This window comes from Siniperca chuatsi, linkage group LG2 (genome assembly GCF_020085105.1).
Source record: "Siniperca chuatsi isolate FFG_IHB_CAS linkage group LG2, ASM2008510v1, whole genome shotgun sequence".
Taxonomy (NCBI): Eukaryota; Metazoa; Chordata; class Actinopteri; order Centrarchiformes; family Sinipercidae; genus Siniperca; species Siniperca chuatsi.
In genome coordinates, this window is record NC_058043.1 from 26,391,201 (window position 1) to 26,494,519 (window position 103,319).

A 103,319-nucleotide genomic window follows, 5' to 3' on the forward strand; every position below is an offset into this window, starting at 1 on the left:
TTATTCTGTAATACTTCTTCACACTATCCTTTTTTACAACACAATATGTATCCATTTCTTTATATAAAAGGTCACAAAGAAGATCATAACTATAATCCACATTATCCTGCGTTTTCTGGCCATTTTCCAGTAGATCTATGGACGTCAACAAACTGTAAACTCACAACAGTACTGCTTCATTCTCTTGAACTAGATTTCATTTCCCTGAATGAGACTCATTCATCCAGCAATTCACTTGAACTTGATGGATTTACTTGGTTTGGACATAACCGCATTGCTCATAGGAGAGCTGTTAAAGCCTCCGGTGGGGTTGGTATTTTTGTTACACTGTTTTTGACTATTTTTCTGTAAATGTTGTGGAAGAAGTACATTAACTTTCTAATTAAGTGTTCACCCCAAATATTGATAAATAATGGATAGAGTAGTGGACTTGAACATGTTCATATATTTTAAATGGATTATATGCAGGGTTTGAAGGATTTTTGAGGGGTTAAAATCCATGAAAACCATCCCTGAATTTTCATCTTCATTTAAAAATGAAGGTCGTTTTAAGGGATAAATTAAGGGGTGGGTTTCAAGGTTTTTAATCAGTTTTAAGGTTTTTTACTCCCTTAATGGATTATAATGTATTATAATCCATTAATGTATCTATTAAATATCACCTTAATATCCCAGTAATACATGATTGTGAATGGGAAATTAATGGAATTTTACTTTGGAAAATTAAGGGATGTGTTTTAAGGAGGTTCTGCCCGGTCTGTATTTTACATAATATAATTTTATTGTTTTGATTCAATAATGCAAACTGTATGCATTTCTCATTCCACCAGTATTTCTCAGAAAGGCATTTTAAAAGAGGACCTCTGGCCTCAGCCTGTGGGACTGGAACAAGTTAAAGAAAACAGACACAGGAGGATAAAACAAACATATGACAGCCTCTTTCAAAAAGCACATTCGGTGACAGAAGTTTTTATTTTCAAATCATCCTAACTGCAAAAACATCAGCCATTCAGAGAGCAGCTATGATTTCAAACCTCAAAGGTTTTCCAAAGGACAACCACTGTAATTTTATAGAGACTAACAGTGTGTCCGCATGGTAAGTTTGTTAGAGTCTTGTTGTACTTTATTGTGTTTATATGCTACTATGATTCCACTACAGTATTTCAGTTACATTTATTATGGGTTTGTCATAGAGTTTATAGTTTCACTGTGATAGCTGCATCATATTCATCAATAATTTGTTAAATCAGAGGTGAAGTATATAATAAGTATTTTACTTTAGTATACTTTTTAATGTGCTGTTAGTTTACTCGTGTATTCTCATTTTGCACCACTTCTTAATTTCAGAGTTCAATGTGCTTTCTACTCCACAACCTGCTTACAGTTTAACATGTCAGCATTAAGATGTGCTGAAATGAGGACTTTTTCCATTGGTACTTTGATTCAACGAAAGTGTGAATCTTCCACCCCTGATGACAAGATTGCAAAAAAAAGTGGAATCAAGCAATTTGTTGAAATAGTGATAGACAGATAGAGAATGGAGGGGCAATAAGGCAACACGGGTATGGGATATGATATAAATGTAGGCTATCACATTAAGACATTAATGCTAGCCTAAAATGGTGGACAAACTGAAACCCACAGCTTTGAGTTTAGGTTAGCCTCCACTCCTGTAAACAAGCGACAGTTGTTTTGGATGAACGGTGGGTGGAGCTATGCTCCCAGTGATCTGTAGATAGGTGTGAACAATGGCTCACTGGATCCAAATGTATTCATATATAAGAGTAGCAAGTTGTAATGTTGGCCTCCATTTGATTAATATAACTGGTGAGCATATAAATTGGCGTTATGCCATGTGTTAAAAGCTTGACTTGTTCATTCAGGGCCATTTAAAATATAACGTGCTTCGGCTTACAAACGTTGACATGTTTATAAAAATATATTTTAAAAGCAACACAATTTAGTGTTTTTTTAGGTGACGAATTATGTTATCGGAATACTTGATGGCTCGGGGCCGTTGTAAGCGCATGCGTAATGTAGCGCCACACTGCCCGCGCCGGTGGTGAGTGCAACGGGGAGAAATTCAACTGCGTGATCTGGAACGGACAGGCGGAGGCGGCGGTACCTGCACTTTAAGGGGATTACACTGCACATTTGACACCCAACCGGACAAAGAGTGACTGGAGAACAGGTAGGAAACCCAAATTGTATCTCCCCTTCGCTCCAGAGTTTATAATCCCTAATAACATCGTGAACGAGGCCCGTTTGGTGGATGCATCAGCAGCTTAGATGGTGTGGTGCCGCATGTCGGCTTTTTGAGTTCAAAACAAACGTGACGAAGTAGATAATAAAATATAATGTTTGGACATTTGGTTGTTCAGTTTGAGTAATTACCGGTGTGTTTCTTGTTCGTCTTATGCGTTTTCACTGGGTGCTTTTAAATGGCTCCGTGGTTTGTCAGTTGGGGAAGTTTAATGCTTTGCATTATCACGCCGCTCGTTCACAGCAGGAAAAGTATAAGAAGTAGGCCTAGCGCGAGGCCCCGAAGAGCTTTGTGAGTGACAGCTGCACGGCCAATCAGATGCGAGCATCCCGCCCACACCAGACTCTTTCGGCCAGTCATATTTGCCTAAAGCGCTTATGTAGATGATGGTTTCTCTCGCGCTACGCCCACTGGTTATAAATCAGCCGACAATAAAGTACGAACAGTAGTAGAAGTGGTCAACAATAGGATACCTCGAAAAACATGAGGCATCTTTGTCGCGTTGGTTTTTCTGTACTGAATGTGTGCTTGAATTTTTTTAACGGGCGTGGGGTGCTTTTTTCTCTACTTACTACAGTCAAATATCAACCTACGATTAAAATTAATTATTGCAATGTGTAGCTTTCTTGTAACACCACCTTTTTAACTGATAATCATAATCCGTTTCCTGACTCACGATTGTGGCATCACCAACTCTAGGTTTGCGCCCTGTCTGTGTCGTCGGTCTGGCTCCCTGTGCAGGCCATAAAAATACCCAATTTCATTTAAAATCTTGCATTTTACTGAATATGATATTTTTCGCTGTTGAATATCGTGCTAGGTATCTGCCTGCAACAGACGGATAATCCGAAGGGTCTTTGCCATTGTCTCCTATTGTGTCTATACGTGAGATCGGCTGACCAGAAAACACGTGGGCAGAGTAGTGTGAAGATATCCGGTTTGTAGGTTGCACTGAAAGCCAATAACTACAGACTGTCTCCGCTATGGTGAACCGACTCAGCTATAATCTGGACAAAAGTAAGACGATTTGATATATAATGTAAACCGTTAAGCTTTTAATAAAGGGCGGCATCATCTCAATCGGTCCTTTCTATTCTGTATGCCCGACAAAGGAGGCGCTGTTATCGGGAGAGAACATTTCTATCCAAGACAAAATGATTATCCTCTCTACCAAGCCCTTTTCGTAAAGCTAAGGGCTGAACATCAACAGTCGACTACGAGCATGTATTTGATGAGACTGCATAGGCAAGAACCCAATTTAAGAACAATGTACTGTTTAAATCAGGCGAGTATTAGCTTGGTGCATGATTGCATAAATGCCTGCCCACTGTGCTGGTGGGTGCTTACAGTAGGAAGTGAAAGCTATGAACAAGTCATCTTAGTCATTCTTGTACCTTCTCCCATTGTGCCTTCTTGATAGGGAATAATACTGAAATTAAATATTGCTCATTATGCTAAAGATCCTCATAGGAACCTGTGTGATGTCGTTCTGAGACATCCCTCCTGTCTCAACTATTGATCACTGAACATCTGGTATTAGTTACACATTTCACCACCATTTGAGGGGCATGGCTCACCGTAATATGTCAGTTTTCCCTTGCTTTACCCTGTGTTGCGCTATAATACAACATGTCTAATCTGTAGCTCGTGTATGTTTACACTGGTAATATCTTTTTCCAGTCTGAACTGCATTATTGTTCTGCTGGCATCCAGTGAGAGTGGCGTACTTGCCTTTTAATACCAAAATTGCTACTCAGGTGCAAAGCTGGGATTTTCCACAGTCTTCTGGTAAAAATAATTGTTAATAATGACCTGAGAGAGACAAGCCTGACTGCAAGATTGTCTGTAAAGTCCTTGATAGTCACATGTATTGTGTTCTTGGCTAGACACAATGTGTGTTTCTCAGTAGTGTACCCAAGGCCATATGGGTGTAGTTTTGATTGGTATGTTTGTCGGTTAATGTGTGTGTGTGTGTGTGTGTGTGTGTGTGTGTGTGTGTGTGTACAGGAAGGGAGCCTTGATGTGGGCAGTATGAGTAAGACGCCCCCTACCAGAAGAGGGATAACGTTTGAGGTGGGAGCTCAGCTTGAGGCCAGAGACAGCCTCAAAAACTGGTGAGTCATGGCCTCGCTCATTCCTCTCCATCCCTGTAACTATTCACATCCTTCACTCTCTCTCTCATAGATTCTCATTCTCTCCTTTCTGGGGCCAGGGTTTGCTATTCTGTTTGTCTATCAAACATTAAAAGATTAAGAAACGAGTGAAGAAAGCCACTCAGACCTTTCATTGCATCATTGCTCCTTTGCCTGTAAACAACAGATGGTGATGGGTGTGTGCTCTCAAGCAGCCGTTGATCTGGATTGATTTTGAAGGACAGTACAATTAATCTGTGACTGTTTGATTATATTTAAATCATTTTAATTGTTACTATACTAAAAGATAGAAATCTAAATTGTCATTGTTACACAAGTAAAGATGTTTCATTTTTTTAAAGCAAAACCACATGTGACATTGGCATCACAAGCACAACAGCCTTTTTGAATGGACTAGTAGAACTTTTTACATATTAATTGCTCCCCTCTTATTACTCATTGAAAAAGTAATATCATTCCTGTACTATAGATGGGTGACAAATTAACGGAAAAACCAACATGAAGTGTCTTAGTATGGAGTCAGGCTACCACAAGCCTCCAGAACAGCTTGCCAAGTCTGCGGAACTCTAATGATTTTCCTTCATTTACATACACCACCTTTATTTAATCAGGTAATGTCATTGAGATCAAGATCCCTTTTGCAAGAGAGACCTGAGTACAGCAGATAAGTAGATAGATAGATAGATAGATAGATAGAAAAACAAACATAGCCAGACATAACAAAAGGACATATAGCATCACTGCGTCACAGACATCACTAAATAGATTTGAAGATAAGTTTATATTATATTATTTGGTCTTATAGAGATGGTGGTGGAGAGCATTGTCTTACATGCTGGTCCAAAATCTTCCAAAGGTGTGGAACTGGGTTGAGCTCTGGTGACTGTAAAGGCCGTAGCATTTTATTCACATCATTTTCATCCTCACCAAACCATTCAGTGAGCTCTGGTGCCCGGAAGCTTCTGCATTTGATGTTTCTCCACTCTTTTATTCAGGTTTTTCCTTTTAATATGTCCCCCGTCTGTAGTTACTCTACAGTATCAGTTATTAATTGCATTACTCTTTACGTTACCTCACTCAGCCCAGTCCTTTGACGTACACACATACAAATATAGTGCAATACAAATACAGTTGATATCGGTCCTCCTATTCAACTCCTGGTTAAAGGACAAACAAGCTCACCTCCTAAAATATTGGGAGTAACAGCGAGTTATTGCAGGTTGTAACTTTAATGTAGTACTGAATTTGTAATCGATAATAGTAATCACATTACAGTAGTGTGTTAATGCCCTACACTGCCCCCAGCACACCATCCTCTTAAGCAGCGTCTCATGATTCATTGTGTTTCTTTACGTTTCCACGACATTTCCAGGATTGATTCATTTCTACTGACTTGCCACCCTCATCATATGTTTGAGATAAAGGATAAGGACCTTAAACCGCTCCCTCCCCAATCCCTCTCAATTGAATTTCTTTGTCATTTAGGTATGCTGCCAACATAGAGAAGATTGACTACGAAGGTGAAAAAGTGCTCATCCATTACCGCCAGTGGAGCCACCGTTACGACGAGTGGTTTGACTGGACAAGTCCCTACCTGAGACCCGTGGAGAGGGTTCAGCTGAGGCGGCAGGGCCTGCAGGACGACGGTCCTGTACCTGTAAGCTAACAAAGCTGTTCATGCTTGCTTTGACCTGTGTTGCATAGAATAATTGGAAGTTATGCTCTAGCCTTTGTTCCACAGTGTGTTTTTGCATTTCCTTATGTCTTTCAAAAAAAAAGCTGCAACATGATACTGGGGTTTTAGGTGCATAAACTAAATGGTTATCATAGTAAAGATGTATCAACAATGGTGGTTTTGTTAGCATTTAACAGCTCCACCTCCCATGGGGTTTTGACAAGGTATGTCCTAGATCAAATGTCTCTGTCCTTCCTCCAGGGCTTTCACGTGAATGACAAGGTCCTGGCTAGCTGGTCTGACTGCCGTTTCTACCCCGCTAAGGTCATTTCAGTCAATAAAGATGGTGGGTATCAATGACCTCAGATGTTAAAGATTTTGTTTGTATACGTCTTGAGTGGAACTGTCTTAAAATGTTTAAATGTATGGCTCCGTATTATTTCAAGTTAGTTGATTATAATAAATTTGATTAAGCAACATTTTTCTGGATTAATCAAGTTGTGTGGTTTCAATACAAGTTTGTGCAAGATGGAGCATAGTCTAAAATGTTAGTGTCACTTTTGTTTTCTAAAAGGAAACCGTGGTATACATGGCATTCAATAATATCGAAATGGCTCTCTCTTTTACTGGCACAGCAAAGAGAAACTATGAAGATAGATCTGTCTGTTACAAAACTCTAAATAGGGGAATAACTCACAACAAGAACAAAAAGCACAATTGAAGTGTAGCTACTTCAAAACTAGTTTTTAATGGCTACCTGACTAGCAGCTGGCACTAAAATATGGTTTGCATCACTTCTCCTTTATTCCCCTCAGCATCCTACACTGTGAAGTTCTACGATGGCGTTATCCAGACAGTGAAGGGGATACACGTGAAGCCTTTTATTAAAGAGGTAAATGTAATTAGTGAGCATACATATTCATAGTCAAACTTGTATTCATATATGTGACACTGTCTGTATGTATTCTTTGTCCTCCATCAATCATGTCTTGAGTGCCATTTTCTGCTCTTGTTTCCTGAACTTCCTCTTTGTCCTGCTGACAAATAGAGAGGTGGTGTTGGTGGAGGGAAGTCTCGGTCCACTGAAAGGAACATGGTTAGGAGGGTTCCGACCCGCAGAGACAAGAGGCCCCAGGAGAACGGAGGTCCCAAGAACAAGCGAGCCAGACGCAGCACCTCCGACCAGGAGGAGGACAGCAACAGTGAGGACGAGGAGCGGGAAGAAGGGATGGTAAACGAGAAGAACAAGAAAACAAATGGTGAGGTAGAGGCTGCACCCACTATCAAACAGGAAGAGGAAATATCAGAGCAAGAAGACCAAAACAAGCCCAGGGATGTGGAAAAGGGGACTGGACTCACAAATGGGGTGAAGGTGGAAGAAGACGAGCAAAAGGAGGAACAATGTCACGTAAATGGAGAGGTAAAGAAGGAAGAGGTGGAAACAGAACAGAGTGGAACAAAGCCATATACAGAGTCGCCCAAGCCATACACAGAGTTGCCCACTCAGACATCAGCACAGACGGAGCAGGTGTCTGTCACTATGACAACCACCGAAACCAGTGGGGATGTGGAGCAGAAGCCAAACGTCCAATCAGAAAGCTCTGAGCCTGCAGCGGACGTGCCGCCTCCCCAGCCTGTGAAACGTACGTGTTAATTGAGTAAATTAACAGGCTTCTCATTGGATCTGTAGGATTGTGAAAATTAGTTACTGAGTGCAGGTAATATCATGTAGCATCTGGGCATTTTTTCAAGACTTACGTGAATAAATTAGTGTCTCTTTTATCTTTTGATAGCGGTAAGGAAGCAGGGTTTCCACAACCCCAACAGATTCAGCAGAGAACCATGTGAGTACAACTCCAAACTTATCAAACAAATACAGTCATCACTTGCATTGTTTGATGTACTTCTTTTACATGCGTCACTTATGTATCTTGTTTTAGTGTATCGAGTTATCAAAAACCAACCGCCCCCCGTCTTGTCCATCAACCTCGACCACAACCCGTTTAAGTGCAGTGCTCCCGGCTGCACAAAGTCATTCCGAAAGGCCAAGCTGCTGCACTACCATATGAAATATTATCATGGCGAGGAGCAGCCTCTGGAAGGGGAGCGCAGCCCCACCAGGAGTGTCCAGACCAGGGCCTCTGAGAAGCAGGTTACTGCCACCGGTTTGGACGGCCCAAAGAGAAGGCGCACCATCTCTGCCTCTATGCGTGAGTTCCTCCCTAGTTTCATTTCTGTCCCAGTTGAAGTGTCAGAAAAAGAGTCTTATTAGAAGCTGGATCAGCTACTATTTCTCAAACCAAATGCATGTTATGCAAAAACAAAATCAGAAATGCTGAATCATGCCATGCTTTAATTACTAATCATACTTTTCTAAAACAAGGCTGCATTGTAAACATTGCACTTCCAGCCTTGCTTAAATATTAGGATTTTGGGCTTATATTTGCCCTTTTCCTTGATTTTTTTATAGACTCTGTTGGAGCTACCGCAGCTCCCCGTGGTGAGGTGAAGACTGCAGGCAGACGCACTTCAGCCCCGCCTGTAGTCAACACACAGGGCCATCAGCACAGGGCACTGCTGAGGGAGAAGAGTAAGGAGAACCAGCTGGACAGGAATGGATGCCAACAGCAGGACAAGGACTCAGACAAGAGTGGTTTTGACCTTGGTACGTATCATGCAGTAAGAACGTGTTGTTAAGTGGGAAAATGACTACATTGTGTGTTATATAGAGAGCCTATGCACAGACAAGGCTTAACTCTTGCCACTTAACGGTCCCCAGGGTCAGTAAAAGACAAACTGAAAGAGAAACCGAAACAGAAGGACTTCCTCCGCATTAAACTAAAGAAGAAGAAGAAGAAAAAGAAGGCCAAGTCTGGTAAGAAGGGGTCCCTGGCATCGGGCCTCCTCGCATATCTGCTGCTCTGCATGTGCACTCACTGTAACTTTGTGGAAATGGCTAGCCTGCAAAGCATAAAATACTCCATTCACTCCTCTTGGTGTGGTGGCTGAGCCTTTGTGTGTGGGAGAAGTGTCACATCTGTCGCTGGACTTTCACTCCATTATGCCAGTCAAAGAGCTCCAACTCATTTCTTTTACATCATAGCTTGCATTTGCTCTCGTATATGACATCTCTGACAGTGCTGGTGATGAAAAGACAGATTATATTGTGGCACTGATATTGACTAATCCAGAACACAAATCCAACACTGTTCTCTCTATTCCTAGTTGGCATTCACATGTATGTACAGTATGTTTGGGATGAACACAGATGTATAGGTTACCTTCCACATTGGTTGTTTCATACTATTGAAAGGCCTAAAACACAGGCGTGTATGGATTTTATCAGATTGATTGTCCCTGACTGTTCTTGAGTCTATTATTTGTCCATGTTTGTTGTGCCACAGTTTGTCACCTCCTGATGGGCGTTTGTTTAGCATTTTCAAAATTGACATTTTGTTCTACGTCTGCTTCCCCCTCTTCCCTGTATTAACAGACTACACAGGTAGTGAGGAGAATATTGACATCTCAGTATTGGGTCTTCCGTCCAAATTGAATTTGCCACTCAAATCCCCCCCCTCACACAATCACAAGCCTGAGGCCTACCCCAGCAGGCCCGGATTCAGCTACTCAGAGCAGATATATGTGGATGGTGGGTATCTCTGTGACGGTGTGTGTGTGTGTATTAGTTTGTGTGTGTGACTGTACATTGCTTCCTCTCCCCTCCATTCCTTGATTCCCTCTGGATTCAATCCATCATGCTGATGTTTTAGTTTGAAATGCATCGCACCTGGTATCTGTGTCCAAATGTTGTTGCTCATAACACGTCATGACCTGTAGAATTAAACTGGCTGCTGTCACAGATAAGACCACATTTTTTAACGCTTGGTTGATTGAATCCTGAGCTTTTCTTTGCTGCTACGGCTTGCTTCATCATGTTATCCGCAAATAATCATTAAAACTCACATAGTGCAAAAAAAAACTTTGTAGTTAAAGAATATTAATTGAGCTAAATCTTTTCCAAGGAAAAGTTCAATCCTGATAACTTGTGTTTTTCCCATAAAAAACCAATAGTTCTGTTTGCCCCTGTTACTGTAGATGAGGACAGCATCAGTGACTGGTCCACTGACAGCTGTGGGTGGAGCGACGATGACTTTGGCGTGGATTTGGACGTCACCACGCCTCCCCTGAGTGTGGACTCCGGTGCTGTAGACACAAGTGACCAAGAGATCGTGCGATGTATCTGTGAGGTGGAGGAAGAAAATGACTTCATGATTCAGGTGAGCTGGTTGTTTTTCGTCACCACTTATAGCTAGTCTATTTTTAAGGAATCGCAAGCTTTTCTTTTTTTAATCTTAGGCTTGTATTAATATAAAACATACTTGTCCTTCCCTCAGTGTGAAGATTGTTTGTGCTGGCAACATGGCACCTGCATGGGCCTGCTGGAAGACAATGTTCCAGACAGATACACCTGCTACATCTGCAGAGACCCACCAGGTGAGGGGAAAACACACCACCGTTAGCTCTAAATTACACACTGTCATCATTTTGATTTGTTGACATCAGAGCACTTGTTTGGCTAATCTGGTAGAGAGCACTGCATGCTTCCTCCTTTCATTTGGCAAAGTATTATCTGCCATCTAGTGGACAATAAGAAAAATGACACTAGGTACAATTAACAGTTGATTGTGATGATTTTTATGGAAAACTATATTTTTAAACTATTAACTATTAGACAGTGCATTATATAATTATCATGTTTTATATTGTGATTCTAAAGTTCACTTCCCAAATAAAACATTTTTAAAACAATTTTATTATAAAACACCATTTTTTAAAATAAGAATTGGATGGTTTGCACTGATCTGTATAAACAATGTTTACCACAGGATACAGTCCCAGTGTGGCAAGCACAGCACAGAATATGCTTCTACTTATAGGAAATGATGAGAAAAAATAGAAGGGCCATTGATTATGCTTCAGACAAACCCTGAAGCATATTAATTTGAGTCCCTCAACATGAAAACCGTGAAACAACAAAATGGTTGTGCTGCAGATTTCCTTTTGCCTTATTGATTTAAAAAAAAATAAAAAATAGAAACCAAAAATAATGAGCTATAAGTATTGCCCCCAGGCCTGAGCACTGCTGGCCATTGTTTTTCAGTATTGATTGGTACATAGTCCTAAATGAGACATGCTTTTAGGTGCCTTACAAGTGTGTCCACAGTAAATTTGGAAATGAAGAGCTGCATGATTGTACAGTAGCTGTTTTTTTTTTTGTTTTTTTGTTAAAGAAAACAAATGACTGGTTTAAGAGACAGAGCTAACTCTCCACCACAGAGTGAGCTGGTATTCATGATCAGAGCAAGTGTAACACATTGCCTGTAACACTAAGAATTGTACAACAAAGTATTTTGTGTTGACTTAGCACTGTGAACCAAGCTAAAGCTGCCTCACATTTGTGTCTTCTGCTGCGCAGCCCGGTGTTTGAGGACTGTCCATGTCTTTAGGACTGCAATCTATAATTCCTTTAATCCAAAAAGTGTTACACCCCAACCAACCAACCAGCTACAACAGCAAGCAGACACAGCTTGATCACCTAACCACAGCTTTACTTACAAAACCTTTTTGTAAAGAATTTCAAAAAGTCAAAGTCATTGCAATTTGTTCATTATTCCCAGGTCAGAGGCAGAGTCTGCGCTACTGGTACGATCGTGAGTGGTTGAGCAATGGTCACATGTACGGCCTCTCCTTCCTGGAAGAGAACTACTCTCACCAAAATGCCAAGAAGATCACCACCACCCACCAGCTGCTGGGAGATGTGCACCACGTGGTAGAGGTCCTCAACGGACTGCAGCTCAAGATGAGCGTCCTCCAGTGAGTACAAAGGAATTGCATGCAGAGACTTGAGGTTGTTTTCCTTTTGACTACTACTGAAGTCAAATTAAATGTGGATCATGACATATATTGAATATTGCTGTCCAGGGTGATTTTAATTAAACCAACACAGCTGTGTTTTAATTTTGTTTTCTCTTTCGCTCCTCAGGAGCAATACTCACCCTGACTTGCAGCTGTGGCGGCAGCCCTGGAAGCATTTGGAGAGGTCACGGACCGGCTCTGACTCGTGTCGTGGCAGTTATGCAGCTCCGTCTCCTGTGACTCCCGATGAGGACATGAGCCGGGGTGAGATTTTAATGTCCAATGCTCTGGAGAAGCTGAGCCGGGCTGCTACAGCTGCCACCTCCTCGTCGTCCTGCTCTTCCTCCCCCTTCCCATCCTTCCAGGACTCATATATTACCAGTGAACATTGCTACCAGAAACCGCGGGCATATTACCCGGCGGTGGAGCAGAGGCTGGTCGTGGAGACCCGACAGGGCTCAGAGCTGGAGGATAGCATGAGAAGCACAGAGGAACTGTTGGAGCGGGAGCAGCGCTATGGAAGCCTGCTGGAGACGGAAAAGCCCAAATCAACAGGCACTAGTAACAAGGTTAGGCTTTATTCCATAGCAGACAAGGTACTGCACCAGTTGCAGAATCGATCTTGAATTAATCAAGATTCTGTATGTGAAATGATTAAAGCTGCTGAATGTAGTTTACAAGTATTACAAAGCTCCACTTCTCAACTCCCCCCTGCTGTTAGAGGCACAGGCAACACTGTTTTTGTTTTGTTTTTCTTTTGTTTTTGTTTTTTTGTTGCTGTTTTTTACTGTAATTTTCCTTGGGACTCGTAAGTGACTTCCTCCCAAAGTTTATGTACACAGTCTTGATTATAGAGTGGACAACAGAACGTTTTGAATTAAAAGTAGTAAGTTGTCATGGCGACATTACATCTGAGTTACTCAAGTGATTCAATGATTTGGCTCAGCCTTTGTTTGACCATCAATCATGATGTAGCTTTCCGTTTTGGTTGTTTATCTTATGTGTGCATGAATAATATGCATTGATTTGGCAGAAAGCTTTCGTAGAATGAGGTCTAAACCCGGCTGCAATGAAAATCAGGTCTGATGAATTCACCTGAATGTCTCTAGGCTTCAATGGCTGGCTCTTGGTCCCAGGCTCAGACGAGGGAAGAGGGTGGAAGAGATCCTGGAGAGGCTGCAGATAACAGCAGGCAGCATCAGCAGAGGCAGATCAACCTGCTGGATCACATAGATGCAGTCCAGGACGAGGTCTCACACAGGATGGACTTCATTGAGAGAGAGCTGGACGGTAAGACCTGTGGTGGCCTTGACCTAGTAACTAAACTTTGTCACTTCAGAAACTTTGACGGTTCTTGCCAAAACTTATCTTAAGTTTAGATTTTAAACTGTTTGATGTTAACATTAACAGTAACATTATATTAAGTTTCTATCCAACTAGGTCAGTGCAGAAATGTTTGACCAGGTGAATTCACACAGCATTAGCCAGTAGGAATGGCTAATAATTTGACTGTGAAGATGTGGCACTAACGATATGAAGCATGTTAGCCTATTACCAATAAAGAAAAATGACAGTTATTAAGAATTCCACCTATTTCTTTGCAGAGTCTTACTTTTATGTGTTTCCCACCTTAGCTATGGCATAACGAGGTTTGTCATTCCTGATTAATATACAGGCTGAGAGCTGGGTCAAGCACAGGGCTGCAACAGCCCAGAGATTGTCATGTACAAACAGTTGTGAGGATTGCATCATACCTGGGTTGGCCTGATCCAGCATACCCAAACACTCGCAGGTGGTGTGTGCTTCAGAACAGGATAGAGTCTCTGTGGGATAAAAGAACCCCTTGTGTGTAACCATGTGCTCACCTCTGGTTCTTCTTCTGCTCGTCGTCCTCAGTGCTGGAGAGCTGGCTGGACTACACCGGAGAGCTGGAGCCTCCTGAACCCCTGGCCCGTCTGCCTCAGCTCAAACACCGCATGAAACGGCTGCTGACACAGCTGGGCAAGGTGCAGCAAATCGCCCTGTACAGCTCCGCATGAGGGTGCCAGAGGAGAGCAGCGGCCTCAGTCCCCACACAGCATGCAGAAACAGGGCAGCGGAGGGAGATCGCTGGTCTCTGGCTGCAAATATAACAATATTAATGCAAGTGCAAGACTCAGATTGTTCAGCACATTCTCTCTGACCTGACATCTGCTGCTGTTTCTCCTTTTTTAGAAGGTTGTGTGTGGTGGAATCCGATGCTACAGCCAGCCATTGTCATATATGAATATTTATATGAACATTTATGGAAAGTCAGCATCTTAAATCAGGATTAAACACAAGAAGTAACCTCGTAAATGCAGGAGAAAATCCTTAGGACCAGATTACACTTCTATGGTTCCCATGCAACTCTAAACCTAATGAATGCCTTTCGTCTGAGCTTTTGCTTAAGGTTGCCCTGTCTCTCTCAGTACACAGTGTTTTACATGCAGAAGCTTCATATTCAAAATTACAATTGAGTTCCTGAACCTACACGGCCTCTTTGCCATAGTTGTTTGAACATGTTTTCAAATGGTAACTGTTTTTACCTGTCATGCCATACTGCATTAAAATTCTTGCTTTAAGTGTGGACAGACTTGAAGACATCCAATATGTGACGGCATTGTACAAGCAGTATCTACAAATAATTTGTTCTGTTTTTGACCTTCTCAAGGGTTTGTTTTATACTACACTGTGAAGTTATTTTTGTCTGGAATTAAAGGCGTCTTATTTTCAGTTTTAGAGATGGTAAGAAGTGTGATTTCTGTTTTGTCTTAAACTGTAATGCTTCTTTCCTGACAGTCCTCTCATCAGTGTGCCAGTTTTATCAGTTTAATCTGTCAGTTACCGTATCCCTTACTTCAGTTTGCTCTTTGCATCGTTGTTGCTATAGCACTTGACCTATGATTCACAGAAAACTAATGTGGACTTGTCTTTTCTTAACCTCGCATCTTGTGCTTTTGTCAGTGACAAATACTACTTAGAAGACCTGTACATTTACTTTTTTTCTGTTGTTTCATCTGTTTATTTACAGTATTTTGGTGGTGTGTAAATATGTTATTCAAAAATATGCTCCTCTTTATTGAAAACATTCTCCAAATTCAGATATTGTATGCTACTGTACTGTAAGTGTCTGGCTTAGAAGCAGGGAAATGTCAAAAACAATGCAAACAGATTTGCTGGTACATAAATAAACTCTCATTGTTATTAATCACTATGGACACATTCTTGGCTGTTTTCTCATTGTGCCTCTGACATGCTGGGTGTTTGAAGAAGAGTGGTCCTTCCCATCCTATTTATCCAGCTGGCAATAACACTACCAGTGAAGTCAAAGGTTGCATCGTTCACAGTTCAGAGAGAGTTTAATGTAACATGTTTTCTTCGCAGCTGATTTGTGCTCTTACACAATCAGATTGAAATGAGGGGCAGTAGTATGGAGGTTGAAGGCGTGAGCTTGTGCTTTTTTCAGAGCTAGAGGCAACCTTTCTAAATGCTTTCCTGCTGAGGTGCCTATGAGCAAGGCATTCAGCGTCCAACTCTGCAGTGGGGCTGCTCATGATCCAAGGACAGCACTGGTAGCACTGGGCAGCTGCAGTTTGGAGTACTGTAGGAACGAGAGGGACTTTTCTGGGGGAAAACACGGCAAAAAAAAAGAGATTGCGTGCGTACTTTGATGTAATGTGTTTTTATTGCATAGCCGATTTTTGCGGTTACATAATCAGATTGAAAATAGAAACTTGATGGGAATTCTAATCGGTTAATCTCCAAAATTTGAGCCAGCATCATGTGATGACAGAGCAGGACAAATGATATATTGCCCACGAAGAACTTTTACAGTGTCAAGCCAACATGTTGACCTCTTGATTTTGAGGGCAATGGACTGGACTATTACCAAAGATGGACTATGTTAAAAAGACAGAAATACCCTTGATATAAAAATAAATAAATAAATAAATGCAATTATCCCACCTCCCTCTCATTATAAGTGGGCGTTTACTCTCAGGCATGCGCTGTCCGCCTTTTGTTTTACCCCAAGATTGAAGCGGCTTTGGCTCATAGCTGAAATAAAGTTGGAAACAGTAACCAGCATAAAACGCAATATTTGGTTGTGAGTGCAGTTTAAATACGTTCTACTTGTCAGCAGTATGGTCAGTGTGAACCTCATGCTTTTTGTTTCCCCGTGCCTTGGGAGCAGAGTCTCGTCTTCATTATTTCGGAGCAGAGTGGGACCTCCTGCTCCCTCTTCCTGTCTGTGGTGCGTACCGCCTCCTCCCATTGGCTGCTGCGCGGTGTCTGCGACGCAGCGTGTAGATCCGCCCACAGTCACATCGAAATACGAGTTGAGGCAGAGGAAGCGGCAGACAGGAGCAGTGTGTGCTGTAAACTTAAACATACATATTACCGTTGATATTCATTCAATATACCCGGAGAGGAATTGAGTGGAACCCACCGGACATTTATTTTACCGACGAGGTAAGTCTTACATCCGTGTTTTCGCGGTAACTATTAGCAATTTCCCATTTACAGATGTGCACGATGCCACAGGAGATTATCTCAGATCGCTGGATTTCCCAACCTGTTCACGTTGCTGTCTATATATCGAATCTTTTGTTAGAGGAATGGTGGCAGCCGTTAGAACACCAACGAACCGTTCTTGTACTAATTAAAACACACGTTAAAACACCGGGGGAACCAAAGCGTGTACTTCAGTGAGCGCGAGCGAAGCGGCTCAGTTAGAAAAACTGCAGCTCAATTGAATTGAGTTCATTGCTGCTCCTCTCAATACTGATGCGACATAACGGCAATTTTCACACCGTATCTTCATTTTGCCAGTGCAGTACGTATTGGTAGTAGTTTGTTTTTCTCTTACATTAGGAGCTGCTAAATAATAACTTAGGTTCTAGCTATTTCTAATAGAAATGAGGCCTGTCACGATGCGTTACATTGTGCGTCAATTACCGAGCTAAAACAACTAAAGAGAATGTTAGCCGAATAGCTCAACGTTATAGCTTGATGAATTTAATACAGTGACACAATACAAACTTAACACCTAGAATCCCTGTAGGAATATGTATTATCCTTATACACTAGTGATACCAGTTTTAGGTAATAAACTCATGGTTGAGTATAATATAATACAAGTTGTACATAAAGGTTTATTAGAGGAATATTAATATGATTTCAGGTGGGATTTCATTTTGTCTGGAGTTTGAACAAGAAACCTTTTTAACGTTAGTTAAAAATGGCCCAAAGCAATGTGTGGCTTGCCGTCTCACATGGTGTCACTGTAGATATTCATCTTTATGCTGCACATTTTTTCCAAACACTGTCGAGTCTAGTCTTGGCAGATCCATCATTATCAATCACAATGATGTAGCTGCAGGTGTTACACCATTGGGGCACCACGTGATGGGTGACAATGTCACTGGTGGCCATGCCAAGGTCACACAGGTGTGTAAAGGACTGGACATCAGGTGGTTTCCCCTTTCTAAAAATAACCATTGTCATCTTGGGCTATATTTTAAAAGGACACTGTGTTCTATGGTTACCCAGGACAACTATCAGGAACAATAGGGATATTAATGTAATTGTAGTTATAAGAGATTTCAAAATACCATGAAGTAGAAGGTCATTATAACCTTTGTATTAAGTACCACATATACACTCTCTGTATATTACAGCCTTAATTCTGGTATCTAATAGTTTTAAATTCTAGTATGTTATAGTTTCATGGTGGTGGGGTTAAATTCAGGTGTTCTATCTCCCACAGTGCCCTCAACAGGGTCACATGGTCACTAAGGTTTGAATGGAGCTTACACTACAAACAACAACCAGGCTTTTGTTGTCACTCACAACATTGTCGCTAAAGAAAAGCCAATAGATGAACTATTAACAGAAAGTTTCTTTCTGTAAGCCGATCTGTAAACCAGTCTTTTGTTTTGAAAGCAGGAGTAAGAGCAGATAGCGGGTAGTTTATTGCCATATCGTTGGAAGCAGTCCCCTCCTGGTTGATTATTACAGTGAAAGCCCACTGCCTAACTGAGGGGAGGGTCAAAAGTTGTTTATTAAGCCACATATTGTACTTGATATCTTGAAATCACCAGGAAATGTGTTCATCTGTTCTCTCTAGGCTCTGATTGCTAGCCGCCACTGACGTTTTGAATAATTAAAAACGGGTTTATGTGCTTTATTGCAACACTTTAAACTTTAAAGCTCTCAGATTTAATTGTGGAGGGATTCCACCTTCCACAAATACTCAGAGAAATTAAAACAAACTTAACCTGAGCATTTAGAGTGAAAACAAAGGCAGCATAATGCAACAGTACTGTACTTTATATTATATTAATACTGTAAGTGAATGATCTCAGGTCATTTCCAAGTCAGCTGTGGAACTCCCTGCCTGAGGATCTCAGGAAGGCAAACAGTTTCCTCCTTTAAATCTGTTTTTAAGACTGGCTTTTGGCTTTTTCTTAATCTGATGGTATTTGTTTTAATTATGTTAATTATTTTATAATGTTTGCATCTTAAGCTCTGGATCTTATTTGTTTTTATATGTTTTTACTGTAAAGCACTTTTTAACTTTGTTTTGATAGGTGCTATATAAATAAGATTTATTATTATTATTATTATTTCAATATGTCAGCATCAAGAAATGACACTATTAAGGTGCATTTCAGCATGGATTACAATTTACACATCATTTAGTACAGGGATTACAGAGGACATAAAAAGTGAGAGATGCTCTTGTGTAGAAAAGGATTTCTTGCAGGGATGGCAGGGATGAACGTCAGGGAATAACGCTCACTGGAGACATGGAGACAGTAATTAAGCCACTGTGCTGACAGTCAGTCTGCCTCGTGTTCACTCTCGCCTCAGCATTACTGTGTCTATTGGTTTGCCAGACCTGCAGGGCAAAACATAACCTGTGCCAGACAGTAATTTACTGGGACTTCTTTTCATAATTGTAAATACCTTGGTTATCAACAGCACATCCTTGCCATGCTTTGCTATTGCTTTTCAGTCATCTGGTACCAAGTTTTTGAAAAATTCATAGCCATCAGAATAGTGTTCACACCATATTGTGTGTCTGTTTCTCAGTCTGACCCTTTCTCCTGGAGCTCTGGTGCCGCTGCTGTGTTTTGTAACTGAACTGCATCTGTAATTTAAGATGTACCAGGGCCTAGAGTTACAGCACAAGCTCTGCACAGCGGCTTCAAGCTTTCAGACCAAAAACAGCTGATGCATACACACCTCCATTCCATGTTAACATCTTAAATTTCCCTTGACCCCAGCCGAACAGTCTTTACTGCAGGGACGGAATTGAGGATAAAAATTACTTATAACAAACAAATGAATGACAAAACACCAGAGACAGTCGCTGGCAGGCTTGTGTGAGGCAGTGGCAGTGTCCACACTTTTTTCAGACACTCTTATCTGCTGGATCACACCCCTGCTGGAGGAGGGCTCTGTCTGTCTCCATTTTCTTTATCAGCATCAGCAATAATATCAGCAGGTGGCGATGAGGAGAGGCAGAGCACAGGTGGTAAGCTTGTTGATCCATAGTGTTGGATACAAGCCAAGCTGGACCTCTGGATGCCCTGGACTGTCCTTCAGTGCCACTGTTCATTTAGGATCAAATATTTTAAGAACCTCCCCTCATACACCTCCTGCACATATATTTTCTCTAACTGCACAAATTGCAACGCATCAACCCTCAGTTTCCTCTTTTCTTTTAGTTTCTCTAAGGGTTGTCATTTGATTTCTTCTATCGTTACTCCTTATTCCTTTTAAGTAAGAAACTATCTCCACTCTGAAAAATCTCATTGTGCTCTCATGTTCATGAATATGTGTCTGTGACAAAGATGGGAAGCAAAGAAAGAGGGTGTTCCAGCTCTCCCCTGACACAAATCCCAGTTTGTCATAGATAGATTTGTCACACACACACACCTCACACTTGGCTTTCTTAAACTCTAATGTGTAAGTGTGTAAGTAACATATAGCTTTATTTACAGTGTCTCGCGATAGGCTGAACGCAGCATGAATCATTTCGTACTTGGCTTGCTTTAATGGTCTAGGGAACACCCAGGAAAGTTAAATGCTTTAGTGGTTGTTATTGTGACGGAGCAAATGGCAGAGACAGCGCCCTGGTGGTTTGAAGATCCTCCCCCTCAGGCTGTGTTTCTGCTAGAACCTGATATTGGGTCCTTGGTGAGAGTGTGCGTGTACCTCAGTGTGAGTCATGACTTCTTGGGTACATGTTACACGGGTATATATACTGTTGATACATATGAGGAAGAGGAATAATTGCCTGTGCCTTTTTATGACTCATTTGATGTCTTATTGCTGCATTGAATATTAAGGACAAGTGCTTGAGCATCCTGAGAGCCATGTGGAAGCTACGCTGACTGGTAAAGCATTCCACGGTGCGTCGGTTGTGATGAGAAGAGAATGACTTTATGTAAATGATGGTGAAAAGGGGCCCTGTTTAAACCTGGCCTTAACATGCTTCTTGGGCGATCCGATCACAAGTGGACAGCTCTAAGTACAGGTGTGAATGCACCCAAGACGCATTGAGATCTGATCGCTCAGACCACATTCGGAGGTGGTCTGGGCCACATTGATGGATCGCCTACTCAACTGACGTCCTCTACGTAAGCGGAAGTACATACTCATTCACGCACCAACAGCGTCATATTAATGTGCGAAACAACAAGAAGAAGTCACAACAACAGGCAACGTGGATGGAGTACACACAAAACGCGCTGTCTGATGTCCTCCGTCTGCTCTGCCTCAACTCTCTGTGATTTACGGAGTTTCCTGAGGGACAGATAGCTTTACTTGTTGCTAAAGTAACCGCCATAGACTAGTAACTGCTAACTGTAGCTGCCGTTAGCTAGATAGGACGGAAGGAGGAGGTTCAATAAAGCTAATGAAGCTTCATTTAAGCTTTAAAGCTAATAGGACTGCTGTAGCTGAACAGTTAGCAGCAGTTAGCAATTACTTTAGCAGCAAATAAAGCTATCTGTCCATCAGGAAACTGTAAATCACTGAGAGTTGAGGCAGAGCAGCCGGTGGACATCAGAGGGGAAACCAGAAAATATTCACCAAAAATCAGTGAATAAAGGGGCCCAGCCCCCAGAAACACTCTGCTCCGGTGGCATCTATCGTTTTTTCAACCTAATTCTTGTTTCATTTAGGGTCTGATAAACAGTAAATTAATCAAATTCAAGTTAAAAACAACAAAGCATTTGGTCTTTGCAAACAGAAATGATGTATGTGCAGTGTTAATTTTGGCAGCTAGTCTCAGTCTTCAGACGAAAATGCTTATTAGTTTTAGTCAAATTTTAGTTGTTTTTATCCTTCGTAGTATTAGTCTTAGTTGACGACAATGCAAAACATTTTAGTCGACGAAATGTCATTACATTTTAGTCAAAGTGTTTTCTCTCTTTAAACTAAACTAATTCATTACCATTAAAATCACACTGGTGCTGAAACAGTCGATTAATATGCCTACCTGGCCTTAAAGCTAAGAAATCATACACAAATATCTTCCAGATAAATTGCTGTGTAATCTTAGCCAGTGTGGCCTGCTAGCAAATTTGCCACAAGTTGACATAGACGACTGCCCAGTAACATTGTATTAACGTTAGCAAATGTATATGCTTTGTTAACACTAGGACTTACAGTCCTACAGACAACGACTTCAAGTGTCTCTTCTGGTTGGTTGTATTCTTCCCACCTAATTTGTAGCCACAGGGCTTCTCTCCATCTCCCGTTACTACAGTGCGTTGTCCTTTCTGTCGAATTATAATTAATCCTAATTATTCCGCTGTTTTTGTCATTAACTCGCAGTCGGTTTGGGACAGCATCTACACCACACGTCAATCAATGACAGGATGCATTGTTTATATTTTGAAAGACATACAAGACACACAATTAGGGGAAAATATGCGTTTTGTGACTGTCCGATCGCCTACCGCAACATTCTGTCTCGTCAACGAAAACAAAACATACATTTCGTCATAGTTTTTATCATCAAAGATCTATTTTTAGCTCAACGTCTCGTCTTTGTCATGAAAAAAGGGTCATTGACGAACATTTTTCGTTAACGAAATTAACACTGTGTCCGTGTTTATTTGCATATAGAGCAGTAAGTGAGATCCAATCACAAGTGGTCACTCGAGACCATAGACTATATAAAGATGGACGACATGACAGCTCCCCAAAAGTGAAGCCAAAACATCTCGATCGCCCCCTGGTGGCTGGCATTTGTTAGCGGATGGGACATGGGCCAAACTCAAAGTACACGTCAATTTTTTTTTTCCCCCAAAGATGGTTTCTGTCATTTTAGTTAGTTCTTATCACGCTGATGTGTGTTCAGGTGTTCATTTTTCAGCTCAGGGTTCACATCTTGATTGACAGCTGAGGCCGGCTCGCGATTGAGTCGATTTGTAGCGATTGCCAGGTGTGAACTGACGTACTTGGAGCTGTCCACTTGTGATCGGATAACCAAAGATGCATGTTAATGCCAGGTATAAACAGGGCCAAGGTGTCCCCCCCCCCCCCGGTTGCCAAGGACACCACCAACCTCCACGGCAAGCATTTGTAAGGGAAAGCGGCAGAGGAACCACCTCTGTGTTTTCTGTGGGAGATTGAGTTGTCAGTAATCAGTCATTGTGACAGTCAAGCTGACCACATGGATAACTCTATTAGCAGAGGCTGTGTTCCTGTGAGGCAACAGGCTTCTTAGCACTGATTCATACTGAAATACACAGATACACTGAGACATGTTATGACTCAAAGGCCTCGGTGTATTCACAGGCAGAGGTCTTTGCTATCTCTGGACACAAGGGCTCTCATGTCTCTGTGCTGTGTTAATGTTTTATGGAAGTGGTTTCTAATGTTTCCATCCAGCTTGTTGAACTGATTCTGCGGGTGTGTGTGTGTGTGTGAGCTAGTGGCTGGGCTACACAGATGGTCTCTCTGCTGCCTCCACAGCTGCCCTTCGGCCAGTCTGACTGCGGTCTACAGATCCTGCTGAGTCTCCAGCAGGACTCCACTGTTCTGGAAACTGTGCCTGCTCACATCAGCCAGCTGGGATCTAGGACACACACACACACACATAGCATCCCTCTCGCACTTAGTCTTTCTCTGTGCTGTCTGCTCAAGTGAGCATGGCAGAGGAAATCCCCACAGACGGAGCGGCAGCTAGCCTAGCGTGGCGGAGTAGGGGCAGGTACTCTGTTAGCAGCACTGAGTGCAGGGCCGACAGGCCTGGCCATTCAGTCTTATTTATAGCCAGATACCAGGAGGAGCTTAGCCAGGAGAGACTCATTCAGCTGGGTTCACACCTCTCTCTAACCTATCACAGGAGATTTATCAAGACTCATTTGCCTCTTGGCGCACCCCTTAGTAGTGATGATAAATTTTTCCTTTTACCTCATCCTCCCTTCATGCCTTTGTGTGAGACCTGTCTAGGCTAGTGTGTATTGATTTATTGATAATGTGTGTCATGTAGCTACAGCTATCTAAATTGCTGTCTGTATTGCCATTCTCTTATTAGTCTATTTGTCATCATTTGAAAGGATCAGCTGTGGCAGTGCCTTGCAGGGTATTATGTAGAGTCAAAGGAAAGATGAAAAACATCATTCATGAGTGTGTGGCAAGCACAGAGTGAATATATTGTATATTGCCATTGGCTCATTTCTGATATCTTTGTCCTGATTGCTTACAGATGAACAGTTACGGGTCCGTCACACCTACACAGGCACCTCCACCTCAGTTCAGGTTTAAGTTGGGTGGAGTTATGTGGGGGATTACCTGAGGTCACCATGTACTATAAAAATTGTTAAGGTGTTAGTTATCCCACCCGAACAGGAGAATATTAGCTACATTGGCACTTTTGCCTAAAGCGACTCCCAATAAGTGCAATCAACCTCCATTATTATGCCATTATATGGCATTCAGACAATTTTACAGTTAAAAATTGCAAAATGAGTACCTTTTTAGTGCATTAAGAGATTATGTCATTACTTTGCAGATTTTGGTTCATTGTCTAGTCTTAGTTTATAGTCCTGTACAAGAGAAGGAGGCGTTGGGCGGCAAGAGGACACAAGCACATCTAACGGTCAAAACACATTGACCTATAACAGTGATTCCCAACCAGGGGTACGTGTACCCCAGGGGGTACTTTTACGGTTGCCAGGGGGTACGTGAAAAGATTGCAAAGTAGCTCAACTAATTTGAAAAAATAGATATTCTGACTTGATTGAAAGAATATATCCACATATTAAGGCAGCTGTAACACCTGAACACTACTGTACCTGTTGTAATTATGTAAGTGTGTGTGAAAACTAGTCAGCAAGCGAGCACAGAAGTCCAAACAGGTATCTGAAAGTATTGGGAAACTGCTTGAAATAGTTAGCTAGAAGTATTGAATAAATTGTTTCAATAATTAGCTAAAGGTATTGGATAAATGGTTTCAATAATTAGCTAAAAGTATTGGATAAATGGTTTCAATAATTAGCTAAAAGTATTGGATAAATGGTTTCAATAATTAGCTAAAAGTATTGGATAAATGGTTTCAATAATTAGCTAAAAGTATTGGATAAACAGTTGGAACGTTCAGCTTCACTCCAAGTGGTAGTAGTGTGATTGCTGACCAAACCAACATTGATACTTCAATTGTGTGAAAAAAAATATTGTAATAATATCCACTTTTATATAATCAATAGTGTTATACATTTGGTACATGATAGGTAGGAATCGATGAAGGGTACGTGAGTTCTATTGAGAGGGCTGTGGGCTACCTTAGACCAGAACGGTTGGGAACCACTGACCTATAAGACTCACTCAAAATTGATATGCAGCTTGATGCGGGGACCACTTCTTTACTTATACATGAAGACCAAAATAGATGCTTGGGTGACTCTGTGGGGCTATATAGTACAATGTACTGAGCAGGGAGGAGCATGGGAAGGCTGACTCACATCCCAGCTGCCCTCGCACACACACTCAAGGCCTTACATATCATACACATACAAAATTCATAACTGCTGCGTACACTTCCTTGTCGGAAACAGGCCTAATGGATAAATTGAGTTTCCAGTTTACTGGTCCGAAACATCACTTCACCAGTGGAAAATATTGCTGTTGGTCTCTGGGTGTGTATTAGTGCAGTAAATTTAGCGCGCCACCGGAAGTTATGACAAATAATTTTACGAACCATAGCACTGTATTTGGGAAGCCCGTTAGCTGTCCTCTGAGACTCTCCCTGGCTGTGTGTATTTTCATATGAGAGGTGAAGCATGATACCAATAGATATGTGGTTATAAATCAATACAGCCAGATGTTGTAATAATGTAAGTCTTTAAAAGCCCTCAGAGAATAACAAGAGAGGTATTGCACTCAGTAGCCATGAAGGATTAGAGATGTGTATGAGTGTATACAGTATGTGTTACTGTGGGTGTATGTATACTGGGCTTTTAGTTGTCTGAGACTGTGTGTGTCTGTATATTGGAGGTTATGTGCCTGTTTACATGGATGACTGTGAGTGCAACAGAGGCTGTCCCTAATCCTGTGTGAGTATAGAGGTCAGGGTAGGGCTGCACGATATGGTTGATGAGTGCAATTATTTTGACAGATATTACGATTGCGATATGATTCACGATTAGTGGGAATGATCTTTTTGCGTCACAATTTTCATTTTCACTGAAAAACTATTTAAATTATGATGATTTGACATTTGTTGGGGACTGTACCAAACAAACATGTTTTCTGGAGAAGAAGATTTGAAGGGCATCTCTGCAGCACTTCAGTACTTCATTATAATGCAACATTTTACCTTTATCAAAAAATTGCAGCATCTGTGATTTAGATATTGCACTTGGCACATATTGCAATTTTGATAATATTTCAATTAATTGTGCAGCCCTAGGTCAGAGTTTGAGTGTGTGTAGAGGGGGGCCCCCTTTTTGGCAGGCCGATCAGTGCAGTGGCTGCTACGTGCCAATGAGTATCTTTGCTGATGAACCAGGCTTTTCCTCACAGACACATACACAGAAAAATTCAAGTGACAATCAGTTTAAGATTTCCTCCATAAAAAGATGTAATTGTGCAGTCCATTCGACACATTTTAAAGAGACAAAGACGTGCACACTGTGAATGAATATCATGACCCAGAAGACAAGGTCATGAGGCTCCTCCCACGCACAAATGCTGTTGAGTGTGTGTGTGTCTTATAGCAATCGCAATATTGTCCCTGTGTGTGTAATATCCCATGTCCCATCCAAGTACGACCTCTACAACATTTTTATCACTTGCAATTTGAGTTATGGCTGGCCGTAGGCTCAGGATATTAAACGCGGTAGTGACTGAGTGAGTCTGCCTTCAGATTTGTTTTCCAAAGAAGGTATGAGTCAATTATAGAAATGCAGTATTTGGCATTTATTAGACCTGTTAAATCCTGGAAGGATCAAAGAAGGGGGTCGGTATTTGAGGAGGAACATTTGTTTGCCTTATTAACTTAAAATAGCTTAAAATAACTCCTCTGGCAAAAGGAGTTGCTTATCTTGCATTTCCTTTTGTCTTTGCTACCAATAAGGTATTATTTTTGCTTTGTCTTCTTTTCAGTGGTCATCTTCATGTATCTGTGTGTATACACCCATTATGTGAACTTACATCTGAGCAGGATCATGTGTCAAAGCTACCTAACTCAAGTGTTTTCAGTTTGGTTTCAAAATCAGAGGTGGGTGTTGGATAAGAACAGACCATCTTGATAGAATCATGACAGAAAAAGACGAGAGAGGTGTCTCATCATAGTTTTTGTTATATTGTCAAAAGAAGAAAAGATCTGTCAGCTAGTATCAGGAGAATCATATAAGCTGTAAGGAGGATGATGGAGCCTCAGGAGAGCAAGCTGTCATTTAATTAAGTAGATGTGAAGCATGGGGAGCTGTGTGCGAGTGTGTGTGAATGCTGGTCTCCTGGCTCATTCATCTGTGCATGTCTGCTGACAGTATCAGTAGGGGATGTTCTGAGCTATAGGTCAGCTTTTCCATGATGGAGAACAGAAGAGCAAACTCAAGATCAGAATTCCCTCCCTCGCCTCTAGAATAGAATAGAACAGAAAAAAATTCAACTATTCTTTCTATCACCCAGGTTGTTGTTCACCTGACAAGACGGGGGGTTGGGGCTGAGATGTCAAACAAATGGATTTTCCTCTTCTAATTCTCTTACCAAACGGCCCGGGTTAGAGCAATAATCTGGAACTGAGCCTTGTCACAGTTCATTAGCTTTACTCCGGCAAGGATTGCCGCCTCCGCAGACTGGGAATTGTAAACACAGGCTTGGCCTGGTTACGAAAAGTTGGACGGGAAAGATTTCTAGTGACGTTCCCCTGGATGGAAAAGTAAGAGCAAGGCGTCACCACGGTGGTGACTGTGCAGGGATAAGTTGTTTCCACTTGTTTGTAGCCCTGACAGCAAAACACTCTTGCACATAAAGAAGGGTGGACATAGAAGTTAGGCTCTTGTCATGGCAGGAGGGTAGTATCTCTGGAATTTGTGCTGGCCTATTTTCTGTTGTGATGCAAAGACTGAGGCTCCAGTTGAGGACAGACACGCTTGTTTTCCTCTGGGATCGGAACTGTCATTAGAATAATTTGACTCGAGGAGAAAGCAGACAGGCAGGTGACACTACTTCCTCTCCCTGGAAATGAGTTGTCAATAGCTATGTCCCAAATCAAGTGCTGGATTTTCTGATGGACACAGTACATTAACGCTGCATTCCAATGGGTCCAGGCAGACGACGGCATGGGGAAAAAGATGACTGATTGGCAGGACGGCAAACCATCCGTCCCGAAAAAAAATTTTAACCGTCCCGAAGTTAATGTAAACCGTCCCAAAATCAAAATGTTGTTTCTTTACTTTGTTAGTATCATCAGTTTTTAGTCGTTAGTGGCATAATAAAAACACCATTAAAATGTTGAGGAAATAAATAATTATATTTGTTTTGCTCCATTCAAAGAAATAGGTTTAAAACAAAACAGAATCCAGCCCTGATTTGCATAGCCTGTCCCGAATATATAGCAGACACTAAGCGGTGTTTCCCCTAGATTGACTGCTTTGGGGGGGTTTCAAGGTTTATAGACAAAACAATAGTTTTTTGTTGATCTGCATTATTAGCTTAAGCCTATGGATTTGACACTGTATAAATTATTACTATTAGCCTAGCGACTAGCAGATTTTTCCTCTACTCATAGCTTAACAATATTATTTATACATTTTCTTACTCACCTTTGGTTTAAGTCACTGCATCTCCCGACAGATGAATTTCAGTGCCACGTAACGTAACGAGTTGTCCTCAACTCGAGTAACATTCACTTCACCTGTCTCTCCTCTGCTCCACTCCGTGTGTGCACCCCGCCCTCAGTGCTCAGAGGAGAGAAACCCATCTGCTATCATCCCTGGGACGACGGGACTCAACTTAGTCTCAAGCCCTGGTTTTAAGAGTTTATAGTTCAAAATATTGTGGACAACTGGCAAAAAGTGTACCAGGTTAATAGTGTATATATGTAAAAATCTATATAAATTTTAATGTAATTTATAGGCAACTAACAGGAACAAACAGTGAAGTTTATACCCATGTTCTTCAAATTTGGGCAAAAGAAGGCTGATTTGGGAAAGGCCTTGTTGGCTCGTTATGACGTGTTCAGTCTAGAAATGCAGACTTTGGAGGACCCAGCCCCGGAATTGGGACACACAGCAATGCTCTGTCTGAACCGTCAACAACCCATGCAGAGGCTGGGCAGCTAAAGTCATAATGTGGTGTCATGTGACTGTGACGTGGAGGAGGAATAAGGGATGATCTATGTATGATACTGTAGTCAAGTGATTGTTTTGTCACCTTGGGAAAACTACCACAGCATTTTTCATAATTCATGGTCATATTATATTCCTTTACTGTAAATCAACAGAAATACATGGTTTTGTGTAATTAAAATTTTTTTTTTATTTTTATCAAATTAGCTGCTTTTTCAAAACTGGTGGAAACAGTTTGTACTCATCTAAATAACTGCAATGTTTTGACTGCTTTTAAGCAAGAAACCCTTTTGCATACCACACAAAATATCCATCAAGGGATAGTCTGAGGTTTAAGTAAATATAATAAATAAACCATAATGTTTTTGAATTAATACATTGGTAATCCATGGGTTAAACACAAAGACACATATTTACAGTGATTGTAGACACTCTCCTTACTCTGTAACTGAGAAATTTTGATTGGATTATAATGGGTTATCAGGCTGCATTTGACCTGGTTGACAGTTCCAATAAAGTCTGTTCAAGTTGGAGCCAATGCGCTAGAAGAGTCACGTTTGTATTTTTCTACATAGAAATTAAGCATAAGCCAATTTTTATCACGTTTTTTTTTTCAGATTGAGCTTAACAGCAGGCTGTTACACAACCGTCCACCACAACCCCACCATCTTTGCTGTAAACCTCTCCCCTCTGCAGATGGTGACAGTTCGTGTGGACAGTTAAGGATTTTTGCTTTATCTCACCATAGCAATACACCTGATGGCTGAGTCAGAGTCTCCATAGAGACCCAGAGGTAGGTTAATATTAGGTCACTATGTAGACGTTCACTTTGGTCAACCTGAAGCCAAAGAGGTCAGTCAAAACACGGCCGTGATGTGAATGATGATGACAACGAGTAAATCAGAAGTCATGGTTGCCATGGTGATAAAGAGGAAAGAGGCCTAATTGAAGGGGCTATAGGGAGGGTCAGCATCACAGCTGGGCTCTCAGTCGTCCATCATGCAGCCTGCCTAGACTTCCTGACAGCCCAAGGTGAGATGGAGATGGAAAGATAAAGACAGGGTGAGAGTGCACAGAGTGGAGGATGAGGAAGATGTGTGAGGGAGGGGGGAAAAGTGGGAGGAGGAGCAGGGGATGTGTTCATCGATCACTCAGCGCCGTCTGCTGACATGGCAGCTACAGGACTACTTTTTGTTGGCAGAGACACCGTATATCTACAGTAGGTGTTTTGCCACACGCCTCTGTGTCCACACATGCATGCGTTCTGGCGCCTGCAAGGTAAAGGCATGTCCTCTCTCTTTCAGCCATAGATGATGTGTGTGAGGTAGGCAGCAGTGCTTGCCAACAAGAAAGGAGAGAGAGAGGGATGTTTAAATAAGTTATCCATTTATTAAACTGACAGATTTCAACATGTCTTTGCTATTCTTTTAATAAAGTAATTGTGACAGCATTGAAAACTTCCCGGTCTCCAAGAGGCAGCACTGACACTAGGCTAGAGTGAAGGCTGACCTTTGCTGCGTAGAAAGGGCCTCATGTGGTTTTCCTCTGACACGATTTGTTTCTGCTATCGTTAGTTCACCCAGCACAGCCCCCTTGTCCCTCGCTGCGTGGCATGATATTTAGCGCTGTGATGAGGCCCTGCTGGCAGCTACATGCCATGCAGGGAAATGGACTTGAAGAACAGATGAAGGAAATTGTGTGAGAGCCAGCATGCAATTCGTGTGTTATTCATCTGCAAGCGAAAGAGCTGAGTAAAAAAAAAAAAAAAAAAAAAGATTCTGGTGTCAGGGAGGCCATTTTTGAGAGGGGTACGGCACAACAGACACTCCTGCTGTCAAGGCTAGAGGGACTTGTTCTACATCATCAGCTCTCTCAACCCTTCCCCCATCCTCATCCACATTAATGGTATGGTGTGAATATGGGACAAAGCCTGAAAGCTGCACAGATTGCAAATGGAATTTCCCTCAGTCACCTGGGACTACTACTGATGTCATATCTAGACAGTCTGAATGGCTCATTTGAGGCCCCTGTGATTGTCAGAGGTAAATGCTGCTGAACGCACATGTTTTGAGCTTCACTTGATCAATTCCTTCTACCATTATCTGTTCCCCTTGTCTCCTTGCCTCACATCTGTCCCCCGGGGGCTAGCCCAGCTTAGAATAAACATCAGCAACCAGCTTTGTCTCTATGGCAACAGCTGTGCATGCTGAACAGTAGAGCAGGCATTGGGTAGTAAGGAAAGGGTGGCAGTGGTGGAGGATGTTGCTAAATGGGATCTGGTGTTCTTTCAGGTGAGTTTATGCAAGGTTAAGGAGGTCTGAGATCTGCTAGAGCCCCCAGGGAACATGTCTTTCAGGTGGAAATCGAAGAAAGAAGCACAGGATGATGGTCGGGGAGTAATGGTAGTTAGTTGCCCAAGTAACCCATTAAAAGGGGTCAGTGGGGTGTGGGTTGTCAAAGCCACCCAGTCAGTCTGTCAGTTGGTTTAAGCTCAACCTGACACTGTCTCCCCTAACACCTTGATTACCCAGCTAGCCGGCTACAATTAAAGCGGCTTTTGCCTCCATTCCACTTTTTGTGACAGCCTGAGGAAGTGATGGATTGATCCGGCCAATACGCTCAATCCGCTCAAGCATGCAGAGTATTTGTTTTTCTTTTTTCCTTGTTCACTTGTCTAAATATTATTTAGTCCCACCATTGAGCCGGATTTGTCAGCAGGGATTTTGCCGGGCATGTTTTCACTCCCCATGCTGATGGCAGAGTTCTTCCAACACTTGATGTTTCTACATAATCCCCCGACTGTTTTGTGTAATTTGAGGATTGTGCTCACTTGTACCCATCTGCTTCCCTGGTTGTTTCCAAGCAAGGTGCAATCTGTTGCCAGAGTAGGATGACCTCTGACTTGAGTCATGTGTCAACAGGCCTGTTCAGACTTTGTCAGGGATAAAACTGCTGGTAACACAGGCATGGCGTGTTGTCATCATTGCTGGTACCTCCCACTGTTAGTTCGCTGCTGGAATTGCTAACCAACCCTGAAGGTTATCTGATACCAGCATCTCAAGGTCGTTCCAGGAGGGTTGGCGCTGACTCAGGAAGTAATTGTAGCCGCACCTCCACTTGGCTAGTCCTCTGCCCAATTGCATTTGCCCTTACTTCTTGTTTGTCTGTTAGCATTATGTGCATCTATTCGGACAAATGTTTGTGGTGCGGTGCAGGCGGGTTTAGCTTTGTCTTTCACTTGTAAGCATTGACCTAGAAGAGGCAGAGGCTCCATCTGCTGTTATATGCAACATGAGCCACTCTCCAGGGTGCAGACAGGTAATTCAGTACCACTTCCTGTCCTCACCTTGTGCAAACAGGCACGAGCTAAGAGGTATCATTTCAGGGGAAGTGGGGGAGGGGGACATTTTTGTCTCAGTGTTCTTGTTCAGTAATTATGTGCATGGACAAACGGCTGGCTTCAAGGGGAAAACAAATGAGGTGGGCTTTAGAGTTTCTTGTTAAACCTGGCCCGATCCATCTTTGTGTGTGTGTATGTTTGCACACCATCAGTGTGGAATGGAAGTGTGACCTTTCCCTGACGTCTGATTAGAGAAAATGCCCTTTATCCCCTTCCCAGCCTGCTCTTGCATCATCATATACATGATAGTAGATAGATAGATAATAGATTAATTGGTTAGTCGATCAATCGTTTAAGTCATTTATTAAGCAGAACTGCCAAACATTCCCGGGTTCCTGTTTCTTACATTTGAGAATTTACAGTTTTTTCTCAGTTTTATATCACTGTGAAGTGAATAACTTTAGGTTTTGGTCTGTTGGACAGACAAAACAAGGACTTTTAATGTCACCCTGGACTTTTAGAAATTGTGACGGGCATTTTTCACTATGTTCTGACATGTTCAAGTGGTTCTCAAACTTTTTATGCCCCCCTTTTAGAAGCTGAAAAACATTCATGCCCCCCAGCAAAAAGCAGATTCATTTTTATCAATCATTAACAATACCAGGGAAACTACTAATAAAATGAGCCATGTTGAATTTTACTGAAATAAACACAAAATACAGGTTAGCAAGATAGCCTTGTTAGAATCAGAGCACTTTTGTTTGTTTATGTCACCACATGACTCATATTCATGCAACTTTAGGTCTGCTCAACATTCTTCTCCCTGGTCATCCATGCCTAGTTCTACACCCCCCAGTTTTAGAACCACTGGCCTAAACAATTAATCAAATAATTGAAAAATAATCGACATATTTATTGTTGATTTATAAAAAAAAAAAAAAAAAAAAAAAAGGCTATTAGTTACAGCAACCAAACCACCATCAAGCATGATTCAGATATGAATCCAGACATCCTCCATCAGTTCTGAAGAATTTTATTCATTCATTTTGAAAAGTGCATAGAAAGGTCTTTATTTGTGCCAGCAGTGGTGTTTTATGCAATGTTCTCTTAATGTACAATTTTGCTTTCCTAACTGCTAATGCTTATTATTAGTATAATGTTTTCTCTTTTTCTTCTTGGACAGAGTGGTTTACAGTGACGAGACAGGAAGATGGATGAGCTGCAGGATGTACAGCTGACTGAGATCAAGCCACTGCTGACCAATAAGGTGAGTTGTGGGGAGGACAGGATATCGACAAGCTGCTAAGGCCACAGGCCACACAACTGTGCACCTGAACCAATATGTAGAACCACACATACAAGCTAAACAGACATGTGGTGCACGTTTAAAGTGAATGAGCACCCCTATATGGTCCCCCCCCATGCAAATCCATACGCTAATACACAAGGCATGCGCAGTCTGTGCTGTTCATCAAAGTGAATTATTCATATCTGCTCGACAGTCAAGAGGGAAAAGAAAAGAAGGGCGAGAGTCAAAAGACAAAAAAAAGGCTGTAGACGGAATGAGGCAAGAGAGAAGAGGAGAAGCGGGGCATATAACGTAAGACACCCAGAAAGTCAGAAAAGACAGTCAAGCAAGAACGAAGAGAGATCAAAGGGGAAGCTGGAAGAAACTCATCTTTATTTCTAAGAGCTTGAAAGATTTTAGCAATTGAGCGACGGCAAACAGAAGGAAGTATGGAGGAGAAAAAAACCCAATGGCAGATCAAAGCTCTTCCCATCCTCTTCTGGCCTCCTCCTCCTCTTCCATGCTCCATCTCAGCAGCTGATTAGAAAGAGGGTGTGTCTGTGGATACACAGGAGTGTTTTGTTCTCCCCACAGGCAACTTTCTCAGACAGTCAGGAGGGTATAGTGCCTCCCAGGAGAAGTGAGTAGTGAAGTATCAGGTCTGAGAGGATTGTATGGAGATAGTTGTGTCTCAGTATTATTTGTGTGAACAGATTAACAATCTGTGTGTAAATGTGTAATCTGTAAATATAAAATAGGTGACAGGGTGGGGAATAGACATCATACAAATGATGTGAATGAAGGACTGACCTCTCACTCCACCTAGTGGCCAGCTCATTAAAAAGACAAACCAGGAGTCTTGAAAGCAGATGGAGATAATGACAGTGATGAAAGAGGATTCTCATTTTCTCCCTGATGCTATGTAGAAGTGATGAAAACAGGTTCTGATTTCCATACAGATATTACATTAATGAATGATTACAGTGATGATGCAGCCAGGTACTAGGAAGAACTGAGTACTGTCTGCAGCAGCAAAGTAACCATAACAACAGTAAAGAAACGCATAACAAGTTTAATGGTGTTCAGCAAATTTTACGAATGTATGTGATCATAGTTGGCTTCAAAGTAGAACATACATATGAAAAAAAAAAACAGAAAAAAGGATAAGCAACTCCTTGTCTAGTGCAACAGTTGACATAACAGTAAATAAAAAACATAAGCCCTGCAGTTACATTGCATCTTTGGCCAATCGGATTACTTGGAAGAAGCTAGTAAATTTATCAAAACTGACATCACTCTCTTCAACATGTTGAGGCAGCTCACCTTGATGAAGGTGCTTTGTAAATAGACCCTTAATAATAAACCTGGGGGTATTTTCTTCATGGAAATGTTGCTAACATGTTGCGATTCACTTGAAACCAAAGCAAGCGCTTTTGGTTCCTTCCTGTACTTTCATCGTGTCTCTACAATGCTTCAGCACCTGAGAACTGCATTATAGCAATGGAATAGTGTAGACTTTGGCTTAGAAACATGTTTTTACCAAGATTTATGCTGCAAAGCTATTTCAGTAGAAGAAGAAAGGGAGAGCTTTATAGCCACCATCTGCCTCTACACCCATATGCACCCTACTGGTCTGGCCCAGAACTGAATCCCAGAAGAATCTTCTGTTGTTACTGCCCACTCTCGCTTCACTGCCCATCTATTCTGTAGCTTCCTGCTGTCTGAATAAAGACAAAACACCAACTGAGACAATACTCTCTGTAAAAATGCTGCACCATTACTTCTGTTATATGTGTAAAGAATTTAGTTGTTATGATATTGAAAACTAAACTCATTTGACCTACTATGGTGCCTGTACCTAAGTGTTAATGAGATTGATGATGCATAGAAGAAGACAATTTGTTTCAGAGAATTGCCACAATTATGTATCCCTAATAGCTGCAGATACTAGTGACATTACATCAGGCTCAGTTTAAATCTGTGATGTGCTTAGTTTTCTGCAATCTGGGCACAGTTCTCTTATCTGGATCCCACTGCCAAAATGTGCTGAAATCAAACTGATCAGAAATGATTATTGTTTGTAGCATAATGACCAAATGTTTTGATCTAATTCTGACAAAATATATCACAAACCAAAAATTGCTAAGAGCTTGTAAAAAGTGGGACTCCACCAGCTTTGTTTTATTTGTACACACATGTATACTTGAAGCATCGTTTATGTTGAATAAATCCAACACATCATGCAACACCTGCACTGCAGTGCCATTTATCTACAATGAATGAACTTCCATCAGAGTGTTACACAAGTACAATAGGTATTATTATTGGCTTTATAGAAATATGGCATCTATGAGTAGCCTATGATATATTTTAACTCTCCTCTTTTTACATTTCTTGCAGAATGCACGCAACTTTCAAGATTTTGACTGCCAGGTGAGTGTTGCTCTCTGCTCCTACACAAAGCACTGTTCTGCCATGGTTAGAGGAGATGTAGTTATGTTGGTGGAAGGGGGTTTGGGCATTGGAACATGGCCCCATTCTCACACCCCTACTCCTGAACCCATTTGTTTGCTTGCCCTACATCTGAACGCCGTTCTTCACAGGCAACATCCAATTTTACCGCACACCACATGCTGGGGAAATTGTAGGATTTTTTGTGGATAAATCAATGAGGGTCATCCACCACATTGGCCATTAACTTTTCAAGGTGACAGCGTTTATATACTTTTGTCATACACAGTTGTTGCCCAGCTTGTTTGTCCTTTGCATCTGTGTGTCTGTGGAGGGAAGGGGAAAGGTCGAAACGATGCCGACTTTTGTAATTTGGAATTCTGTTTCAGCTCAAGCCATTGTACTAGTGAGCAAGAAAACACAAGGACACTACCTGAGTCTAAACAGAAAACCATACTGAAGAGGGCTAGCATGTGTAGGGTAGATATTTGTTGGAAAAATGTAAATTCTTGGCTGGTTGTTTTGTTACACACCATTGGAGTGAACCAATAGCTTAATTTGAGACATTGATTTTAGGTTTTCTTTGTTTGTGGACTGTGGATAATTTGTACTGATATGAAAAGCTATCATACAATGACATTGGTGGCCTATTTGTTTACCCTATAAAGAAGATTTAGAGGTTAGCATTGTGTTTACTTAAGACGGTGTAGTCCCTCATTCGTCCAGGAGTGTTCTATCGTAGAGAAGGTTTCAGTCGTAGTCATCTGGACACTGTTTTCAGAATCAAGACGTTTCGGCTCCCATCCGGAAGTCATTCTCAATTGTGAAAAAATTGGACGGGAACTGGAAATTTAAGCTACTGAGTTACATAAGCCCTGCCCTCAGGAAGGAATCTGCCTAGCTAGTTTCACCTGAAGCTGACCTAATAGTTTCAAGATGGCCCAGTAATCAGTAATCAGGCCTATTGTTTTCTGGCTGCATCTACTTCATCACTGTTAAGTACCTGATTAGCATGTGATAGGCGTGACCAAGGTGATAATACACTCTGATAGACTTTGGGCAGATTAAATCTCAGACTACCATTTCTGTTCAAAGAGGGGTTCTCTTTTTTCACAAAATACCATTTAAAAAAAAAAACAACAAGAAAAAATAACTGGAAGCTGACTTTTTGGAATCATACAGTTTTTGTCTTCCAATGCAGGGCTTTAACAACATGCTTGTCTGTTCAGTTCAAAACTGGTAAAGATATAGCACCACCTCTAGAGATTTTTCACAGGACTTTTAGACTATTAGCCTGTGCCTCATGTGGCACCTTGTCGCATGTTTTTTATTAAGGTGTGCATTTCATGCTGCAATATGAGGAAAATACGTATGAGTGATTATGTGTAGGGATGGTTCTTTGTTTGTGTGATGGATGTAGGTGATCTTTACAGAGTGCACTTTCGTAGTAAATGTCAGGAAGAGATACACAAGTGCAGTGATTTCAGATATCTTTTAATAGTTGTCTCAGCTAATGTCTCCCACAGTAAGATTGTGTTTGTGTGATAGTTTCTGTCTTTCAGAAACTTTAACCGTGTGAACTTCATTTCAACCGCAGTCCGGTCTTTTTATGTGATAAATTAAGCATAATTATCATTCAAGAAAAAGGTGTATTGGCCTTGAGCGGGCAGTGTTCCAGATACCTTTCTTTGATTGTTTTCTTTGAAATTAGCTTTTTCTTGCAAGGAGTATCTTGCATGAGGAGTGACTTCTCACAGGCAAGCACTTTGCTGTGTTTTATGAGCATCATGGCTGCGAAGGGTTAAATCTTTTATCCCTCTCTCACTTTCTGCAGTCACAGCTGCTTCCAGCATCCCACCAGAGCTAAATATAGCTGCTGCAGGCAGGGTAGGAGAGTAAAGCATGTTAGCTGTAGCAGACATGCTCCCCAGCATCCATTCCTGTCTGCATTGTCACTAATACATTAACATTCATAAAATGCTGCTCTCACTCAGCTGCTCATATTTTCAATGTGATATTTCTTTCCATTCATCCTCTTGTGATTCAATCCAGGTCCTGCGGTTGTACAGTGTAGAAAGACTTGTACCAGGATTTGTCTCAGTGGTATTGAGACAGACTTAAGTGTATTTGACCTTTTTTCCATGGCAGCCATTCTGACCACACACAGTCACATTCAGGAGTCTCAAGGAATTATTAAGACTAGGGCAGTGCCCGTTCAAAACGTGCCTGTTTGGAACCTTTCTCCTGCAAAGCCGAAGAGCCCATGCAGTTCTAGACGCAGCAGTTCCAGACCCACTGTTTTAGACGTACGCATGCGCCACCAGTTTTTTCCCGCCTTTTTTAAACTTTATCAACAACACAGTAATATTACAATATGTCACCAGTTTATTGAGGTGTTCCCAAAACATGGGCCACACCTAAAAAAATATTAATCATTAGTGTTATTTCTGTTTTGTTGAATGACATTTAATTGACTGAATGTAGGCCAAAGACACACTGCACACATAAAAAAACAAAAATGTACAATCCAGGGGCGGAGCTAGACTCTCAGCATTGACGGGGCCGAGCCTTCTCGAGGGGCCCTTCTGATAAAGTCATTTTAAAATTCACAACTGTAAAATAGCTGCTATATCCTATCCTATGCTTAAACACAAATTGTCACTAAGTGAGCCAAGCAATATGTCTACGAAAACATACAGTAAAGCTACTTTGTTTCAGCACTGAAGACAGCATGCCGCGCTCTACATGCATCGATAGACGAACGGTTCAGCTATACACAGTACACTATACATGGCCTACTTTAAATATAAACAATATAAAACCAGAAAAGAGGACAAAATAATTCAACAAAAATTACCCACAATAAATGAAAAGTCTATGGACACCATGGAGGGTGCAACAAATATTATTAGGCTACAGAAATGAAATAATAATAACCACTAAACAATATAAACTCTACAGCCAGTGCAGCCACAAAAACACATATTTGCACTCTTCCAACTTTGTAATGCAACTGCTGCACAACAATTCCCCTTGGGATAAATGATCTAATCTTAAAGCAAAGGAGAGACTTAAGCGTTTTGACACCACATATAGCGCTCTCATATGGAAAGTGAGTTACAATTCAAGAGTTTGTCATTGTACTCACCTGTCTGAATGGCATTCTGTGAGCTTTATGCACCATGAAGTCCTCTACAATCGGCTCTAGGTTCAACTTTTTTGCTTGTTCATTCTCAAAGCTAAATATAACCAGTCCACTCAGCCTCTCTAATAAGATAAGCTTTTATAGCGGTCTACAGCACTATACAAGGCCTATTCAAACATAAAATAGACACGGCGGTCAGGCATCACTACAAGGCCTCATCAAATATAAAATAGTCTACAACTCCACAGGCAGTGACACAGACAGGTTCAGAGATGCGGTAAACATGGAGTTACACAACAGATTAATCTAACATACTGACTGATTTCTTCATAACCATAATTTAAGTTAGTAAAGACTAATTATGTGTCACTCGCCAACTGTTGCTTTGTTTATACTCGTGCGAGACACCGTGGCACGTGCCTCTGCGAGCATGCTGTCTGTCGCAATATTCTCCAACACGCCAGGTGGCATACAGACAAAATATCATGTGAATAAGCAAGAAGTCAATGAGTGTTACCGGAAGAATGTCATTATCCAACATGGCGACCCCTCATACTTTTCCACTCTCTCCTACAAAATGACTTATCTTTTGCCAGTGTGGTGGCGGCGATCTCTCTCCATGAATTGACTCATTTGGCTGTCCCCAAGTGTGAAGTCGATGAGCGGTTGTCGAGAACATCGAAGGACAGTCAGAGAGAGATTCCTTTCTTTTTATAGTTAGATAAATCCTTAAACTGATGATTCTTTGAATGCTATTTGGTAGTTTTCCACATAAATAATGTCACTTCAACACCAAAGTGAGAACATGATAGATATAATAGTAGGCATTTGTCATGGAAGACATTTTGACATATCACAGCAGGAAAAGCACAGGTGTAAAGAATAAATGAGCGGAATAAATTAATGATGGCTGAATTCCATGGAGCTGCTTCAGTTTCAGGGTCCTGATATTGTGCGTGCTGGCTCGCTGTCATAGCTTACTGGGACACTTGAATAGAACAGAGCCGTTGTTAATGGTATTAGTAACACCTGTACTTTTCCTACTATGACAAGTGAAAATGTTTGCTGTAAAAAGGGCCTGTTGTCACATTAGCTAGCAATCTTGTGAATAACTAGAACATGTACATGAATTTAAAGAACAACTATTAGGGATAATTTTCTTTCTGAATTTATACTTTTGGGTTCATAGAAATGAAAATGTAAGAAAATGTGTGTATTTTTCTGTTTTAACAAGTCATTAGGGCAGAAATTCTGTCAAGAGTTATCTAGCTAACTAGCGATTCAGCAAATAGCACAGTATGTAGGCTAAATTGTGGTTGTGGCTACAAATGTGAATTAGTGTTACTTACAGATTTTTCAACTTTGTTTCCAATTCGTCTCAACGGGAAATGTATGAAATGGTAGATATTTATTATTGTTTTAGTCTTGTGCATTTTTGTGTGCAAGTGTAGGACAAGACTCGGCTTGCTGGTTTGAGATGAAGTGATATAAGCTCAAATGTGATGTAAAAATTCAAATGTTGTTGAAATAAGGTGTGTAATATTATTGCCTGAGTACCACTGCCACAGTTGAGTAATACAAGAACAACCAGAGCCCTCATGCAGTACAAGGCATTAGCAGCACACTTCCCATGATTATAGTCTGTGTGGGGGAAGGGACCTCACCGCTGCACCATCACTCTGAGTAGCCGATGTCATATTTCAGCAGCTGGAGGACAAATCCAGCTCCTTTCCTCTTGACTTTCCTGCTACTAAAGCTCCTACCACAGGCGGCCCACAGGTACTGCAACAGGCATGTGAAACCCCTGCACCTGCATGAGGAGGGCAGTGTTGATGGTGCTGGTGAGGTGGGGTCAGAGAGGAGAAGCAAGAGGGTGTGGTGCTGCAGTCTTTATGTCCCTTAAGATGTCCTGCTTACGCCACTGAGAAGCGAGAAGGGGAGGAAGGCGTGAGTCAGCCTACTCCACCCATGGGAGTTGCTGTGTTTTAAAGTGCATACTTAAGAACACTGAGTTACTTCATGGATATGGAAATGGCTGACTGTACACTTTTAAAAATAGAACATCTTAGGGTTGGTGGTATTTGCTGTGGAGAGCAAATGGTTGAGATGGTATCCATGGGATCTGAATGCATGTGATGTTTTTGTTTGTTTTTTGTCTCAAAATGTTTTGTGAGCTTGTATTATTAGATTATTGTTATTATTTGTGACAGTTATTCCATATAGTCTATTCATCATAAATGATTAGGTTCCGTATTTCATGGTTATGTCCAGTTTTGATACCAGTTCTCTTCTTGACCTTGTACCATTGCAACACAAGGACTAGAAGAACTACTTTGTTTTTCAGACAAATGGCTGCCAAGTCATTTGGCTTTTTAAATCCTCACTGTCTCATTAAGCTCAGCAGAGGGCGCCATATGCCTGCTCATTGTGTGGCTGGAGGGCTATGTTTGGTGTAATGTGTTCTTAGTCCGCTGTGCTTTTCTTGCTGTTGATTGTCTGTTCTGAATGTCCTAAAGATAGGCTTAGGCATCACAGAAACTATATTGCACAGATGTTGTTCAGTCATCTTAGAAGAGGATATAATTAACCATGGCATGTCATGTGGTGGACAGTTTAGTACAAAATGTTTTTCTGAGCTTGTGCATTTTTAATATGCTTGGACATGTGGAAATCAAACCTTAGATTCTGACAAAGCTCTACACTGAACTGAGCTATGCAGACCAGAGCGCCACTGAGTGCCTGTATGACTGCTCAGACTGCAGAGTCCTGCTGAGACACACAATAACTCAGTGTATGACACGAAGAGGCACCTGCTCTGTCGAGGAAAGGGTATACATGTGTTCGGTCACACACGTCATCTCCATGCGTTGATAATCTGGCATAAGTGATTGAACATCACAGTGTACATACAGTTAGTCATGTTCTCACTGCAATCTGGCTTGAATGACTGGAGATGGACCTTAAACTGTGGGGAAAAAATCTCTATGGAAAAAAATGTCAGAGGTGCTACTCTTGTGGCATCATATTGTATGGATCATATACATATTTTTAATATCTGTATTACTTTTATTTGTCTTGTCTGTATATTACATGTTTATTTCTCGAAATGTACATACACTACATGTGTGTCAGTGGCACCCTCTGTGGGTTAGGACAGGAACAATTGAGGGGAGAAACAGCAGTTTACAACCAGACATGCTGCTACACTGACTAACCAATGAAGTGCCCCTTGTCTTTGTAATCCCACCCACACTGTGCTGTTTGCATGTGTGCCATTGGCTGCACAGAGCAGCCTGTCTCAAACAAAGGCATGACACCCTGCACTGCTAGCAATTGTGCAGATGACAGAAGAGAGTAGGAAAGGAGAGATCAATAAACTATGTGGATCAAATGACTCAGATGCAGGTTTGGATAAAATAGATCCTCTCGTGTAGGGTTGTGAATGTTGAATAAAAATAGTAGCTTGTTGTGGTTTAATTTTCTCCTAAGACTGGAACATAATGAGGGTTATCTTTTGAATGTCGATACAAATGAATGAATACTGGAGCTGCGCAAGAAGATTTACATAATAAAGTGGTGTTTCAGTATGAATCAACATTTGCAGCAAAGCTGTTGTTAGTGTATGTCAGACTGCAGCATTTTATGCTAGAACCTGCTGAGGGACTCACTCTTGCAGTTGGAAGTCATTAACAGGGTCTGATGATGGATATTCATGTTGAGATATTTCTTATGCTGAGGTCATTCACATTCTTCTCCCTCAGCAAGGTGAAGCTAGCAAAGTGCAAAGCAAAGTGAATCTGGAAACAATTTTTGGTAAATCTCAGTGATAAGCAGCCATTTTGCTGATGCAGAACACAGTCCAGGGTGAGCTGTCAAAGTCAGCCTCCTCTCCTCTCCTCTCCTCTCTCTTCACTTTATCAGTATCACAGTGTGACGTCAGCAGCCTGCCCATTTTCCAGGACTGCCTCTGCATTCTTTGCACCCCACCACCCCTCTTCCAAGCACCCATCCCTCTCTTCCTCCCACTCTCCCCCTCCTTTTCTCTATTCTCCTCCAAGCCCCACCCTCCCCCTCTACCCACCTGACGCCCGCAGTCCAATTAGACACACCGATGGCTGGATGCATGGACGCGCTGTGACTATCAAGCACAAACTGCAGTCTCACTCTCCTCCCCCTCTGTCTCTTTTCCTGCACTCTTTCCCACCTCTTGTCTCTGTCTCTCTCTTGTTCTCGCATCCTATCCATCCCCCCTCTTCTGCTTTCATTCAGATTATTTACCCATCTCCTCCTCACTCCCTCTGCTGTGTCTCTCTCCTCCCTCTTTTCCTTGTCGCTGCTGCTTTAGCCACCTCACCCTACATCCTCCCTTCCTACCAACGCTCCCTCCCTCTTCCTCCTTTTGGAGATCTTCAAAGCTGACCAGCACACACTCGCACATAGCATAACACACTCCTCTCCTGCGTGGGAAAAACATGTCAGCTATTCTGGACCTGGACCAGATTGCATGCTCTGGGAATGGAGTGGTGAGTGACAAACGCGTCTTGCCTGCCTTGACACACCTGGCTAGGTCCTTGCAGCAGGGGATTCTGGTTCAGATTAGGGGGAGGTTGTTGTGCGGTTTCCCCAAAGACAGGGTGACAGCTGCTGGCTCTAGGAAGGAAAAATCTGGTGGGGGTCTTTCCGGGCTCGCTTGTCACCACCTTCAGCAGACGGCTGAGACTTTGGGCTTTTTCTCTTTGGGCAGCTGCTAGTGTGGGGTGAACATTTGTTCAGTGTGTGTGTGTGTGTGTGTGTGTGCGCGCCTACAGGTCACACTGTACCCATGTGTGCCGTCTGCACAGCGTAAACATGCTCAGGGTGCAGTGGTGCTTTTTAATGTGATGATATGAAAGATGCATGTGTGTGTAGTGCTCAAGTGTCTCTAAATCTGCCAATGCCACAACTGGAGGATGTGTACGTGCCTGTCAGTATGTGGGTGTCCATCAATAGGGTGGTTGGTATTTGTGTGTTTTAGGGTGCATGTTTCTGTATATCTAAAATGCACATTTTTGTCTTTATCCATAACTGCTGGGATGCATGTTTTGCCCAGTGAACGGTGAACGACTGTGGATGGTGCATAGTGCCATCGCTGTGTCACTTATTTAGTTAACGCTGAAAACAGACAGGGAGGTCACTCACCCCCAACACACTTTAGCAACAACACACCAAAACCACTGTAGCAGCTCCTTCCCTCCCCTGCAGAGACCTTGAGTTTATAGTTTCAACCTGCTGCTTCGATGACACACACATACTGTATTAGTGCTGCAGGTGTGGAGCGCTGTGTTTGTGTCAAAAGAGAGCCAGGGTGGCATGTACCTGGGATGAGCACACAGGAGAACATGCATAAGAGACATGGATGTGTGTATATGTCTCTATGCATATGTTCTTGTGTGTACACTAAAGTCATTTGCAGGCTGCTGGTGTTTCTGCCCTGTAACGCTGCTCTCAGAGGTGATTGATGCCATTCCTGGCAGGGCGGGGAAAACAGGGAGGAGGGGGAAGAGGGATTGATAAGAGGGGGATTGCGGGAAGAGGAACAGCATGACATACTGCTCTCCTTTTTTCACCTTACCCCACCTCCCTCACCCTCCTTCGTTCTGGGACCAAAACCCAAGTGCTTACCTCCCCGTTTGCCCCGGGCAACCTCCTGAAGCCCCTCTCCTCAAAGCACAAACCCCTACTCAGTATTCCTGTCTCACCTACAACCCCCCAAACATCGACACACACTCTTTGTTCAACTACTAGCCACCATGAATGTATTAAAGAGGGAAAAGGGTTGCTGCCATTGTGGTGCTCTCCCTCTTTTCCCCCTCTAGCTGTCTAGGCTAGCAGCCCCACCCCATGTCTGTTTTCTTGAGATGCTGCCGTGTGTACATATATACCCGTACGTACGTGTGTGTGTTTGTTTGTATGTGTGTGAAGGAAATGGTGAGAGGCAGAGCTCCCAGATCAATACAGCTTTTAGACCACGCCAAGATCTAAATGGATAGATAAAAGGTTCACTCACTTTCCACAGCCCTTTTTTCCATGATTCTCCACCCTTGTTTGTGCCAAGACATGTTTGGAAAGGCAGCTGCACCCCTTCTGTTTTAAGGCACACCCTTCTGTTAGTCATACAGGACGCCCCCTGTCTCCTCCTCTTTCCTTCTGTCTCTATCACTATGTCCCTGCTTTCTTTCACGCTCTATTTCCTCCCATCCACTTCCAGACTATCTCTTGTTCTATCTATCTGTGCATCTTCATTTTCTATTTCCCCCCCTATTTTCCCATCACCATTATCATTTCCTATCACTGGTGGGGCGTACATGCCCGCTTTTTCTGGCGCATGTACAGTACACACACATGACAGAAGGCAGGCATTTGAACAAGTGTGCCTTGTTTCTTAGAGCAAAGCCTCTCAAGTGTCCTTGACTCTGTCCTTGTCTAAAAACAAAAATTCTGCAGCAGCACGGCCATGGAGAGTGTCCTCTCCGTCTATAACAGGTTGTTCAGCAGCCCACCCCCCACCCCCCCGGCCGAGGTTGCAGAATCATTTCATTATCTGTGAAAAGGCTCCAATGAGTGCAAGGCTTCCTGTCAACTTGAGAGTTTCTTCAGGGTTTATTCCATCTCAGGAAGAGCGGTCGTATTCAGTATCGGTAGATTGTAGCACACAGTCAGTGAGGGTTGCTTTGTGTTTTCGTGTGCATAGTTTTCATGTTTTGTGGGACAGGCTAATCTCTGTGCCAACACCCACACAAATGAAGATATCTTATTCCGTTGCTGACAGGATGAGTAGTTTCCCTCTTGTGTTGCTGTGTCCATTACAGATTGCGGATGAAAATTACTGCAGCCTTGTCCTTGAGAATTAACCTTCATGCCCTCTGAAGAGATTGTGACACATATCCATCAGCCAAATGCCTGCAGTGGGAACCCATGAGGGAAAACAGGAGCGTGCACAGTCAGTCAAGCTCCCTCTGTGTCTGTTAGCCATAACCTGTGTCTCTCGTCCGCCCAGGCTCGCTCTCTTTATTATTGATGGCCAGTGGGCCTTGAGACCAGGCAGCCGCTGGGCCAAGCCCGCCGCTCCTCCTCTGTGCAGTGCACACACACACACACACACACACACACACACACACACCCACACCCTTGTATGCAGCACCAAATCATACTGACCTTGGGAAATGTGTGTGTGACGCAAAATTATGCTGTGATTCTGAGAGAAGTCTGGAAACTGGCTTTGTCACTTATTCTATCACTTCCCGTTATGTCACTTCCTACATTCTTTCTGAATCTCATAAACACTCATGAGAGCCTCTGATAGTTTTTGCTGTGTCATCTTTTAACTAATTCCCCCCATTTATCTTAATCACATTACAGTGTTTTCCAGTCAAATTAAGTGTCAGCTGAAATTACCCTTAAGCCGTTTAATATGTTTTCTATAGAAGCAATGTGAAGTACTAATGTGGGGCTTCCTCATGCTTGATAGAGAAATATATTCAAAAGAAAGCGATGGGGAGAATGAAGCTGGTGTTGAAGCATGAAGCTCTTTGAATTTTAATGGGTCTTTCTGCAAAGACATTCATTTTTGCAGAGTCATACTTGTGAAAGTGCTGTGAGTTTCAGACCCTCGGATAAAAAGACAATTTTCCAAGATGAAAAAAATGTTTCCCAGGCAGCCCATTCAGTGCTTTGTCCAAGGGTACAGGGGGTGTGTGGTGGAGAAGAGATGCATGCTTTGCATCCTCAATCGGAGATGGAAACTCCAAATGCTGTGTTGGTCATTGGGTGTTTACTTTAGTATATGTGTCATTATGTGTGTCCTATATCTGATTTTTGTGAATAAAATGATCACTTCTGTGTTCAAGCCTTGATGTGGGTTGAATTTTATTTTCTTACATTTGTCTACTTCATCAGTCAGTATGGCATAAATTGCTCAATTTAGCTGAAATAGTTAGAAGTTTATGCCTGTTGTGGGAATCACATGGATAACCTTCATCCTTCATGTAAAGAGAACAAGCCCACACAATATCATTAATATTCCACTGCTTGAAGCATAAAGCTGGAGTTTTATTATCAAAAAGTCCTACTAATAAATATTGTCTGTGTAACCACAGTCTGGTGATGAACTGTAGTTTATGCCTCCATGCCAAACTCCATTGATGTCCAAAAATGATTAAAAACACTTGAGCCATATCATTGCATCGAATGACATTCCATTGTTACAATGAACATGGACAGTGTAGTTTATTTTGAAACAACTCGGCGACTGCATTTTCTATCTCTAGTGATAATCTATGTGTTGTGCAGACATTACTGAGCGTGCTCGAGGATGTAGTTTCCTGTTTATGCTTCTTTGCTAATTTGACAAGCCAAAAGAAAAAAACTGTATTGGCCAGGTTTATCGTAATGAAAGAATATTTCACCCAAACATGGCTCCTTTTATTTTTAATTTAGTTTTTGGATGATGCTGGAGTTCTGGGGCAAAAGCTATATCAGGCTTTACCTACCAAGACAGAATAGTTGTTTTTATTAATGTAAACCAGAATTATCCTTTAAATGTGACAACATTGGCCATGCCACAGACAGGCCACACACGTTACACATTAAAGTAGTGGAATATTAGGTCTTGTGTGCAAGCCTTTTCTCTTTACAAACACCATGTACTGTTCCATCAGTCTTGAACTGTACTCTCTTCTCTTCTCTGTGGCTGCAGGAGCATGACATTGAGACTCCCCATGGCGTTCTCCATGTGACAATGAGAGGCGTTCCCAAGGGCAACAGACCCATCATCCTCACCTATCACGACATCGGCCTCAACCGTGAGTCAGCCAAAAATAGACTCATCAATACACAGTGTCCTGGATGTGATGAAACCGTTCTGTTTTAACCTCAGCACCTGACAGTCACACTCAGGTCCTCGACAGAGTTTAAGCCCCTGAACTCTCATATTATTATACACTCTGTTTGCACCTTTCTAGACAAGTCGTGCTTCAACACCCTGTTCAACTATGAGGACATGCAGGAGATTACGCAGCACTTTGCAGTGGTTCATGTGGACGCGCCCGGACAGCAGGAGGGTGCACCTCCCTTCCCCAGCGGGTGGGTGTCTGGTTTTACATTCACACTGATGAATGGGAACACATTTATTTCAGTGCTGATGGAGGAGCCGCAATCAATTCATTTAGTTAGAATGTAAAGTGAGCTGGAAATTCATTTGCTAATGGAAACACATTCAGCATCCAACCTATTAGTCAAAAAGTGTTTGAGTATTTAAATTTATGATAAACTCAGTTTCACTGATTAATTCAAACATAAGGAAATTATCCTTTACTTACTACTCACATGGACTCACATGCGTTTCATCCATGTCCAGTTATCGCTACCCGACCATGGACGAGTTGGCGGAAATGCTGCCTTCTGTGATGACTCAGCTCAAGTGAGTGCCCCCCCCCCCGTTGATTGCTGATCAATGATAATGTGCATAAATTGACTATTCATCTCCAGTCCCACAGTAATCGGTGGTTTCTCTGCAGGGTCAACAGCGTGATTGGCATCGGCGTGGGAGCGGGAGCGTACATCCTCACCCGCTTTGCAGTGAGTCCCCATCAGGACCAGAGCATCTACACTTTAAAGCCATTTATTTATTTACCCTATTTATTACTATGTTATTCCCCCTCACAGTCTCTTATTTGTCCTCCTCTCTGTCTCGCCTGTAATAATTTAAGGTTTTTAGGCCACACAGCTTGTTACACTGAACATTAAAGCCTCCCATCCAGCTCACACAGGGCATCAGGTTTCTCCACAGTTTGCTGCATACGCTGCCTTTCCCCAGATGATGAATCACCTTGGTGATTCTCTCCTTTTCAGTTGCTTTCGTCTAATTTCCACACACAACGCAGTGGAGCTAAAATAAGCATGATCTGTGTTCAATAGAGCAGAAAGACCTAGAAGTGACAGAGGAGCATTGAAAGATGAATAATGAAAAGAGAGGATGGTGGTCAGGAGTAAAAAGGGAAGGTGTTGGGATTAGCCAGTCTCGCTGCGGAGAGTCTGCTCTTGTTTAGAAGAAAATTGATTCTGAAAGCATTTGCTTTAACCGGCTTGGAACAAAATGTGTTTACCCTTGATAGATTTAGAGCAGCTGTTGCTGCATTGCATTTGTATCGTGTTGAAAGCAGCATCCGCAGTGTTCCGTTGACATCGAGCGAGATGGATCTTAGATTTCCCCAGACCTCATCCTTACTGTCTTCAGGCAATTCCAAAACCATACCCCTTAATTTAGAAGCCCAGGATTCAATCCTCATTGTTTAATGTCTTCATTTAAACGAACACACGCTTCACTTTTTATCATGAACACTGCAGTGGCTTTATCCTGCATCTGCACTGTTGAGGGAATACACAAGATCTTGGGCAAGGACTAGAATCACCCTGAAGGGGTTAATTTCGCAATAATGACCGGCTCGCTGTACGTTATCCCGCTTGTTACACGGATGCTTACTAAAGAAATCAATAATTTGACACCAAATATTAATTTTAATTGATTTTAAAAATGATTTTTAAAATGTTTTGTTGCCACAGAACTTCGTTCTGCGGATTGATATGATTGGACTCGAGAGTCTATGATCAGAACTGCATCCATAGCAACGGTCTGTTGATCATAGCAGCAGTCTGCTCTTCAGAAATACCAGACCGTAGAATGCTGTAATTGACCAATCAGAATAGAGTATTCAGCAAAGCTGTGTAATAATGCAAGATAACGCCCATGTGAGACTATCTTACTGGTCAAAAAGTCATACTTTTATGTTGGCACTGACATGCATCCTTCCCTTCCAAGCTGAACAACCCCACCCTGGTGGAGGGACTGGTTCTGATCAATGTCGACCCGTGTGCTGAAGGCTGGATTGACTGGGCAGCTTCCAAGGTCAGTATTACCACTGCATCATAAACCTAGCACGTTCTCAGTACGCTCTGCAACGTAGAGCTATTACTTAAATAATTTACCTACCATTTCAGTTCAGTTTCCAGCATTTTGATAGGTTGTTATTAATTAATGCTTTTTAGCTCACTATTACTCACTATGTTATTTATGCCTAGCATTTTATTATAGTCTTTACTGTATGATGCAAGAAGTAAATAAGATTACTAATTATAGAATCATAATGCTTACACTAAGCAGCCATTTATACCCATCATTTTCTTGATAATATCATATTGTTATGAATAAGCTATTGTTTTAAAGAGACTTAAAAAAAGATAAACATACAATTTATTTTCTGGCTTGAAGTGTTTGACATAATGGCTTTAAAAACACAGGCAGGGACTCTAATCCTGTGTTAATTTGATTGTACCTGCAGTTTTTGGGTTGAGGGCACTCCAAAGTTAATCAACACTAAGCTTCAGATTTTCCTGGACAAACTTGTCAGAACAGCACTTCTGGGGTTCAATCATTTGGATAAGTTTCATTTTGAGTGGAATAATTGGCTTCAGTACAGGACACGATGGGCCACAATACTGTAGTGTACTACTGCACTTGGATACTGTGAACTTGTTGTGTGTGCTGCACAAGATATTTCAGGTAGAACATTCTTTCCCGCGTTAGTGTTACACACAGTCACACAGAACCAGGTGGAGCTTGATGTGACCTTTGGCCCATATAGATTCAAATCTCCGCACGTCATCTGTTCTCTTGTTGTTATTTAGTTCAACCTAGCAAACTGTGTAAAAGAAAATGATAGAGCGGAGACATCCTTCACCCTTTATTTATTTTTTTAGCATGTTGCCTTTATTGGACAGTGCCAGTAGTGATGGAATAAGGCAGGCAGATAGAGGGTTATGACTTGCAACAGAGCTGCTTGGCCTGAATCAAACTGGGAAGGTTGCGTTTGCATCATAACTACTAGGTCACCATGACGCCCCATCCTTTACAGTGTCTTAAATATGGCTTCTCTGTGTATTTTCTTCCTTTTACAAATGTCAAAATCAAACATTAGATCTGTCAATACATACACTACATGTAGACACAGGCATAGCTATATGGCCATAGGCATAAGGTTCCTAAATGAATTATTAAAAAAAAAAGTCAGCTCTTTTCTCTTAACTGGATCTGTCTCTTCCTCTTTTGTGCAGCTGTCTGGATGGACCAGTAATATGGTGGATGTCGTCATGGCTCACCACTTCAGCGCTGTGAGTTTCTCTTGCAGTGCATTGCTACCCCTGTGCTTTTTCTTAGTGTTGTTGACCTTTTTCATTGACAGTGTGAAACAGTAACTCATCCTCAGGAGGCTTTTCTTGATTTCCCTGGATACCTTTACCTCATCTCACTCGTATAACAGACATTTACTAATTATTCTATTTCTGTCCTCCTGGATACATAGACTGGTAGATTACAGACAGTTTAATAACTGAGAGTGCTGAAGCTAAGCATACTGTATATGCAAATCCCACAGCTTGTCTGGATGACTACTGCAAATTCAAACAGCTCCCTGTACATTCACTTTATATGGAGTCTACCTCTTATTTCATTTGAGCTCTTCATGGCTAGCTGCTGCTTTTTTACTCTTCCTCTGTTCACCAGGATGAGCTGACAGAGAACCAGGAGCTGATCCAGACCTACCGTCTCCACATCGCCCAGGACATCAACCAGGACAACTTGGCCCTCTTCTGTGGCTCTTACCAATAGTATGATACAGTACATTAGTATACACTGTACATGTTTGTTTTTTGTAAGCAGTTTCTAGCATTTTTCCTCATTTGTTGTGTTCTTGATCACATTTATGGGTACAGCTGGGGCACGTAAAATCTTCTTCTAGTATCAGAATTTGCAGTAAGCCAGATCTGAATGCATGGAAAGAAGCAATACATCACAAAATACAAACAACACGGGTATAATATTAAATCATGAGGTGCACAGAAAATCATGATTTCTGCCAAGTCACCTTAAATTTTAGCCGGATCACATTGTCCCAGCTCCACTAACTAATCATAATTTGTCTCCCTGCACCAGCCGTCGGGACCTGGAGATCGAGAGGCCAATTGTAGGTCTGAATGAGGACACGGTCAACACACTAACGTAGGTTTTAAGACTAGGAAGACCCAAATAAAGTTGTCTCTGAGTGCACGGTTTTGATAATATTTACAGCTCCTTTTTCCCATCCAGGTGCCCTGCGCTGCTGGTGGTTGGTGACACATCACCTGCTGTGGAGGCTGTGGTGAGTTACACTCCATCATCTCAGTTACCGAAGAAGCTTTGGGAAGCATTTGCAGTTATTTCTCATTTTTTGAGCTCAGTAGTAACCTCTCATTGATATTTCAGGTGGAGTGCAATTCCAGGTTAAATCCAACCAAGACCACGCTGCTAAAGGTGAAGCTTTTTATAATATTAGTAAAAGCTTTTGAATACAATTACATGCTCTTCATTTTTTGACTGCACAAAGAATTTATTGATGAGACTGATCGTTTTCTCTCAGATGGCTGATTGTGGAGGCTTGCCCCAAGTTGTGCAGGTGGGTGTTTGTTTGTTGAGACACACATCCATGTCATCTAGCAAGTTTCTTACATAAATTAACTTCTAACTTTAACCCTTTATCTGTTCACAGCCAGGGAAACTTGCTGAGGCCTTCAAGTACTTTGTTCAGGGAATGGGCTACAGTAAGTAGATGCTCACATGTCTTTTGCTACTTGTGGTTAGTGAGTAAAAACATATAAATATAAAATAATACTGGTTCAGACTAGTCGACTCTACATTGAATGTCCAAGAATTGTTTACAGAGTAACACGTTTTTGGGCTGACGTGTTTGTGGTCAAGGTTTATCTATGTTCTTCACTGAATTTCCTGTTGACGTGAGTGCAATGACAAAAGATACTTAAATAAGGATTGTTTTCACCGCATTCTCCTTTGAGATGTTGCTAAACACCCCTGCTGATGGGGTTTAGATTGTGGCCAGTAGTGCATGAAAAGGCACAGTTTTTTGTTTTGTTTTTTGTCAGCCTGGTCACGGAGAGGCAGCCTGAGCGGCTCAGTGGAGGCTAACGCCATTTCCTCTCTGCTCTTTGCAGTGTGTGGCCCCCACAACCCTCAGTAGGTGAGGTGTTAGTGCTTCTAGCATAACTGAAATGACAATGGCACTCAAGATATGCTGAACAGAAATTCACTTCCTGTTCAGTTTGCAGTGGGCGTCAAAAAATACCCTCTGTTTTTTGGTTTTTTTGGTTTAGTTTTGTTGTTGCCTGGTGTGCTTTTCTTTTCTATCCAGAACTGTTTGATGCGGCCTCTTTCTAGAGAAACTCAAAGTGCATACTTAAACAGGCCTTCGGGTTTTTACAGTCATTCATCTGCAATAAACAACAAATACATTTCTGTCAGAATATACTGACTTGCAGTGTACCAACCAGACTCTGCTCCATGGATGGGTAAAGTCATGAATGTAGGTTTTCTTGCTCTGGCCCTACAGATGATGCCTGTCTGTGTGTGTGTGTGTGTGTGTGTTTATTTATTTCTGTAATGCTAATTCTCTTTTGCTCTCTACCGTTCCCACTGTGGGACGCGCCCTCGGATGTAGCTAGTATGTCAGTTCCTCAGTGTTGTTTTAAAGTCCACCGACTCCCCCTGTTGCGTAAATGCCACTGCAGGATTAGAACAGATTAAAAAGTGTTTTCACGCAGAGAAAGTGTGGAAAATAAATCTTAACATCTCAGCATGTTTCAGAAAGCTGCTTTTCCCTCATTAACACATTACCACAGTGTGAAATGCAAAAGCGAAACAGCCAAACAGTACAGGAAATAAAGATCATAGTTTGCACACGTGCTTTGATTTCTTACATGTTGTTGATAGCAAATAGCTTTTTGTCCTCACCGACCACCAAGCTGGGACAGAGCCTCAGTTGGAATCAGAAATACACTGAGGTGGGATACAGCAACATAAGAGCTACCGTTTCAACATTTCTCTTTCTCCTTCTTTCTTCTTCCTTAAATCTTTGCTTACAGTTCCCTACGTTCTTCTCAGTCACCTGAGCAACGAATCAGGTACCGGGTTCTTGAGCAGCTGCCAGACTAGAAGGCTTTGAACCCAGTGGCCTCTTTAACACTCCATACTGGATAAATGTCAATGTATGCAGAAATTCTCCAGAGAGCGCTGTTTCATATTGGTATTCAACAGCAGCTCAGTGTGGTGGATGCAGTCAGTAATATACACAGCGAGATCATTTTGCATACTTTGACACACATTCATCTCCCTGTAGGAGTTTGTCCTGTTAGCATGGATTCTGTCCTCAGTGTCCTGTTTTGCTGCATGACCTGCTGGTGTTGCTTCCTGTCAGTTCAGTTGGATTGCAAATGCTGTTCTCTGCTGCTTCATGTTTTTGTTTTTGTTTTCAACAGTGGACACACATGCAATAATTTTCTGTTTCACATTTCTTTCATTTGATTAGTCTCCACATTTGAGAATTGTTTGCATGGTAAGCACTTTTGTTGTTTTTTGCTTCTGGGTATCCACGTGTTCCCACACTGCGTCTTCATGCTGTGTGAGTGGAATATTAATGCGCGTCTCTCTCTTTTTTTTTTTTTTTTTTTTTTTTTTTCAGTGCCGTCAGCAGGAATGACTCGTCTGGCTCGCTCACGCACCACCTCCTCTTCCAGCATCACCTCCATGGACAGCAGTCGCAGCCGCAACAACCTCAACAGCCTGCTGGAGGGCAACGCCTCCGGGGCTCTGGACAGCCACGCCGGACCCCAGACCATGGAGGTCTCCTGCTAAACCCCACCCCCTGCACACTCCCATAGTAACTTATGTGCCCTCTCCCCCTCTCTTTCTCTTTGTCCCTCTATCTATCTATCTATCTATCTATCTATCTATCTATCTATCTATCTCTCTCTCTCTCTCTCATCCCACTCCTAAGCAACTCAACGCCAGGAGGATCTGTAATGAACTATGTGATTAGAAAAGAGGATGTAATAAATATATTAACAGATGCATAATATTAAATATTGAATATTGAATACACAGTCAGTCACATTCCTACCAGAAACCATAACTACATTCAGATGTGTTGTATATTCAAATGGTCAAACCATAAGATTGACTCAACTGTCCAACCTCACCCCCTTGTATTTATTTTTTTTTCACATTGTTTGTTTTTAAATGCCTTCACACACACACTGTAGAAATCTTCCATGTGTTCAAAATAACTTGTAGATTTTCATTGCACAGTACAACACTTTTACTATTCCTCTTCTGTTGTGAACTTTAAACTTGTGGGCTGCAATGATTGTGAGTCGCTGTATCTTTGTGTTTTAATCTCAAACTTGCTGCAATGTGATGCCGAATTAGTCACAAAGTATAGAGAGGGATCACTAAGCCTACTGTAGCTGCAGAAATAAAGGTAATGTGATGTGGATGATACATGGAAGAACCATTGCAGACTGTAGCACAAAGTAAAACTACATTAAAGCTGTTGAGAGAGCTGCTTTTGAACATTATGAAAAAACATTCAGTGTTAAGGAAAAGTCATGTACCAGTGTGTCAACTCTGTCACTTAACATACATTAATTTAATTTTTCTTTTTGTAACTGAACTCCTCTCCCTTTCTTTCTGCTTTGTGTTGATGTTTTTGTTCAATTGAATAGATTACTTAATGTTTTAACAACCTTTAACAAGTGGGTTCTGATGTGAAAAGTGTGAGTCCCTTCACTGAGGGGCCCAGTGGTGCTTCTCACTGTCTGCTGATTTAACTCATTTATATTACTACTGAATAAAGCTACAACATGACAACATGTCTGGTGTTTAAATTTATCATTACATTTCCAACAGCTCTGCCTACCGAGTGCACGTAGAACACAAAGTACTGTATCTCTTGTGCTTGTGTTTTTCCTCTTCTGTTAGTGGAAATGTGAGGTAACTGTAGTGAGTTAGTTTCCAACCACATGTACTTATTTCCTCACAGTGACAACTTGCAGATGATGCAGTCTATATTTAGCACACTAAAAAAAAAACCAATGGTCAGCTGCACTGTAAATAAGATTGACTTCAAACAAAAACGATATGCAGAATGTCATGGGAATACAGCTCTAAATGTTAATCTGATGTTTATATCCCCCACTGAGGCTTCTCTTGTAATTCTTGGTTCTCCATTGTGCAACACTACATACCCTCAATAACGGCAAAGAGAAATGAACTTCTCACCAAGTACATACAGGGGTGGACACAATACTGTCTGTATAGTTTAATGCAATGCTATGCAACAATCCAGTAATGAAAACTGTCTGTCCAAGTTTTGTTGAGATCTGTGTTGTTGATTTCTGAGGCAACTGAGTTTGTGGTGCTGGACTGGATTGCACTATACTATAAGGTTTTGTGTCCAACCCCTGTGTGCACTAAAATCTAAACAATTTAAGTCACTACTCCTGTATTTAATTGCAATCTGAGCAAAACATTTTTACCATAAACAATACTTATGTGGAGTTGGATAACACATGTACAAATAGGGAAATTCTCCGTATTTGGTGAACCAATTTAGAAAACCATTTGAGAAAGACATCCCACAATGATATGGAATGATTCAATTTTTGATTAAAAAAAAGGTTCTTTCCATTCGTGCTAACATGCAGTTCTCAGTTATTGCAGCACAGATCTGACCTATTCGGGTTAGGATTACTTTGTTTCCATTCACGTAGAGTTGTTCTTTCATTAGAACATCTGATTAAAGACTGGAACGGGAAGAGATCTAACATTTTTGTGGCCTCATCAAAGTTGTACTAGCATCTGTGAGCATGAACTCGCCCAGCAGCGACTGAAACCAGCAATTCAAATCATTTCTGCCATCTCTGGTGTACATAAATGAATGTGTATGTCTTAGGGCTGCACAGCTGTCACTGAATAAATTATTAATTTTAAAAATCCATTGTTAATTTTCCTTGACCCGACAAGGGCAAACGCAATGCAACTTAAGAAAACACAAGCAAACATCTTCATCAATTTGTCAACACATGCGCAGCATTTAGAAACCAGGCAAATACAGAAACACGCTGCAAATACACAAAACGACAACAGAAGTGTTTCCAGAGGACACTAAAAAGGTGGGAGTGGGAGCGCACAGATTCAAAGAAGTTTGTAAAGCATTTCTGAAATTGAAAATTAAGGTAAATTTGAAGGAATATGAAAACAATGTTGGAAAACTACTGTTAATCAGAGATAATAACCAGGTTCATCTGTGATGACAGACTGGCTGAAGCCTGTTATGAATGTTGGAGTGGCCAAGTGCACACAATAGGTTAATATCTGTCATAAACACTAAATCTTCTCACAAATCATTAAAATTACTGCTAGAATTCCACTTTTTCGCTCTGCAAGGTCTCGCGAGACAGGCCTACATGCAGCGGTCACTTTTCAGCGCATGCGCAGAGTAGAGCAGTAGCAGGAGTCGGAAACCCACAACAAAAACATAAACGGATATACACGGACCAAACTTCAATAACTTCAAGAGTCACAAACCGTGGCAACAAACTTGACGTCAAGTATGTCCAAGTCGTGTTCTGCACTTTTTTGTGTCCCCTGGAAACACTTCCGTTGCAGTTTTGTGAATTTGCAGCGCGTTTCTGTATTTGGTTGCGTTGTGTCTATTTGCATGTTTTTTCTTAAACTGCAGTGCGTTTGCCCTTGTCGGCCACCGTACCCTTTCACATCTTAATTATCTACGTGTACAAAATGCCCTCATTGACAGTCATATTGCTCCACTGCTGCTTTGTTTCATTGCGTCTGCAGTGTCAGCATGATGGATGAACATCTGACTGCTGATAAGGGCAGGAGTAGGCTGGCAGGGGAGTAGGCTGCATCGATTTGACTCATCTGATGTTAGCATCATTTTAACATGACTGACAGTATCAGAATCAGAAATACTTTATTTATCCCCGAGGGGAAACTCTTTCGTTACAGCTGCTCACTATCACGTCAGTGCACACAGGAATAGAAGTAGTAAGCAAGAAATATAATACACTATAATACAGCTAAGATAAAGTACAAAGTGTATATAAGTATAAAAGCTAAAATAAGTGTAAAGTACAAAAGTGGATTTACAGGTTGATAAGTATGCACGGTATAATAATACAATGTAATAATATAAGTAATAAGTAGCGTCCGCTACCCTCAACCTGCTGCAACAGCATACAGGATAGCACTGGCCACCACAGACTCATAAAACATCCTCAGCATCGTCCGGCAGATGTTGAAGGACCTCAGCCTCCTCAGAAAATAGAGGCGGCTCTGGCCCTTCCTGTAAAGAGCTTGAGTGTTCTTAGCCCAGTCCAGTTTATAAAACAAAGGCAACAGGCAGCATGCACATTGGCACATGTACTATGCTATATATATATATATATATATATATATATATATATCTGAATGAAATGAGAGAGCTGGACTGAAAGGGAAAATGTGGCTAACGCTTTCCATTAATCAGACAGCACGGAACAGCTGCAAAATCTAATGGTAGATAAAATGTAGTTTTAACCAGTGTAAATCAAATTTACACTAATTGTGTGAAATGATGTCACTGCTTCAACCCACCACATTGCACCACACAGTTCATCTACATGTAAATGCTGCTTACGTAGACATAGTTCATTCCATAAACAAGTGATGCACTATTAGCCCCACTTGAAAATATTCTGTATCAAGCTGTTCTGAGTCAGGATGTCAAGGTCTTGAGCGTCACAGGAAGCTGCAGCAGGGTGACACACATAAAGGCCATGCAGGAAGCCTGGTCTCTGCAGTCAGCCCCCAATATAAACAGCTGCAAAAATACAGCAGTCTTCATGGGAACAGAGCAGAGGAGGGAACTCTGATCGATTAGCAGGTGTGAGGTGGAATCTGAGCTTAGACATATACAACAGGCATCCATGTGCATGTGTGTGTGTGTGTGGTGAAGGCAGACGAGCATTTTCCATCAAGAAGATTTGGAGTTTACCAGTTGCTCTGAGAAGGAGCTCGATCACTGCTTGAGCAAAACATAATTTCTGGGCAACATTTTTAATACAGAAATTGAAGGAGGTGAGTGTGTTACTTGCTCTGATGATGGTCTTTTGCTTGAAGGAAGCTTTCTTTCTTTTTCCTTTCTTTTTTCTCCAATGACTTGACTTTTACCTCCAGAATATTAGTAAATGTATTGCCTTATTACTTGTATGAAATATAAATTATTTTCACTTAGCAGTCATCATGCACTACAGATGAATGGAGAAATCAGTTACTGGTTAAACTGTTTTTTTATTGTTTTTTATTAATCATTTTTAATTTTTAATAGTGGCCACAGTAATAATAATAAAAAAGACAAAAAGAAAACCAAAGAAGTACAGAATACGGAATCTGTTTAAGCTTTCTCAAGATAATAAACAAATAACATAAATAACAAATAATAAAAACAATAAACAGTTATTTAGATAACTTGCTGCTACTAGTACAAAAAAAGTATTATGCATCATGAGAATAAAATCCCATCTTTTCATTATTTGAATCTATCACTCTCATGGGAAGTAGATCTCACAAACATGTTGCATGGAAATTTTACACAGGATATCAGTGCTTCTTGTTGTGGTTAGGCGCTATCCTGTATCATCTAGATTTTGTTGCCACGTTATTGAATTGTGTGCTTCACCTGTAAGCTGTTTCACTGATGGCAGTCATAATGTGATAACTAGGGGGATAATTAAATCATGAATGTGAAGGTTAATGAAGGCTTTAGAACGCAGACCATTTTCTAATCATGCACCCCATCTCACCGTTTTTTTTTTTTCTGTCTCTCTTTTTCAGCCACAAGAGCCATTTCAAATCAGCAAGAAGCCAAAGAACATGGGGACTTGCCCCATCAGATGTCAATCCAACCTGACAGTCCTAGAAAATCCACGTGAACCAGTATCATCAGGTAGGTTATATCTCCAAGACATCAAAACACAAAATAAAAATAAGACAAATGTAACAAACCAAAATTTTTATGATATTCATCTCCTTCTTTCTCTCTGCAGCCCTCCAGGAGAGCATGACTGTATCCCTCCGTACCTACCCGGCCTTTGGGCGTGCAGAACTGACCATGTGCATTGGGGAACGACTCACCGTCATATCAGAGTATGCTATGTAGCTCCTAATGTTTCACCTTCACCCTTGTTTTCCCCTAGACAGATACAATTAGTCATGACTGCTTATTTGCTCCAACAGTGACGGTGATTTTATGATGGTGAGATCCACAACCACAGGCCGTGAGAGCTACATTCCCACCAACTACACCGCCAAGGTGACACACAGGTAAGTCGCTGTCATAAGAACACACGTTGAGACGTCTGGCTCATTACTGTGTCTGCGCGCGTGTGTGTGTGTGTGTGTGAGAGAGAGAGAGAGAGAGAGAGAGAGAGAGAGAGAGAGAAAGCAGAGGAGTTGTGAAAAGAGGAAATGTGAAAAGAAAGGAGGGGGGTGGGAGGAGTCTCTGTGTAGGTGAACTTTACTTCAGTTCTCTCCAGTGACATGCCATCAGCCTCTGCCTCCTGTAGTTTCAGTCCTCCTCCAGTGGGGAATGTGCTCTGATATTGTTCCAGTGGATTTTCCAAACTTGAAAACAACAACAAAAATGTGTCTTCTTTCTGTTCAGGTGGCTGTTCACAGGCATCAGCAGGTACAAAACAGTGGAGCTGCTCATGCAGCCTAATAACCAGAATGGAGCCTTTCTGATCCGAGAGTCAGAGACAAACAGAGGTTAGAGGGTGGTTTCTTTTTTTTTTTTTTCATTGTGAATTGCATTATGAACATATTCAATCCAAGCCCAACGCTGTAGCATCAGTACGTAAAATGAGCTTTAAAATCGTTTAATTTTTTTTAATTTAATTTTTTGTAAAATTTTATCGTTTTCATTGTTTCTAATGCAGTTTCTACTATTAACAGAATTTTCTTGTAGAACTGACTGAGTATATTCTAATGAGTCAGATCATTAGAATTGCTTAATTTGCCTTAGAAACAACTGGAATTATGGTTTAGGAAGGATAAGAAATATGAATCAGTGCTGCAAAAAATGAAAAAAATTAAGAATCACGAGCCTTGTAGTTTAACTGCTGCCTCTGTGTGTTATTTTGATGTTCAGATTGTTACTCACTGTCTGTCCTGAGGAGGACCCACTCGTCATACCTGGACTGTGTAAAACACTACCGCATCTCTCGCCTCCAAAATGGCTGGGTCTTCATATCTCCAGGACTCACCTTCCCCTCCCTGCATCACCTGGTCGAACACTATTCAGGTTTGTACTGAGGATGTGTTGATGTTTTCTTGCCTCAGCATATCAGAGGCAACTCTAAAAGAGTTGAGATATTAAAATGCTGCCTCCTTTCCCCAGAGGTTGCAGATGGATTGTGCTGTCGGCTGACAGAGCCTTGCTTCATCCAGGGTTTCGACAACGCTAGAGAGGCCAGGCCTATACCCACAACTGTCAGGAGGCCTACTATCAACTGGAAGGACATAAGCAGGTGTGGCAGACTCTCTAGCCTTGCTTCTACTGATGACTGCCACAAGATGTCACTCTATTACTTGTTGTAAAGTAGAGCATGAGCACCTGGTGGCGTCCTGAAGAGAAAACAATTGATAAATCCCATCTTTGTGAAGCTTATTAGTTTTTGTTGACACTGTGTCAGAAAGATGTTGATTAAGCTGAGTAAAGTGAGTGAGAAGAGTGCGCATACAGTACCAACAGATATGTCAACAGATAAGACTGTGTTGTACAATGTTTGGGACATTGTGGCAAAAGTAAAATTGCAGCACTTCTTAATAAACAGTACTGTGATCACTTTACTCATTCAAGTCTTTGAAAATCCTTCTCTGTCTCTTCCAGGTCAGTGATCTTAAAGAGGAAGAGAACAGAGTCAGACAACTCTCTGGTGAGCGAGGGGCTGAGGGAGGCCATCACCTCCTACCTCCAAATGACAGAGGGCAACGATCACAGCTGGGACACTTGAGCAAAGACAGTGGATCAGTCTGAGAGAATGAAATCAGACAGATCGACTGCTGTCAGATACGGTCCTGTCTCATCTGCCGTTTGGACAAGCCATTAGAAGAGGTCGGCTGCACGCCCAAATGTAGTTCATAGACCGCCCTGGAGCAGGAGGGCTGAGACACTACAACGTTTGGAGTTGTGACATACTGTATGTCAGCAAGAAGACTGTTTTTTTGTGTCCAAGTAGGCACACAGTGGAGGTGTGAGCTGAAAATTGAAAGTCAGTGAGACATTTGTTCTCATTTCATTTCAAAAGTTGAATGTGTCTCTTAATTTATAACCTCATATGTACACGCTGTTTTGAATTCAATATGAAATATGTTAATTATATTGTAATATGATTATTGTCATGGTTATGTTATTGGAATCCAATAAAATATGTTAGCTATGTGATAAATGAACAACACTAGGCTACAAATATAACCACCTTAACACAAGAGAGTCTGGTCTGTATTTTCTTGGTATAATAATGTATGTAATCATAATAAACAATATATATCTATATATATATATATATATATATATATATATATATATATATATATATATATATATATATATATATATATATATATATATCTATATATAATGTATATATCGTTGAAACAACTTGATTCTTGCAGAGTGTGCATCTCTGCCAGCAGATGCCGCTTAATTACCTCCAATAATTCATCAAAGCCTTCCACTTCCTGCCCAAACAGCTCAGTTCAGGAAGAAGAAATAATGGCGACGCTTCTGGGGTCCGAGTCCCCTTTTACTGGTGGAAAACGAAGAGTTTGCAATAGCAATATCATCACAAAGTTCACGGCCAGTAAAATTACTGGTCAGGGTTTCAGTCGAGGGACACAGGTAAGATAAACGAATCATGTTTCCACTATAAAGACATCCGAAAGTTGGTCGACTGACACCACGGACTTGCGCTTGAAGTCCAGCCTGAAAATGAAGACGTTGTCCTGGAGACTTGACTGGAGATGTAGTCGCCTCTGTCAGCTTTGGCTTTACAGCTAGCTACAACATTACGGGGTATTTTTAAAACGCAAACTTTAAACTTTGACGCCATCGGGTTCCGGATAATAATATTTGCTAGCTGACAATACAAATAACATTATCTAGCTCTACAAAAGTGTATGATGCAAGCTCCGCTTCAAATGGATCTTTTGTTGTTAGCCCCACGTTAGCTTAGCATTATAGGCCAGGTTACGATATAAAAACGCTTAGAACGAATGTTTGACGGGCTATTGCTGGGTTTTTTGGGGAATTGGTGTGTTAATGTTACTAGAGAGCCTGTAAGTTAGTTAAATTTTGGAAGCGCTTAAATCACGGAATCAACGGCAGTAACATTTGCTAATGTTAGCAAACGGGGTAACGTCAGCTAGCTAGCTAAGCCAGCTGAACAGCTCAGGTGATTACGTAACAACTGCCTAACCACAATAACTCATCTTTTTTCCATAAATGGGTACGCCACAACAACTGTTGGGACACGTTAACGCTAGAAAGTTTATTTTTATTTGCACGCAAGCAAACGTTTACACGATATTTGTAACTTTGGAGCACATATTTTGTTCGGTTAGTTTTGTTATAACGCTAGTTTACGTCAACTGTTTTGATTTTGACGGATATTCATGTATATGAACGTCGCACATGACACATTTAGTCACTGTATTTCACTTTGTTCCTTACACACTCTTTCAAAGCGGATAAACACATTTATTCCTGTGCTGTCGGTGTCGTGCCTTGTACCTTCCTTGCTGACTTGCAGTTTTCAAGGTAGTGTGTAACACTGGTGAAATGTTATCCTTAAGAAGACCTCCTCAAATCTGAAAAATACCCCATATAAGCTTGATTGTGGAATTTGACAAGTTTTCTATGACTGTATTGAGACAGCTGCTGTAATCTGAACACTATGCAAGTAAGCTGTTGTTAAATCAGTGTTTTCCAGGCTGTTAAAAACTCAAAAACATTTCTCAAGAATGCTACTTCCTCTGTGCTCTGTGCAACAGAGTTTGTTACTTGGAGAGGGACCAATTCTTGACAGTATTTCTCTGCATTAGTTCAATATCAAATACAGATGTGCATAATAAACTTGATTAATACTTACAAAAATATGAACAGTTTCTCAGTTGCTCTGTCATCAAGTGAGAGTTTTAACTGACAGGATCAATTTTTAGTGCTCACTGGGCTGCGGTGGTTGTCAGCATTGCATTTTTCAATTTTAAAATGATGGATAGTAGATTGATAGTACTTTTTGGTTTGTTTTGGGGGCAGATTGCCTCTGATTCCTTAGCTATGGGGTATCAGCATATGAGTATACATTATCTCGAATGAGAAGAGCTATAGTGAGACCTGTGTGAGCATCTTGTTTTGATCATACTGATTTCCAGGGCTTTTAAAGGCACTTAAGTGCCAGTTGAGTGGGTGTTGAATGGCAATAGGAGGGTTAGGCTTGTTTGCTGTTATCACACTGATTACCTGTATAGAGGAAATAATCCCCATATTTTACAAAACAGTTTCTTCCTTGCAGAAATATACAATTATTAGTTAATAGTCAAGAGTTCTCAGCTTTTCTATATTCTGTTTCTATTTAGAGCCATGCAAGGTGAGGAATTATCATGTAATTTTCCATTCATATCTCTAAAGTCACGCCATTGTCACAGCCTTTTATTTGTAAAAGGGTTTGAACTTTAACTTCAACTGAGGTTCTGCTGCACCTTTATGGCCTTGCACTACAGTACATTTGCACCAGCTGACTATGAGCCAGGCTAGGGCTCTCTTGTTCTACAGTTTTAGTTATTAAAGGGATTAAATAAAAATCTGCTGAAGTTGCTTTCAGTGTCTGTTCTTTTTGTTGCAGCAGTCTACTATATGACCCGAGGTGTTGCTCAACTCTAGTCTCATTTAAAAGGAGAATCACAACTTTCTGTTTTCTGGGGACTTTTGTTTGTGTTAAAAGTTGTACATGTGTTTTCTGGGAAGGAAGATGATCTGAAACTGGGGTTTTCATATGCAGTATGTGTTAATTGAATTTTTATATTTGATCGACTACATATGCATATCTATTTTTTTTTTTTTTACTCTGAATCACACTGTGCTTTCTACTGTATGAAACATACTATTAAGGCCAAAATAAAGTTTAAATTGTTCTCAAGATTGTTGCTTGACATCCACTAGTACAAGCAAAAATAGACCTTGTAAAACCTCTCTGAAGTGCTGATGCAAATAACCATACATTTTCCCTTGTGTATATTGCATTCTTTAAGGTCGCCTCTGTTTTATGTGTCTTAGCTCCCAGGAGGCCTGCTCCAGGAGAGAGATAAACGGGCCAAGTGGCATGGCATCCCTACTCTGCTGCAGAAGCTCTACGAGAGCAGCCATCCCAACAGTGACCTCTCCCATGCCCACAGCTTTCTTAAGGTAACCACACAGCACTAGTCCATCCAACAGCCAGGTTGTGGAATTACTGGTTTTAGCCCCTTGTTGCTGAATGTTTCACTTTGGAGCCAGGGTGATGTAATTTACATGTGGACAATGGTTTTTGTCAGGTATTATCATCCCAGCTCTCCATGGAGGCCATGTCTTTTGTTACGGAGGACAGGAAGACCGCTCAGGAATCCACCTTCCCCAACACGTACACCTTTGACCTCTTTGGTGGAGTCGATGTAAGTTTGACATTCCTAGTGCTTAATGCTCTGTAATTATTGGACTCGGAGACATTGAAGCTTGTTATTGCTGGAGAATCTGTTGTTATGTGTAGTTCAACTCATGCTGAAACACTGTAGATATATAAAACAGTAGTGACTCACAGCACTGAATACTCATTTTCCTGTTTCCCTGAAGCTGCTTGTGGAGATCTTGATGAGACCCACATTAACTATGCAGAAGAAAAAACCCAAAAGTAAGTACGATTGACATCACATCTGTGAATATGTCTGCTTTTTTTACATGATAATTGATTTCAATTTCATGATACGTTCTGTTAATTAGACTAACATCTGTGTTTCTGTTACAACAGTGAATGATGACTTGGTCAAGGACTGCCTTAGTGTTCTCTACAACTGTTGTATATGTGTAAGTATCCTATTATACTTTGTACGAACCAGAGAAATGTCAAAGGTTTATCATAGCTTGCTTCAATTTACACATGTATATAACTAAGTATTTTCCTTGCAGTTGGTTTGTGCTGTTGTCTTAAAACAGGATGGGCATGATTTAATTAATGTGCAAATTTTCTTCTTTCCAAACATAGACAGAGGGGGTCACAAAGAGCCTGGCAGCGAGGGATGACTTTGTTCTGTTCCTCTTCACTCTGATGACCAACAAGAAGACCTTCCTACAGACTGCAACCCTAATTGAAGATATTCTTGGAGTCAAAAAGGTCAGAGTTGTACTTGTGTTAAATCCTCAGCGTGAGCATGTAAACATGTTTACATGTTTATGGCCCTGTTGACTCCAGAGTTAAAAGGCCTATGAAGTGACTTATGTGATTGATGCGGTGACACGTTCAGTCAAATGAATTATCTGAATTTTTCTGCGAAAACTTTTTGCTTTCTTTCTACATTTTCTTGAACCAAGATGCGTTATTCGTGTGTTACTAAATCTTCTAAATGTTTAAATTATGCTTCTCCATCAAGGTGTTGTGGTGCCTACATGTGGAGGCTTTGTAGACACTCTAATTGTAGCATGTGCATCTCAGAAATTACAATGACTTTATTATCTATACATCAGAGCTTCATGTAGATTGCAAAAATTGGGTTGCTTTGTGTTTTCTCCTCCATATTTCTGCCAGGTTGTGTTAGTTGATGGTGAGGACAACAAGGAGCAGTTTGACGAAAGCTTAACCTCCTCAGACAGATAAATTAATATATTGTGATTTAGCAAAGGTATTTCCAGTGCAAACCACCTCCCCGCTTTATATCACAAAGTCAGAGAATGTCAGTAGGAATGTTTAGGGCACATAATGCACAAAACTGCCTGATTATTGCTATGCACAACATGTCTGTATTATTTGCCATGATTTTACAACACTTGACATTTTAAATTCATTTTCAATAGCTACATATATGATCTAACCTCTGCAACACCATGACAGAATTATAATTCTATATATAATCATGCTTTTTGGGTAGCGTTGGTAAATGAAAAAAAATGATAATAAGCAACTAGCAGAGACATTCCTTGTTTTCAAACATATTTTTTGTAGCAATGGAGAATTTAGTGTATAAAAGCACACATGGCCTCCCCTGTGACCGTTTTTACCCTGTACCCTGTTTCAGCATTACAATGGCTTTGCTTTCCATGTGTGGATTAGTAGTTCCAGAGAAGCTAATGTATGCATAGTCCATACCTTGCATGGACTATGTACCAGGCCGAAGGAAGACATTTTGAGAAAATGCTCTTGCTTCCAGTAATCTGTCCTGAGCATTTGTCGTTATTTCAGATCAAAATAGTTCAAAACATCACAGGGAATTCAGCCTGGCAAAAAAAAGAAGGGGAAAAAAAAGAACCATTGCTATATCGTGGAGTGAGAAAACATACAAGACACAATTAACCCTTCATCTATTATGCTGATTGATTGTTGCTAGTTTTGTAAATGAAAAGTCTAAATTATATTATGTTTGTTTTATATATTTAAAATAATTTTTTGGGCTTCTATCCATAAACTGATCTATTGAAATATGAAAAAACTGCTACAGTTTTAGCAGGTAGCAAATTCAGTCTGGGTCAATCTCATGACTTGTAAGTGTGTCTGCTTTCAGTCTGGTAACAGTTATGTTATGTTATATGTTTGCATTTTTCAGGAGATGATCCAGTTAGAGGGCATCCCCAACCTGTCAGGCCTGGTCCAAAGCTTTGACCAACAACAGCTAGCCAACTTTTGCCGCATCTTATCTGTCACTATATCGGAACCTGATGTAGGAAACGATGACAAGCACACCCTGTTGGCCAAAAATGCCCAGCAGAAACGCAATGCTAGCCCCTCACGGGCAGAGGTCAACCAGGGTAGGGTATCTTCAGAATACAGTTAAAGTTAAACTACATAATGTATTTTGTGCCATTGCAAAAGAATGGATCAGTAAATTGTGAACTGCCAATACTATTACTATTTCTCCAATAGTAACCCTGCTAAACATCCCTGGCTTCATTGAGCGTCTGTGTAAGCTGGCCACTAGAAAGGTGTCTGAGGCCACTGGAGCTAACTTCCTGCAGGAGCTGGAGGACTGGTACACATGGCTGGACAATGCTCTGGTGCTGGACGCCCTCATGCAGATGGCAACTGAGGAGGCTGAACAAAGCAGTACAGGTGAGACAACGATCACTTGTGCTGCCGGTCCCTCACACTGCTTAAATCCTATGAACTTAAAAAATATATATATATTTTTCTATCGCAGAGTCATCAGATGAGAGTTCTCTGGCCACCAGCCCTCTGAGACATCGACTGCCGCAGTCCATGAAGATCGTCCATGAGATAATGTATAAAGTGGAAGTGCTCTATGTACTATGTGTCCTTCTTATGGGCCGACAGAGGAACCAGGTACTTGACAGCACACATCTATTCCCTCCTTGAGATTTAAGCTGGAGTGTTGGTCTAAGAAGAGTTAAACTGTATATTTCTCTGAGCCCTGTATTGTGTCCCTGCACAGGTCCACAGGATGCTGGCTGAGTTCCGTCTCATCCCGGGGCTCAATAACCTGTTTGACAAGCTGATCTGGAGGAAATACACTGCTTCAAATCACGTGGTGCATGGCCAGAATGAGAACTGCGACTGTAGTCCAGTATGAAGTTTTAACCCCAACACTCTCCTTGGAAACTGGTTCTGGCCGATTAAATGAAACTTTTTAAAGTTTAACATAACTATTAACATTCTTTATTCTCATTGTGCAGGAAATATCCTTCAAAATCCAGTTCTTGCGGCTACTTCAGAGTTTCAGTGATCACCATGAGTAAGTGACCCTTAATTCGATTACCTTGGATCTGACTTCTTCTTTTAAGTTGTGTTTGTTGTTAAAAATGTTTTGTCTGCCTTTCAGGAACAAATACCTCCTGCTGAATAGCCAGGAGCTGAATGAACTGAGTGCCATATCTATGAAGGCTAACATCCCTGAGGTGGAAGCTCTGGTCAACACAGACAGAAGCCTAGTGTGTGACGGGAAGAAGGGCCTCCTCACGCGAATCCTCACTGTCATGAAGAGGGAGCCTCCAGACTCGTCATTCAGGTCAGCATCACGTAGGACAAAGATCAAGATGCAGGAGATAAAGATGTTGATATTTTAAGTGTCAGCCTTCTTAGAAGAGTCAAACATCCCCATTTTAGAGCACCAGGCTCTCTGCTGTTTTTAAAAAGATTGATCAAGATTTGTCTCTTGTTCTGCTTTTTATAGCTTTGTTAAAGCTTTCTGTTGTGTATGTAGATTCTGGCAGGCGAGGGCAGTGGAAAGTTTTCTCAGAGGAGCCACCTCCTATGCAGACCAAATGTTCCTCCTGAAGAGGGGACTACTAGAGGTAAAACTGCAACCACAGGTTGTTTTTCTCATCATCCATGAAGATGGTTTACATTACACTGATCTGTCCTTGAGTTTGACTTCTCTTAAATGAATGGATGCTCACTTTCTGCTTCCATCCCTCGACAGCACATCCTGTTCTGCATCATAGACAGTGGCTGTACATCTCGAGATGTCCTACAGAGCTACTTTGATCTGCTTGGAGAGCTCATGAAGTTCAACATTGATGCCTTCAAAAGATTCAACAGTTATGTCAACACTCCAGAGAAGGTATAATTGTACACTTCATATGCTTTATAAAAATGAAATCAATGCTGGCCCAACAAAATAATTGACAACCATTTTTCAACTTGTGTGGTGGAATAACAGGTGTGTCTAATGGTATAGTTTGATTTCTCTTCTGTAGTTTCAGACCTTCCTGACGCAGATCAACAGTTCTCTGGTGGACTCTAACATGCTGGTGCGCTGCATTGTCCTTTCTTTGGACCGCTTTGAGAGCCAGACTGAAGATGTCAAAGGTAAACAGGGATGGAAAGTTTACACCTGTAGACTAGTGCATTAGAGAAGTTACTGAAATAATTTCTTGATTTAGATTGATTGTTGAGTTTTGAATAGTTGGATTTAAGCGTGGTTTCCTGTTTTGTTAAGCCCTTCGGGACTTATATTTGATAAAAGCATACAAAAGCATAGATATATTTTGTCAGAATGCGGTGATTTGTGTAAATTATTTATCCTGGCCATGTCCTGGATAAATCTGAAAGCACAATTTACATGTTAAAAACTGTTTTAAATGTACATGTTAACGTTCTATTTACATAAGTGTTTTCAGATCATTTTCTATTTGATGTCCACACTGAAAACCCCAAACTATAGAAACATACTCTTTCTCCTGTTTCAAGATCCCAAATAGATGGAAGGGCTATTGTGATAAGAGGTCATTAAGCATTGATTTCTGTGTTCTGTATTTTTCCCAGTGGTGGAGGTACTTTCTGAGTGTTGCCTGCTGTCCTACATGGCCAGAGTTGAGAACAGGCTGTCCTTCCTCTTCCGACTGATCAACATCATCAACGTACAGACACTCACACAGGTCTCATTTCATTTTCACTTTGTCACGTGTATTCAGAGGAACTCTCAAAAAAAAGGAATTTCTGGAATTCAGCCAAATAAATTGAAGACTTTTTTATGTAAAATGAAAGTTATGTCAATTACAATTAGTATTTTAATTGTTCTTTTATTTGTTAGGCGTGTTTGTGCATTTTGATGCTAAATAGTTCATCACTTTAATCTTGTTCCTTTTTGCATCCATCCCAACCCTTTTTTCCTGCAGGAGAATGTGAGCTGTTTAAACACCAGTTTGGTGATCTTGATGCTGGCCAGAAGAAAGGCTAAACTGCCCTTCTACCTCAACGCGTTGCGTGAGAAGGAGTATGCTGAGAAGTACCCGGGCTGCCTGCTCAACAATTTCCACAACCTACTGCGCTTCTGGCAGCGCCACTACCTCAACAAGGACAAAGATAGCACCTGTTTGGAGAACGTGAGTAACTCTCACTCTTTCCTGTACACAATTGAAGCATCAGTAAGCATCAGTTCAGTCACTTTTCTGTCACACATTCAAAACATTCTGACAAGGAACATGTATGCATGCTGTGAAAAACAAAAGACTTTAAATGCTGCTTCACAGTGACCCGTGTGTTACAGGGCTGGAAGAAGAGCTTGTACAAGACCTCAGTATTGGTTAAAATGGGGAGGGAATAATTCCAAGAGACAGAAATTCAGCTGAGCTGTGTTCTATATAATTAAGACTTAGTCTTGCATGTTTGGAAAGATGTGGACTGTTATAGGTTAAACACCCTCTTCACTGCAGGGAATATTTCAAGAACCCAGGAAATTCCCTCGTTTTCCACTCAAGGATGTGATTTTGGTTCCTTGGCCATCAGTCTTTTCTCATTTTCAAAAATTCTTTTCTCACTACTAAACATTGCTGACTGGTCAACACAAGCATCATGTGTATGCTCTAAAAACTCAATTCTTAAAGCAGTAGCCAGTGTTTAAAAGACAGTGGAGATACAAAAAAATAATACAAAATCTCAATAACATTTTCCTTATTTCTACCAAATACCCATATCATCTTGCTTCTTGAGGTAAAGAAGACAGGAATACACTGGACGTTTGCAGTTCCCAAACTGTTTTTGGTTATGATTTTTCCAGGATCTTTTGGTGGAAAGGGGCCTTTTACTTTTGGTTTTGTGATGATGGAGAGCATGATGCTGTAGTGATGCATGCATGGATTATTTTCTTGAAAGACAAACGCAGCAAATGTAAATGTAGTTGTGTTCAGTATCACAAGTAGTGACTGGTATTGTGTATGTTCAATTAATGCCCCCTTGGATTGAACATCTACAAATATTATCTTTTAAGAAGAGAAATCTCAGTCACCTTGAACATACATTTTGTTTGGGCTGTTAGTTTTAGAGTTTGCTGTCATGCTTGCGTAAAACTCACAGATGCCTGAAGTGTAGCTTATTCACTGGCTGTGTAGGGGCAGTAGCAGCTTCGCTAAACGTAAGGTAGTCTGCATTCCCCAATGGTGAGGTTTTCATACTTTGTACTCTTTAGCCTTGTATTAAAGCTGCATTAATTCATATTTTTATATTGACAAATGGTCAAATGACTATCTGTAATGTGAAAGGGATTTTTATTGTTCTAAATCCTGTCTGGTTTCCCTCCTCTCAGAGCTCCTGTATTCCCTTCAGCTACTGGAAGGAGACGGTGTCAGTGCTGCTGGGCTCAGACAGGACTTCTCTGTGCGCCATAGCGAGCTACATTGATGAGCCCTTCATGGATCTGGACAGAGACCTGCTGGAAGATTGACCTCCAGTGTGCAGACTGGGGGTGGGACAGGGCAGAAGGTCACAGGGAGCATGGACACCTAAAGCTGGTGATGACTCGACTGAGCTGAGCCATCCAGGTGCTTTGTGACTGCATTCTGGATGTAAAGACTCACCTGTTTGCTGTCTGTACCGTCGCATGGAGGCCGTCATCACAGATGTGAGGGGATGTAATTTGCCTGGCTGTCATCTTCTCACTAAGTTACCGTCGTCTCTTCTTCTGAGGAAGGGAGGAAACCTGTGTGCCCACCCCAGATCGCCCACATTGTTACCAGACAATTAAGGGACTTTGCGAAATGTCACCTGCATTGGTTGTTTGCTTCAGGTGACATTCAAATAGAGCCTTTTATATAGCCTATACAAAATTCTATGAAAAAATATGTATGATTCAACAAATTATATCTAAGAAAAAAGATTTTCACATGAACTTGGTTTGGAAATGACCACAGATTAAACCGTCACCCAGATGTGGAGATCAGTGGTACGTCACAGGGCTGACAGGAGTCACCGGCCCCACTCTCCCACTACCTACACACACTGACTCCATGCCACTCCACTGCCTAACCTGTGGGGGAAACTGGTGATATTGGAGTTTTTGCAGGTGTCCTCTCAATGAACAGCATTTTCGTTTAACCTGTCTGTGAGTCTATTTTATTAGGTGGCTATTGTTGATTGGTGCTTTCTGGCTCTACTCAGCACATTTAGGTAGCTTGTGGGCCAGCTGACATGTTTCACAAATCACACGGGGCTCCTCTCACCTACAACCATCCACTCTTGTGGCTTCAGAAGCTTCACCCAGGGACTCGTTTCTTTACCAGGTTATTTTTGTTGATTTACTTTTGTCTTGTTGAAAACAATGGCTTTTAGCTCTGGATAAACTGTAGAATAAAACATTGCACAGATTAAATTGTTTTTATTGTTTATTATATTTGAACACATTTGTTGATTTAGAGGTGGGGTATGCGATTCTAATCCAATACACGTCTTTTTGTCAAATTCAGCAAATATCTCCTCACGGCCCGCTAGTTGTCTGTTCTGTGTGCGTGCTGAAAAAAAAACTCCGGTGTTTGTACACCGCCCTGGCTCCGAAAATGGGAAATAAACAAAGTAGCTCGGACCGAGCCACACAACAGTATTAAGCCATTCCAGTTTGTCAGGTAATGTTAAATGACTTGCCCACGGACATTCAGCTTACTTTCTAGTTTGCCAAGATATGCTGCTGTTGTGATGTTAGCTATAGCAGCAGGAGAGTTGTGAGTATCGCTGTCTGGAGCTGGTGTGCTGGCTCTGGGAAACGTCTCGTCCTCTCTGCATGTTAGCTTCGCAGCAGCAACTTTAGGGACAGTTTGCTAACGTACAACCTAGCTAAGGTTAGTTACATTACTTGCTGTGTTGTTGTTCGCTCTATATCATGGTATTTGTCATGGTATTGGATTTCTCAAGAATCGCATACACCACCTTTTTTTAAAATAACTTCATTTTGTAACAGAATTTGTATCCATGTTGTGAGAAATGCTTGGGGAAGAGAATAAACTATGCAGGCGCTAGTGTTAAGATACCACTTTATTGTTCCAGTCCATACAAAGTTTATGTGAATTAGCCTTCTGCCCAACATCATCAGCATTGGACTGAAGATTTACCACTTTCTCTGGTTTCCGCTTTTTCTCAAAATCTTTGACTACAAGCTGAGAATGACAATCTTTCTATGTGATGGCTCTTTTTGCATGGCACCACTTGATCTTTACTTTGGATAAAGATGAAGCAGTGGGCACGGCTATGTTCATGATGTGTCCATGGCCTGAATGTGCAGCTGTTTAGTGGAAATGGAAGATGCAGAGCTGAACAGATATTTGGTGTCTGAAATTAAACAGACCCAACCTGAGATAAGTACAAAATGGATGAGCTACCTCATATTTTATCCTGACACCATACAGATCAAACTACTTCTAATGACAAGTGTACAGTTTCACTCCCAGCATGTCATGAGTCATAATACATGTTCATGTGAATGTACAAGGGCATTTCTACAGTTGGCCCCTGATGCCATGAGTTACTAGTGCTATGCCGCCTTGGGATGCAAACACAAATGTCCTTTACACTTTGAAAGCCTTTTATTTGCTTTAAAGCTAATTAACCAGAAATATTTCCTTTTTTTTTTTTCTAGCTCTCATTCAGCATGTCTTAAATCTCTTGATGGGTGTGCACATACTTAGTTACTAATTAGTTCATCTTTTGTGCTTTGCAGTGAAGTTAATGCAACTACACTTTACAAGTGCTTCTCTCTTCTCTCTCTGTTTCTCTGCGGGATTCCCGAGATAATTGCATCGGTTTCTTGATAACATGATGTGATTGGACACATTGTTATGCGTTACATTCTTAGTACTGATCGTGTGTTTATCATTGATCCAAATCCCTCTTATCACTCCAGTCATCCACCATGGAAGTCAATGAGGCTATTGGTATAAAAACGTGAATGTTGTTAGTGCTCTTCTGGAGCAACTATATAAACAATATCTGAACCCTGACTTCTGTAGCTTTGTGATCTGAATTTCAGAGAGTGACCCTTCTGTATGATGAGAATTATTCTCAACAGTTATGCTGTATGTGGCGTGATGCTCCTAGTAGGCCTTAGACTTCATTCATTAGTTTGTATAGAAAATGGTGAAATGTTATCCTCTGGGCCAAGAACATGCTGCGTGGTATAAAATATAACACTATTTGGTTTTTACTTTAGATCCCTGATATTTTTACTTTATTAACTTGAGACTTATGTAATGTTTGGCATGAGGATGATATTATTAGACACATTTTGCAGCCAGTCGTAATCTCACGTTCAAAACTCAAATATGATTCTCACCTCACCAGGATCGACAGCATCTATAACATTTGTTGAAAAGAACAACCTTTTAAGAGATGCTGACAGTGGATAATATTCATGGGGTAAAATCTGAATTATGAATTAATTTTAGACAACAATCCATGTTTTTTTTCATTTGCATTGGCATGAATAATGCATAAAATATCACATGGTTGTTATAAATTCACCTCTGCACACTTACTCACACAGTCTTAATCTCTCACTAACCTTTTTAGACCATCAAACAAACAGAAAAGATTCATGTTTCGGTTTCACATTCTATTATAACTACTTCTGTAACCAACTTTCACTCTCATGTTCCTCTAATGCTGGTATTGAACTTAATTTTCTTTATTTAACAGCTGTTTGTCAAATTAATAATATAATAAATTCTTCTTTAGACCTTCTTTGTGGGATTTCTATCTTTATCATATATTCACACTGAAAAAAAAAACAAAAACCCCAAACAGTCATTTAAAAGGTTTAAAAGTCTTTATTTGGGTGCGTCTTCACAGTTGAGCACAGCTGTTGCAGCTGGTTGGCTGTGATATGTTTGGCCGCAGCGTTCAGCCTCACCACATCACTCAGCAAGCTGCAGTACACAAGACAGGGATGTTTATTAGCAACCACATACACAGTGTCATAGAGTTACTCATGACGGCACTAGAGATCACATGAGACGGCTATGTGAGGTCATCTTTAACCGAGGATTACATCCAGTCCCTTCTAAGATTAGTTCTTGTTATGAAGCCTGCTGGCTAATTTTAATAAATACTTCCAAAGGTCATACAGTTTGGCAGTGTACTGTAATATGAAATGCATTATGTATTAAGTTCACTAACCTTGCTACCCTGATCCCTGGTGCGGGCCCGGAGCTTGTTGGCCTGCGATTCGGCCATGTCAGCCCTCTCCTCTGCATCATCAAGCTCATGCTGGAGCTTCCTGTACTTAGACAGGTTGGTGTTTGCCTGCTCCTCCTGCAGAGAGGAGGAAACCAAGAAAACAACTGAGTGTACAGGGAACTAAAGGGGTGCTCAGGCTCTTCAGTTATTTTTCTACTATATAAACCACTCCAGCTATAGGTAATGATGTGGTCAAGATGATAAGTTACAAGTACAATAATGCTAAACTACTGATAGTGGACTCACCGCTTCTTCAGTCTGTCTCTTGTAACTCTTCACCTTGGCTTGCATCTTGTCGATGAGGTCCTGCAGGCGGACCAGGTTCTTCTTGTCTTCCTCACCCTGCACAAATAGCACAGGGAGTCTTACCCTTTTTTCAATTTGTAAAATCAAAACACATGCATTTATATTTTACACCCCAGAGTGCTGTATGTGCAAACAGGTGGTTTACCTGGTAGGAGAGCTCTTTGATTCTCCTCTCATACTTGCGTACTCCCTTCTGATACTCTTGGCTCTTCTTTTGCTCAGATTCCAGTTCATTCTCCAGTTCTTTGACCTAGCAGCAAGATCAGAAAATGACCAGTCCACTCATTACAAATTACAAACAAAACTCATTACCCATTACAAGGATTATCAGGTGCAAGAGTGACCACATAAGCATTTCATTTGTCTTATCTCTCACCCTGGCCTCCAACTTCAGGACCTGCTTCTTGCCTCCCTTGAGGGCGATCTGCTCAGCCTCGTCCAGACGCATCTGCAGGTCTTTTATGGTCTGCTCCATGTTCTTCTTCATCCTTTCCAGATGGGCGCTGGTGTCCTGCTCCTTCTTCAGCTCCTCTGCCATCATGGCTGCCTGCAAATTAAAAGGATCAGTGTTAAATGGACATTAAGTAATCTCTAACTGTTCTGGAACTAACAGCAGCAACATCAACAGGCCTCTGGCACAGCTTACAGTGGACTGTACGGAAGATGTAGGTAATCTGGTTAATTACAGCAGAGATCAAATTACAGAATATAACAAACAAAGTGAAGGCTGGAAAGTCAACCAGATCACTATCAAACCCCCTGTAGATACATGTTGAGTTATTTTGTAGTGTAAATATGTTATACCATACACTTTATATTTTGTTTATTCAAGATCTTACATCAGTGATGGCCTTTTTGGCCTTCTCCTCTGCATTGCGGCACTCCTGCACAGCATCGTCCACCTCATTTGACAGCATGGACAGATCACTCTCCAGTTTCTTCTTCTGGTTGATCAGTCCAGTGTTCTGGGGCAAAAGAGTCAATTTCAAGAATCATCTCAGGATTAAAATGTCAGTTTATCTTGTTTTCAATATGGTTTCTTTAATTGCTAAAACTGGTAACCACTCGCTGGGATTCAGTGGAACCTAACATACCATCAATAATCAGAGCAGCTGAACCAGAGCAACAAATAGGCTAGAAAAGCAGAATATTTTCAGCTAACAACCACAAAGACTAGCTAGCTTGGAAAACGAAATACCCTCTTCACGCCCATCTACTAAAAGTAAATGGCCATCCTTTGATAAGCTATTTATCAAAGTGATTTATTTATCATAAATGCACCACAGGGTGGTTTTAAATGCATCTTCCTACCTGAGAGTTCAACAAGTTGACTCTCTCAGTGGCCTCGAGCAGCTCATGCTCAGCTAACTTGCGTGCGCGGTCGCTCTGCTCCAGCAGAGCCCTTAGCTCCTCCACCTCAGCAGCCAGCAGGTTGTTGCGGCGCTCTGTCACCGCCACCTGCTCCTTCAGCTCCTCGTTCTGGTGAATAGTCTCATCAAGCTCCAACTGAATGTCCTGGAGTCACAGATTGTGTGCAAGCAAAAGATTTTATTACATTACATATTAACGCTGGAATTTGTTCTATGTACTAATTAATCTGACACATCAGGTAAGTTCATTGATTGGCTGCTAGATGACTCACCTTGATCTGAACCTGCAGGTTTCTCAGGAATTTCTGAGACTCTGAGGCCTGCCTGTTGGCATGGCTCAGCTGCACCTCCATCTCATTCAGGTCGCCCTCCATCTTCTTTCTCAGTCGCACTGCCTCGTTGCGAGACTTGGCCTCTGCATCCAAGGTGGCCTGCATGGACTCCAGTATTCTCTGGTGGTTACGGCTAGAAGGTGAAAGACGTTGTGAAGAGAATAATTAGGAGGAAGCAGTTTGCATTGAGCGGTTGATGGGATAGAATCACAGATCTGCTATAAAGAAGGACGAAAAGAGTAATCAATGAATCTCACCGAAGGCTGTCAATTTCCTCATCCTTCTCTGCCAGCTTCCTGTCAACATCAGCCTTGATCTGGTTAAGCTCCAGCTGGATGCGGAGAGATTTGCTTTCTTCATGCTCCAGAGTGCCCTGTGACAGACAGATGCTTAATGCTTGAAGATATTCTGTAGGTCATGTCAAAAAATATCTCAGACAACAAGAAGGAGGAAGTGAGAGATCTCAGCAAACTGCTTACTTCAGCTTCCTCCAGGGCCGCTTGAATCTCACTTTTCTCCATGTCCAGACCCTTCTTCATTTTCTCCAGCTCATGGATGGTCTTCACTCCCTGACTGATTTGATCTGACAGGTCAGCAATCTCCTCTGGGGGAGCAGAGATAGAAAAATAATTTAGATTTTGCATAAAGGCAAGGTAAAACTAATGCTCTGTTTTAATGCAACCTTCTAACTGGGCGTTCATGATGTGAGCTACAACAACAAGTACCTTGGAGGTTCTTGTTCTCCCTCTTGATAGTCTCCAGATGATCCAGGGTCTCCTCGTAGGAGTTCTTCAGTTTGAAGAGCTCTGTGCTCAGGCCACGAGACTCTTTTTGAGAGGTTTCCAGCTCTGATTGGCACTCTTCGTACTTCTGTCTCCACTCAGCCAGCACCTGGAGGAAACAATAAAGTACAGTGAAGTAAAAGTCATGAGTTGGCCTTGTTGTACCTGGTACCAGAACCCAATCCTACCAAGTCATCAGGTAGTAAGACAGATTTCCCAGCCAAAGCAATGCTCTGTAACAGCAGCCATCTGCTAATACCTTGTCAAAGTTGCGTTGCTTCTTGTCCAAGACAGCAGCTGCAGCATTGGCACGCTCCAGATCTATGACCAGGTCCTCGATCTCTGTCTGGAGCCGATGTTTAGTCTTCTCCAGGGAGGAGCACTTGGCATTGGAAGTCTCCACCGTCTCTTCAGCCTCCTGCAGACGTGTCACTAGCTTCTTCCTAATGAGAGGCAAACACATTTGCTGCTCATGCATTCAAATGATCATTGTGTACCATCATATTCTGTAAGTGAAAAATACATCTCACTCACTTGGCTTCCTCCAGCTCTTCAGTCCTCTGGATGGCGTCAGTTTCATACTTCGTCCTCCACTGAGCCACCTCAGCGTTGGCCTTGGACAGAGCTCTCTGCAGATCAGCCTTGGCCTCCTGCTCCTCGTCGTACTGCTCTCTCAGAAGATCACAGTCGTGTCGAGATGACTGCAGCGCATGGGCCAGGGCGTTCTTAGCCTTAAGAGATCAATCAAGATTGGTGGAGAGCAGTTAGTGAAACTGGAGGAACAGAGGTAGTTAACTATTGTAAATATCAACCACCGACTGATGCAGTGATAAGGAGCTGACCTTATTCTCCTCCTCCAGCTGTTTCTTGAGGTCCTCAACATTCTGGCTGAAGGAGTTCTTGGCACGCTGGAGCTGGGAGACCATGGCTTCCCGCTCTTCAAGCTTCCTGCTCAGCTCGCCTACATCAGGAGGTATCTGTGTTACTAACCGGTCTGTGAAATCTGTTTGTGAGATTTATGATAAAATGAAAGTTCCTTACCACTCTCAGCCTGAGCACGGGCCCTTTGGGTGTTGGTTTCGTTGAGCTGCCTCTGGAGCTCATCAGCCTTTGCTTTAGCCTCATTCATTTGGTCTTCATACAGACGACACATCTTCTCTGAAGTGGCCTGCAAACAAGAGATGGAAATTTCGTCTCGTTTGGTCCCATACTACTACTATCTTTCCGTGCGCTTATCTTCTTTTTTTCTACCTACCTTGCCCTTGGAGAGCTGCTCCACAGTAGAGGCCAGATCGTCGACCTCCATCTTGGCCTCGCTCCTCTCCTTCTCCAGCTTCTGCTTGACCCGCTGCAGGCTGTCGATCTGCTCGCTCAGCTCTGCAACGCTGTCAGCGTGCTTCTTGCGCAAGGCTGCCGTCGTGGCCTCGTGGTGCAGCATGGCTTCCTCCAGGTCTCGCCGCAGCTTCAGAAAATCCGCCTCTCTCTTCTTGTTCATCTCGATCTGGGCTGAGGTGGCCCCACCAGCCTCCTCCAGGCGCTCGCTCAGCTCTTCCAGCTCACGAGCCACATCGCTACGCTGCTTCTCCACTTTGGCCCTGCAAGCCCGGTCGGCCTCCAGCTCTTCCTCCAGCTCCTCTGTACGAGCCTGGAGGAAAGCAATGGTAAGTTATTTTGTCAAAATGATGTTTAGTAACTGCTCTATTAGAGGTTAAGAGACTAGTTTCCACCTGTAGCTCCTTTATCTTCTTCTGGAGCTGATTGACCAAGGCTTGCTCATCTTCAATCCTTGTGCTCATCTCATTCATTTCAAAGTCTTTCCTGATAGAAAATAATTGGTGATCATCGTTAATCGTTAATTCTTAATAGCAAGATAACGTTTTTCTGTGAATACACCAACACTCTCACTTTTTCAGCTTCTCGTCGAGTTGCTGCTTGTCGTTCTCCAAGTCCATAACAGACTCCAAGGAGAGTTTCAGATCTCCCTCCAGCTTACGTCTGACCCGTTCCAGGTCCATACGCAGCTTCTTCTCTTGTTCCAGTGAGCCCTCCAGCTGATTTACAGTAGGAAGGTTGAATAATGTTACATGTTATGTACATGATGTGTCACCCCCTGTGGACTAAATGATATAATGATATTGTTTTCCTCTGCTTTTTTAGGCTATAAATAAACTCACATCATCTACTTGTTGCTCCAGCTTTGCCTTGGCTTTGGTCAGAATGTTGACCTTGTCTTCTTCTGCCTGCAGGTCATCCAGAGTCTGCTGGTGAGCCTCCAGAAGAGCCTTCTTCTCCTTGGTCAGCTTCAGTATAGTTTCATCTAGAGCTGCCATTTCCTCAATCAGGTTCTTCACCTGCGAGCCAGAAGAAGAAAATATATTGACACTTTTCCCCCCTACACATACAATCCACTGAATGTGCTGTGGATCTTTCTGTGCCCTCTTGGCGCCCTCTTGATGCAACTCACTGCTCTCCTTTTCCAATTTCCTTACCTTGTTCTCAGTGGCATGTTTCTCCTTTTCCACTTTAGCCAGAGTGATTTCAAGATCGTCAATGTCTTTCTTCAGCTCAGCGCACTCGTCCTCCAGCTTGCGCTTCTTGGCGAGCACATTAGCGCTCATCTCCTCCTCGTCCTCCAACCTCTCCATGATTTCTTTCACTTTGGCCTCCAGCTGGATCTTAGTTTTGATGAGAAGGTCACAGCGGTCCTCGGCATCTGCCAGATTGTCCTGCTCCTATGGGAGAGAGGCGAGAAAGAGTATACGTTCAGTGCATTCCCACACTACTACGGTATCTTTCTTCTTTCCAAAAGCTGAATGTGTGAATACTTTAGGAGTGCCACTTACTGCCTGCAGCTGTAGAGAGAGGTCATTCTTCTCTTGGATCAGGCTGACCTGCCTCTCCTCCAGCTCTTTGCGCTTGACCTCAGATTTTTCCAAAGCCTCCTTAAGCTTGGCCAGCTCCTCCTTCAGAGAGACCAGCTCTTTCTCAGTGGTGGCGCTCCTCAGGAGAGGCTTGATTTTGAAGAAGAGCTTCATCCAGGGCCAGTGCTTGACAGCGTTGAAGGCCCGGATGTTCCACTGGATGATCATCAGAGCCTCCCTGAAAACAGGACAAAATAAAAGGAGGGAATGGAAGAGTGAGGATTTTTCTACCACAAAAGTTTTTCTTGTCAGGTTAAAAACAAATCTAAAATGGCACAGAGACCAGTCAGGTATACTTGTACCCCAGGGAGGTATTTCTGCAATTGCCAAGGGGTACATGTAATAATTGTGGAATAGCTCAACTAATTTGAAAAAAAAAACAAACCCCAATTATGATTTGATTTAAAAATATATATCCACATACTGAGTCAGCTGAAACACCCAAACACAGCAGTTTGGGATTGAGAGTGCGTGAAAAGTCTAGTTAACAAGCAGGTAGAGAGGTCTAAACAGTTAGCTAAAAGTAATGGATAAATGGTTGAAAATAGCTAAAAGTAATAAATCAATCATAAATCAATCATTTGGATGTCCCTGCCAACAGTTAAAATAGTTAGATAAAAGTACTGAATAAATGCCAAGTTAAAAGTAATTGATTAATGGTTGAACTAGTTAGCTAAAAGTAATGGATAAACAGTTTAAATTAATTTTAATTTTGATTTACAAGTTTAATTTAAATACAAATGAATACATTCGGAACATGACTGGTGGTGGTGTCGATGGAACTCATCGGACAGGGCTGTGGGGTTACATCAGACACAAAAGGTTGGGAAGCATGGATGTAGACCACATGGTGTTTTAAAAGTCAAGTTCAGATCAAGTAAAGAGAAGAAGGTCAAAAAGATCCTGGAGTTCCCCGTCTATTTATTTAGTTACTTCTCCTTGGCACTTAATTTTTGGCACTAAACCTGCAACTATCCACTCCCTTGTATCTAATCATACACAGAGGGATGCGACATGAAATCATACACCTAATGCTGCTTTTGACGTTTCATGACTGTGACCAAACAGGGTTACCAGATTGATTTAGTCTCAGTAGAATGGCGTCTCACAGCCCTAAATATGGACCCAGAGCAGACTGGTCAAGGACTTCCTGTCAGTGTTTAGAGGGTGAGTTGGAGTGAGCGTGCACACGCCAGAGTGGTAGGTGACTGAATGAGGGTGGGGGGAGCTGATTGCATTTTTGACATGACTCCATGCCGGGTGCCTCTCAAAGGTGAGCGTCTGTGTTTATTTAGAAACTAAAGCCCTCTGTCCAACGCCCGACTTTAATCCTCTGTCACCCGCCACATATCCCACCAATGCACTCACTTAGAAGTACAGGCGCCGTGGACAAAAGGGGCCAGGGGCCATCGGGCATGGAGGGGGCCGGGGTTGTATTTTTAGGGAGGGCCCGAGCAGCTGCCACTTGACACATGTCGCCACCTGGCTCTAAGGACACCCTCAGCATTGTTTAAGTTAGAGATAGTGGATGGAGAGAATGGCCAGAGACCTGCGAGAGGGGTGTGTGTGTGTGTGTGTGTGTGTGAGAGAGAGTGGGATGGGGACCTCATTAACAGTAGGGCCACACACATGCCTGGTAACCATACAAGGGCAAGCACACGCCTCACACACGCCGATAACACTGCCCTTGCATGCCACGCATACTAGAGCGAGGGAGTGAACACTAAGGTATAGTGTATCACAAGCTGAAAGGCTCACAGCTGATCGTGTTGCTATTGAACCTGTTCAGAGAAGCAACTGTTGGGGGAGGTCTTTTATTTTTATTTTTTTGTACTCATGTTCTCTCTTTGCTCTTCACCTTTAGCTCAAAGGCTTTCCTGTGCCTATGAATACATTTTATATTCATTCAGGTTCACAAAAAGTCTTTTGTCGACAAAAGTTAAAGTCACTTTTTACCTCCTTTCCATCAACTTCAGCAGCTCCATCCTCATGATTTTGCCACGAGCGGCTGCCTGCAGCAACGTCAGGACTTTGGCCAAACGCTCATCCCTCAGCTCCTCGAGGTGACCCAGCAGACCTGCCTTGAAGAACACCTACATGAAGCCATGGGGTGAGGTTGTGAAATGAAACAATGATTAAGGTTTCAGGGTTTGACAGTACTCTAATCTTTTTTTTTTTTTTATTAAAAACACCTAACCAAAAATAACGTCATGAAAACTAAGAATCCATCACTTAAGACTCAGAGAAGACACACTCGTTAAAAAAAAAATAAGACCATCACTATGTTTTTCCAATTTTGAAATCATTTTTAATAACCATATGAGGCGTGCTGGCTGACTATTTTGCCATTCTCTGCATTACACAAGCAGCGACCTCCTACCTTTGTGTGTCCAAATTTATACTGGTTGTGGTCGATATCCAGGGAGGCCAGCAGCTTCTCTGCAGCTTTCCTGCTGTCCACAAACTTATCATCAGGGATGGCATGGGGGTTCAGGATGCGGTAGCTGGATAAATTAATAAAAGAGTGTTTCAGGACTGATTATCACTGTGACTCAAAGTCCATGCCATGATATCCAAAAATGTGATCAGAGCGTGATCTGTACCGCTGTTTGAATTCAGCGTAGAGCAGGCGGTTGGGAAAGCCCTTTCTGCAGATTCTGATGCCTTCCAGCACACCGTTGCAGCGCAGCTGGTGCAGCACCATGAATGGATCCATGATCCCTGCGGTGAACAGGTTTTAAGCATGAGCCTAGTCCCATTTGTTTAGCTCCTGATGATATGTGATGATTGTGCTGTGTGTTACCTGGAGTCTTGGTCTCATTAGGGATGATGCAGCGAACAAAGTGAGGCTGGGTACTGCGGAGGTTGGTCATCAGCTTATTCAGATTTTCCTGGAGGGAAGGAGAAACACCGCAAATCAAGATAAATGAGTGAATAAAAATACCTCGACTATTCTACTATTAAAACATCTCTCATTGCAAAAAAACAACAACAAACTCTTCATGTAAAACGTTTTATTCTGCAGGACTTTTGTGTTACTCGCATGCGGAATCCTTGATGTAAAGGAGAGAGGAGCCAGCACAGACTTAAAGTGATGTTCATGTGATCATTGCCCTAAACATCACTGCAAGTCTTAACTACCTCCGTCCCAGCTGTCCAGTGATGGCCCACAATTTCTCACATCACACAAAACATTGAAAGTTATTTGGAATAACCTCTGCCTGCATTCAACTGCATCAGTAATGGACCATTTTCCCCTGTGGTGTCAGTCTCACCTTGTGAACCTGAGACACGGTCTGGAAAGAGGCTGCCTTCTTCCTCTTTTCCTTGCTGCCAGTCTTGGAGTCGAATGCTGCGAGATAATTAGCAGAGTGATTAATGTGACCACCTTAAGGTGTCCCCTATATGCTATAGTCCTCTGCCAGAATCCCGTTTACTGTACCTGCGTCTGAACCGACATAATTCTCATACAGAGAAGCTAGCAGCTTGTTGGAGGATTTCCGGAAACAGGCTACCACCGTCTCATTCAGTGGGTCTTTATTTTTGTCCAGCCAGCCAATAATGTTGTATGGTACCTGTACAAAAACAGCAGGGACATCCAAATGATTGATTTCTATATGTAATAATCAATGTTGTAAGACTCAGGGGGCTCAGGGCTTTAGTGAGAACACACTTACCACTCCGGCATAGTGCACCAGCTCAAAATGGGCCTCGTACTTGCGCTTCTTGTCTGGCCGTGGCTTTTGAAAATTAGGCGACTTGCCAATGTGATTATCATACATCTTGGCTTTGAAGCTGTTGTCTGTGGCCTTTGGGAACATGCACTCCTCTTCGAGGATGGACATGATGCCCAGCGGCTGGAGGGCGAGCAGAGTGTTAGTCTAACACTCATTTACAATTAAATTTGATCTATTATGGATAAAACACTTTGTTTACCTTTTCAATGAGATCAATGCAAGCTTGAAGGTCCAGCCCGAAGTCAATGAAGGTCCATTCGATGCCCTCCCTCTTGTACTCCTCCTGCTCCAGGATGAACATGTGGTGGTTGAAAAACTGTTGCAGTTTCTCATTTGTGAAGTTGATGCACAGCTGCTCAAAGCTGTTGAGCTGCAATGAAAGTAACAGGTGTTCAGAGGAAGCATTAGGAGTGAACAGCATGAAAAATATGAGAACATGTTACGGAGGTTCATCCTGCAGTAAAGCTAATTCATCACAATAAGAAAGGATGAGGCACAAACAGAGCACCTGTTGATATTCAACCAAAATATGACCATAGAAACAGAAAACCAGTGTGATGGTAATAGTTTTTAATAAATATAACTTTAATCTCTGAAAAAGAATTGCAGTATGGATCAACTTACTTCAAAGATCTCAAACCCAGCGATGTCCAGGACTCCTATGAAGTACTGGCGGGGCAGGGAGGTGTACAGGGTCCGGTTGATCCGTATCACGAGCCATTTGAACATGCGGTCATACGTGGCTTTGGCCAGAGCACCAACAGCGTAGGTAACCTACCGCACCCATGCACACATCCACACATCCACACACACAGGAGGAATACAGCTGTCATTCACATGGATAGCCTCTGTTGCTTGGATACCAGATTCTAGTGTGTGTGTGTGGAGTGGCGAGTGTATGGATCGACTGAGAATTAAGAAGCCGTCCCTCGTCAGCAGAATAAAGTGCGCTGAATTTTTTCTACCTTGTAGAAAAAGTACCTTTTATACCGCAGTTCAGCTGTGTATCAATATATCTGATATATTGATAGATTTGTTGTTCAATAGTGCTTCATTTCCCACCTCATATTACAGAAAAATGATCTCATTCATTGTCTTTCTGGTTACTAAAATAATGAAACAAATCACAGACAGCAGACATTGCATCTCCTCACCTGTTCGACATTCTGTCCCTTCACCACATACTCATTCCCCACCTTCACCCTTGGGTGGAGGAGGCCCTTGATGAGGTCAGCGGAACTGACTCCCATCAGGTATGAGGCCTTGTCTGCACCTGGTGAACAAACAGGACAAAAATCACAAACTTGCTTTTAGATACAATGGTTGTTTTTGTGCCAAGTGTCTTGTCACTGGCTCTCACTTTCAGTGCCGTCAGCCTCCGCCTGCTCCTCACGCTGCCTTTGCTTGAATTTCATGTTGCCAAAGTGCATGATGGCTCCAACTATTTTATAGCAGCCATACTTCTCATCGGGCAGGAAGCCGAGGATGTCCATGGCATGCTGTAAAGAAGCCGAGAAAAGTAATCTCCCAGCTTCACAAATCTACTCAACATGCTGTGTTAAAATGCAGCGGAATTTCTCTCCATGTGGGAAAAATAAAAAGCTCTTACATCAGTGGCCATCAGCTCCTGTCCGTCATCCATGTTCTCCACGGTGGTCACGCCCTGGGAGCAGAAGTGGTAGTCGTACGGGTTGGAGGACACCAGCAGCATGTCTGGATCAAAGAGTTTACAGGATCACATCACAGTCCTGCAGCGGTACGTAATAAAATATCCGAAGCAGCCAGAATGACTAACCTAACAGTTCGGGTTTCTTCTGCGACATGATCTGGTAGTAGATGTGGTAGCTCCTCTCACCAGGCTGCTGAAATATGACTCTGGATTTTTCCAGAAGATCTGAAGGACAGAAAGAAGAGTAACATGTTCATATTGGACATGAATCAATAAATGAAACACATGATGATGATGATGATAATGATGAATACAATGTCTGACCATTAACTCACATATATCAATATCAGCCGAGGCTAGTTTGCCAGTAGGTCCAAAGTGGATCCTGATGAACTTGCCCTGTGGGAAAATGTACAAAATATCTTTGAAATGCTCCAGAAATCGGCCAACAAATAGCAGGAATATCAAACCCATTTGAATGTATATACAGTATACTATATACAGGGAATTTTCCAGGTACTCACAAAACGGGATGAGTTGTCATTCCTTAGCGTTTTAGCGTTACCAAACGCCTCCATGGCAGGGTTCGCCTCAATGATCTGATCCTCCAGAGTCCCCTGGGAGAGATCATTAAAAGTAAAATGTAAAGATGCCCAGTCACTTTTTATTTCATTTTACAATTTACAGTTAATTTTAAATTGTTAAACATAATGTAGCTGCATTATTGTTTTCTGCAGCTTAAACTCACCCCTGTTTTAGTGGCAGGTCCTTGCTGCAAAAGAATAAGGTGAGAAGCCTGTGAGTGTCATATCATATAAAGCATGATTGAATAATGATTTTACAACCAAAGGGGAACATCATAACCAACTGGAAAATTAGATACTGTTTGTTAAAGCTGTGGTAAAAACCAATGGCCACCTTGTTTTATATGATGAAGTGCGGTGAACGCAGGGGAGCGAAAGGTAGGAAAAATGAACAGAAAACAACACAGAAAAGTCAAAACCAAAACTCAAAGCAAAGGGAAAGATAATGAAAAATGTGTAGCCAAAAAAAAAATGGTAATGGAAAAGGTGAAAAGAAAAATAGTTTAAAAATCAATAAGAAAGCAGAGTAAAGTGGCTGGAAAGGGCTACACAACACATGAGGGGGGTGAAGACTCAGACATGAATGTAATCAGTTCTCGCATTCACCATTTTGACAGTGAGGAAAATGTATGGACACAGTTTAAAGGGAATACAGTGAAGGATTCCTGGGACCACAAAAGAAAAAATGAAGAAAATAAAAATAAAATACAGCAAAAAAAAAGCTGGGAAACAAAAAATATGGGTTGCCACATCAGCCTTACTGCTTTTTTGGCAGGTGTGTCCCCAAGAGCTGCCACAATGGCAAAATACTGAATGACACGTTTCGTGTTGACAGTTTTGCCAGCACCGGATTCTCCGCTATAGGAGTGTGAAAAATAACAAAGTGTATATACAAACAGGTAAAAACTGCTCACTGGTGAAGGTAGTGTAAATCAAAATCAGTTACACTGCATATTACAAAACAGAAAGAAAAAAAGTGAGGAATAGATTTCAGTAAAAGCCAAAAAAACTTTGGAGGAAAAAAATAAATTTAAAGTGGCTGTGTGTGGACGGACTATATGTTATATGGCTACTCATACAGTCACAAGCTGTCTGGTTCTTCTATAATGGGTGACTTGAAACAAGACAAAAAATATACACATTTGAAGCAGGTGATACTTACGTGATGAGCATGGACTGGTTCTCGCGATCTGATGAAGAAGGAAAAAAGTGTGTAAGTGTGTGTGTGTGTGTATATTGTATGTTGTTATAATATTTTAGTGTATGGGAACACTCACTGCGCAGCATGTCATTATATGCATTGTCTGCGATGGAGTAGATGTGTGGCGGCACTTCGGACCGGCGTTTGCCTTTGTAGACGGCGACCACAGGGGCTGTGTAGACGGGCAGCCATTTGTATGGATTCACGGTCACACAGAAGAGCCCGGAGTAGGTCTGAGGGAACAGGACATGCAACAATATTAACCCACTATAATACAGCCCCTACCGCCAGAATGACCAGTTCTGCTACTGACAGGTTGACTTTGCTGAATCTTACAGTTGAATTCTGTAATTGAATCTGGATAATCATGCCTCTTCAGGGAACATGGAAACATGGGAGAGGGGCAGTGCCATCGGTCCATAATGGGATACTCACATAGATCATCCAGGCAGAGTAGCGTCTGCGCAGGTTGTACAGCACTGAGGCCTCGTTGAGGTGCGTCAGCATGGCCATGTCTTCAATCATGTCAAATTTAGGAGGGTTCATCTGCTGGATGTCACAGTCCTTCACTGTCAGAGTCTAAAGTGATGGGCGCAGGCAGACATGAGGAGGGGAGCACGGGACTGTACTGTGCATACAGTGTTAAAGAAGAGGTGTCTAATAGCTTAGGTTTTCATTCATTACTGCATAGAGAGGGATGATCACTTACCTTCCCATCTTTGGTTTCAACAATGACTTTGTCACCGCTGAGCTCCTTGATCTCAATCTCAATGTACGCCTCTTTTTCATCAGGGATCCAGGCTCGCTTCTTACCTAACAGTACAGCAGAGGGTGCGCACTGAGTGGGAGAATGCTTGGAAACAGCAAAACTCTCTACAATACAAATGTTGGCGGAGACAATTTAAAAAAAAAACCTGATAATCACTAAATAAAAATATTACACAAATTAATCTGTGTGGCAAAATACTCATGTCAACAAGTGTGTTATTGAAGAAGTTATTTAAAACTTTATTTATATAGCACCTTTCAAAAAACTATTTATCACAATAGAATAGTGATAAATTGTAACATTTTACTTTCTGAAAACAGTTTGGTGATATTGTTTCATTTGTTCCCAGAACAAATTATCTTAAAGTAAGTAATATTTTTATACTTATTTTGCCATGTTTCATTGTTCATTGTTTCTTTAAAAACACTGCAACAAATGAAACTGCAATGACATGGGGGGGATCTCACACCATCAGATGAGTTTTCCCCTTATTTAAAAACCGACACGAATCTCATATTGAATCGAAATTGAATTAATTTCTGATATGAATATTTTTAATGTGATTTGCCCTACAAGGTTCCGTTTCTTTGAACTCTCCTTATTAGGCCTACCGTCAGAAGCGATGGTGTGCGCCGCCAGCAGCTCCAAGTCAGATTTGCGTAAAAACGGTGCAGCCTCCCCGAACTCCTTCGTGTCAAAGCGAGACATGGTGGCAACCGGACGCACCAGTGACACAGACGAGGTGAGGAATTCCTTTGGTAAGAAAACAAAGCTTTGCGTTAGGGTCAGTAGTTCGGTATATGTTAGAGCTGTTTTTGGTTACTTCAGCCTTCCATTATTGATGAACACAAAACGTGGCCATGAAAACACTGCGTGTGCGTTAAGAGCGCAAATCCACTATCACCAAATGAGAACAAAAAAATATAGAAACGCATAGCGCGTTAACTGACACGTGCCAGCGAAGGTAAACAGTATGACTAAACTTCTGTAAAGAAAAGAATTACTCTACAAGACGCTTTAAAGGGCAGCCAACCCGCGCGTAAAATGCGTAATAAACAACCTACCAAACAAAGGCAAAAAGTTGTCCACTGACCCCAGGACGACCACAACGAAATAACAGCTTGGTGAGATGTGCCCTCCTTTATACTGTGTTTCTCAAGGTCATGGTCAGCGGACATTTGTCCCTCATTAGCATATGCCACCTCCTCCGACGCCTATTGGTGCTGAGCGCCTGTCTCAATTGACACAAAAGGAAAGCTACGTTTTTGTCATTGCGCTAAACCCAAGCCGGCTATTTTTGTATCCCAGTTATTTTATGCACTGTACACACTTCGAGGGAGTGGGAGAGAGTTGCATTAGGAGCATCCCTGCAGGGAGGAATTTTTTCACTCCATAGATTTTGAAGGGCAGTGCATCATTGTCTCTACCAGGACAGTGGTTTGTGTCCACACCTAGAAACAAAAATTGGAAATTTAAGGGAATATTCTCAGAAAAAAATACTCCAAATTATATACATAGGATATTAAAAGAAAATGATAGTTACAGCCAGTATTCTTTAGAACATATGACGAATTTGGTTATTGTTTTTATCCACCCTTAACCTCCTGATAAACACAAATGAACTCTTCCCACTTTAGGTGACTGTGATGCTTATGAACTCATACTGGCCTCTAAGTAATAGCCCTGCTGCTTTTGTGTTGTTAAGTGCCAACAGGGATGTTTGCTATTGTGTGTGGCCACAGAGGATGCAACCTTAGAAGAGATTATTTCAGGAGCTGTGTGGTATTAAACACGCTACTATAAATACACAACATTATATTAATAGAGAGAAACATGGTGCGTGGCTCCTACCACACAATAAAGTGCCTCATATGAATTTAAAAAGCAATAAACATGAGTGACGATTCATCCACGATATGTGATGAAATATTCTAATTGTAAAATTTGTTTTTCAGATTGTTTCTACAAAGCTGTAGCCAGCAATATCTAGAGCTTTAGCACCTTGGGCCTCAGATGAAAAAGTGTAGTATCTTTGTAACCGACCACTGACAGCACAGTGTGTTATATTGTCACACGTAGCTGCTGTAATTTTGTGTATTCGGTAATTCTGGCATAAGCACTGCGCCTCTCACACTCTGGTTCCACCAGATCTGACCTTCAGAGCAAGGGGAGAGGTTGGTGCCTGGTATGAGAGCAGGGTGACAGTGCAGCACGGGGGGAGGGCAAGGGGACCACAGTTTCTCAGAATAGACAAAGCCAGAGTCCAGCATTCCTGATAGGGAGATTGACTGTTAACTGTTGGCTGCGTCGAATTCTGCAAAAGCCATGTAGATAAGCCGAAGACGGTCGTCTGCTGCCAACTGAGACGCTGTAACTTTTACAAACCCTGAGAGGCAAGAGGCCTACTTGTAATACAACAGAAAGGGTTTGCTCTATTTTCTCTCAACACACACACACACACACACAAACACACACACAAACACAGAGAGAAACAAGAAAACAAACTCCTAAATGGATGTCTTGACTTGAGGGGCGGCCATCTTTGTTGATGCCGCTATCTGTTGCCGTGGCAGACTGAGAGGTGTTGCCGTGATGGCTCAAACTTTCTTGGGCATCAGTTAGATAGAGCGGGCCGGAGCTATTCTGGGACGAGGGGCTCTTCAGAGAGGCAGAGGCTGGTTTATGTACTATGTCACTTGCTGCACCATCTGAAAAGCTGGCATGCTGATAACACATGAGGAGGAGATGAATCCCAAAGTCCCCAGAGCTGCTGGCTTTAAATAAGTCCACATACTCCGGCACGTAAACACACGCACACAAACACATAGTGAAGTGCATGCAGCGTTAGCGTAGTCCCCCAGCACATCTCTCTGCACTGCTATACTGCAGCCCACCACGACAGCTGACTTCTCAGAGCAACAGCTCTCCTTACGTCCCCAGTGTTCCTCAAAATCATTTAGACCCTAATGTGGCCAGGCCCATTAATGCTCATGTTTTGATTATTAGACATTTGTGCAGCTTTGAATTACCTTCCCATATAAAATGACCAAACTGACTGTAGGCCTCAGCCCCAAAATGCTGGGAGTGATTCCTCAATTCATTCCGGGGGATTGGCCAGATGACCGTTTGGTGATGTGCAAGTGAGGAGCCGACATTTTGGGCATCAAGACTTGATCTGGGGGTCGGTCACAGTTGTTTTAGATCATCATGCACCAAATGCCAGGATTAGGCAGCGAGATGGAGAGCGATTGGGAATTATGACTGCAGTCATTCTCAGCAGTGTTTAATCACACATGACACAGTGTCACACGTCTCTCTCCATGTTCTGCTTCTGCACAGGTGGGACTGGTCATCAGAAACAATACTGTCAAAAGGGGTATAGAAAATGAAAATGAAAATCCTAATGTTATATTGTTCTTTTCAGTTGTTTACTCAAAATCTTTCTATCTATCTATCTCATCTTTTTTATTGAGCCTCATGAAAACTCTCAGAGAAGCCAAATCTGTTACAATAGTTACTATAACTCTATACATTGTGCTTTGTGCACTCTTCGTCCTTGTCTTCTTAGTCTCTTTTATTAACTCTTTTTCTTTACTCCCTTTCTGTAAAAAGTGTTGTATAAGTTTGTGTGCTTGCTTGCTTAGGAGAGCAAATATTAAGATCCCTATTTTGCTCTATAGCAGTAACCTAAAAATGGGCGGTGAAGTAGTGTTTCATTTTGGATCAAAGCATTCATCGAGGGTGGATATTTCTGTAATCGCCTCGTGCCTGCCCACAATACCTTGCAGCAACTGTGTGGGCTCAGGTCTTAGCCATCGGTTCATCAGAGTGGAGACGGACTGACGCGTGGCACAAACACACTCTAAAGCCCCAATTACTCTTCCACACCCACTCCACCCCCCTGACCTCCACCCATACACAGGCAACAATAACACACAGCGGAGTTAATCAGTCTTTTAGCGAGCCGTTTGTGGGGTTTGATACCTCAGCTATTAGCCTCTGGCTCCAGACAATACCCCGTCTCTCATTGTGCTAAGTTGCGGTCTGGGTCAGTGGGCCCGGCCTGCCTGGCCAGCCCTGCCCTCAGTATGCATGGCAGCCCTCAGCTGTCTTTCTATTTCAGGAGCATGGAGGCATACCTCGGCCCAGCTGGGGCATCAGAGACAATGGGCATGCTGCCTTATCCAAACACAGGCCCGCAGACAATCTGACGCACTCCAGGATCCCAGTGGGAGCCCCACTTCAGCCCCTCCTGCCCAATAAAGAAGAAGTAAAGGGTTAACAAGGCCGCACAGACACTTAGACACATCACTCAGGAGCTCGAAGGCTTCCTTTAAACACACTACGATGAGCAATCCATTGAAAGGAGAGATACATTTGTCGTGTGATGTGTAATAACAGACAACCTTTTATTGTGTAGAATGCAGTCGTGCGGCTTTTCAGGGTGACACAGATGTGCTGTGAATTGTTTGCTGTAGGTCTTTGTAGGTATAGTTAACTAATGTAAATCATTCAAAATTACTGTGGTAATGTATTTATGAAAACTAAACTTTTTTTTATTTGCATTGCTGCATGCTTCCTGTATGATGGTTTGAAAAACAAGGTGATTATGGTGAGTTTATCCATTTACCATCACATCACTGATGTCAGACAATTTCATACCACTGTTCTGAATGTTTTCATTGTGGATTTGTGTCACTTCACACAAAGACACACACTGTTTTTAATCTCTTGTATTTAGGTTCCAATGGAATTACTGTTTCTAAACAGTGGGCCATGACTTCAGTTGCTCTCCTTGACTTTAAATAGACTTGGAAGGGAAACCTGTCTAGCTGCTTGGAAAGACCTTCACTTAGTGACCTACAGCATCTCACTGTCAGGGTGGACATAGCTTCACCTAATTTACTGTCAGTCCCATTGGGGGTCTGTTAAAGACGTCCAGGGATGCAGGTGGCTGTGCTCGGCCTCTGACCATAATTGCTGTTTAGACAGAGCTGCTGTCACAATGAGAGGCATTTCAGCGAGCCGCGTGGCGGCTCTTTCACAGTTTACACAGGCTCAGAGCCCTCGTATATTTCCTTTATACACACGTGCGCATGCATTCACGCATACACCGAAGTGCATGCATACACACAAACACCATCACCACCTCTGCCACAGAAGACAACGTCACCTGTTGCCTGTGGCAACTGCTCAAACACACAGGGAGAGAAGTGGCCGAGTGGCAGCACATGTGTTACGCCATCAAATTGTGAGTTCAATTAGTTCACTTGGTTGCCAGGCAGAATCCAAGCAAACTGCCAGAGATTCAGAGGGACTATCAGCTGAAGCTGAGAGACAGACTCTCTGAGCAAACACACAGAACCGAGACCTGAGGAGACCTGTGGAGACCTGTGGCTCAGCTCTCAAAATGAGTCCAATAAGAGAAAGTACAAGTTTGATACTACCTTTCTAATAAGTCATACTTTATATGAGCTAATAGTGGCTCCATACATTGTTGTTAATTGATTATTACTGATCTATAAAACCTTAATAAATGAATTATTAACAACAACATTTTGGCTGTTAGATTGTGTAATATCTCTCTGATTGATGTACATGCTTTTTGGCAGACAAAGCATATATTTTGCACATAGCGCTTTAATTAATCAGAAAGACAGTTGACAGTTCCATCACTAAACTAAAGTAATTCCAGTAATGCAATACAAACCTATACATATTCACTATACAGACGTGCATAGGATAGCTACAGATATAGACATACAACAGTGCTGGTCAACCCTGCCGTCTGTATTTTCAGACACATCAGACCTTATGTCCTCTCTCGCAATCCACCTGGGAAAGGATCTTTTTGCATGTCTGATCCATAGCTGGCTATATTCTGCAGACATGTCCAGACATCCAGCATTCATTGCGTCCAAAAGGAACATCTGATCATGCAGCTGATGGTCACAAACTTTCCACCTCCACGAGGAAAAAGTTCCTCTGTGGACTTGAGGAATGGAGGAAAGAAAAGTGAAAAAGCTGAGTGAGAAAAGAGTTCATGAAATTTGAAAAATGTGGTCATTGAATGCATTTTGTGTAAAAGCAATGAAAAGTGATCCACAGTTTAGTCCACATTGACTGCTGCTGTGCTGACTGTGTGAAGAGTTTTGAAAAAGTGAACTCCTATAAGGAAATGTGACTTAGCAATTGAAAAAAACAAAAACTGTAACATGCTCATTGTGTAAATCCTCACATGCAAAATATTAAAGTCAACTGCCATAACCTGTTAAGCATAAAGTTAAGATATTTCCAGGAATCTGAGGGTCAGAAATTAAATTTTAACTTAATTTGTTACATGTTCCTTCTCACATTTTAGTGCAACTTATTACATGTTTTCCATTTTAGTTTAGAGGTAAAAGTCATGTTCTATCATTTCTGAAACACATTTATACAGCGGGAAACCTGAGTATGGTATGTATGTAGGCACAGTTACTTATACAGAGGGAAGATGTGAAAGTATACTGCATGAGATGTGCTTGGTCAGAGGGAGAGGTGGACACAGAGAAAGAGACAGAAGGACATAACGGCAAAGACACATAGAGAACAGTTGCTATGTGAATTCTTGTTACCTTTTCATATTTAAAAAGTAAGTAACCACCACAAGTTTAAATGGACTGCATTTATATAGTGCTTTTCTAATCTACCAACCACTCAAAGCGCTTTACAACCCATGCCAACATTCACCCATTGACACACACATTCAAGGTCCAATTATGACTAATGGGAAACTTGTAATCAGAATCAGAATAAAGTCAAGTAGGTTTACACATACAAGGAATTTGTCTTGGTGTTGTGGTGCATAACAGTGAAAATAAACAAAGTAAGAGAAAGGAAAACAAGTACTGTAAATGTCATAAAGACCCATACATATCAAATAGAAATTTTGAATTAAAATGAGAGAATGGAAAGTGCAGCAAAATATTGACTAAAGAATGTGCAAATGTTCAATAATAATTTTTTTTTTTGGGAATCCTGGTTTAAAGCACCAACAGCTGACTCATATCAGGGTATTCTGGGTTTAAATCCAGCCAAGAGCAGTTGCCATGTGTCACCCCTTTCTCTTCCTCCCGTTTTTTGTGGAATTCTCATTTTTACCTTCAACCATTGAAAAAGAAATTTAGCCTAAATGTAGGGTTTCTTTCCTCTGAGTGAGAGCTCAGATTTACATGGCCTTCACTAATTCTTCTGCCATTCCCTGTCTTAACATAACTAACAATCCATTGTTGAAGTCTTACATGAGGGTTCATTTTCGCTTCACACAAGACAACAACTGCCGGTGATGTGTTTTCAGTCCCACCTAAAGCTTCCTCCCCAGGCCTCTGAGAGATCGTGCCAACATTTAACAGCTAGTCAGAGCTATGTGGGGCCCGAGGATGTTGAGCAGTAAGAAGCTGGAGCAGGTGAAGAGAGTCCTGAGGGAAAGCCCTGTGCTCCTTCTTCACTCTCCGAGACGTAACAGAAGGATCATCTTGGCATTCAGAGAAGTGCTACTTCCCGGCAGCAGGCCAAACACTCGGACAGCTGGCACTGTATGTGTCTCAATCCTCCTCTTCTCTCATACTGCATTTAGCGCACAAAACGACAGTGTGTTAGCAGTCTGTTGTCATCCTAATTGGCAGTACCAGAATAGTGTGAACATCAGAGGTTGGCGTCTCAGGAGGAGTCTTCTTACCTGTGGCTGAAGGATTTTGTAAAGAGGCGTTACAGGTCCTTGTGTCAACTGTATGTCAGTGAAAACAGGATTGAAAATGTGAAGCCAATCTGCCCTTTTGGTGGAAACTATTGTGATCCTGACCAATGCTACCCTCTACTGCCACAGAGCAGTAATCACATGTCCCCACTCTCTGAACGTGCATATTATATTGTTGCCTTCATGATGACATTAGTTTGTTTGTTTATTCATTCTGTGGTAGCCGCACAATGATTTCCTGAAATAAACTGTGACTTTCACTTGCTTTGGAAAAGGAGAAGTTGCTATTTGTTAACAAAAGCCAGTTACATGTTAAGATGGCCATGTAGCAGCTGGACTTTAAAAGCAGAAGGCTTGAGGCAGAGGTTAGGTGCAGACCAACCAGGTGTTTATTTCATACATTAAAATTCATCTGTGCTACATTCATTTCAGGTAGTCTGCATGATCTTAATTTGTGTTACACATTACAATACCTGACCCTGAACAGCAGATTACAGTCCACTAACACCCCTACACTAATTACCACATGGTATCTCCCGGAACCTTTAAATTGCTGCTCAGTTAGCCTTCAGACTTCTTTTTTAGCCCGAACACCCTGGAGAGGAGATGCAATAGAGGTGAGTAACCTGAGAGGCAGCTACAAAATACACATCATGAATACACAACAATTTCAATAAAAACATTCAACCCTTCAAGTCTGTGCCTCATTTCTTTCCCCAGTACTCTGTACAAATTGTGCTACAAAATACCAGTAATGAAGAGGACCTTCATTACACGAACACTAAAATAATTTTTTCTTGACCTTTTGATCCATAGAAAAGGTTCATTGAACTTTTGATGACATTTTGAAGACTCCAGCTGAAGTGAAAGTTCATCATCACGTACAAGTCTCAGCATGTAAACTGTTGTGCAGTTAAATTATCTCTCCAGATGTTATTTATTGTGAAAGTACAAAGTCAGCCAAGAGCAGTCTGTGATTTTCTAAATAGCAAAACATGTCAGTATGAGATTAGAAGAACGCTCCTGTTTTGGCCCTAGTTGGTCACGTATAATTAGTTTCTCAATGCCCAATAAGTCTTGTAACATTGTTTATTAAGTTATGTGTAACTATCATGTTCAGTTTTAATCCAAAGAACACAAATGTGTTATTGAATGAATGAAACGATCGTTTCCAAATCCTGCTTTACCTGGGGATGAAGATGCGGTTGAACATGACCATTTATATGCCTGATAAAACTGATGCTTGAACTGGATCTCACAAAGATGTATAAAAGCCCCTCTAGTGACCTTTGACCCCAACCAGGATGTTCACCAGATTGAGGGCTTGGTCAAAAAGAGGGGGGCTCAGGCTAATAACTGACTTTACTAGTTTACTTTACTGTAGCCTGCTAAAAAATACTGTACAGCAGTAACCTCTGAAGCTTTGCAAGCACATTTCAACTTCTTTTTATTTCACAACAAGTCCGACCAAACTTGATACAAATCTGAATGTAAAGAAGTGATTTGCTTCCAGGGGCTGTGATGTCCACTAATATAATTTCCAATCATTTCAAAGAAACTGGTGTGCAGTCATTGGACATGGCCTGAAGGGTGTAATTTCCTTTGTTCAGTTTTATACCACGACAATCAAACTATTTGAAACCTATTAAATGTGTCAAATAGATTTTATAAAGCTGTATGAAAACAGTCATTTTATATATTGTATTACGCACACAGAAGTATATCTTTTATTTGGGATGAGGTGTGGCCAGTGTTGAAAGTGATATTAAGATATGAGGTACCCAAGACATTTGTAGTGCTGTATCTAGGGAAACCTGACACACGAAACATACAAAAGCAGGATCAATATCTTAAAGTTCTGTTTGCAGCGACGGGAAAAACAGGATCCCCCAACTTAGTCGCTGGCATTTTTGAGATTGAGACTATCTGAGTTTAGCGGCATTGAATTAGTAAAATAGGGCTGTTCACTATCACAAAAACCATCAAAGTAACACTAGCCTGTGAATCAAGAACAAGAAGACTGAGAAACTTTAAGTTGCATTAGCAATATTTCAGACACTATTTGTCATTCCATTTGAATTAACCTCATGAAAAGGGAAAGTAATAAATAAAAGAAATGCATATTGTATCATTAACAGCTTAGACAGTGTTCAGTTGAACATGAGTGCCTTATTTCTTTGAGATTTGGACAAAGAGATGTTATCATAGTTGAAGATGACAAAACTGCACTGTACTGTTTGCTGCTTTGTAGAAGCACAGTACAGTAATTCTACTTGTCTGTTGGTGCAGTGCTGCACCCTCACCAGCAGGGAGAGCCATGTTCTTGTATGTGACCAGTAACATCACAGTTTTGAATCATGTGGTCAGTTCAGTCTGAGAGGAAGTACAAAAGGAACCTTGTGAGTGAACTGCACCTTGCAAGCAGCTGGTTTTATGGCAAACAGAAACAAATCAAAAGTTACATTTTACAAAATAAAACTAATGGCATATTAATATATTATAAGCCAGTGTTGGGCTCATGTAAACCCTGATACACTTGCCTGGTTGTATTGATTGATAGAATAAAGCACCTAACAGTCATTAATAAGGTGTTTCTCTATGTTTCTCAATGACAGGAAGGGGCTATCTCATAGGAAGTGGAAGTAGGAGCGTCCCTCTTTCTCTCTCACACACATACACACACTCCCCCCATGGTCGTCCACTCGCCTGCCCATCCTGTAGCTGTGAGCAGTGTGAGCCAGGAACACCCCCTCTCTGCAGGGCTATGGCTGCCTGCTAGTATTTTGGTAATCGTCATCCTCCCTGACCTGCTGGCCCGATCCTGGCGCCAGGAGTCTCCTTGCCTCCCCTCCACCTCCCCGAGCCGGCTACCCCCGACCCCACGGATAATTCAGACCAGCTGTTGCAAGGTGCCTTGCCTACTCCCACCCGCTATACTCACACTTGCCTCTTCTACAGGCTTGAGTTTGTCTCAGGGAAAAAAAGGCCCTGGCTGTGGGCTTTTTTGGAGGCCTCTCAGTCTTTGCATGGGGTCTCACTGGTGCATAAAATAAATCCAAGTCAATCACAGGCCTGGTTCCTGCTCTGCAACAAATCAGCAGTGTCTGGATTTGATGTTGCAATATGGAAACACACATTCAGTAAGTATCGTGCTGTGGCAGGGAGTCAAACGCTTATATTTGCTTTCCTGGTCCTTCACGCGTGTCACTGACCTGAATTTCTCTCATTCCTCTAACCGTTCAGTCTTAATGAAGTGGAATGTGTGTCCCTGTGAAATGTGAGTCCCGGACAGAATTGAGTTTTGTTGCAATACGCCTCTGCAGAGCCATCTCCTCATTGGAGTCACATGAAGAGCATGTGTGTCCTCGATGATCAACTGACACTGTGAGGGGATTGAGCGTTATTGCCAAGGAATGTTTGAGGAGAAGGACGAGAAAGAAAAAGGCCTCGATTTGCAACAGATCATTTTCCTCCTGTGTTGAATTTGTGTAGCAGGAAAGGCAAGCGTTTTCAGTGCATATGTGTGCCTCTTCTTTTGTATACTTGAGTGTTTTTGGCATTTGGGGGCTCTGTGTAAAATAAGGTGCCTCTCTGTCTATGGCTTAACCACAGTGGGACTTTGGACTGAGATGGAGGAGAACCCCAAGCTTTTGATCCCCACTCCACAACCCCAGCATTGCTGAGTAACGGCCCACAAGTGAACTGCGTACATGTATGTGTGTGTGTGTGTGACAGAGGTTTGGATTGTTTTTTTCACGGCGGTGGCGGTGGTGGTAGTGGTGCGGTTGCCTCGTAGAACAGCAGTGGATGGTTGTCAGAGAGGCCTGATGGAGGGGGGTGGGGGACTGGTACAAAGAGCTGTTCTGGTGGAACTATGGAGGAAAATAGTTCATGCTGCACTGGGATTTCCTGCCTTTGCCCTGGTTAGCCCCCCTCTCCTCCCCTCCCCTCCCCTCCCCTCCCCTCCTTCCCCTGTCTACCCGCTCTGTTCTCGACGCCCTTCAGCAGTATGGAAACTGCTCGGACAATATTTCAGCTGGAGATGGGTGAAGCAATTGATTTAATGAAAAGGACTGCGAGTGATTCATTGTTGATCCAGACTTTTGCAATCAGGTTTCCATATGTCCATTTCCTCCCTTAATCTGTCCACCTTCAGTCTTTAATGCAGATGAATAGTTTTGACTGTGCACAATGTCTCATTCATGTCTCTCACATTGACATGCAACATATCTGGATGGAGTTATCTGATCTTTTATCATACACAGCTGGAATACACATCACTTCGCCCTGACATTGGTCCTGTGAATGGAAGCACAAGACAGCCACACCGCCGCTGCTTGTGGTAAATGTAGAAAGGACAGGTGTGTCACCATTTGGCTGCCATGAGACATATCGTGTGGATGTCAAAGAGGAGGTGGATGGCGATCAGGGGGTCTGGGTTTAATGTTTTAACCAGTTCCCTTCTCTTCCAGGACTTTGATCTTAGGTGTCAGCGGCGGAGCTAAGGGGCATGTGTCACTCATTAGCAGTGTGGTGAGAGTGTGCTGGTTCGCAAGTTTTTTCTAGTGCGGAGCAGAGTGGAGAGGATGCTGTGAAAATGGCTGCTCATGGGGTGTTCCTGCTAATAACACTGAGGGTGGCGTCAGGGCTTGGGGGTGGGGAGCTAAAAAAAAAAAAAACCCTGGAGGAAAGCAGTGCAGTTTACTTTAATAACTGCCTATGTGTTGAGCATCGCTTTCATTGCCCTTTGTAGTGCACACACTTATGCTAAACTGATAGCACAGGAAGTCGAATAGACGATTTCATTGAAAAGCCCCGCTGCCAGCACTCACTGTCTTAGCGGAGGAGGGAAATGGAAACCAGATGTCTGAGATCCACCGTGAATATGTCAAAGCTCTCAGACTATGTCAGTTCCTCCATGTCCCATTGGTGGATTGAAACTTTTCTGCACTGTCATCAGTAATGTCTATAATACTCCCTCCCCATGGACATCTCGTACAGTCTTGGCTGCAGCTACGACCTGGAGACTCCGGGAAAGAAGCTTCACTGTTCCAGAAGATGACTTTTTTTTTCTCTATTCCTTAGGTTTCAGACCTCACCACATTCCTCAAATTTCAGGGTAACTTCCCATATCCCAAGGCTCAGTCGGGTGGCAAATCTCTCAGCACTCCTTTGTGGATAGATTGCTTTCTCTTGCTTGAGAAAATAACAAGCTATAGAGTAATGACTTAACAAGCAACAGGATAATGGCTTCAACATGTGCAGGACTGGGTGCCTGTGTCTGTGTGCGTGCATAGATTTTGGATTGCGCGAGTGTTACTTGCCTGTGTGTGTGTGTGTGTGTGTCTATTGTTTGGGAACCAACTGCGCAGAATCAACTGGTTCTCTGTTTGGTTGGAGTTGTTTGAAAGCTGGACCGCTGATGAATAGATTGAGCCTCGGAGCCTTTGGGGAATCAGCAGCCCTTGGTGCGTCACAATGACAGGGACGGCCTGTGGGGCGTCGGTGGGAGTGCCGGGTGTTTTCCATCATAACCAGCTGCTGCGTAGGCCTCCCACACAGAAGAGCACTCCTCAGTGTGTATGCCTGTGTGTTCACCTACGTCTGTGTGTTTGTATCTGGGGATGTTAGACAGTGTGACAGCATGTGTAGTGATTAATGACAATATGAC

At 42.0% G+C, this 103,319-nt stretch overlaps 5 protein-coding genes across 16 annotated transcripts; 4 read left to right on the forward strand and 1 right to left on the reverse strand.

The window, feature by feature from the left end:
- The first annotated feature begins 1,838 nt into the window (after positions 1-1,838).
- Positions 1,839-15,240, forward strand: phf20a (PHD finger protein 20, a). 5 transcript variants are annotated; one of them, XM_044219975.1, is made up of 18 exons: positions 2,706-2,962; positions 3,084-3,280; positions 4,271-4,377; positions 5,902-6,073; positions 6,353-6,437; positions 6,907-6,983; positions 7,140-7,734; positions 7,885-7,935; positions 8,032-8,301; positions 8,562-8,756; positions 8,871-8,966; positions 9,585-9,740; positions 10,187-10,368; positions 10,486-10,585; positions 11,770-11,965; positions 12,135-12,576; positions 13,117-13,297; positions 13,904-15,240. In XM_044219975.1, exons 3-18 carry the CDS (start codon positions 4,295-4,297, stop codon positions 14,044-14,046), a joined length of 3,024 nt encoding a protein of 1,007 aa, XP_044075910.1. In that variant the 5' UTR covers positions 2,706-2,962; positions 3,084-3,280; positions 4,271-4,294; the 3' UTR covers positions 14,047-15,240. The 5 variants fall into 5 exon arrangements, with proteins under 5 accessions (XP_044075920.1, XP_044075893.1, XP_044075928.1 ...); XM_044219958.1 differs by lacking the exons at positions 2,706-2,962; positions 3,084-3,280 and adding an exon at positions 1,843-2,191; XM_044219966.1 differs by having other exon boundaries at positions 2,706-3,280.
- A 1,096-nt stretch (positions 15,241-16,336) lies between these two features.
- On the forward strand, positions 16,337-55,857 carry ndrg3a (ndrg family member 3a). 4 transcript variants are annotated; one of them, XM_044220016.1, is made up of 18 exons: positions 16,337-16,498; positions 29,463-29,638; positions 33,369-33,452; positions 35,874-35,906; positions 47,804-47,909; positions 48,069-48,189; positions 48,464-48,526; positions 48,624-48,684; positions 49,925-50,011; positions 51,217-51,273; positions 51,665-51,768; positions 52,094-52,159; positions 52,247-52,298; positions 52,403-52,450; positions 52,557-52,592; positions 52,686-52,737; positions 54,073-54,111; positions 54,669-55,857. In XM_044220016.1, the coding sequence occupies exons 3-18, from the start codon at positions 33,396-33,398 to the stop codon at positions 54,839-54,841; spliced, it is 1,155 nt and encodes a 384-aa protein (XP_044075951.1). In that variant the 5' UTR covers positions 16,337-16,498; positions 29,463-29,638; positions 33,369-33,395; the 3' UTR covers positions 54,842-55,857. The 4 variants fall into 4 exon arrangements, with proteins under 4 accessions (XP_044075951.1, XP_044075942.1, XP_044075960.1 ...); XM_044220007.1 differs by lacking the exon at positions 29,463-29,638 and having other exon boundaries at positions 16,338-16,498; XM_044220025.1 differs by lacking the exons at positions 29,463-29,638; positions 54,073-54,111 and having other exon boundaries at positions 16,340-16,498.
- Positions 55,858-57,464: 1,607 nt separating this feature from the next.
- sla2a (Src like adaptor 2a) lies at positions 57,465-62,536 on the forward strand. Of its 2 annotated transcripts, none has more exons than XM_044220055.1 (8): positions 57,465-57,597; positions 59,882-59,993; positions 60,094-60,193; positions 60,284-60,370; positions 60,711-60,814; positions 61,197-61,349; positions 61,446-61,575; positions 61,938-62,536. In XM_044220055.1, exons 2-8 carry the CDS (start codon positions 59,921-59,923, stop codon positions 62,059-62,061), a joined length of 771 nt encoding a protein of 256 aa, XP_044075990.1. In that variant the 5' UTR covers positions 57,465-57,597; positions 59,882-59,920; the 3' UTR covers positions 62,062-62,536. The 2 variants fall into 2 exon arrangements, with proteins under 2 accessions (XP_044075990.1, XP_044075983.1); XM_044220048.1 differs by lacking the exon at positions 57,465-57,597 and adding an exon at positions 58,588-59,125.
- Positions 62,537-62,782: 246 nt separating this feature from the next.
- On the forward strand, positions 62,783-75,747 carry trpc4apa (transient receptor potential cation channel, subfamily C, member 4 associated protein a). 2 transcript variants are annotated; one of them, XM_044220097.1, is made up of 18 exons: positions 62,783-62,948; positions 65,382-65,510; positions 65,639-65,755; positions 65,934-65,991; positions 66,109-66,164; positions 66,343-66,471; positions 67,895-68,096; positions 68,212-68,397; positions 68,486-68,628; positions 68,738-68,869; positions 68,979-69,037; positions 69,125-69,310; positions 69,506-69,596; positions 69,725-69,865; positions 70,002-70,113; positions 70,570-70,682; positions 70,923-71,129; positions 72,329-75,747. In XM_044220097.1, exons 1-18 carry the CDS (start codon positions 62,823-62,825, stop codon positions 72,464-72,466), a joined length of 2,325 nt encoding a protein of 774 aa, XP_044076032.1. In that variant the 5' UTR covers positions 62,783-62,822; the 3' UTR covers positions 72,467-75,747. The 2 variants fall into 2 exon arrangements, with proteins under 2 accessions (XP_044076032.1, XP_044076041.1); XM_044220106.1 differs by lacking the exon at positions 62,783-62,948 and adding an exon at positions 62,996-63,122.
- Positions 75,748-75,813: 66 nt separating this feature from the next.
- On the reverse strand, positions 75,814-91,103 carry myh7ba (myosin, heavy chain 7B, cardiac muscle, beta a). 3 transcript variants are annotated; one of them, XM_044220078.1, is made up of 44 exons: positions 90,978-91,103; positions 90,525-90,666; positions 89,854-89,957; positions 89,580-89,723; positions 89,221-89,377; positions 89,106-89,133; positions 88,705-88,801; positions 88,108-88,131; positions 87,884-87,976; positions 87,695-87,758; positions 87,486-87,584; positions 87,300-87,403; positions 87,051-87,189; positions 86,845-86,963; positions 86,315-86,464; positions 85,890-86,060; positions 85,631-85,810; positions 85,396-85,528; positions 85,229-85,305; positions 84,757-84,844; positions 84,557-84,674; positions 84,334-84,457; positions 83,910-84,046; positions 81,876-82,131; positions 81,522-81,764; positions 81,207-81,383; positions 80,938-81,083; positions 80,760-80,850; positions 80,288-80,677; positions 80,074-80,200; positions 79,875-79,993; positions 79,567-79,763; positions 79,292-79,475; positions 78,976-79,141; positions 78,730-78,854; positions 78,508-78,623; positions 78,191-78,383; positions 77,860-78,063; positions 77,388-77,513; positions 76,925-77,095; positions 76,694-76,798; positions 76,489-76,584; positions 76,183-76,317; positions 75,814-75,932 (listed from the first exon to the last, which is right to left on the reverse strand). In XM_044220078.1, exons 1-44 carry the CDS (start codon positions 91,089-91,091, stop codon positions 75,921-75,923), a joined length of 5,985 nt encoding a protein of 1,994 aa, XP_044076013.1. In that variant the 5' UTR covers positions 91,092-91,103; the 3' UTR covers positions 75,814-75,920. The 3 variants fall into 3 exon arrangements, with proteins under 3 accessions (XP_044076013.1, XP_044076005.1, XP_044076020.1); XM_044220070.1 differs by lacking the exon at positions 75,814-75,932 and having other exon boundaries at positions 75,939-76,317; XM_044220085.1 differs by lacking the exons at positions 75,814-75,932; positions 88,705-88,801; positions 89,221-89,377; ... (2 more) ...; positions 90,525-90,666; positions 90,978-91,103 and having other exon boundaries at positions 75,939-76,317; positions 89,106-89,127.
- Between the last annotated feature and the right edge of the window lie 12,216 nt (positions 91,104-103,319).

Bases quoted from the DNA above. Each gene is read 5' to 3' on its own strand.
- sla2a (XM_044220055.1), top strand. From the start codon at position 59,921: ATGGGGACTTGCCCCATCAGATGTCAATCCAACCTGACAGTCCTAGAA. The intron at 60,194-60,283 runs GTATGCTATGTA...TTGCTCCAACAG, and splicing joins CGACTCACCGTCATATCAGA to TGACGGTGATTTTATGATGG. The intron at 60,815-61,196 runs GTTAGAGGGTGG...TTTGATGTTCAG, and splicing joins AGAGTCAGAGACAAACAGAG to ATTGTTACTCACTGTCTGTC.
- myh7ba (XM_044220070.1), bottom strand. From the start codon at position 91,091: ATGTCCGCTGACCATGACCTTGAGAAACACAGTATAAAGGAGGGCACA. The intron at 76,585-76,693 runs GTAAACCACCTG...CTATTTGTGCAG, and splicing joins TCAAAGAGCTCTCCTACCAG to GGTGAGGAAGACAAGAAGAA. The intron at 76,318-76,488 runs GTGAGTCCACTA...TCCTCTCTGCAG, and splicing joins AGAGACAGACTGAAGAAGCG to GAGGAGCAGGCAAACACCAA.
- trpc4apa (XM_044220097.1), top strand. From the start codon at position 62,823: ATGGCGACGCTTCTGGGGTCCGAGTCCCCTTTTACTGGTGGAAAACGA. The intron at 68,870-68,978 runs GTATGAAGTTTT...CTCATTGTGCAG, and splicing joins AGAACTGCGACTGTAGTCCA to GAAATATCCTTCAAAATCCA. The intron at 70,114-70,569 runs GTAAACAGGGAT...TATTTTTCCCAG, and splicing joins CCAGACTGAAGATGTCAAAG to TGGTGGAGGTACTTTCTGAG.
- phf20a (XM_044219958.1), top strand. From the start codon at position 4,295: ATGAGTAAGACGCCCCCTACCAGAAGAGGGATAACGTTTGAGGTGGGA. The intron at 4,378-5,901 runs GTGAGTCATGGC...TTTGTCATTTAG, and splicing joins AGAGACAGCCTCAAAAACTG to GTATGCTGCCAACATAGAGA. The intron at 7,735-7,884 runs GTACGTGTTAAT...ATCTTTTGATAG, and splicing joins GCCTCCCCAGCCTGTGAAAC to CGGTAAGGAAGCAGGGTTTC.
- ndrg3a (XM_044220016.1), top strand. From the start codon at position 33,396: ATGGATGAGCTGCAGGATGTACAGCTGACTGAGATCAAGCCACTGCTG. The intron at 33,453-35,873 runs GTGAGTTGTGGG...CATTTCTTGCAG, and splicing joins AGCCACTGCTGACCAATAAG to AATGCACGCAACTTTCAAGA. The intron at 35,907-47,803 runs GTGAGTGTTGCT...CTGTGGCTGCAG, and splicing joins TTCAAGATTTTGACTGCCAG to GAGCATGACATTGAGACTCC.